This window comes from Apostichopus japonicus, chromosome 19, assembly GCF_037975245.1.
Source record: "Apostichopus japonicus isolate 1M-3 chromosome 19, ASM3797524v1, whole genome shotgun sequence".
Taxonomy (NCBI): Eukaryota; Metazoa; Echinodermata; class Holothuroidea; order Aspidochirotida; family Stichopodidae; genus Apostichopus; species Apostichopus japonicus.
In genome coordinates, this window is record NC_092579.1 from 14730416 (window position 1) to 14856964 (window position 126549).

A 126549-nucleotide genomic window follows, 5' to 3' on the forward strand; every position below is an offset into this window, starting at 1 on the left:
TTTCGTTAGTGACTGTCTTGTGATTGTGGGATGTTAGTACTGGTCAAGGCCTGTTTCAACTAGACCTAACTCTATGGAATTACACAGACTCACGGTAGTTTTTCGCCCAGATTTGAACAAGAAACGTGGATTAGGATATTCACTGCTAAATTTTTTTATTGACAGGATACTTTTTCTGTGTTTGTATACTTTTGGATATTAAAACGAGTAAGTACTATGTAAGTATATTGTACGGACAGACCTATTGACGCTACGCTATGTAAAAGATGCCTCCATTTGAGTGGAAATTTTGCTAATAAAATAAGCAATTCAACTAAAATTTCTGCTTATAATTGTCTTAAAACTTGTTGTTAACCTTCATGTGTTCTTGTTTTAAGCTAACAGCTTTTCAAACGCTCGAAATTGGAAGTCAAAAACAGTACAATTGTTCGCTATCTGTGTACAAACAGTGCCTATATCAGCGTTTGATTTTCGCGGTATACAAACTTTGACGTCACACGGTGACCAGAGGCTCCTTTGGGTCAATCTCTGTTTTCAGACATTCCAGAGGTTCATGTCACGTGACTACCCAAAATGTCCATTTTCGTGGTCGTTTTTGATGGGTTATAGTAGGTTTCGGAAGATTATTTTTTACACATGTTGATTATGGGTATGTAAACTCCTAAATTAATGGAAAATCTCAACAAAAAAAATTGCCTCCATATTTGGTCTTTAAAAGTAAAAGTTAGGGCGTTTGCAGGGAAACCGCGTAACAAGACTTTATTAAGTGTCAGTGTGTAACTCAGTGTATGTCTTCGAACTATCAAGCGTTTGATGCTGACGTCACGAGCAATCTGATTGGCTGAAAACTCCGTAATTGAGAACCTGTTTGGGAAAAAAAAAATCGCTCCCCGGGGTCCATTTACTGAAGTGTCATATTGACATTGTAATATGCTGAATGGCGTCATAAACATATTTTCCAGTGACGTGCAGAGGGTTGCAAAGTTGTTGGGGACAACTTTCTAACCCCATCCCGACTGATTTAGCTAGTGGCATGGACCTTCTTGGAAGGGCGTTCCGTGTCCGAAAAAAATATGTAGTTCATCCCAGACTGCCATGTTATAACCCTCTATTATAACCCTCTATTACAACCACCGAGTGTTATAACCCTCTATTATAACCCTATTATCCTCTCTATTATATCTCTTAACCCTCTCTATTATAACCCTCTCTATTGAGCCATTTACCCCGACTGACGATGGTAATGCAAGGCTATACACCCCACCCATCCCGCCTGTTGCGCACAATTCCCAGGACCTAAAGGCGAAACTATGCTGCGAAGAATGGGGTGTGTTAAAGCGTTAAAAAATATGGTTGTCAGGACTACAAGTCTAAAATTTCCTGACATCGCTGTAACTTCCAAACGACAGCTCCCAAAGCGTCGACACCACACGTATGGAACACTCAAGTGATTCATTTGATTTCCGTACTCCTCAAATTCCATTAAAATATAATGGCGTGCGCAGAGGGTGTGGTGGGGTGGGGGAGTGTTTATTCGGTTGCTTTTTTACAATCAGTCGGGAAAGAATTAGACCACTCTCTGTCCGGGAATTTTCTCCAGGACGCCCTCAATACATCTCCCTACCTAAATCATTCGGTGATTTAACCCCCCCCCCCCTTGAACCCTGTTACTGTGGAATATCATTTATGGGTGTGTGTTTGTGTGTGTGTTGCTATCAAACTGGATGTCGAAATGTATTGATCCTCCCGGAAGATTATATCACGAGGCGACAGGAGTATTATCAGCTGCATGATAATGACGTAAGCAGTGGGTGAGGGGAGGGGGGGGGGGGGTGAGGGGCAGTTTTTCACGCCTTACGCATCTTACTCTACTTACCGTGGTCCCCGGGGTGAAAGCGGTATTTAGCATATTCATAGCCGAGCTAGGCAGGCAATGTTCAAATCCAGAGGTTATTACTGCTAATTGTATTACAATAAAGGTTTTTGTTTCAAAGTTCCACACTAAGAAATTGCCGTTTTGGACAGACGTTCAATACAAATCATTCACACCATATGACACTTTCAGAAGCTCTATTTCTAATTTTATTTGTTGATTAAATCGACAAATAGGCGACGTATGCTCTTTCTGTGCCGTACAATTTTCGAATAAGTTGCGTGAAATACCCATTCTACCGCTAAATTTGAGAATTATTTTGTATTTCTTTACCGCCAAACTTTTTCGCAGGTCAAGAGCAACGAAAATGGCCAAATCCTGGAATGGTAACTCAAATTCGGTACATAATTTGTTCAAAACTATGTGCCTATGATACAGCGCTATACATGAAACAGAAACCATGACACTTAAATGAACTTTGACAGTTCATGTTTGGATGTAATATAGGTGTAACATTCCCAATATTGTGACTTTAATAATGCTTCTGACATAGCACGTGTAGGTTTATACGTACGTGTCAAACACCAAGTCGTGTGAGCGAAAGATCAGTTGTCTAAAACTTGGTATAGCGTCCATAACAAAACGCCACATTTCATTGCATTGATAGGTCAAAAAAACGCTGCATGCGGTCTCATTATTTGATAGACCTACCCCTCCAAACATTTATACAGGAGACGCTGTTTAAAAATGTTGTAAAATCGTCAGAAAAAAATCTATCGCGTGTACACTGTCGTAAAAATTAACGCGTCATGATGCTATCGATTTTGTAAACAAGACGCTAGAACCACATTGACATTTGACCTGTGCCATGACATTACGCTCATCTCTTGCTGAGCCAGGAGATGACTGGGTGTGACGTGAAATACGTGAAGAAGCTACACTGAACGTGTGCCTATAACACTACATAGAGTTTCATAACAACCTCAGAATTATACCATTTTCCACAGGGTATTGTGATTTATGATGTTCAATAGAATTCGATATTTCTCTGTGTATTAACAACAGTTTTACACTGAGCCACTGGGAATCGAGCGCATGTCTAATTGAGTGAATCATGTGCTGTCTTGTACTGAAGGCTGTATAAAGTATACTGTCTGTGGCTTCATAATGAACGCAAATTAGAAACATTATCTTCCCCCGCCTAATGAAGACGGTTTCGCACGATCCAAAATATATGCATAAATGAAAGGTGAGAAACTGGTGTAGGTTCATTTTTTCCAGTGTGAAATTATATTCCTTCTATCTGTTCTTCTTTTATTTTTTTGTCTACTCCTTTTTTTTCAGTGTAGGCTACTCTTAATGTTGTTGTTGTCGGAATACGATGTCTGAGTTGCGCCAACTGTTAGACACTACCGTATTACAGGAAAATCAGTATTTATTAACATGCTTAGAAATCTAGCAAGGAGGATAAACAAGGGTAATGAATAAAGAATAAGATTACATAAATTGTGCACGTGCATGTTAGATCATGTCAAAGTGTTCAGTATATGTTACATATCACACCATTCAATACCAACCGACCCTAGAACCATGTACTGACATGGACAGTTAATCAAGGGTTGTCGGTATAAACTGGTGAACATTCTGTCACTTATGCTGTTGTAAACAGCAGCGTCCTCGAAGGGCGGGGAATGTTACCCCCACATCCATCGTCAGTGTGGAAAAATGTCAATCTGGTTTTTTTTCCCGACAAAATTTAAAGTTTTTATTAGCGCAAACTTGCGTTTAGACCTAATTATAAATCTAATATAATATACTGTGAACATGCCTCAGAATGGACCGTATATGGTCGTCTAAACTTTGATTGAGGACCCCACAGCCCCTACAATTAAGGGAGCCGCATTTAACAACCACACCCCACATTCGATTTTATGTATCCACTTACATCAGAATACAAGAGTGTCTGAATACAATTATAGACCTTATGGTACTGGAATTGCTGTAATTCTTATTAATATTTTAATATCTTGTGAAGACTGAGTAAGTTTTGGGTCATTGCCTTTATTTCATCGAACTATAAGTTAGATATGTCCACAAGTCATAACTCGAGTAGCCATGCTTTTAAGAATTCATTAAGTGTCGATGTAGTAGTATATGATAAAGCTCAGTGAGCGCTTCGTTCGATTCCAACAAAATCTTCTGCTTCTGCTGTACGAACCGCGTAATTCTCCGCGGATGCTAGGAGGAAAAGGAATGCTATTCTGAAGCTAGCCGGCTGAGAACAAATGTGCCGGGGAACCGACAAGATGTAATTAAGCTTCTTTCATTTACTTAACGGAAAAAATGTTTGTCGATCCTTTCTAGTATTGAATAGTACCAGAACAAATATTGCGAAAAGATCTTGTTTACAAACATTTGCTTGAAGAAAGACCATGTGGCTTATCTCTAGTCTTACTTCGAGTCCGCCATGAACTTATTACCATAACAACGACCACGCTGACAGCCTAGTGATACCAGCCAATCCCAAGTGTCATATTACAGACGCGCATCCCGCCCCTTGGAGACGTTTATCCAATCATAACGGACGTTACAAAATACTCGGCTGTTGATGTGCGTTTATTCGTTGCCAGGAGCTGAGACTGTCAAAAACTCCATTCATTGTTTTGATGTATCCTTGCGTACGTCGTATTTTGAAGATCATCATTTGAAGCTAAACAGCTGACTTCACAAGTAGGTTAGCAATTTTCACTCCAGTCTGTGAAGTCCGTATAGCCCAGTGGTCGAACGTAAATTTGTCTTTTTGCCCAAGAGGATACACATTTTGAAAGTAATCATGAATTCTTACGCATATTTGTGATTTTCATTTGCTTCTGGAAAGTAGAGGATCGACTTTTAATATCTTTCTCCAAACGTGTTTCGATTTGTGGTTTGACTAGCCTCAAGCACTGACTTTCTCTGTATTACTGTTGTGTTAGAGGTCAAGAGTAGGAATTCAAAATACTTGGAATTACCGTGGTATATTAGCATATTGGCACGTTTTCTTGTTCTGGTGAGCAAACGACTTTCTTAAAATATATTTTGTGTTTAAACGTACCCTAGACTAGGCCGTAGTTAGGCATCAAAGTTAGCCAATTAGGCTAGGCCATAACTCTATCCCTAACTAACTAACTAAAGGTACAACAATTTATGACCCAATTTGACAAGTTAGTGCATGATTTTCAAATTACTGTGAAGCATTTCTGATGCTTTGATTCAGATCATTGTCAACACTTTCCCTGAGCCCTGTATAGCCATAACATGACTTGATGGTACAAGTTGTTCATTATGACCCATGGTGAATGACCTAACTAATATAGGCCTAGGCTACGATTCTGTGTCAGCAAGTTCATTATAAATTTGGAATTCCATATAGGCCTATAGCAAAACGTAATGCAAAGTTGCAATGCGGTACAAAGGTAAAGCAGTATTGTACGCAAGCCATCATAAGTTATTTTCAGTTACATGTGAGAAATTAAGTTTGTCAAGTGATGTTAATACACAGTGCAAAACACCCTATTGTTCCCCACTAATTTTGTAAATGTTTCTTATTTTTATCACATCAGGTTACTACACCTTTTGAGGAGCTCAAATGACGTGTAAGGTGATCACATTGCCGATATTAACCAGTGAAGGCATTGCATCAAAATTAAAAGATAACTGGTTGGCTCTGAACCAGCAGTGTATGATGGCACCCTCTATCAAACAAGAACCAATTTGTGATGAGGATTTAGACGACAGTTTGACAAGTCTTAATTGGCTTCATAACTTGAAGATCATGAAAATCGGACAGCCAACTCCACCCAGCAGTCCAACACCTCTTTCACTGGCAAATCAACATCCAGAAAATTTACCAACTTACATCCAAAAGCAGCAACTGAAATTGATGAGCGGTTCAGACATAACAGACTCTCAAGATATCAAACCACTGATAAGTAGAACAAACAGTGTACCAGATCAAATAGACTACAGACAGAATGGCAGTGTAAAACCACCATACTCCTATGCTACTTTAATATGGATGGCAATGAAGGAGTCTAAAAAGAGTAAAATCACCTTATCAGCAATATACAAATGGATTACAGATAACTTTAAATACTACCAGACAGCCGATCCAAGCTGGCAGGTGAGTTTTCTTGGTTCATAAATTACTGTTGTTGTATGCAACTTTCTTATAGTTTCATGAATTACTGTATAGTGGTGATGCCTTGTGCAGCAATGCGGGATGCACTACTGCATGTCATATACAGGCCTAGAGTGTCTGTGTACACAGATTACAGGTTGACATTGTATAGCCCTTAAATTATGCTCAATCGGATGAATACCAACCTTGGTGCAATGACTAATTTGTTGTAGTTTTTGTCCCTAAATGGTAACAAACAATTTTGGATTCGCTGGATGGTGGTTGAAGGTTTGGGCTAAACATAATTGGAAGATTCTTTACTAGATCTGATGTTTTAAAGTTTGTCATATTTCAGACATTATTTTATTTCAGACATAATTTTAGTCACTCTTAACATGGATTCATGGAACAAATGTTTTATTAGTCATATGATTAGAACTACACAGTAGGCTACTATCAACAGCTGCTTTCAAGATTGCATTTTTTGAATGATAATGTTATTCAGTATGGTCACAACCAGTGTACAATTTACAGTGCCTAAGTTTATTGTACCATTGAAGTAAAGTGAACAGCATTAATGAGTAATAAGTGAACAATTAGTATTCCTGTATCTATTTGACTGGTCACCAAAATAAAGACTGTAACAGATAAAACCAGATAAGATTTAATCATCTTTGATCTACAGCAGCAATGCCATAGAGTAATACTATGTACTGTCCTTCCATGGAAGAAACAGCTTGGTTCAGCACTTAGTTAAATTATATACAAACAGTGAATTTGTGTCGATTTCAAAAGAAACTGAAGAGAGTGTCTGTGCCCAATGAGATGGAATTAAAAGTTCACTGGATAACATGGTTGTACTTTGTGAGCTTAATATTAAAGGACTCCTTTCTTAAAAAAAAAAGGTTTTGCTCTTGAAGGTTAAAAACCACAAGCACTCTTATCTAAATCAGCTTAAAAAACTATCCAACAAGATCCTTGTTACTGGTTAAACAGTTCCTATTATCATTTAGGGGGATGATGTCAGTAGAATTAATGCAGTTGATTGCCTTACTAACAATGGTTTTCAATTACACTTGTTCAAATCCTCTCATCACCATTGTGGTCACATATATTTATGAGGTTTTACAAGAATCCTTCAATGTTTAGTTTGAAAGGAAGAACCACTTAGTTTTTACAATACAGTTGAGCTGTACTGCGCATCTCTGGCAGTAAATATTGATTGCACCCCTTTTACTGTTGACATGATCATTTGGGTTAAAGGATCAGTTCTGAAGGGTCAAACCAAACTTGACCCATGTACATTGCAGGAGGTGGCTTAGTGCTTCATTGATTGGTCTACAGTGCTTCTTCACGATGTTTAAATCCTTTGGAATGTTTTTTGTTTTTCATTTCTGGGGCATTGTCATTTATCTGTGGAAAATTCCCTGGAACATTTCAGTGCTAGGGAGGATCAATGAAATCGTTTTGTAACTTTTTGATATATCAGTCTACATTTGGGAGAAAGAATATGTGCTAATGAAAGAAATAAAAGAAAACACCCTCTTAAGTTATGAAAAAGAATTGATCAATCTATCACCAAATTTAATTTTACTGTAGAGGCATAGGAGACAGGCTTGGTAAGGTCGGAAATGGAACAGAACTTAAGTATTTTAGGTGTATATTGTGAAACTTTGAGCATACATGCATGTGAACTTTCAAGTGCAAAACCACAATAATTGGTCATTTGTAAGAAGTGGCATTGAATTGCCTCTTTGAAGCAGCCTTTTGAATTGAACTAGCAATTTTTTTGACAAAAGTTAAATCAAATGGTTGTGCTGGCACATGGAAACTAATTATAATAATTTAATTTTCATTGATGTACTTTCAGTGCCATGTAGACTAGTACAGTAGCCCTACAGTAGTAGTAACCTTGCATCTAGGCACATCCTTTGCTGTTTTTAATGTACTGTCCATGTGTTAAGGAGCTAAAATGTCATTTTCTCAGTTTTATTAAACTTTGGTTTACCATTTTTAGTAAGGAGGATCCAAGTTTCTTAGTTTCACTTGTTGTAGGACTGATTACTTTTACAGCCAATTTAAGAAATCCATTATTCTCTAATATACACTGTAATTTGCACTGTAAGTTTAATAAGTCGTTTCTGCTTCCGTTCATTTCATATTCTGCAGAACAAAGTTTGTCCTAGATGAATTTTATTGATTTGCTCAAGCTTGTCTGAGCCTTGAAATCAATGCTCATATTACAGTTCACAAAATATGCCAGTGAATCTATTCCTGATGACGATAAATAACAATTCGCAATACAAAACATCCTGGTGATCAATATTGTGAGATATTTGTAAATTTGTGAGAACAAAACAGTTAATTTAAATTAAGGAAATTGTGGTCTACCAAGATACTGCTCAACAAACATCATTGCTGATTCTTCAGGATGTGACCAGAACATATTAGATATGAATATGGTAGTATATAGATCTATATGCACACTACATGCATTACTGATATTCTACACAATCAAGGGTGAATACCATTTCATGGTACAGTAGTCTGTATTATGTTTTTGATTAAAAGAACATGCTCAATAAGTAATACAGTGTAGGGCTTCCCCCTGACATTGTGTGTGAAGTGCAGGGCTTAAAAGCACATTAAAAGTCAGCCATTGACAAATTATTCTTCTCTTGTAAAAATGTTGCAAGGCAATTTTTTTGTGCATGTTTCCAAACTTCCTATTACACAGTAAATGTACAGTACATTACATCCTACATTGAAAACATTTACTGTACTGCGCACAGTGTACACATATGGCCGTGCACATGTCATACTATTGAAGGCTACTCATGACTTTGTTCATGCTGAGATATACTACATGTATGCCACACTAATGGGGAAGTAGCTGAAATTCAAGTCCCTGGTTTAAGGTTGAAACTGGACTCTTCTACATACAGTTTACCTGGAGGGTATTCAACATGTGGTATGCAGTCAAAACTATTTTAACCTTAAACCTGTGGTAGGCCAATGAGTGTACATGTATGGCATATGATGGATATGTATGCTAGAAAAAATAGGGAAGCACAGTAGGTGATCAAATTAGCCTCAAGTCTTTATATAGGTAGTCTCTGACTACTGTACAAGTTTGCTTCTTAGGGCAGAGCAAAAGGGTCAGCTTGGGTCATACGGTACAATAAGTCAAGGTGTCCTCCCTGCTATACATATTGTAACTCTACAGATCAACTTGTGATATTTTGGTAACCTCAAGAGTTACACTATGAACAAACAGTCTGTAATAAATTTTAAAGAAAACAACCAGGGGAGCAATGAAGGTATAAGCTAGGTCAAAGCCCAACAGCACTGGCCAGATGGAAGTTTAATAGGATGTTTCAAAAATCTCATTTAGCAATAATTGGTTCAGTCCCACAGGGACAAGGAAGTTTTTCAGTGATGCACAAAGGACTAGTCATTTGCCAAATTGAGTTTCTCTATTCTCCTCAAATTGTAAACACTAGTGTTCCTCTTAATTGGTCTTTTAAGTTAAAAAGATACACTTGTGAAATTTGTTCTATGACGTGATATTTTATTCTTCATTGGTAGAGTACAGTACAGTTACTACAGTAGCTTGTAATAATATAATTAAAATACTACCTACTGTATGTAACTATGCTTCGTTTTGTTTACAAGGTGTGCTTTGTTTGTGCTGTGTTTTGTTTACAAGGCAGAAATGACTAAAAACGTGAAACAAGTTACAGCATCCCTACAGTAGATAGATTTTGACCAATTTGAATGTATCTGTTTGCATGATAGCCCATCAATAATTGTGCAATGGTGTTGAAGTTTGCAAGTTCCCATGGTGACATAAAACTTAATAGCAAGGCTAGCTTCAGTGTATTTCTGTAAATATTCATTATTCATACTGTAGCTCCTTGAATCCGTGTATATATTTGGTTTGGACACTCAACATCATCAAGATCACAGTCAAACAGTGATTCAATTCAAAGTAAACACAGCTTTCAGTAGTACAGTACAAATATTTCTACCACAAATTAGCTAACATTTTACTTCCATGAATCCAAACCTTTATAGCTAGTTGTCCACCTTAGGACTATTCATTTCAACTCTTATTTACAAACTGTTTGACTAATCTGACCTTGTGGATACCCAGCAACTGGTGGACTTTATCCCCCTTCCTTGAGCCAACTCATCAACCCTTGGCAACCAGTGTAAACAAACTGTAAACATTCTGCTTTGTTTGTAGTCCGATTAAGTGGAGATTTGCTTTCTAAGTTTAGGTGTACCGAGTTTCAAAGTCACTGGATATGTATGTAGTGGAACCTATTTTTTTTGTACATGTACCAACGAGCATTGATGCTATAGATATAACAGTCCTGTGAAACAACTTTGACGTTTTCTCTAACGATGTATGCACATATAGCTTTATACAGATATTTAATCTTCAATAGGAAAAGTTTCTTCTCCCCATCTCTACAGGAGCATAAACTTGCAATCGGGGAGGGATGCCAGGTACCCCTTGGCAGCTTCAATGAGGGTTTAAAGATGTCCCAGTGATAAATCAACCACCATGAATGACTATTTAGCACTTTCACGACTGACCATTTTTGCATGATTCTTTTACCTTGACAGAACTCTATCAGGCACAACCTATCGTTGAACAAGTGTTTCCAAAAGGTTGCACGTAAGAAGGATGAGCCTGGCAAGGGTGGATTTTGGAGGATAGATCCCGTCCATGCCGAGCTTCTCGAAAACGGCATCCTGAAGAAACGCAGGGCCAACTCACTACCAGAGATGCTCAGCCCGACCTTGAAGCGCATAAAGATTGAGCCGGAGGACCCCGTGGAGTTTGACGATGAAGTGTTTGAGATCAAACCAGTCACAGTCAAATCTAAGAAACATAAATCAAGATCGAAGAAATCAAAATCCAAGCACTCGAAGCGTTCCAAACGTGCCAGCCGATCTGTACTGCGGGACGATTCGTCCACCAGTGAGGACGATAACCTCCCCAGCAGCGTCCTCAACGGTAACTTTCAGTGGGACTCGATTTTCGATTCTGAAATTGATGTGGACGGCGTCAGGGTGAAGGCGGAAGCCATTTTAGACCCGAATGGAGGTGTTCAAATCATGCCTGTGCTCGACAGCCCTCCGCATTCTGAAGGGAACGAGGAGTTCTCCTCTATGTTCCTCCAAGATGTACCGTTAGATCTGAGCGTCAAAGGTACGCACATACCAAAACCCCTGTGGTTTGAGGGGCAGAACAAACCAAATGCACAAGAAGAGATTGACGTTAGAATGGAAGAGTCGATGGAAGAACTATTTGGCGTAGCAGACCTGCCCCCGTCGCCTGCTAGTTCCCTGAACGACCACTCCTCACATCCATGGGCTGAATCCAGGGACCAACTGGAAGACCTTTACTTTGAAGAGTTTTTGAACTTTGGCGATTCGGGAAATTTCCAAGTGACTGCTATTCCTTGGGAACAAACCATTGAAACAGTGATCATAGAATAGTACTAAGTACTACTTAAAACGAATATATTGCCAACAGTTTTTTTCAAGAGACAATTGTGTGAAAGTATTCACATTTGAGATGCGATATGCCTTCAAAACTTGTAAATAGTGAAATCAGATTTGTTTTATAGAAAAGGCAAAAGATTTTCCTTGTTGTCTTGAGCTGCCCTTTCAGAACATTGCTGTTGTATAACAACTATCAGAGAAAATAACAGTTTTCTCCCCACCCTGTAGAATGTTAAGAGCTTGATGATGTACAATGATGTGGCCAGTTAAGTACAATTCTTTTTTTCCTCAGAGAGGTGTTATTAGGCTCATTCATGGAGTCACAAGTTCAAAGTTTTAAGAGATGAAAATATATACATATATTTGCTGTGAGCTGGCTCTCGTTTGCAATTTTTAAAGAAATTCATTCTCATTATTAACCAGCAAATGTATCATGTGTGAAAAATTTGCATATATATAAATATATATATATACCTCAGTACTTTGTGTTTATAAAGTGAGTAAAATCTCAAAATCATGTGCTTCTAATATCTAATTACCATCTTTCCTAGTCAGATATTTTGACTTCAATCAGTTGATCCTATTTCTCTGAAAATATCTCACAAGAGGACAGTAAATAATTTTTTCCTTTGGAAATCTGCATCTTGGATGTTGCAGCTCTCATGAATGTTTTTGCAGACCAACTATGACTAATGGTCAGGTTAGAGAAACAGTATTGATTTCCAAGTACTATATTATCATGTACCTGCATTACCAGTAGACAAAGAAATTTAAATACAACACTTTCTCATCAAAAAATTGTATAATTTTACAAGTGGTTTTCTTTCGTGAAGTTTTTCGTCGTGAAGTGAATTTTTACATTTTTTTTTTTCATTTCTCTTTGTGACTATTTCTGTCTAAACCATTCACCACCGCACTACGTGATTGAGTTCCTGTTACAAATTAATTACATTACTGTTCTGCAAATGTCAACCCAAAATTGACACATACTGAGATGACGGAAAATCATGTTGACAGTTGTATGGTTACTAACTTCTTGCTGGCAAACAAAGTCGTCAATCGGTAACAACCTTATTGATCTTATAAAACTAAAAAATTTGAAATGATTAAAAAATTAAAAATAACAAAAATGATGCAATTTTTCATCAGGTTTACCGACAGATCATAAATCTGCTTCATAAAAAAAAATTGTTAAGAAACATCCTACAAGTCCGTACCTGTGCAACACAAAAACTGTGTACGTGTCGTGACTTTCTAAAAGCGAGATGACTGATAGGTTTATTACTAACCTGGTAGGAGTTAATGATTAAACTAGCTCCTACGATCTTCAATTTTGACTGGGAATCACTTCTAGGTGAGCAACACAGACAATGTACAAACTTAATGAGGTACTAGATAAAGTTACAGTTTGAATGATGCATTGTGGATAGCATTTCACCCCTGAGTTATTTGTGCCGCCAGAGTCTCGATATTGAAACAAACGCGGAGAGTATTCTCTCTGGCTGTTTTTATTCTGAGACCGTTCTTTGAATCGACACTTTCTATGCAATAATAACATCTTTGTAGTATAATGAATAAAAAGCAGCTTGAGAAATAAATGATGCTTTGACTGTGTTTTAATTGATTTGTCTGATTCAAGAATCATATTCTCTTTTTGTGGATGGAGGAGGGTGGTGGGAAGGAAGGTTGGGGGGCTGGGGTTGGTTTGGATGTTAAAATTTAATTAAGTTTGACAAGAATATAGGATACACACATCCCTGCCTTGGCCTACATAACCGATTGCCCTTAGAGGGAGGGAAGAATACCATGAAACAGACAATGTAATTGAGATTAATATCACAAAATACAACAGACTGTATGAACTGGTTCACAACTTTTAAAAGAGTTAAGACCACTTTCTATTACCAGTTAAACTTGTCAAGTTATGAAAGTGTGTGTACAGACTTCAAGGCCTGGTGGGGGGGGGGGGGGAATCATGAGTGAGGGTTATCGCTTACACTACCTGTAGTAGTTCTTTTAAAATAAGACCAAATGTGTAAGCAATAGTAAGATGCATCTTAATGTAAAATAATGGGAAACACAACAGGAAGCTTACATGTTGGTTATTAGTCTGGTGTGGTGGCTAGTATAGTGAAAAAAAGTTTGTGAATAAGGGATGAAAATGCTTCATGGATCCACCTAGTATGATAAGAGAAGTGTAATAGGCAGCACAAATCTGGAAAAGGAAGACTGCATTTCCCCACTGTTGTAGTTGGATGAGATTTTATTGACCTCCTACCCCCCCCCCCCCACCACCATCTCCACTAACTTAGCTTTTGAAAACTTGAGTCACATAAAACCATGACAATGAGACTACTGCAGTGTAACATTAGCCGCTAATGTGCCCTAAAACTCCAGTGAAATTATTTAGGTCAGTTTAATTTCTACTCACAGAAGATATATTTTATCCTTCTACATTCTATGTGATGTCCACTGAGAATACCAATTCTGGTTGAAGTATTAACTCTATTATAAACCTGGAAATTTAAGGAATTTACCAGCATTTCCTTCATGGCATTTTGGTCCCAAAAGAAATTAAAGAAAAACTCCCGCTACATAACCAGATATTTTATAGTGCATCTGAACCTATCCCAAAGGTATTGTTCATAGGGTTCAACAACAAAAAATATCAAGGGGAAAAAAATTGAGAATTGGTAAATTTCACCCAATCTGTGGTACATGTAATATATAAGCACCTTTAAACAGCATGATTTAAATGTTCTTTGTAGATCAAGCTTTCATAAGACATTCATGAACTCCAACCAGGTGAATCTAGAGAGTTGTTACATACAACATTTACCACTGGGGAAAACAAAATGTTTAAAATATTTCCAAAATTCTGAGCTGTCCATGATCAAACTATTTGGATATTAGACCTGTATTGGTGAATAAGGTATTAGTAAAATATGGGCTCATAATTGTGAGTTTTGATGATCTACGAATTGAATGTGTAATACTTTGCAAGTTTGATTGTATAAATGATCTAGTAAAATACAGTTATGAGAGCTGATGTAATTTAATACGGCGGTCGTAAACAAATTGTTTGCATGTCGAACAAACCGTAAAAAAAAGAATTGGACAAGAAGCCCAATTTGGCAGTCAATTTGTTTCAATCTTCAACAAACACCTCGTTACTACAGATAACACTGCATCATATGTATATTTAGAACACCTTGTCACCATAGGAGTATGAGGCGGGGGGGGGGAGGGAGCTGGGGGAGGGGCTGCAGCCCCCCAACCAAATATATTCTAATTTGCAATATGTTTCAATGGTTAAACTGATATTATTATTATTGTACCGACTTCTCCAATAATTCGATCCAATACGGCAAACGATTGTATGATATTGGCATGCAATGTTATTACCGATTCATGTATATGATACTCACATCAACATGTTGAACGCGCGCGAAAAATTCTGGTTATATTTTTCGGACAAGTCCTTACAGCCTTCCCAAATCAAATTGTTCTCCTACGCCTATGCTTGTCACCACATCTACATGGTAGTATTTCTTAACCTGATTAAATGCAATGGGGGTTCATTAATGACCATTAATATAAATATACAATACAAAATGTCAATGATATACAGGTGTAACTGCAATCTTGTGCATTTCCTTGATAAACTTTTATGATGCACCTCTTTCATTTCGCCCACCCAAAAAGAGCTGGTTTTCATATTCGGGGAAAAAAGGTGGGGGGGGGGAGAGGAGAGGGATCAAGCCATGATACAAACCAATGTTTATTGGTTGTAGCTGTCATGCTGTGAAAATTTTCCAGTGGATGTGACTTCCCTGCCCTTTCCTCTCCCCTGTGTTGTAGACCAGTGCCATTGTACTACTGTAGTACCCTAATTCTTCACCCCCACCCCCACCCATCCACAATGTTAGGCCCTCCTCAATACAGATGGATGATCTTGTTATGAGATTATTGAGTACATTAATTTGCTACTTTATATTTTCCCAGCACTGCAGCCCAAAATCACTATGACTTTTTTTTTTTTTTCATGTGTTACGTTGTAATATGTATACAAAAATGATTTTGACTGCATGTACAGAGGTCACTTTTTCATTTTCAATTTTTTTTTATAATTATTTTCCATCTGCTAGTCAAATAAACAGAAGTAAATTTGGCAGATCTTTTGCCAGCTCACTGCCCAACAGTAACATCTCTGTCATTTTGCAGTACCAAACTTCTTCATCCATTCATTCTGCTTGGTTTGAATTTTTTTATTTTGCTGTAGTCACTTACGTATACAACTGTGCATTCTAATCTGTAAAGGTAAACTTCACTGTCTTAAATCCTCCATACTAAAGAAAAAAAAGAAAAATATTGATTTCCATCGCTTTCTGAGTCCTTTTGAAGAGTCAAACAATGAGCCTCTACTTTATCACAATACAACGGCCTTCTTGCAATATTTGTTGCTTGTGAAAACGTCAATGCCTCAGAGAAAGAGAAATTGATGGATATGAGTTGGGGTGGTGGTGTAGACATTCACGTAAGAAACACACTGATGCAGAGAGAGCTAATCAGCTGATTCCGTTATAGAAGCAAACGCTTGGTTCTGGGATCAATGATATGGTCTTTCAGCTCCTGTTTATACATCATTTCATGTAGGCCGGGGTGAGAGAGATACAAGCGTGGGCTTAAGAAGCAAATATAAAAGCTTCATCTTGTAGGGTTGATCTTATTGATTTTTCTTGGCAAGCAAACCTACATGAAGGTAAAAAAAAAATTAGAGCTTTTCTCTTGCTATTAAAGATAACAAATATCTTGCAGTCAGCTAATTAGGATAGATATGGCTTTACCTATGGACTTGCAAAGAAAACTTAATATCCTGTTCGACTTGGTGACAATTCACTAAAAACCGATATATGTACAAAATTTAACAGTTTTGTAGTTTTGTTTGGTTTTCTAATCACTATCCCAAGTGGTTTACAAATGGATAGATAAACACCCATTCCCATTACACACATCAATCAGTCACTGAAGAAGCTAGATGATCCAAGCCTTACTAAGAATCACTAAACACTGCCAATGTTTGCTGTCATTATTGCAGACTGGTGCGCAGCTGCGCTGATATGGACTGGTATATATATACAAACAACATGATTATGCTGTAATGTATGGTTTGGCATACAAGACACATTGTAAGTTTACCAAATTCAAATATGACTGATTGAATTACATTTTCAAGGAAACACAGGGGGGGGGGGGAGGTAGGCATGCATATTCAGTTATTTATATTAATTTGCCAGCTAGTTGGGACAACATTTTAAATTAGGTTCTGTCAAATTATGCTTCAATAAGTGCTTGTATAGGGATAGTATGAGCAGTATATGGATATCATGTTTGTATTACATAAACAGGAGATTACCAGAGCTGTTATATTGTTTATGGCTGAATATCTTTAACAATCAGAAATAGCTATCAGCAAACATTACAAGTACTCAAAATTCTCCTGATTTGTTGGACAATGAAATATTGAGGCTAAAATTCTATTTTAAGTCATCCAGTTAAACCCCTACCGGCTCTACTAGTCTTCACGACCCGATCCATACTTATGTGCATGACGAGATGATGAACATGCAGGAGCTAGGGTACACAGATAAAGGCTATATATAGTAGGCTATTCCTTTCATTAAGACAACACTTACCACTCGGCCCAGTGAAAACTTTTTGTTTGTCTGTAAATTTAGAATTAGAGGTAAGTGATCAGTTTGCTAACACTCTTCCTCCTCCCTAACAATGACCTAATTTGAGCTAACTTGTCTTCAATTGAGGAACAATAGATTATTTGCTTTTTTTTGTAAAGAAAAAAAATGGAGGTCCCTGGGAGCAAATATTAGTCCACTTATTTGAAGGAAAATAGATGCACAAACAGTGTGACATACAATACGTATCGGACAGACAACAAGAACACAGTAATATGCAAAGATATATAGCTGCCCATAAGAGTATTGATCCATGGATAGGTCTAAATGCAAGATGTATGTGTCTATAAGGGTCTTGAGTTCCATTATAGAGTTACATTGTTGGCAATGGTGTAGGAACAGAAAGGGTTGAGAATGGGGAGATTGGTCAGAGGGTTCAATTGTATGTCTTCAGGTGAAAAGTGCATAACACAGATAGTAAATATATGCAGGGGCACAACCATGTATACATCTGTGGGGCTTTAGCCCCCCCCCCCCTCCCCACAGAATTTTCTCTTTTTCAAATAATGAGGTAACTCTACGTAGTCCACAGGCAGACAGATATATATAGTGGTGGCCCAGCCAAGGCAATCTGGGGGGGGGGAGGAGAACTAGGGGACAAGGCATATTGTTTGGGGGAGGAAAAATATAACACTGATATGGGGGAAGGGTTTCCTCTCCCCTCTGGGAATTTTTCTACAAGTAAAGTTAATTAGATGCAAATTGTTATTTTTCATTGGAAGTTGTTTCTAATATCAACATTTAGCCTACTTCTATATATTTGTGATATGTAGCAGATCTGATTGGGGGCAACTGGGGGGGGGGACAATTGCTCCCTCATGCCCCCCACCCCTGTGAATGCTGGTTTGAAGCATACTTGGCAAGTGAGTCGATACATGGTTGAGTTAAGATTGGGTAGGGGGAGGGGGGGGGTGAGGGGGCAAGTGTCAGACCTGGTTATGTGGTGGTAAAATATCTGCCTTTTGGAGCACCAAGCCCAGCAGGGAACCATTGCAATGAAAATTACATCTAGTTGTAAGTAAACACATCAAGAACCTGAAGACTTCCAATATAACTTCCACAACATCATAAAATTAACATTTCTTCATAATTAAGTCAGTGATACTTTGGTCTACATCAAACTAAAGTGTCTGTCATAACCACATTTACAGTTTTCACAATTACAAAATAAAATTATAACAGATTTTTAAGGGGCTTAAAACACCGCTAAAAATTCATGTCTAAACTTAAGCCACAGTACTATGGCACAATTTTTTTCTTTGCCTCCTTTATGTTATATTGTTTAAGTTTATTTATTTAATTTCACAGACAATGTGTGGCACTGTGACATGAAAAGCAACCTCAAGTTATAACTTGCCATGACCCATGTAACAGCCCTACTACAGAAATTTAGTTTAACCTTGTAGTTCAGCATTTGACCTGTTACAGTGGCGGCGGAACCGGGGGGGCTTGGGGGGGCTCAGCCCCCCCAATGAAAAAGTTGAGGGGGCAAATGCATGATAAACCCCCCCAATATTTACCAAGGCTCCGAAACGTGCATCTGCCCATTTTTTAATGCATACTTGTCGATCTGTCAGATGCACACGTATACTATATAGGTGTAATAATTAAATATGATAATTGGTTGTCTGTATCATGCCTCATCGAATATTAGTGTTTTAAATAAGAGGGTAATAAGCTAAATGCTACACTCATCAAAATTTGCGTTTACACTACGAGTACACGCAAGGCGTGGAACATGGCTCTATGTTTAAACGCAATCATTAAATGAACAAAACACAATATTAGCATTTCACCTGGACTGTATAGGGTACATGCATTCATGACATGATGACAGTGCTAGGTCATAGAAATTTGTTGGCAACTGCACATGGTTTTGGAATTACCCATTTGTTGACATTAAGAAATGCTTTCTGTTTTTTCTTATGACATTTATTTAATTTAGGGGCGTCGGAGCCGGTACGGGCAGGTCCGGCGAACGCCGGACCAATATTCACGACGCAAAAAAAAAAAGTAGGACTAAAAAATGGGGGAAAAAAATCTCGGAGGTATGTTTCAATAATTTTCAATAATGATGACGGCAAGTAGGCAAAATGTGACTACTCTGGCATGGCAGGGCCTTCTTTTCAAGCTCGGGAAGTATCATTTCCTGCAATCTGGGAGGCATATTTTCAAAATTTTCTCCATTACACTACGCGCCAACCATGGTGGCGCGTAACGTAGTTTGACATACCAAACGTCCCCCCGATAATTATGATAGTTGGCCACACTCTGAACCGCCGTACCAATCAAAAATAGCTTCCGACGCCCTTGTAATTATTGCATTTAATTGCAAGTAGTAATTTACTACACTCAAAAACATCTTTACGAGTACACGTCGAGTAATAGCTACTCTCTTAAAACACCATCGAATATACAAATTACAATGTTTTTACAGATTTTTGCGTGCAATCTGAGAAATTGCAGGCTTGAGACCCATGTTTTAGGGCTAGGTATTCGCAGCATAAAACACTCGGGAAGTGCGGTTTCCGGCCATCTGGGGTGTTTGAAAAACCCAAAATTTTCTTGTACGCTCTGCGCCAACCAATGGTGGCGCTTCGCTTAGATAGTCTCCACATATTAGCCCCCCCAATAATTTTCCCGTTCCGCCGCGCCTGACCTGTTACCCTACATATACAGATATGTTGTCTGATGAGTTGTCTGATGATCGCCCAACGCATGAAACTCTGGGAAACAACTACTAGTGTTCCATTATAGTCTCAATCTATATATATATATATATATATATATAAAACTACTGTATTTGTTTCTTCTCATTAGTTCTATCATAGTGGGATGTACATAGCTACTCACCACACAGAAACTGTCAAGTCATATGCACTGTCTGCATCTTGCAGTTTGAGCATACCCATTGATTTTCCCACTTCCATTGTATTTGGTACATAAAGATCCTTTCGATCTATATTTGCAGAATGCCTTGAAGTTTCGCTCATTGGTCAAGTCATTGTATTGCAACAATCCTATGTACAACACGGCTGGTATGTTGCAACAAGTTGCAACAGGAAAGCAGCGTATGTCATGCATGTCAATGAACACTCCCTCTCCCCCCACCACTGCTGCCCCAGGTGCACCCACTTTTCTCATCTCTTCCCCTTGTACCAGCACCCATGTGGGCCTCATTAAGAATTACTTCAAGCCTCATGCATGAATTTGTTTTAAAGTTGTTTTGGTTAATATCTATACTGATACAGTAATAAATTTAATTGTCCCTATATATCCAACTATGGATGATATGACAAAGGATGAATTCCTGTTGTCCTCTCCAAATATATCATGGACCAACTTGGTTCTTTTTTCCAACAATATAAGAGAATAAACTGCCACCCCTCCCCCTCCCTCCCAAACAATCACATATCAGCCTTCTCTTAAGTCATTTTGTTTTACCATTATTCATCCTAGAGAATCGGAAAGTCTCGATTTTCCAGCTATAGCTCATCGCAGCTCACTTTACAAGTAATTTTTGCTAATTCCACAATCCATGATTGGCTCTCTCACCTCGAATGACTTATAGAGACAGCCTGTCATCAAAAGTGAAGCCTCCCAAATTATCCATCCACTTTCAATGCTCATACCAAAGAATATGATAATGCCGAAATCACTCTCTAAAATCCATTTACAGCCCTAGAAACTCACATCAGCTTTCTGGTGGTCTATGGGGAAATTTTCTGTCCTGAACTGTTGAAAGTTTTCCTAATGAGTCAATGGCAACTTAAAGTGATGGGATTCCATTTTATACTTTCTAAATATTCATTTCAAGTTCTAAGAACATATTATTAGGTGTTTCAGTGTTAAAAAAAATTAAATTTTCTTCAAACTTGATAGCACACTAGAAGCAAAGTTTGGAAATGTTCCTGCTAATAGCTGGTTCAGAAGGACAACAGATTGATATTTCAATTGTTGTTATAATTCCTCAGGTTGACAGCTCTAAATATCGCTTGTACTTGTTGTCCAACCCCCAACCCCCCTCCCCCACCCCCTCCCCCCGGAACAAAAAGAAGTAAAGTAACCACTTTAGAAGCTACTGTGCAACAGTTTAGTAAATACTTCATTTAAATATGCTACAAAGTCAAATAATGGCAACATCATTTTCAATCTTTAACAAGCATTTTACAGCCATCCTCAAAGCACTTTTCCTGTCCGAGATGTTCTTTTGTGCTACTCAGAGGGATATGCCGGTGGCAGACAATGACATTCTTTTGTGCTACTTAGAGGGATATGCCGGTTGGAGACAATGACATTCTTTGTGCTTCTCTGAGGGATATGCAGGTGGCAGACATTGTGTGACACACCTACATCCAAAAGAAAAATATTCTGCAATTGTTGAAAACCAGTTCAGTTGAAATCCCAATCTCATTTTCTTGTCCTTATGATGTGGTTGATGAAATGTAACCCATTTTGATTGGCTTAACCTTTGATTCTACCCTGGAGTGGATCACAGAAATGTTTTGTTTTTAAATCTTATAATGGCAAACATTCTTCAAACGCTTCGGTTTCCTATAATACTCTCTTGTTGGTTTATCCTTGAAACCTGACACATCTGAAATGTTATACAAGCTGTTAAGGTGGTCTGTATTTAGAGCTTCATCAAAATATCACTGTTTTGAAGTAATATTATTTTCCTATGTGAAAGAGTGAGTTAAATAACATTAAGAAAAGTGTTTTAAAAAAACTTAAGCCGTGAAGACAACATTAAACAACTCTGCTGTTTGTTGCCAGATAAATTATTACGAAATACCACCAAATTTGGAAATTCATATCTTCACAACACAAAATACTTCAGCATGTGATTTTGCCTAAGTACAGATACAGACAATTTCCACAATCCTGAATAAAGCAATCAACTTCAGTTATGGGAAGCTCCCTTTCACACTCCTCAATATCTGGCAAAACATTTCCTGGATTCAAACCTCTCCGAAAGTAATTCTGAAAACTCCAAACAAATTTTTAGTATGGTGAAATGCGAAACTATACTGGTAACCCATGGCGACATCACTCCGGAGTGTCTACATGTCTTACCTTGTTCTGATGGAATGTGTAAGATTTTATCGTCGAGTGTTTGTAGGAATACGTAGCACAGTTTCAGTTCTTTAGTCAGAGTGTCTGAAGAACTGACTTTCATCTCTTAGTTTATAAAATATGAACAACCAGACTGTTGCTATGCTGATATACGTCAGTCATCTTGTCATCACTTGTGATTTATTTTAAGTGGCTATCTAAATTATTCCATTGCTTCTTAAGCAGCTCTTCAAATTTGTAAAAACATGAAAGTATTTGGATACAGCCAGATGATTGTAATTACATAATGAGCAAGGCATACACATTGGCTAGCATTTTCTACTAAAGTTATAGATTTTTTTTACTCAAAACATCTAGAACATATTATCTTTTCTATTTTTGGCTTGGTTGCATCTTCTTACTGAAAGTAGGCTGTCCCTTTAATGATCATTTTTCCCACTCCACCATGTTGCTCCATTTTCTACCATTAAAATGACAAATATAAGATTCCCAACGGATTCCCAAAATACTTCCCCAATCATCATTTATGAATCGCAACGCTAATGGTAAAAATGATGACAATTCTTCATTCATATTATTTGTCATTATTTCCTTTTCGATGAAAGGCTTAATATAGTTATCGAAACCAAAGCAAAAAAGGAAGGACTTAACAAAATGATGAACTTTTTCAAGCAAGTACGTTGGCGAATAGAAGATCGGAAAATTGCTGTGTGGAAGGGGAGGGAATTCAGGAGAGGGAGGGGTGTGGAAGGGAGAGGATGTGGAAGGGGGATGCAGGAAGGGGGGGGGGACATTGTAGGGGGCAATTTTGTAACTTAGAAAAAGTAACAAAGACAAGTTCTGTGAAAGATATTTGTATATCTAAAGTGAGGGAGTTCCTCCAAGTATCACCGTCTCAAGACTTCACAATAAACAAAAAATATAGTTTCTGCAAACTTTAATCTTTTTAAGGTTCAAGGAATCCATTTCCATCAATATTGCATTTGAAATGTGAATTCTCATGTTCTGTTGACCTATTTCCAAAGAAAGTTTATGTCAGGCTAACACCTCCTCCTCCTAATTCCCTTCAAAAATATCTTTCAAAAATGTTCAGATTACTAAGGATTTGTCAGAAGCTTCAGAATTATGAATGGGTTGGTGGGGGGGGGGAAGGGGGTTCATTTGTTTCCCCTCATGCCCCAGCTACATTGACAAACCAAGGAGATTACTTGGTTGAAAACAGATGGATTGATCAACAAATTTAGTAAGCGTAAACCTGGCAAATTACACTCCGCAACAGGATAGAACAGACTCTTCTTGCCCTCATAGACCAAAGAATAAGATTCTTGACAAAAGTTTGTTTACCGACTCCAAACAGATATTGCTAAAGACATTTTGTGGAGTGTTAGCTCAGTGCTTAACGCCGGTGGCTTCCAATCATAAGGTACCCAGTTCGAGTCACTCCAAGATTAATGTATGTCATCCAGTTACAGAGTTGTTGACAATTGACAATAATTATGGACATTAAATATGAATGTAAGAGACTGACTTCGGTCAGCGTCTGTAAAAATAACTGCTGATTATATTATTTTTTAAATCTCACTTTTCTTGAACATTTCCTTGAGTCCCCCCCTGGAGGCCTTTTGTTTATTTATTTACATCGTTAATTAATCATCTAAAAAAAACTCAGAGGACAACAAATTGCACTTTGATTCAACAGATGACCAGAGGGAGTAAGCTAAAAATAGAGTACTAGGAAAATAATCTCCAAGAAGACCTTACTGTCTGAGATGAGAGTAAAACCTGCAAATGTAAACCACAGACAGCAATGCTAACTTGTATGAAGGGTGGGGTAGAGTTTGCAATAAAGTACATAAGCAATAATGCATTAATTAACATGAAGATAATAACAGCTTTTTATTATCCTGTATTCTCCTTTAAAGCTCATACTTTGTTTTTATTTCCAACAGCTGCCTAGAACCCTAACCTCCAGAGGACAAAAGACATAAACAGTACCCTTCTAACTCCTACCCATGCATTACCCCTCCTTGAAATATTTCCTCCCCCTCCCCCATGCACACACCCCTCCCCTCCTCCAAAATGGCAGACTTTTTAATCTTCATAGTACTTTGTGTAGATTTCCTATTTCAATACTAGTTTTCCAAAAAGGTTGAAACCTGTTAAATTAACCTTGAAATAAATCCTGATTTTAATGTGAGTGTGAATAAATACCAGACTCTTTGTTGCAAAGAAGGTGACGCTTTTCTTACAATTTGCTTGCGATTCATTTCTGAATTTAGAAGTGACATTTGAAATTGAAACAATAATATCAAGCATAATGCTCCCTGAAAATTAAACAAACCTTTTTCAGTGTCTAATGTCTATTTGGGCTAATTTTGTTCATGTTGGATAGAAAAACCAGACCAATATTTTTGTGTTGTTGCTGTAGAACTAGCAGTGTAAACTGTGCATTACAATGAACCAATAGTAACATGTATGCAGAACACCACTGTATAAAGAAAAGATGCACACAGTCTATTATAATTGTAGATGAACGATATATATAAATATATATATATATATATATATAAATATAGGGCTATGATCAGTGTAATGAGTACATTAGAAGATTAATATGTAGAACAACATATTTCTAACCTCAACCCATTTAAGGTGTATGAAATAAATTTTCAAACAATATGGTTATTATCTGTAAATTTGGTGAGATTAAATGCTGGTAAACCATGAAATTTCAAAAGAAGCAATTGACAAGAAATCTTTCCATAAAAAATTCAGACATGTGATCTCATGAGGGACAGTAAAGACCTTTGGCTTCAAATGATCAAAAGCTATTAGTTTGCAGTATCATAGCTACTGTTGCTATGTAAACATTTGCTCTCAAATGTGTCTTATGATAGCAATATGTGAAATGGCTCACTAAGGTTAGTTTGAAAACAACCTGTATCAAACTACTCCAAGGTAAAACATATATATACATATATACATATATATATATGCATGAAAAGGGAGAGATTATGCGAGGTTTGTGACAGACAAGGCTGAGAATAATAGGTAAGTACACAATTCTCATCTTGATTTTTAGCCAAATTTTGTTCATGATGTTTGATGTTGCATATCTGTATTAATTTTACTATGAAACTGATGTAAAAAGAAATCAACTGACAATCTATGAAAAATTTCTGATTTCCAAATTTTGTATTAAATCTTTGTACATGTTTTTTTCTTTTGACATAAATGAAGGGATTCAACAACTAATTTGGCTTCAATAATTCCAGAGGACACTATTTTGTCAAGTTGCTTCACTGAAAAATGATTCACATTTGCGAGGTCCTCACTCTCTTCACAACTGCTCAAATGATTCAAAACATAAACACGATGTCGGTAGATTTTGGCTTCCATCCGAGGGAGTCAATAGAAAAAGTCACAGAAGAAAAACTGTGATTTGTAATGCAAAAAGATTCAGTAGCTATAAAACTAGTCTTCGAACATTGAAAATTCTTCAGCCAATACCCAAATACAATTGAATATTCACATATTGGGGAGTTCTAGATATTGATATGGCTGAAAACGTTCTTGAAACAATGAGTTGAGACTTTGCATGTTTCATCTTTTCAACAGGAAATATCATTCAAGGTATGACAGTGGAAGGAGATGTTAAACAACTGACCATACATGAATAAACACCTCGATTCGTGATGGATGAAGTTAATTTGAATAAACAGCATATATCTCTAAGTATGTCTCCTTCCACACACTGCCACTGAGAATGAACACCACTCCCAGTAGAGACTGAGTCTTTACATTAATATCAACATAGTGTACTAAACTACCTGCTTTCTTGCCTCCAGCGACATTCAAGGAGCAAATTATCCTTTTATCACCTTACTGAGCTAACAACTCATCTTCATCCTCCCTGGTACAATCAGATCCATATGCATGATTATACTCTGAAATTCAGTCTTCTTCTTCGATTACTTAAAGTTTCTCTTCACAGCAATCCTGACATCTCGTCCATAAATTTCAGATATGCGTCCTCTTTGTTCGGCCCTTGTGCTGTCGGAGCTGGAGCCTTCTTGGTCGGTATCATCTCCTTGATTGGTTCGTTTACCTTTCCTCCTCTGGACTTTCCTTTTCCGTCCCTCTTGATCCTCAGAGAGGTTGGCATGAATCGGGTCACGTCCGCCTGTAGGTTTCTCAGCTGTGGTTTGGCCTCGATGGTGGCCGACGACCTCTGTTCTTCTGGTTCGTCGTCTTTAGACGGTATCCTGATGCTGGGTGGTGCACTCAGGACGTTAGGATTCATTGGACCAGTTGGTCCGGCCATACGAGGCGGAGCACCGGGCCGTGGCAGGGGTATCATATGTGGGGGGATTCTAGGCACAGGGCCTCCCCTTGCCATAGGTGGTGCACCAGGAGGAGGGCCAGGGGGAGCAGTCGGGGGTCTTCCGGGTGGAGGTCCTGGGGGAATCATTCTGGGTGGCGGTGGAACCCCTCCTAATGGTGGCGGGGGTCTGAAGTTGGGAGGGAGTGGTATTCCTGCTGGGAAACCTGGAGGTACACCAGCAGGTGGCCCAGGGGGTCTAACCAGCCCTGGAGGTAGACCAGAAGGAGGTCCTGGTATCCTCATTACTTCCTCCCCTCTCTCACCACCCTTATCTCTCCTACCTCCATCTGTTGGCATTTCATCGTCTTCATCTTCATCACTGGAACTAGCATCCTCCTTCTCCTCCTCTTCCTCTGCCCCATGTTTCTCCTTACTAAAGCTACTGGTGTCCAACTGTCCGGCCATCTTCAGCATACGAGCCTGTAAGGCAGACATCCCTGGTGGTATCCTCTCTTCATCATCTTCCTCCTCGCCTTCTTTTGTGTCGTCGGCAAAGCGGACACTTCTCTTCTTTCCTGACGGTGGGAAGAAAAAAAGTTGCAAAACTGTGTCAGTAAAGGAGTCGATCTGATTTGTACTTTACAAGCGTGACACCATCAAACTACAGCCATCGAAACTACTGTGACTCGTGTACCTTAAAGTTTTTCAAAGTCAGACAACTTACTTTCTGATCCTGACTTAACTATTTAGCCAATACAACCTGGAGATGTTATATTTTCTAGTCAATTCTCAAATCGACTCTCCTCCCCGAATCCCACCTCTGCCTTGAACTATCCTCCCCCCTCATCCCACTCCTCCATTCACTATACTCTGGTATTTTCTTTCTCTTTCTACATTTTTCTTACCCTGAGGCTGCTCATCCTCATTCTCATCTTCATCACTAGATGTATTTGGACTTTTGTTAACATCTTCCTTCACCGCATCTTCATCGTCGCTGCTGTCATCTTCATCATCGGTCTCCATCTCCTCACCATCTTCCTCCCCTTCCTTTCTCTTCATCAAATCTTCCAATTCTCTCTCATCTGCAAGAAAGAAGCAGGAACACTGTCTTAGTTTGGAGTGTTTTTTTTTTTTTGGGGGGGGGGGGCATATTAAACAATTAAACTTACGCAACATCCTTTTCTACATTGCATGTTGGATTGAATATCTACAATCTGTTAGCACCATACTGAACCATCAATAGAAGGATGAGGTACCTGAAAATATACTCTGTTACTTGCAATCACCGAATTGAATCAGGAATTATGCAAATCAGGCACCAAACACAACCATCAAAGGAAGGATGAGGTACCTAATAATATACTCTGGTACTTTCATTCACCAAATTGAATCAGGAATTGTGGGACCAGGCACCAAACACAACCATCTAAGGAAGAATGAGGTACCTAAACGCATATCCTGTAACACAAAAATTCAACTTAAAACCCCTTTCACATGCTACAGCAAAACAATAACATTTGCGGGACATACAAACTGACCAAGTTGCATTTAAACTTGAATAAAATGCTCTAATTTGGAGCAAACGTTTACCGACTTGAAGAACTCTTCAGTCAGATTCAGGAGTACATGAAAACTACAAATAAATGCTACATTGCTTGGCCAAAAAGGCTACATGCAAAACACAGTTTGACTGATGGGCTATGACTGCTTGAAAAGTCAAAACCACTGAAAATAATGTGAAAATGCAAGGTCCTGCAGTGAGTGATAAGAAATCTACATCTCATTCTGACCTAATCCCTTTCTTTAAAAAGTAAACAGTTTTCTTTCCCATTAATCTCTAATTCAGACGAAGGAAGTCCACATACACATGCACTTTGCAAACTGAGTGAAATATTATTTTTGTTCCATTTTGTTCCTACGGTATAAAATCTTGACATTGTTTATATATTTTCGAGACTGTTGGTGAATGTTTCACATTTTCTAAATTACCTTCATCATCAGAGTCATCATCTTCAAAATTTTCTCTAATAATTTCTTCTTTCCTCTTCCCTTCCTTCTTTGACCTCTTGAGGGGTTCCTCTACATGTGGAGGGTATCCTGGTGGGGGTCCAGGGGGTCTTCTCCCATCTGGCAAGGAGTACGGCCATCCAAGAATAGGCATAACAGGTTGAGGGCGATAGGTGACTGTTGGAGGGATGGGGGGAGGTATAGGAGGGGGTGGCATCATGCCTGGTAAGGGTATGCTGCAAAATTGTGAGAGAAAATTTGTATTTTCTTGAAGTTTCTTATTCACATCTTAAGACCATTTTTGTCCAGTTAGGGCAGTTTTTGCTGTATAAAAACTGTACATTCATGTCATGCTTCATAGCACTTATACTAGCAGTATAAGCAGTATAGATTACCCTGTTTTATTTAGATAAAATTTAGGAACTGTTCATACTGGCATAATGAGTGCTTTGAAGCAGGATATGGGAGGACAGTATACAGTGGTATTAGCATTCATAAATTTCCCAACTAGCTGGCATTATCATCACAGATATTATTTTTCATATGACTGGAGTATATTTATTAATTTTATCATCACAGATATTATTGTTGATATGACTGGAGTATATTTATTAATTTTATCATCACAGTTATTATTTTTCATATGAGAGGAGTATATTTATTAATTTTATCATCACAATTATTATTTTACATATGAGAGGAGTATAGTTATAAATTGCAAAGGTAAAAAACTGCTTTTTGAATCACATTAAGTTGCATTCTATTGTTTTTTTCTCTTTTTGATGAAAACTATTTTGTTGGTAAAACTGAACAAGAGACATGCAGCACACTTAAGGTACATAAAGGTAAAAAGGTTTTCGATCCCTTCTTGTTCTTCAATTCGAAGTATGAGCCGATGTAGGACAGTTCGACAAAATAGTATTTTTTAAATGCAGTATCCATAGCGATTTCCAAGATTTTCCACATAAAATTCATTCGTTATGAATTCTAATTTTGTTCTATTTGAAAATATATTGCTTTCCACGTCAACAACACAGAAACGAGAGGATGTAAAACATTGGCAATGTCCTTGACAATCCCATAATGTATTGTAAAAAAGATGTTTGAAAGATTAAACTCTCAATGCCCTTCTACTGCATTCTCTAATGGAATGAGCGTTATACAAAAGCAGTGTCACCACTTGGTTGTTTAGGTAATGAGCCTCTGTTTGCCAAAAACACAAATGACATTCAACTCCTCAACTGTGACAGCAAACTTGATTCATACTGTAATACAGTAATAGCTTGTAAACTGTAACTTGTTTGTATATAACGCCATCACTGCCAGAATTGTCTTCACTTGGCATTTTTTACTATATTTTCAAACAGCAAACTCAATACATGAGAATATTTTTGCCATATATTTTAATATATATCTTTACACCTTTGCAAAATCTATTTCCAAATATATCTTGATACGAGATTCCTTCCAGAATTAATTTTCTAATAATCACAGATACTAAATAGATGATCGGGAATCATACAACTTCACTTACTCGTATATTGGTGGCGGGTGCTTGAGGATAGAGGGCGGCGGTAGTGCTCCGGGGAGAGGAATATCTTGCAACAAAGGAATGATTGATGGTGCTAGAAAATAGAAAGAGAATTAATAATGTTAACATCCTATCCATTCATAGCGATGCAACAACCAATATAATATAAAGCTTGAATAGAAAAGACAATAACGGGATGAGAAAACTCTAAGGATCACAAATATTATATGGCTAAAATAGAATGAACTTAATCCATATCATTGCATTATAAATCAATATTCTGTTTATATATCAATCTTTTTTTTTCTTTCTAGTTTAGCTCCTTAAATAAATGTTTTAACATGCATACAAAAGTATGAAACGTATATAAGTTAATTGAAAGCAAGAAAACCATGAAAAAGTGTTAAAGAAAGGACAAAGACAGAAAACTGCCCCTGTATTTAATAGTAACTGCTGATGAGTAAACATATTAAAATATGAAATTTGAAAAGCTCACCATTTAATGTCTCTGGAAGGGGAATCATTTCAACGTTCACCTGTCTGGCATCTCTGATTGCCTCTGAGAAAAGAAAGTGAGAGTAAAAACAGAAATGGCTCGTTATTTATTAATGATAATCAACAAATTAATAGGAAAATAATCAGTAGAATGATGACCAAAAAGTTTCGTTTGCCAGTTAAAGCAAGGTACTGTTTGTTCTGTGCTGACTGTTGAATGATTGAGTTTTATTGACTTTTCATAATCAGAACTTCTTTTTTATATTATATATAATAATATATTTGCTTTTTATATAGCGCTTTATACCAGCGATAGGTCTCAAAGCGCTTTAGAGACGTTATATTACCCCTGGTCAAGGATAACCTGTCCCAGAGACAATCCCTCCAGTCGGCAGCAGTTATATACTGCGCCCAATGACAAGTTACCTCACAGGTACCCATTTAACCCCTGGGTGGAGAGAGGCAAGTCAGATAAAGCATCTTGCCCAAGGACACAACGTAATGAACTAGGCAGGAATCGAACCAGCAATCCTTGGATCACGAGTCCGACGCCTTAACCAATTGGCCACCACGCTCTTTATGAACATCTATTCTAGAACCACTGATAAAATGCTCATGAATATATGTCGTTTCGTAATTATGAGACATACTAAGCATCTACATGTTAGATAGGGAAACCGTCTCAACACAAGGAACATTAACAAATTTGTTCAGGATTCCAACAAATTGATTATTAGAATAAATTATGAGAACAATTTATGGCCAATAATTTGACCTATGAGCAGTTTTTAAGGGTTCTACTTTTCTTATCTTCTACAATGGTAACAGAGCCACATGATTTTAAAGGAAAATAATGATTTGAGATGACGACTCTGATGATGAAGGTAAAAGAAAATGTGAAACTTACACCAACAGTGTCTCAAACAATTATTATTACCATTATTACCATATGACCTTTGACATCACACCGATAAACTCTCATTACCTAAGTTAATGACGCTGCCCTCTATTGAATTGGAAACAGTCTAATTAAATTTGAAATAATCTGAATATTTTCTCACCAAACTTTTTGACTTTTTCTGATCTCTTCTTCTCATACTCCCTCTCCATCTTTCTGTATTCATCGTATCTCTCAGGTTCTTCTTTTTGCTACCAAAAAACAACAAAAATGAAAAATTTACGATAAGAAGTAATTAAAATAATACTCAAGTAACAATGTTCTAAATACAGATCTCAAACAGGTGTGAAAGTAAGACCTATATGCATGTAAAAACTTGAGCAGTGTTGCTGTAAAATTTGTAATTCCAATCTTGGTTCGGCCATCAGTTTTGACAACTATGGATAAGCCGGTTTGAAGTTACCAACACAATTGGTTAAAAGGTGAACTGGTAACTTTTACAAAACTTTTAAATTTGTAGACATTTTCAAATTATGCGTTATGTATATTAATATGTTTTTTTTTAGGGCCTGTATATCACTGGACATGTCAATTGATTTATCCCTGTCGGACTCAAAAATTAATTATCAGTTTACACTATAAATGGTATCATTCATATCACGCAAAATGGATAAGTTTTAAAAGCAGAATTATTCATACAGTAGATAATATTTCCACTGTGGAAAGTTGGCTCTCTAGAGCAACTTTTTTTTTACGAAAAGTGTTCTCACATGGCCAAAGCAAAATGCCCAGAAACGATATACAGGTCCCACAAGCCAACAATATTGTCCACATTAAACAATAAATGAAAAATGTAAGCAAAAAATTGGTGACCTGGAAGAAGATGGACATATAAAAACGTTTTTTGCTTATTTAATAAATAACATGAAATTGAAATGAGGACTGCAAGACTGGACTTCTGTATCTGTTCGTGATGTGACCTGAAGACATTTTTGAAATCACTTCCCTAAAACTATAAAAAAAAAAAATCATTTCACCAGGCACTTTGGCAGAAGCAAAAAATTTGGCGCAGTACTATTCAGAATGACAATAAATTGATAGAATAATGCAGTCAAGCAGTTCGAATGAAACGTCTTCGACATAACTGCGGCGTGTTCTGCAACCAGTCAGTCTCCTAATAATTTGTAGAGATTCAAATGACTCACAAAGAAACGCAAGACTCTCTCAAAAGTTTCCTTGATCTTCTTTCTCTTTTCCCTGATGACTTTCTCGTTCACATCAGTTTTACTTTCTGGATTGAGTTCTAGAGAGCAAAGACAAAATACAGATCAAGTTTACAGCAAAATCAATGTTTTGCAAGTATATCTCTTATTCTTGAATGGATGACTCTGACAAGTTTTAATCTCAAAATAATATGAAAAAATATTCAGTCTGTGTTTTCTCTTCGACAGTCTCAGAACAACAATAACCTCAATTCCTTGAACTCTTAATATAATGTTCCGTAGGCAACTGGCCCGTTCTGATGCCCACTGCAGGACTGATATTTAAGTGCGAGCGGTAGTATGGGAGAACTTACTATCTTTTTGGACTTAATGCCTGATGGAGAGCAAGAGTTTAAGTTACAAACACTGAGTGAAATCTTCATTAATACAAAGTTACCTTGTTGAACAACATACTTTCCAGTTTTATCAACCTTACAAGAAGGATCAGGTTACACCAGGGACACAAAGCAAGATTTCTTACAAAGTCAAACATGCCAATGTTGTTATTAATAAAACATTATATTTCCATACCAGTTACTGTATATTATGGAGCCCTAGCAAAGTTGACCAATATTCAGTCCTTTTGCCAAGAAACAGCTCAACAAGATTGTATGAACTGTAGCTCCAGAGAATATACAATTATTCTTTCTGAACTATTCGACCGAATCGAAACAACTTTATTAATGCTCTAATTAAATTAACATTTCCCTCAACTGTTCTCTAACTTCCCTACATACTTCCCTAAAATACAAAATATGACTGCACACCAACTCACCTTGTTCGTCAAGTAGTTCTAGATCTTGTATGAGTTGTATGGGATCTTTGGTTCTAAGCACGGCAGCTCGAACTGCCATACGCTGCTTTTTATTCTGTCAATTTTAAATGTAACACAGTGAGAAATGAATTCCTAATCAATTACAGTAATCACAGGGAGAGACCAGGGTGACAGAGAGCTGAAAAATGGCATATATATCGATTTCAAATTCCTCAAAAACTTATAACACCGATAGTCGTGCTTTAAGAATCCAACACCACCCACAAATATCACATCAAGTGCAAGAATATTGGTATGAATATCAAAATAATCTGCCAATGCAAGCCTGCACCCCTTGATGTAATCACCAAGTATGTCAATATCAAAGCTTGAGGTCAGAAAAGTCAAATGTAACAAGCTCGAGAAGTGATTTGATATGTTTGAGAAATTACTTTCACAGAGGAAATTGATTATTGTGCTAATTAATGCCAACAACTACAGTATCATAAAATGTGGAGGGATTGTCTCTTTGTTTGACAGGTTATCGTGATCAGGGTAATATTGTAATACGCGTTATTGGTGGATATGTCTGCGCTTTATAAATCCTGAATATTTTTTTTTATTATCACATAAAACATTTCCAAACTGAGATGAGAGTTACTGTATCTCTCCTACTGACTACTTCATGTGTACGTATTTACTGCTCTTTTCCAATTCAAACTAGGAATGTTTGAACTCCAAAGGACACCAATTTTTAGTGTAATTCAGATCAGAAATAACACCTTCACCAGTGCACAATATTCACTGCTAAAATTCAACAAGCGTCATTTTTTATATATGATTTGTATACTATTCTGTTGCATTTCTTTCAAGTAACTTGCATCTAAAATACCTTTTTCAATTCTCTTTTTCTGGCTTGTTTTCCTGAAAAAAAAAGAAGACAGCATTGAGAGTGTTAGGACAAGATGTGGCAGTTCTTACCATGACAGGAATACAGTAGACTAATACAGTAACTTAAATGTTAACTGAGCTTTAAATCTCCCACCCCCTCCCCTACCCCATCCCAAGTTGATGTTAACGGGTCAGAACCTACACTGTACAGTAAGTTGAAAGCAAGGGGTAGTATCTGGAATAGTTTGGTGGTTCAATGTTTCAAGGATTTGGTCAAATGCCCAGGTTTTGAACACCTCATCCAAAAACAAGTACTTTGCCGAAAAATAGCTACTTACTAGTGCAACATGGTGCTTTTCATATGAATGACACAGTATGAAACTATGCAATGATCTGAGCTGCCTTCATCTGTGAGCCATGAATGAACAGACTATGTCTGTGGTTGTAAACAACCACAGTTTATTGGTGGCACTACCCTAGTGGCGACGCAACTCGCTCAAGCTCTTGAAATTTCTACGTTTTCGACACTCGTTCTACACTAGAAGTTCATGGAACATTACTGAACATGGAATCAAAGGTTCTAACGTTTGGATTAGTATTTCTTTTGGTGACGACGTGTTTCGGTTTGGGAGAAAACGATGTGTTTATATCAGCGTCTAGGCTGTACTATTCTCCAGCTCAGCTACATGCCCTACGTAATGTGAAGCGTGTAGGCCTACACACTGGATCTCCTAGCCTAACCAACTATGCGGACATTCCGAAAGAAATCAAGAAAAGGAAACGAAGAAAACCGGGAGGTGTTAAAAGACGGATACGTAGACAGAAATGTAAGCCTTTTTTACCAACTATTATTATGGGTAACGTTCAATCCCTGAGCAATAAGATCGACGAGCTATGTGCCAATGTGAACTACCTAAATGAATTTCGGAATGCTAGTCTCATGTCATTCACGGAGACCTGGCTTACTGAACATCATAATGACGCTCATGTATCAGTCAATGGATTCAAGTTAATGCGAGGTGATCGGACTACTGATTCGGGGAAGGAGAAAGGGGGAGGTGTATGCTTATATGTCAACGAGAATTGGTGCCATCCCAACCATGCAACCATCAAGCATCATTCATGTTCTACAAACGTTGAGATTCTGACAGTCAGTTTGAGGCCGTACTATTTACCCAGGGAGTTCTCCCATGTCATTGTTTGTACTGTTTATGTTCCTCATCGGAGTGCTGCGAAACTGGCTGCTTTGGAACTGTGTGACGTGATACATGAATTGGAAACGGCATCTCCCGACGCATTATTCATCGTCAATGGGGATTTCAATCATTGTAGCCTCCGGAAAAGTAATGTGCACTACTATCAACATGTGACTTGCACAACACGGGCTACTGCTACCCTGGATTTGCTCTATTCAAACGTAAAGGATGCCTACAACTCCATTCAATTGCCAGCCCTTGGTAATGCCGATCATAACCTCATCAACTTACTACCCAAGTACAGACCTATTGTTCAGAGGCAGAAACCGTCGACCGTGACTGTTCAACAATGGAATGAAGACAGCTTAGAACATCTTAGAGCTGAACTGGATGCTACTGATTGGAATGCCTTTATAGACGCTGCCGGGGACTTGGATGAATTGACGGAAACAGTAAGCGATTACATAAATTTTTGTGTTGAACTTACAATTCCAACAAAGCATATTAAAGTTTATCCTAACAACAAACCTTGGATTACGAAACGGGTAAAGGACGTCATCAATAGGAAGAAAGGGCTCTTCGGTAAAGGAGATCATGAGGGATTGAAGAAAATCCGGTCTAAACTGAAAAGGATTATTCGCGAGGAGAGGGCAGCGTACAAGGACAAAGTTGAAGGGCATTTTACTGGTGGCAACATGAAGCGCGTCTGGGAAGGCGTGCGCTTGATGAGTGGTTACAACAATAAACCAAAATCTTGCCTATTACCCAGAGTGGATGAAGACTATGCGAACGAACTGAATTGCTTTTATAATCGTTTCGATCGACAGGATTTTTCAGCTGAACACGACGATTTTCAACAGCAGTTCGCAAATTCTGACTGTGACATCACGGTTACTGAAGGTGAGGTTCGTCGTCATTTGTCAAGACTCCACTCATCGAAAGCTGCCGGACCAGACAAGCTCTCCCCGCGGGTCTTAAAACAATGTGCAATACAACTTTCGAACATTTTAACGTATATTTTCAATCAATCTTTCACAACCCGTGTTATACCTAACTTATGGAAGCAATCATGTATCATACCAGTACCTAAAACCAGTGCAATATCATGTTTGAATGACTTACGTCCTGTTGCCCTCACTGCTGTGCCCATGACAGTTTGTGAACGTATATTTTTAGAACGCTTTAGACCATTCGTAACTCCATTTTTAGATCCTTTCCAGTTTGCATACCAATCAGATCGAAGTTGTGAAGATGCCATTCTTTTGATCCTCCATAAACTATATTCTCATTTAGAACATTCTTGCCGAGGACATTTTGCCCGTGTGACATTTTTCGACTTTTCGTCTGCTTTCAACACTATCCAACCACATATTTTAGTCAGTAAACTTAAGAATATGGACGTTCCCGGTGGTTTTATTCACTGGATTTTAAACTATTTAACTAACAGAACTCAGTTGGTGAAACTCAGCCATTCGTGTCTATCCGATGTTATTCTTTCAAATACAGGGGCACCCCAGGGAACAGTTCTAGCACCGTTCCTATTCACACTTTATACGTACGATGCCAGGTCATTAGAACAAGGGTGCTCACTCATCAAGTTTGCTGACGATACTGCCATGATTGGCTTAGTCAATGGTGATGAAGCGTATTTACGTCAAATTCAGTCTTTTGTGAACTACTGTGACCTTAACTTCCTCCAATTAAATGTTGCTAAGACCAAAGAAATGATTATTGATTTTCGTCACAATACTAATCCTCCACCCCCTGTTGTTGTCAAAGGAAGTGTAATTGATCGTGTTACGTCATATAAGTATCTTGGGGTAGTGCTGAATGATCACTTGGCATGGGGAGATCATATTGATATATTGGTTAAAAAGTTGAATTCTAGATTGTACTGCCTCCGTAAGATGTCGAATTTTAATGTTCGTCATGACATCCTTGAAATGTTTTATAATTGTACCATTAGCGGGGTTTGGCGTTATTGCTTGGTTTGCTGGGGTGGGAATGTAAACAAACATGAAATAGATCGTATTAATAGCATCATTAAGAAAGCAGAGAGAGTAGTCGGGGAACCCTTGCCTTCCATTGACTCGGTCTACCACAGCCTTCTCGAGTCCAAACTGGACGCGGTATGGAAGGACCATACCCACCCCCTCTATGAGCTACTTCATAATAGTCAGATGTCCAGAGGCAGTGGCAGGTTGAGACTTCCGTGTCTCAAAACCAATAGATACAGAGATTCTTTCATACCCCGTGCAATTAAGCTTTTTAATGAGGTTTTATTACGTTGACTTTCATATATTGACTTTTTCTTATTATTCTTACTGTCTTATTGTACAATATACACATCTATTTTTGTAACTTTTTCACTGTTTTATGAGCGAGTGCCTGAATTTCCCTTTGGGATCAATAAAGTTTTACTTATCTTATCTTATCTTATCATACTAGGCCTAGCTAAGTAAGGTTCAAGCTGTCTCGACGATATGCTACTTGCAGAACTGTTCATAAAATTCGGGAACGCTCTCATTCCACAGACGGCAAATGAAATCCGAGGACTGTCCCTGTAAATCTGGTCACCTTTTTACTGTTAGTTGTTACTTGATACATCTTGTTACTCCTGGGCAGGTCCAAGCTATTGTATCCCTAGAAGCCAAATTTCAAACTTTACTGAAGCACCCTAAATGTGGTGTCATGTTAAAGCTGAATTATTGAAGTTTCAGATTTTCATAATTTTTTTGAATTGTTTTGCATATTCGAACAATTACAGCCGGCTAATTTGCATAAATTCAAATTGCAGTGTGACGTACGGGACATTTGGAATCCTATTTCCCTGCCAGCAATATGAACTAATTTAATATAAGTTATGTGGGACATGATACACCCTTCCTTCCAATAATTTTGACATATTATGTTTGTGGGTTCATCAATTAAATATGCTAATTAGCTAGTGTCCAAATACTGATGTCCCGTACGTCACAATTTTCAGCACTTTTTTTCAAGTTTTGATATGGAGGAACAATTTTTTTGGGGTGATATTCTATAAAGTTCTAATTAAGAACATTGTGCAACAGAATCCATCCCCAAAAAATTGAAATAATATTCACTTCAAATCTAATTATCAAATTTAAAAATGTGACGTACAGGACAAAATGTGACGTACGGGACGTAGTGTGGTGGAAACCCTGTATTTACACATAATAAGCATGCATGGACCTCTACTGGAAACCTTCCAATGCTTACAAATTTATTTTGTTGAAAGCTGGTAGTTGCAACTTATAATCCCTGCATGCCTGAAGAGCACATCATGGCTTCAAATAAACTACTGTTTAATGTCAATTGTGTGTGTGTGTGGCAGGGTTCGGTTTCTTCCGGAAGAAACCTATTTCTTCCAGGGACGTGGAAGAAACTGGAAGAAACCTGTTTCTTCCAGGTTTCTTCCAGTTTCTTCCGGAAGAAACTGGAAGAAACCGGAAGAAACTGGAAGAAACTGTGAAAATTGGCATATATGCAGCACAGCCCACATACATGATAAAGAGACAAATAGCTTACCACCATCTGACTGAAATGCATGCCATTGAAACCATCAAAATATGATATTTTTGTTTTGAATATAATTTTGGGTTTTTTTCTAGACCAAAAGATGTTTGCTTATAAATCACAATATTGAAGGACTACTTATCATCTCGCGATCCCCCCATCAACCAGAATTGCATAACTGGCCATACTTTATGAATGATTAACCTGGATTGGCCCATGCACTGAGGATTTAATACAATGAACACCAAGCAAATAGCCGAACAATACAGATCTATTAGATTTTGGCAACTCCCTAAATTGCAACTTGTAGTTAATAAGAGGACTTGTCATCCCAACAGCAAAAGAACAAACATCCACAATTAAACACAGCTGACCATGAGCCAGCCCTCATTTCACACTACAACTTCAAGTCTAATCTGTAACCCTCATGAGTTCAGTCTCCACAAAATATGGTCAAGTAGTGGTCAATGTAATCGTAGTAATGAGGGTGCATTGTAGTAGGCCTACACTAGTTTCCAGGGAACACTCCCTCCACTCAGAAACTAGTTTTTAACTAAGAAATGGGCTATAATCAGGACCATTCTGGTCTGCAAAATATTGCTTGCCCATAGTTGTTCCCTTAATTGTCCGATGCTACAGTAGCCTAGTACTATATTGTGTACAGTATATGCTGGAGGCAGGTCATGTGCTCCAAACCTAGATATAAAGTAACTAGATGACACTATAGTGCTTCTTGTCCATTTATTACATAGTTAGACATCATTGCAGGTTGTTATGAAACTTTATCAACAGTTTTTCCCCAAAAAATGAGTTTCTTCCATTTTGTCCGGAAGAAACTGGAAGAAACCTATTTCTTCCGAGTGGAAAAAACCGCGGTTTATTCCGCGGTTTTTTCCACCCCCGGAAGAAACCTGCGAACCCTGGTGTGTGGGATACAGAATCATCTACAATGCTATTCAACATTGACATTGAATGATGACGACTTCAAGAATATTGAGTTTGCATTTCAACATTTCGTAGGCCTATTGTGAAGTGTAACTATCATGACTGTGCAACAATGTTCTTGTGTCCTGAACTTAGATAGTAGACATTGAGATTTTTAGTTACAAGTGTTGAGTTTCGCTCGCCCAATTTTTGCAGAGGACCATCACTCATGAGTTTTTTCAATAACCAGTATTAGGTCTATAGAGCTTTCTTTGTTGTACTAGTTTCATAGATCGACATTACGTGGACGTTACCAGTTACTGTGGACATTTCGGTATGTTTTGAATGGGATGGATCATATTTCAACTTCAGGGTCAATAGTGGGGAGTCTCAGTATGGTACAGTGTTGTACAGTATATACCAAAACAGTTTTGCACCAAAACTTTGCATCTTGGATCATTTGTGGTTTAACAAAGCTAAAATTGATGTTATGAGTATTTGATGTATGTGTAGAGTAGATTAATACTTTACGCATTCCATGTTTTATGTAGTGGAATGATCTCACAAGTACAGTCACTGCTCTTTTCGATCCCAGAAAGAAGGAAATATGGCATGAAACTACCAATGATATTGCTCTGGCATATCCAAATTAATGTTTTTATGTAGAAATCAGCTTGTTATGGTATATTCAGGAATAAAAATATGAGTTTTCATAGTCAATTTGTATATGGACAAATTGTCCCGTACGTCACATGTCCAGTACGTCACAGGACAATTTTCATTTGTGTAATCACTGAACTGGAATGGCTTCATATTTTTTTCTAATATGTTACAGCTTAGCCCTTGGAAGGTTAGGCTATTCACTAGTTATAACAGCTTGATCACTGCCCTCCTAATTTCAGAGGGATTTCAGCTTTGCTCTTAAGTAAAAAAAAACACAAAATTCTCTGGTCCCTTACGTCACACTGTACATTAATTAAGATGGGACCTAATGAAAGCAAGTGTAGGAAATCTTCATGAGTTTGTAATAAAGTAGCAGCAATAACAAATATAAAAACCTGAAAAAGTTTCTGGAAAATAGATTTTTTATAACTTTAAGACACATTTAAGTCTCTGAAATGTCCCGTACGTCACAGTGCAAATAGCTTGGACATGCCCTCCTATGAGTATGTGTAATCCTATTCCTGTCTCCAATGTTGGGCAATATGCAATTTCTATTATGCAGGCCACTTTTCTGACATTTTACACTAAATACGACTACTACTAGGGGTCACTCAGGTTTTAGTTCGGGTAATCAGGGACATAACGGTAGAACTTTGTCTAACGCACATTAGGCCTAGACTATGGCCTAACGTAGCCTATGCTACTCAAAGCTCAAGTTAGGCTGCTGCAGGTCTTCGGCCTAACTGTATGCCATAATGATTACATAAGAACTTACTTGCTTGATCTGTAGGATTCATGTACTTCCCACTCTTCGTGGTATTCATCGAACGCCTGCCCATTTTGCTGTGTTGTAGGTTCGAAACCTGCTAAAATTAATAAATAAATCACCAAATATTCAGGGTGAGACACAAGCAAATGAAATGCAATAGAGACAATTATACATCTAGTGTATTAGTTCTGCGAAATGTTTCATGCGTAGGACCAAAGAGAGGGCAGTATACACTTTTAGGTCTCAAGTTGATTTTCGGAGAAGAAAATATGAACATGTACCCTAAATGTATTTTTAGAATACATTTTAGGGCGTGTAACATTTGTAGTGTGAAAATGTTCAGACAAGATTCGCGCTACACATTCGGGTGGAGCAGATGGGGCGGGGTGTGAGCTGAGGACGCACACATCGAAATTTGTAGTCACTACGAAACCGATCAACGTTGTCGCTTACTGCACGTTTCAACTTTCCGGTAATTTTACCGAAAATTGTGACATTGAGCTTGGTGAGTGACCGCAAGCATATGAATAATGGAAGAAATACGGTCCACATTGGCATTTCTTTCCAGACATCGCCTGATACCGATCTGATCCAATTCAACTCTCGTGCAATCGCACCTCATCCCAGTGCCCTCTCATTTTGCCGGGCTGTAAACACCGACATCTAAAGGTTATTTGCAACATATTTGCTATGCGTGCATTTTATTTTGCATTTTTGCTAGGAGTGTTAGCTCAGTGGTTAACGCCGGTGCCTTTCAATCATAAGGTCCCCGGTTCGAGTCACTCCCAGATTAATGTACGTCGTCCAGTTACAGAGTTGTTGACAATTGACAATTCATAAACATGGACGTTAAATATGAATGTAAGAGACTGACTTTGGTCAGCTTGCGGCTTTGATAAGCCAATGAGGCTTCTTCGCGAGTTCCTGCTTGCAGGAGGATCTAAAATACATGTGGAAACGCAAAAGAAGAAAAGTGCCTTAATCATAATTCTTGAAGTTACGGGACGCCCGAAAGGTGGAATTGAACCACTCTGTCGCTAGACAGCTACAGGTTTGAAGCCTGCACACCACACCAGTGAAGCTCATCCGGGCAATTATTAGGTTTGACAGAATAGTATATATATGACTAAAATTTGGGGACGATGATATAAACTTGGATAAAACATTTCTTCCCAAATATGCACTTTGATTTAAATCGAATTTATTTTAATACGTTTCTTCTAGACGCATGTTATCACATTGCCTTTGATATATTTTTAAGCCCATGTCAGTGGAATTTATGCGTATTTGCAAGAATTTAACTTAAAACTATAATTATTCATTGACGTAACCATTAAAATGAATATTCAAATATACAAATACCAACGAATTTTATAAAATAATAAATTAATTGTCATTTAGCCTTTGAAGAAGATCCTGCTAGGATCGAAACGTCAGGCCAACTTCCAACTAAGGGCGACATATAGATGTCTCCCTATGTGAATTTAACTCTTTCACATCACCTAGGTCGACATCAGCATCAAATAACACTAAGGGCAACATTGGCGAATTACTGTTATTTCGTCACATTGAACCAAAGTTAGGACTCCAGTATGGGTACTATCAAAAATAACGATAGAATTTAGGTAATGCGGCTTTACAGGGCCCAGGACAGGCCCCGAAGGGACAGTGACAAGTTTACATTCATCTGCCTAAGCATATAACATTGGCATTAAAGATTCAGTCTGTAAAACAAACCAGCATCCATCTATAGATATTCGCCAGAAGTGCACTTTCTCTATTCTGCTGTCGGGCCAAGTAAAAAGAAAAGTCGACCAGGTGTACTGGGGTGCACCAACAGTGTACCGAGGTTCACATCCAGTGTACTGAAGCATATTGGGGGCAACTAGCCTACAGGGTGCTAAGGTACACCCAGTGTAGGCTACTGTGTATACTTTTTAAGAAACAAAATTCGCCCAGGAAAGAACCTGGGCACGAAAACCAAACTACCGAACGACTGATCCGCTCTCAACACCAGTCCCCTTGCATCGGGACTGTGACTGTGTGATCATCGTCGGGTGTGCATCACCATTCCCCTCGAAAGGGAACAGATACGTACACATGATCTTAGCCAAAAGGCCGAGAAGCGATCACCCAGTGTAGCCTACTGTGTAGGCCTATTGGTGGCGTTCATATAAAGACCCTATAGTAGGTCCCTCTTACGTCAAATCCTTCATTTCAACCACATATCATATGGCGTTAACAGATGTATAAAATAAACGTATCACCGTGTCCAATTATAGTGTGAGGCGTATTCTAGTTTGTGTTAACACATTGTTTACTTGTTGTTATTATGACGTCACACAGGGCTCGCGTTTTGGTGGTTTGCTCTGTGTTGTGGCGGGCTGTGAATCACGCGTCATTAGAAGCGTATACAGATGTTTTGTTTTGAATGATTCGTGTTGTGGGGCTGGAAGACAGCCAAATTGGTTTGAGTGCTTATTTGCATTTGCTCATCTGCATATCGGGTTGGCACTCGCAAATCAAGAGTTGGGTGAGAGGTCAGCTACAAGTTTGGACCAATCAGGTCAAAAGGCAGAGCGTGTCCTGTGCTTGTTGTCGTAATTTGTTATTATAGAATCGGGGGGTTTGGGTTTGTCTCCCAAAGACGTATCGGGCCGGGAGTTGAAGTTTGTCTCTCGAAGCCTACAGACGTATAACGAAGGGCTCCGTAATTTATATTTATAATCAGCATTTATCCTCGTGTATTTTAACCACACAAAGTTTTAGTTGTATTCATCATTAAGATTATATACCAAGAGTTAATAAAAAGAAACAACTTATAATCAAATATCCGCTTTTGAAGACTTTTTATGAAGACTTTCATGTTTACGCTCGGTTTAACGATACTAGTGTAAGGCCCGGCTTACCGTTACCAACTTATACCTGGAACTATCAAAAATAAGCCTTACAATAGCATATTGCACATATGAATCAAAGAAAGGTTGGAATATTGGTCAACTGATGTCAGTGAATTTGGTGGCAGTGGAGTCTGGCAATGAAAGGTAGCCATCTAATTATCGTGATATTTCAATAACTATCCAAGCATATCCTAATACCATGGCAACAAAGCAGAGAAGCAGTAACACAACAAACTGGTAATTAGAGAACTCGCCATATTGTCATTAAAATTAGTTGAGCCTTCTTACCAATTATTCCTTATTAAATATTTCCTTCAAATCTAAATTACAGTTCGTGATAAATCAAAATAAAACAAAAACTGTTAGCAGACTGCTTATCCACTAGAGAGCCTGTGTAAGAGAATGTGTAAAAGTAAGTGGGTCTGACGTTTTGATCCTAGCAGGATCTTCTTCAGAGGCTGAACGACAGTACATAATGGCAGTTGTCTCGAAAGGTTTGATTACCCCTTGGAGAATTAACTTTTCCAAACCACAGAATACTTTGTTGTTGTTACATTGTGTATGCCTGTGCAGTAAGCTGATGTATCGTCAAATATATTACTACGATTTTTATTTTCGGTGAAAATAATCTTATTTCTGAAGTACTTTCTTGCGATGTGTTTTTTTTCGTACAAATGTCTGATAGTTGTCTGTTTTTCAGAGAGAAAGCTGTTGCTACCACATAGGCAAGCTCATCGGTGTATCTGGCAATATTCATGCAAACCTTTTCCTGAAAAGGAAAATTTCATACTTTACTTTGCGATTATGCTACAAAAATGTCCTGCCTTTGAAGTTGACAAAAGTGATAAGATAAAATCATCATTAAACGAACGGCGGTAAAAAAAATATATGTGACCATAGGAATCAATTGCCAAAAAGCAACATTTCTTACTTCCTAAAAACCTGTCAAATTTCCAAAAAGTTTAGTATCATGACTGTGAATTTGCGACAACTGTATTCATTGGATAACTCGTTCTAGATAGCCGAGTATTCAATCAAACCATGACATCATCAGTCATCTAACGTCAGATCACTACCGGTTACTTTTAAGAGGTTCATGTGGAGTGAACCAATAAGAGAAAGGAAACAGAATCAATACAACAAGAAGACCAAAAAGAGAATTGTCATATTTTTTGTTCTGTTTAATGTTTATAGCAAAATAAAAGAAGGTTCACAACTGCTACCATTGCATATGGAAACAAGCAATTGAATTATGCATTGCATATTCAACATTTAAATTAGTTACAAATGTAGAAGTACTTGCTTAATGTCGCCTGTGTAAAACATTGTTCCTACATCGGTCAAGACATTCATACCTGATAATGTGATGATTCTTTTGACTGAACATGCAAAACATACAATCTTTACACCTGTCTTTCGTCCAAAGATGGATAAAATTCTTGTAGTGTATAGTTCACTGTTAATCGAGGCATTGGCAATTTGCCTCTCCAAAATAACTGTTATCGGCTAACTAAAAGTTTAACAAATTGATATTAGTAACAACTTCATTCCCAAGGTTTATATGCAATTGAGGCAAGGACCTAATGTGTAAAAATCTTTGTTCAAACTGTTGCAGGCCTACGCTCACCTCCAACTAAATGTGACCTCCGAACAATACTGAATTTAAATTGGGTGCATGTGGCCAGCGGTGGAATACAGTTGAATTCAAAAGGGAACTAGCTACAAGCATTGCAATTATTACCATAGAAGGAGTTCAAAATGTCTGATGCCATCACAAATTTACTTCCACTTACAACAGTTCCTTCTTATAAAATTGTACTTCTTCTGACAATTCTTGATTCCACGCCAAGTCCTTGTCAAAAATGTTCTTTCATTTCCATTCAGATTAAATTTTTAATTGGATTATATTAAATGCCAACTATTTTCAAATGTTTGGTACCACTTCATAAATTTGATTGCTGGCATCCAGTATGCGAATCGAGCCAATTTCCTTAAACAATCATCCGTGTGATTATGACATAAAACAGCTATCAGAGAATTGCACCGAGAGTGTTCAATCTCGTCATCAGATCTCTACTTTTGTTAGTTTCACATGAGCGAATGATGTTGCATAACCATTGTCTGTTTGCTGAATAGGTCAAGGGTCAGACCACTGAGGAATGCTGGGATACTGTCCTGCTGTTGGAGGTGGGCCTCGATCAAATCTGTCAGGCTGCCTGAATATTCATTCTCCAGAAGTTGCATCTCGCCCTCAGATGTCGACTAGATCAAACAAGAGAGAGTAAAGGTATCATCTTCATCGACTCGAGGGAAATTGATTACGGCAGTAATGAACAAAATGATGGGAAATGAAATGAAATGTCAATGAAATTCGAACTAGCTGACAGGGTTACCACTAATACTCTCTATCTTACAATGAGGTCATGAATAGTTATTTGCTATCTTAATATGTGGAAAAATAGTTATTTGCTATCTTAATATGTGGAAATATAGTTATCTGCTATCTTAATATGTGGAAATATAGTTATCTGCTCTCTTAATATGTGGAAATATAGTTATCTGCTATCTTAATATGTGGAAATATAGTTATCTGCTCTCTTAATATGTGGAAATATAGTTATCTGCTATCTTAATATGTGGAAATATAGTTATTTGCTATCTTAATATGTGGAAAAATAGTTATTTGCTATCTTAATATGTGGAAATATAGTTATCTGCTATCTTAATATGTGGAAATATAGTTATCTGCTATCTTAATATGTGGAAATATAGTTAACTGTTCTCTTAATATGTGGAAATATAGTTATCTGCTATCTTAACATGTGGAAATATAGTTATCTGCTATCTTAACATGTGGAAATATAGTTATCTGCTATCTTAATATGTGGAAATATAGTTATCTGCTATCTTAAAATGTGGAAATATAGTTATCTGCTCTCTTAATATGTGGAAATATAGTTATCTGCTATCTTAAAATGTGGAAATATAGTTATCTGCTATCTTAATATGTGGAAATATAGTTATTTGCTATCTTAATATGTGGAAATATAGTTATCTGCTCTCTTAACATGTGGAAATATAGTTATTTGCTATCTTAACATGTGGAAATATAGTTATCTGCTATCTTAACATGTGGAAATATAGTTATCTGCTATCTTAATATGTGGAAATATAGTTATTTGCTATCTTAATATGTGGAAATATAGTTATCTGCTATCTTAACATGTGGAAATATAGTTATCTGCTATCTTAAAATGTAGAAATATAGTTATCTGCTATCTTAATATGTGGAAATATAGTTATTTGCTATCTTAATATGTGGAAATATAGTTATCTGCTATCTTAATATGTGGAAATATAGTTATCTGTTCTCTTAATATGTGGAAAAATACTTATCTGCTATCTTAAAATGTAGAAATATAGTTATCTGTTCTCTTAATATGTGGAAATATAGTTATCTGCTATCTTAACATGTGGAAATACAGTTATCTGCTATCTTAATATGTGGAAATATAGTTATTTGCTATCTTAATATGTGGAAATACAGTTATCTGCTCTCTTAATATGTGGAAATATAGTTATCTGCTATCTTAACATGTGGAAATATAGTTATCTGCTATCTTAACATGCGGAAATATAGTTATTTGCTATCTTAACATGTGGAAATATAGTTATTTACTATCTTAATATGTGGAAATATAGTTATCTGCTATCTTAATATGTGGAAATATAGTTATCTGCTATCTTTAATGTAAAGACTAGGACATCTGATCTTTGCACAGCCTGACTGGAAAGGATCTTATCATGTGTCATCTCGAACAGCAACAAAACTGACTTCAGCATATACGCAAAGAGCAGAGTCTTTGACTACTACTCTCCGTGCAAGGAGCTGATATTATTTGTATGCCATGCTATGTAAAGTAGAGCAGTATACCTGATTTCTGCCAAGAAGACTGTCTGAAAAAAATTGTTTTTTTTTATATGCCATGATAACCAAAACACCAAGCAAAGCAAAAGTCTAATTCCTGCACTGGGTTTATGCAAATGAGGTTGCAGCAAATCAAATTGTTTGTCTGCATATATGGAGGTGATGATGTCATCTATATCTGAACAACAATTAACAAAACAGAACAGAAAAGTATAAATCTGACTACATGCAGCTATATGCCACCTGACACCATACAGAGCAGCAAACCTCATTCCTGCTCTTCTTAAACAGGGTATCAGGTATCATTATGCCATCTTAAACACCCCGAAGAGAGGAGCAAATCTAATTCCTGCTCTACTTAAACAGGGTACCAGGTATCATTATGCCATCTGACACAATACAGAGCAGCAAACCTCATTCCTGCTCTACTTAAACAGGGTATCAGGTATCATTATGCCATCTTAAACACCCCGAAGAGAGCAGCAAATCTAATTCCTGCTCTACTTAAACAGGGTACCAGGTATCATTATGCCATCTGACACCATACAGAGCAGCAAACCTCATTCCTGCTCTACTTAAACAGGGTATCAGGTATCATTATGCCATCTTAAACACCCCAAAGAGAGCAGCAAATCTAATTCCTGCTCTACTTAAACAGGGTACCAGGTATCATTATGCCATCTGACACCATACAGAGCAGCAAACCTCATTCCTGCTCTACTTAAACAGGGTATCAGGTATCATTATGCCATCTTAAACACCCCAAAGAGAGCAGCAAATCTAATTCCTGCTCTACTTAAACAGGGTACCAGGTATCATTATGCCATCTGACACCATACAGAGCAGCAAACCTCATTCCTGCTCTACTTAAACAGGGTATCAGGTATCATTATGCCATCTTAAACACCCCAAAGAGAGCAGCAAATCTAATTCCTGCTCTACTTAAACAGGGTACCAGGTATCATTATGCCATCTTACACCATACAGAGCAGCAAACCTCATTCCTGCTCTACTGAAACATGTTATCAGGTATCATTATGCCATCTTAAACACCCTGAAGAGAGCAGCAAATCTAATTCCTGGTAAAGGTATGAGGTATATCTATGCTCACTTACCCTGAAGAGCAGCTTATCTGACTCACGTTCTGCATACATGGAGATAAGGTTGTATTTATTATCTGAGGGAGTACTGATGCGGTATCCTGTCAACCTGTAACACGCTTCTCGGAAATCATGAATCTTGCTCTTGAAGACTTCCTTCAGTCTCTGACCTCTCAACTCGCTGGCTTCCAACTCTTTCTTCAGCTCTGATAAGGTTTGACAGTAAAATGTAATTATTACCCCCAACATATTCCTAAAAAGGATTTATATTTATAAAAAAAAAGAAAACAAAGAAGATATACAGGGTGAAAAACTGGTTGGTTTGTAAACACTACAGATTTGGAGAGAATGACTCAAAGTCAGGAGGTCAGCTTGCACCATAACCTCTTGTACAAGAGAATGTCCGCACAGACGGTACATGTTTAGTTTGTTCCAAGAAAGTAAGAGCAGTGACTGAAACAACGAGAGGATTCCTGCTGCACCATCTGGAAGATAATAACTATCCTTCAAAATAATAACTATTACTTCAAAATCATATGTAAGGAATGATCAAATTGTCACATGAGTGCAGAATGTAGTTTAGGTTTTAGAGATACAATACCATCAAAATCATGATGGAGGGGAGGTGGGTGGGGGGGGGAGAGCTGGGATCAATTTCATGTACTACATATGAGCTACATCCCTCTAACCTGATGCTGGTGTAAGAAATGGTTTAGGGACAACTGTACTGACCCCACGTTTTCCAATTCAATACCCAGTGGAGGTGTTTATGGCAGTATACACATGGTTGGGTCCACAGTGTAATGTCTCCCACAGCGCCAACATTCATCATCGCAGACTATGTTTTCAGGTCACTTTATCACGGTCAAAATGGATGTATGATACTTACCGGAGAAGTATCACTTATCAAAGAAATATTAGCAATTTTTCTTACATCCCTGCAACCATTTCATTGCAGTTGCACTTGGTGGAAAGAAGACAGGATAGCCTACTCTGAACATAAGAATTTGGGGGGGGGGGAGATCTATGTAGATGACAGTAACTGCTCAATACAACCCTTTTCCCCTTGTTGGACAAGACAGAACACTTCATAACATTCTTGTGGAACAGAAGTCATTAGTCGTTTCAAAGACGTTGATTAGTGATGCGGTTATGTAGTTTCATCAACGAAATTTAACCAGCCGCTTCAAGAGTGTTTCTGAAATATTCAAATATTCTATTATATCAACTAATGACTTCTTTGACAAACCATCAACTTCTTTGACTAACCATTGACTTCTTTGACTAACCAACAAATTCTTTAACTAACCACCCACTCCTCTGACTAACCATAGACTTCTTTGACTAACCATACACTTCTTTGAATAACCATCAAAATCTTTGACTGATCATTGACTAACCACCAAATTCTTTGACTAACCACCCACTCCTCTGACTAACCATAGACTTCTTTGAATAACCATCAACTTCTTTGACTAAACATAGACTTCTTTGACTAACCATAGACTTCTTTTGACTAATCACCAAGTTCTTTGACTAACCACCCACTCCTCTGACTTACCATTGATTTCTTTGACTAACCATTCAATTATTTGACTAAACATTGAATTCTTTGACTGACCATCAACTTATTTGACTAAACATAGACTTCTTTGACTAACCATCAACTTCTTTGACTAACCACCCACTCCTTCGACTAACCATAGACTTTTTTGAATAACCATCAAATTCATTGACTAACCACCCACTCCTCTGACTAACCATTGCCTTCTTTGACTAACCATTGACTTCTTTGACTAACCATAGACTTCTTTGAATAACCATCAACTTCTTTGACTAAACATAGACTTCTTTGACTAATCATTGGCTTCTTTGACTAACCACCAAATTATTTGACTAACCACCCACTCTTCTGACTAACCATGGACTTCTTTGACTAACCATCAAATTCTTTGACTAACCATAGACTTCTTTTGACTAACCACCAAATTCTTTGACTAACCACCCACTCCTCTGACTAACCATCAACTTCTTTGACTAACCACCCACTCCTTTGACTAACCTTTGACTTCTTTGACTAACCATAGACTTCTTTGAATAACCATCAAATTCTTTGACTAACCACCCACTCCTCTGACTAACCATTGACTTTTTTGACTAACCATAGACTTCTTTGAATAACCATCAACTTCTTTGACTAACCATAGACTTCTTTGACTAATCATTGGCTTCTTTGACTAACCACCAAATTCTTTGACTAACCACCCACTCCTCTGACTAACCATTGGATGCTTTGACTAACCATTCAATTATATGACTAACCATTGATTTCTTTGACTAACCATCAACTTCTTTGACTAAACATAGACTTCTCTGACTAACCATCGACTTCTTTGACTAACCACCCACTCCTTCGACTAACCATTAACTTCTTTGACTCACCATCGAATTCTTTACTGTTCCTCTTCTCAAGTTGTAGTTTAATATCCTGAGTATTGGCCTCGTGTCCCATCTCCTCAAGGATTCGGACCCGCTCCTTCAACACTTCCACTTGCTCAATCAACTTCCTCTCATCCTCTGTTCTCTTCTTCCTCAATTCAGCAGCCGGGTTTGAGGAGAAAGTCAAAACTTTGGTTCTGGTTGGATCAAAGTCTCCCTAAATTATGGATCAAAACAAAAGGTAACTATTTTGTGCTTTCACCTTTGTTAAGTGCAATAAGATGACGTACGAATTTGAGAACTAAAATTTGAACGCATGGCCAGCAGTTTTGTGGTATCAACTTGATGCTCTGTCCTTGTTGAACCAAAGAGGAAGACCAGGAAAATAGAGCCATGATGAAGGATTAAAAATGACAGCAATAAGGATGTCAGAAGTTTTCATCCTGGAGGTGATATGAACCAGTTACCTTCATATTTTGCAGGTCTTTATACATTTTTATCATCTCTTTATGCTCATGATTTTCTTCCTCCAGTTGCCTGATCTTCTCCTTCAAGTCCTCAGAGTCACTCCCTCTGCCAAGTTTGGTGTTCATCGCCTCTAATCTGGCATTTTTCTCCTCTAGGTCCTAACAGAGAGATACAAGGTGAAGAGATAAGATTCAATCACAGAGTGAAGAGAGAGGAATAGGGACTGATGTCATGTTGTCATTGTGTCAAAGGTCACAAACAGTTCACACTATTTAATCTTAAAGATCATCAGTGGCGCTCTCGTATTTTCAGCCAGCTTAGATTGCTTAAAGTACTTTCTTGGAGTTGTAATTTTCATATTAATCTTAATAGGATTTATTACCTTAACAGGGAACAATGCGGTAATAACAGATGGGCAGATGACGCCAGTGGGCCAACAAGGTCAAGAGGCCAGCAAGGTCAAGGAGCTTTTGAAATCACTTTTAGAAAACATATGCCTATATTGTTTCCCCCTTGTGCTTGCAAAACTTAATGAGGTACTTAGGAGGGGAGAAGGGGGGGGGAGGAGGTGGATACAGGTGTGATGCTTCAGGGACCCAGAGAGTGCTAATCCAGCCCTGACATAAATTAATATCTCAGTGAGTGAAATAATCCGCAGCTGAATGGTAGATTGTGTGGTGAAGTTTGTATGAAGTGACTATAATTTCGCTTCCTAACATGTTTTTCGAGGCAATGCGGTTGACCATCATAAGTGCTGTTGGTGTTCCATGACACGAATATGCAGAATCATAGAGAGCTTGCTAGCTAAAGCACTCAGATCAAACAAAGGGGTAGCTTTCAACCTGCAGTACCAACCACTTGCCTCCACCCTACTACTATAATTATGGATTATATTCTTACCTCCTTTTCCACCTGAAGTCGTGATATATCTGTTAACTTCTTCTCCGCTCTCCCTAATTTGGCTTCAAGCCCAATCACTTTTTCTCTCAGTAAGTAATTATTTTCGTTGGTAGCTCTGAAATGGACAAACAATTATAAGAACAGATGTAAGTTTACAAATATGATCATCAGTTGCTGGGATACATTATGTGTGTCGAGCAAGTACATACTTTTATCGTGTACAATTCCGATGAAGGACAAAAAAAAATGACCTTACAATTTAGACAAATTCAAGCAATTTTCCAGACAATCATCTTCAATCACCAGAATATCCCTTTAAGTAAAACGAGCTGAGGTTTTTATTGTTTGTTAAAGTAAATGTTAATTGCATCTTTTGAGGTGACAAAAAGTATACTTCGTAGCGTTTGTGAATAAAATTACATCAGATATAGCCAATTTATACAACGTATAGAATGTACTCTGAAAAATGAAATGCGATAGAGTAATTTTGAGTGGCCTTGATGATGTAACAGATCATAGAGGATCAGATTATCCCAGGATTAACTGGCTCTTAAATTCTTCAAAATGGAGACAAATAGCTTATAACAAGGTATACTAGTCAGGGTTGATTCATGGTTCAACTTTTGATCTAACCAGTAAGATGAAAATCTGGCCATCTCACCTCAGATATTCATTTTCTTTGGCCAGCCTCTTATTTTCTTCCTCTAGTATTGGCATTCTCTTCACGTCATCGCCGACAGCCTTCGCCAGGGAAACAGAATCTTTGTGGTCCTCTATCTTCTGCAACAACTCCTGAATGAAGAAAAACCTGGTCATTAAATGCTGCTTGTATTTGTATAAATGTACCTATTCTTCTGCAAAAACTTGAGAAATATTGATGGCAAGTTTTATTGTTGGCAGGCGCCAATAAGGTAGCCTATTAGGTTCAGGCCTCATGAGATGGGGTGGGGGGGGGGGCATGGAGAGGGTGCTACAGACCCAAGGCCTGGGTTCAATTAGGGGTCCTCGGAAATGTGGGATAAGAATAGTTAATTAATATAAGTTCATATTATACTGCAGTCACTTGACGAAATTTGACCCTGGGGCCTGATCTTGCTCTCAACATCTCTGGAAGATGTTGCACGCTGCTTGATAGCCAGATGTTACACATCAGCTTCATTCGATAAACCTTAAAGGCAGCAGGAAAGGAGGGCCATGCATAAGCTCATAGCTTGCATTTGTTTGATATTTGTCTAGCCCATGTATTTGTTTTAACTTATCATTTGGTCTGTGAAAATAAGAGGCAGTTTGTTTAAGAATTATTGCAAAAATACAGGCAAAATTTTAAGGTTTCACAGAAGCTGCATACTCAAGGCCCGACATACAAGATCAGGTATAAACCTAGTCAAATGCTGGAGTGTTTTTTCTTCTTTATTTTCAATATGAGGTCATCCACATGAATAAAATTACAGAGGGTGAAGAAAAAGGAAAATTCACATGATGCCCATTTCAAGTGCAAACATGATGTGATATCCACAAGGCATTTGCACTTAATATTTCAAAACAAATCTAGAGAATAACAATAAGCATCTCTTTGTTCCCTCCCTGCTTTTGTTTGCTACAAACCAGAAAGTTGAAAGAGAGGGATTTTTAAGAAAAATTAAATGCCATTCAAAGATTACAGATTCATTCTTGCTAATAATATCTCATAATCTCTCAATTCTTGCTAATAATAACTCATTCTGACTGATTTCTGTTTTCTAACTTAGAGGTGGTTACTTGAACACTAGTTAGTGAACAATGACATCCATTACAGTATGTAAGGACAGTTGTGTCTTCATATCCTGTACTAGGTGATTAACACATTAATCTAGAGCGAGTTATAATTTAAAACTTCAAAATGGGGACTTTAAGAGATATTGAAGCTGCAGGGAAAACGGGCGTCGTTGCATGGAGTCATATGATGTCATTGCATAGCATGACTAGTTACCATGGGCTTAATCACAAATCACTACAACCCTTGAAAAACTATTTTACCTCCATTGATATTTATTTAAGAAATATGACCTGTTTTACCTTATTGGTCTGTCTTAATTGGAATAATTCCACTCTGTATTCTTCTATTGTTCTCCTGTTGGATCCAGCATTGGCTGCTCTCCTGTAAGAGACCAAGAAAATGATACCTTGTCAAAAGAGATAAACCAGCAGTACGGCTGAATCAATATGCAAACAAGAGAGAATAGCTCTGCAGACACTAGCAGTGCCTACTGTGTAAACTGTGGAGTACTATGCAAACTGTGGAGAACTAAAAAAAACTGTGGAGTAATGTGTAAACTGTGGAGTACTGAGTAAACTGCGGAGTACTGTGTAAGCTGTAGAGTACTATGTAAACTATGTACTATGTAAACTATGGAGTACTATGGAGCATTATGTAAACTGTGGAGTACTGTGTAAGCTGTAGAGTACTATGTAAACTATGTACTATGTAAACTATGGAGTACTGTGGAGCATTATGTAAACTGTGGAGTACTGTGTAAACTGTGGAGTACTGTATAAGCTGTAGAGTACTATGTAAACTATGTACTATGTAAACTATGGAGTACTGTGGAGCATTATGTAAACTGTGGAATACTGTGTAAGCTGTAGAGTACTATGTAAACTATGTACTATGTAAACTATGGAGTACTGTGGAGCATTATGTAAACTGTGGAGTACTGTGTAAACTGTAGAGTACTATGTAAACTATGTACTATGTAAACTATGGAGTACTGTGGAGCATTATGTAAACTGTGGAGTACCGTGCAAACTGTAGAGTACTGTGTAAACTGTGGAGAACCGTGTAAACTGTGGAGTACTATGTAAACTGTGGAGTACTGTTTAAACTGTGGAGTACTGTGTAAACTGTGGAGTACTGTATAAACTGTAGAATGCTGTGTAAACTGTGGAGTACTGTGTAAACTGTGGATTACTGTATAAACTGTGGAGTACTGTGTAAACTGTGTAGTACTATGTAAACTGTGGAGTGCTGTGTAAACTGTGGAGTACTGTTTAAACTGTGGAGTACTGTGTAAACTGTGGAGTACTGTGTAAACTGTGTAGTACTATGTAAACTGTGGAGTACTGTGTAAACTGTGGAGTACTATGTAGACTGTGGAGTACTGTGTAAACTGTGGAGTACTGTTTAAACTGTGGAGTACTGTGTAAACTGTGGAGTACTGTGTAAACTGTGTAGTACTATGTAAACTGTGGAGTACTGTGTAAACTGTGGAGAACAATGTAAACTGTGGAGTACTGTGTAAACTGTGGAGTACTGTTTAAACTGTGGAGTACTGTGTCAACTGTGGAGTACTGTGTCAACTGTGGAGTACTATGTAAACTGTGGAGTGCTGTGTAAACTGTGGAGTACTGTATAAACTGTAGAATGCTGTGTAAACTGTGGAGTACAGTGTAAACTGTGGATTACTGTATAAACTGTGGAGTACTGTGTAAACTGTGGAGTACTATGTAAACTGTGGAGTACTGTGTAAACTGTGGAGTACTGTTTAAACTGTGGAGTACTGGGTAAACTGTGTAGTACTATGTAAACTGTGGAGTACTGTGTAAACTATGGAGTACTGTGTAAACTGTGGAGTACTTTGTAAAGGGTAGAGTACTATGTAAACTGTGGAGTACTGTGTAAACTGTGGAGTACTGTATAAACTGTGGAGTACTATGTGAACTGTGGAGTACTGTGTAAACTGTGGAGTACTGTGTAAACTGTGGAGTACTATGTAAACTGTGGAGTACTGTGCAAACAGTGGAGTACTGTGTAAACTGTGTAGCACAAAAGATTACACACAATTAAGCCTGGCTGCAGTTTGCTGCAGCCCCATCAGCATTCGACCCTTGACACATCACTTGGAACAATTTAAGTTAAAACTAGAGGATTTCATAACAAGGGTTTAGCTCAAATTTCCTGCTGATAGGCCACATGATATATCTTTATAATTAATATAACACAAATACCTCCATGGATATTACTTCTTTGTAAGCCAGGAAGACATGGAAAAGGATTCTCACAAAAGACTATAATTAATATATTTGTATTGAATATAGGTATCTGTCGTTATGCTGCCAATGCTAAGATTATTGTCAAATAATCCTTGATTCAACCAATCAATAGTTTATTTTCTCCACAGCAGGAACTGATATAAAAATATGAATAGAATAGATCCCATTGAAAAAAACTATTTTTAAAATTTTCTGTATCCCTGCTTGAAAATTGAGTTTATTATAATAAAAAATACATGAGATGTTTGACCTCATCTGTTGCTTAAGCTGCATCTTCAACTCCTCCAAAGCTGTTTCCATGGTCTCCACCTTTGAGTCCTTCCTGTAATAGTTAGAAACAAAAATATATAGCAAAAAACTAAGAAAAACAGTAGAGTACAGCAAACAAGATTGTAATTTGTGGCTACACAGCTGGACACATGCCATGTTTGTCATTGGCATGATTCAGTTGTGTGTCAAACAGTTCCACATAACAATAATGCTTACTTGACTTGGTGGTAAGTGACTTCAGCCTGCTCTAGTCATATTGAACACTAAGTGACTAAAGATAAATTGACCTGTCACTTAATGATGACTTGTAAATAAATCTGTTACCGAGGAATAACTGGAGAAATTTATATCACAAACTGATGACCAAAATATACACGTGTCCCGCAGCCTACACTAAGAGACCACATATAAATGTCCTAGTCAGATAGCGATTACAGGCAAAGAGATCTGTCAAAAAGGTGGCTAATGCAATATATTTACCTGTAATTGAGTATTCATCAGCACACAGAGACCTGCCATCAAGATACTGCAGTAAAAATGACCTTCTACATACTAACTGCTAGTAGAATAATTGCCTCTCATTAAGTGTATGCAGCTGTTTTAAAAAAAGACCCGTTGGGCAGCAATTACGGCTACAGGGAAATGAGAAAATTCAAACTTACTGCGTTAGCTCATTCTTTAATTTAGAGATGTGTGACCGTGAAGACATCTGCAGCTGTGAATTACAGAATGAAAAAGACAAAGTATTGAAATCATAGTTAAACTGTACAAAAAGTAGGTAAAATCAGAGATGAATTCATTCGGAACATTGTTTCTTGACTGAAAGATGTCAAATAATACTACATGCATATTTATCAACTAATATCTAACTAATTTTCTAAATTAAATCTCCTAGTTGTGATGTTTGTCATCTAATAGCATGTATACGACAATTAACATTCAGGTACTTTATCATACAAAGTCATTTGCTACTTTTTAATGGCAATTCAGACGTCTTTAGAGATTGCTTGACATTACAATACAGACTGTGACAAGGTGTGTTCCGTTCATCTCGAAGACTTTATAGTTCAAATCAAAAAGCAGGTCAATTCTTTTGTTTTAGTATTTCTTGCAAGTCACATGACTCACAACATACACTTTTCTACTTCAAATTATATATACATGTATTATAAGATATAACAAAAAGCAATAAAATAAATTAATAAAATAAGTGTACATCTTGCAAAGCATTTTCCAGTTTGAGTTTCTTCTGTTTTAATTCCTTCATCTCATTATCATGCTTTTCCCTCAGGGTATCTTTTGACGATTTCAAATTTGACAGCTCCTCTGATAACTTCCCGTCTCTGTTAACGAGGACGGTTAGCTTGTTTCTCAGATCTTCGACTTGCTCCTCCAACAACTGTAAAGGAGAGGACATAGAAACAGCATAGGTGAAAATTCTGCTCACAACAAAATCGTTGGCTATTAGAGCTTAGAAATAAAGGAGACAAAAAAAAAAACCCACCATCATCACTGGTCTATGTGATCAAGATTAGTGCGATAAATAACTTCAACAAACAGAGAAGAAGAAAAATCTCTTTCCATTTGGGAGATATCACAGGTTTAATATTCCATCACCCAGATCCTGATGTTCAAGTAAGAATCATAAAGCTGTTTATCTTTTAATAGAATCTTCCACAATCCAGTAGTACCATAATAAATAAAAAAATAAGGAAAGATAAGGTGTCTCAAAGCACAGTCTGCTGGTCAACCAAAATCGCACAAGAAATGACATACTCTAATTTGCAAAAGATTGCAAAAATGGAAAATAGGAAATCTTACACTAAATTTGAAAGATCTATGGAAACTTTCCTGTTATGGAATAAGTGGTTTGCATCCCTCCTGTCGAATGGAGGAGGTTGGTCATAACCATATAGAGATGCCGGTTTTAGGTTTAGATGGATTCCATTTATGCGTGAGGATTACACGTTTTTGTTAAATTCAAAATAATGCAAAGTAACAGTTCAACACATAAAGAAGCTAAGGGATGAATTAATTTAGATTCAAAGATGATCAAAGGCCATCTACAGTAAAGAAATGTTTCTTTATTAATTCTCACTAAAACGAACTCACTGTCTTCTCTTGCAACTCCTTGCTGTGGTCCTTCTCCGTGTCAATTCTCGCACGTTTTGCTGAACCCTTCAGAACGTTCAACTCACTTTCTAGTTTAGCTATGCGACTCTGATTCAAAAATCTCTCCCCAGCTTGCTCTCGAGCCAGTTGCTCTTGTCTGCTTTTCTCTGTTCAGGATAAATGAAGAGCAAAATTATCATTCTTGCAAGAAGACATCTAATGCACAGAAAATCATAGCATAGATCACCACAAAATTACTTTTTACTGTGTTACAATTTTTTTTACTGTCACAAAGTATTAAATATGGAAATAACTGGACGGTACTAGTTCAAGACAGTTATCGGCAATTAAATGACATCTCTTTAGCAGATATGTTCTTTCAATTTCAAAGACAGAAATAGATTATTGACTAAATGCACTGGTATATTTACAGTGCACCAAATTCCACCACTCAAAGTCATTGTCTCATTTCATTAAGTGTTCAAAAAACAGCTTCATAAGAGAGTCTGAGGTGGAAACTGTAAAGTGTTGTGTATTTAATCAATTGTATAATTAGTCATTAGATTTAAATATTACTCCATGTTATCTCCTACTCTGCTGGTACTTTTTTAAGAGGGTGTGACCTATCATGACTCATTATTGTACTGTATTGAATTGTTCATGAAGAACAAAGAATAAACAGAGGTGTTTCAGCCAGAGAAGAATAAACATCACAATATTCTACTTAATAGTGATAATCGTTGTGTTACTTTTCCGTCCTCGGTTACTTGTGCTACAAACACAACTTAGGTTTCATCAAAATGCATGGAACACCAGTTTTAACACATCAGGCGTTCTTAAATCCAGCCTCTAAAAAACTTCAATCTGGTCAGCTAAGAAATTGACTCACAATGTTGTACTGTACTAATCCATAGAATGGGGACCCTTCAGCATGCACATTGCTCAAGCTACAGGAGGTGAAGAATAATTGGCACTTTCCTCCAACTAATTTTTCTCTCTGGCCCTGGGAAATTATAATGTTTCTCTTGGGCCCTGGTAAATAACAAATTGAGAACCCTTGTAGGAGGAAGCGGAAATAGTTCGTTGTTTAAAAGCAAGAGACAAAAATTCCAGGAAACTCCCCCCAAAAGAGAAGGAAATTACATCATGATCATGACCATAGAAACAGTTACCAAACATACAGTAAGTTCACAATGGATTGCATCTAGTATTAAACTGCAACCAGCTACATAAAACAATGTTTACAAGGGTATGCAGTGCTCAAAGCATAACTTAATCACCTTTTTGATTTGTCAAGTCATCCAAACCTACTGTAGGTCTAAACCTCTAAATGCTTAAAAGATGTAGCAATGTTATTAACTGAAGCACAACTGAAAGTTTCTTACCAAATTTATTTGACAGGAAAGTGTTGAATTCACCCATCATGTTTAGAACAACAGTATTTTCTTCCGGCAGATCCATGTTTGCTGTTCTGTAGAATGTTCAAAGTTTCATAGGAAATAATTGGTACCAGTTATAATTAATTGATACCAGTGACATGTCAATGTTCATACAGACCTTGTACAGAGATATCTAATAGCCACATAATTCTTGTTATTCAGCATCAATTGAAAAGGCATTGTATGTATTGCAATTTCAAACTTTCTTCAAATCAATACAGTACCTCTGTTGTTTAAGAACAGACACAATTCCACTTTGCAATTTTTGTATCAAAACATATAGGCCTAGGCTAAAATATAAAAATAATATCTGTTTCTCCTCAGAAATCAACCTCATGAATTTCACATTCATTCCACTTATTATAGTATACTGTGTTGCAATATGTATGGTGAACCCCTCAACAGTACTTCTACCGACAGGTGTTTGGCCTTGCTAAACTTAAATTTCTAAATTACTGTAGGTCAAACAGATAGGCATGTCCATTAGATCTAGCATAACTTAGTAAAGTTGAGTTTAGTTCTATCATCTATGCCCATATTATTTCGTGTAAAACTAAAAGTAAGTGGGCCTGACGTTTTGATCCTAGCAGAATCTTCTTCAGAGGCGAAATATATTATTTTGTTAAAGACAAAGTGTATTGTGATTGTGAAGGCCCACAGTACCTACCCAGCTATAGGCCTGCTGTAGGTAGAGGCCATAGTATTAGTAGTACAACTAGTAGTACTAGTAGAACTAGCCGGGTACCGTTATTCTCCGCACACGTTACTTTCCGCTGAAACAAAACGGTGTTTTCCGCACACAAATTTGTCAGCGGAAAACAACGTTTTTTTCAGCGGAAAGTACCGTTTTTTTTGGGAGGAGCAAAATGGCTTACTGAAATGATTAGGCACATGGAAGGATTTAGGAGGATGGAGAAAATAGAATTTGACTTTAGCAGGATAAAATGTAGCTCCAAGACTAGATTATTATTAGGATAGCTTGGGTTGTAGCTTAGGCTGTAAGCACTAGATTAGGCTGTAAGCACAAGTTTAATTTTAGTTAAACAGCGCCACCTTATTTTGTTGTAGTTTTCGATATGGCGTGAAGGTGAAAAAAGGTGAGCTGCCATGACGATTTGGTCTCGCTAAGTTTCATCCTTTAGGGGGCGGGCGGGGGGGGGAGGATGGGGTGTCTTTTGTGATATTTTAACATTAACAAGAACAGAGTACAGAGTGAGAATATATAGGGCTATATAATATTATGCCTCATACTTCTTTAAGTAATCCCTAATTACAAACACCCTAAGCCTCCTGTAAATTATAAGCAGCATAACTGTTCTGACATAAACTCTGTCATAACCATCCTTATCGACGTTCTTTGATACTTTCTCATGTTATTTTCATCATCCTGAATTTGGTATCCTTAAAGTGAGAAAGAATATAGTGTACAGGTAAGTGGAAACACACAAGAATTTTTTCAGCGGAAAGTAATGTGCGGAAATTACCGTGTGCGGAGAACAACTGAAACCGAACTAGCCTAGGCCTAGTAGAAGTCTAGCCTAGGTGAAGTACTACTGAAATGTAGACCTAGACCTTTGACACCCGACAATTAAATGTTTGGCATGAATGTATAAATGTAGCCTTAAATAAGTTGTTGTGTACCCTAAGGCTATAGTGGGCTTGGCCTCGGCCTATCTGTTACTCAGTACTATTGTCGCTGGTGTAGCCTATGTTAACTGAGCCTAGGCCTGTAACTGTTAGTGTTACGTTATGTTACTGATCGTTTCCTTAGTCCTAAAGTTAGATTTAGCACGGTGAACATAGGCTACCCATCTAAGCTATGCACCGATATTTTATTCATTTGCTCCTAAGCATGTGGTAAACGGATCAACCGGAATTACTTTACTGACAGGTAAGTTCTGCGGCAAGACGTGATAATACAGGGATGGCCAGGCGTTAGATCTAGCACACGGCAGTCAGGTTAGAACTTTTTTACTGTTACTACAGTGTTAGGACATTATCAAATAGCCCGTGAAAATTATACTCAGGGTTTACCATGCCGTTTAGCATTTATGTTCCATATCAATATGATTATTTGTTTATATTGATAGCGCATGTATAATCAACGTTAGCGTAAACTATAACTAACGGGGCTCCACCACAGAAATTTATACATTTTTTAAGTTTCGACAACTGTTTTACCAGCTGCTAAATGCCCATGAAATGTAATTCATTTCAACAAGTATATATCTTTCCACAAAATGCGAGCTAATCTAGTGCATCAAGTGTTTTTATGTGTAAAAATGAGGGATACTTTGAATTTAAGATCAGGATGTCGTCGAAACCGCGCTACTATAATGTAGGCACCCTTTGTGCGAGTATTGTTTTAGTGTACCAAGATGGCGCGAGCGACCTTCAAATAGCTGCAATGCGTATTGTTGTCAGCAGTTGCGATATGGTTTCTTATGTATTGATTTCTGTGGGCTCCACAGCGGTTTTGCTTTTCAAAACCCCTCACAGAAGTGTGTTTGTATCTATGACTGAGCTGCCAACTAGAACAATGACTTATAAATTAATGCGAATACGAATTTCGAGATTAAAGGGACGCTTTCAACGCTCCAAATGTAACGGATCGTGCTTGCCAATGTGTAGTAATAAATAAATGCATATTTACGCACGGTTATGTAACAATTTGAAGGGAGATTCGATCAACATGCTGCAGCGTGTATATCCGCTGAGCTGTTTCATGCAGATGCATGCACTGGCGAAGTATGCCTACTTGTTGCTGTGGCTAAGATTTCCACCTGATGAGGGTACATCCTAAATAGGCCTACATAGAAAGCTCTTCGGAGTCCGTAGTCAGAAGACCTAAACAGAAAAATTCAAGCGCGGTAAAGAAACATATGCAGAGTCCAAGCTCAAACCAGTAGTTTTTGGTGATCATCGAACCTCACAATAATGATAAGCTTATACAAATCTCCATGTCTCATTGGAATTGGGTGATTGTAGTGCGCAACAAGGGGCACGGGTCCTCGATGAAGCTGACAACAACCACTACCGACCTTCTTATATTGAGCCAGGGACGTAGCCAGGGGGGAGCAGGGGGAGCGACCGCTCCCCCCCTTTCAGTGTCGATTTTTTTTTTAACTGTTGTTTTTTAGCATGGTATTTTGTCAGTGCTCTTTTGATCTTGAATACTCGTCAGCTCCGTTCACTCGATTGTAATCGTAGTAACATTCACGCCGACTGATTCAACAACTTACTTAGTTTGGCAGATGCAATTAGCTAAATTAAGCTTATAGCCAATTACAAGCCTACAGTTGGCCACTGCGTAATAAAATACATATTGCCTACCTAACCGCACTCTATGGAATGTCACGAACTGTATGCACAACAACGTCGACAACGTTCATTCTATGAGTCGTCCTAAGTTGTTGCACGAACAGCATGTTATGAAGCTAAGCTAGCAATCGTACGTGATACGCACTTCCTATAATAATTATTACACTGCTAATACACTGCGATAACGATATTTGTTTTTAGGCCACTGCATATCTGGCTATATTACAAAATATGAAAGTTTATATTGTCCATCAGTTAAGTTTGTCAAATGTATTATAGTCCAGACATTGGACAATAAACAAGAATCATCCTACTGGAAAAATTGTAAAAGAGCACTACGTTTGTCTTTCTGATATATTATGTAAAAGAACATGTAAAAGAATTCAAACAAGAAACAAAATCTGCTGATAATGATATCATATGATCAGGGCGTAGCCAGTATGTAGCACTGTAGGCCCGGGCCTACATTTTTTTGGCCAAGTTATCTCTTTTTTTTTAAAAAAACACCCATAATTCAAATCGATAAGCTTGCTGGACGAGTTTAAGAGTCTATAGACAGGAAAAACTATTGAAATGAACGTAGCAAGAATATGGCTAAATTAGGTGACCTATTCAGGCTGTCATCTAGGCTGTCATTTCTATCGCGTGCCGTTTCATTCAACACTCTACCCGCCGAAAAAGACTAGGATCCGATCTTTTTCAGTTTTTTAACATGTAGTTAAGAACCCGTTTACGCAGATAATATTTCAGTTGAGAAAACAGTTGAGAAATTCAGATGGCAATCGTCGGATAGCTCTCGCCTGCTCTTATTAGGCTATTAAACATTTACTAGCTACAGTTGTATCAAAGACAACTACTGGCTATAGTTGTATCAAAGACATTTCTGGCCTATCTTTGTTTCTACAAGTATCAGAACTTGAAAAGTAAGACTACTCTGTACATGTACCTTGTTAATTTTAATACATTATGTAGTATTGAATTACGTACTATTTTAACTCGTTTGTTTTTTGGGTTTAAAAGTGATATTGAATGAGGTGTCTCAAGTTAGCAAGAGGCCAAGGAACCAGAATGAACACTCGGGAAGGGCCGTTTCCGGCCATCTGGGGGCTTTGTAAAACCAAAACTTTTCTTGTACGCTGCGCGCCAACCGATGGTGGCGCTCCGCTCAGATAGTCGTGCCTACAACTTTGAAAATCCATATCATTCGCAAAAAGTGCTCCCCCCTTTCAAATTCCTGGCTACGTCGCTGTATTGAGCAGGAATTCGTCCTGGGAAGGTTTAAAAAAATACGGCTAAATATACTTTGGCATTCACAGTGATGTATTAATATTGCTCACACAACGTTTAATGCAAAGAAACTTCTCTTTATCGTTTATTAATTGATGCAATGATAGCGTCTAACGCACACAACATATTTGGAGGCCAGCGGCTTGCACAATAAAAGATGAATTATATAGAAGGAGATATTTGATTGGTCTGTGTTTTGACTGAGCTGAATGTTGTCCAATCATATTTATATATACATGTATAAAGAGTAGACAATGTCTTCTTTGATATATTGCTTGAGCCATGTTATGACGTCATAGGGTTCTCGAGAAAAGCTGTTTGAATACGGGATGAAAGTGAACTTCGCTAAGACTCGACGGCAACTTTTTTCTAAACGTTCGTTTGACGATTTGTGAGTTAGACGGAGGAGAACATAATTTTCTGCTAACCTTTATTCATAGAGTCAAATGAACACAAAAAACCTTTCTAAAACGGATTGACCAAGAACTAGTTTACCCACAACCGTCAAAAGAACGAAAAGAATCGCTATAAAATCTGCCAAATATTAAGTTTTTTTTTTCCTACACGAAAACTTTGTTTATGTAACCAATGCTGATCAATGGTTTCAATATGCATGTGTGGCGAAAGATATGAATGGTTCATTTTTTTTATATTTTGTGAATGCATCTGACCACAGCAGAGTGAATGGTGTTATCATGAAATTGAACTGTAATGAGTGTTTTTCTTGATAGTTTTTAACCCAATTTAGAGCATAAAACATTTTTGTGGGGGAAAGTTACATTTTGATAATATTCTAAATCCAAAGGATATTGCTAGTAAAAAAAAAAGAGAAAAAAAAGGAAAGATAAATCAACGAGAATATTATAACGGAACGATAAAGATTTTAAACTCATGTCATGACAATGATGACACCCATACCATACTGAGTGTGATCCTCTTCTAGGAATGAGGGAGGATTTGGCCTTTCAAAATTGGATACATTTCAATCCACCATGTGAACAAAATATTGAGAAGCAGCTTAGTTGTAGCAACAGAATGATACATTTATCTATTATTTATTTTTTTGGTTTTCCTTTCTTTTTCTAAGATAAACGTTGTATTTTACGTCTTCTGTAAAGAAGGGGTTGTCCCTGTGGTCGTTGAATCGGAATTCCATGTGGAGGGCGAGGAAGGCAGTGGCGGAGCTAGGGGTATTGGTCAGGAAGGGCGAGAATGGTCTGTATGGGCGCTTTCGACTTTATCTAAGCGGAGCGCCACCACAGGTTGGCGCGGAGCGTACATAAATTTTTTGAGTAAAGATACTCCCTAGATCGCCGGAAATGACCTTTTCCGGGCCTTGCTAATCTGCAGATTAACGAAGAATAAATAGGTGTTATCGCCAACAAAATGTGACAAATGTCAATAGGTAGATGAGAGCGCAACAAAAAAGTAAATAATCGCGAATAACTACAAAGTGGTGAATAGCTGAAAAGGGCGCCAGCTGTCCATTTGAGTTCTTCAGGGGGGGGGGGGCATCCGCCCCCTGACTGTATGGACGCTCCGCCACTGGAGGAGGGGGTCTGGGGTGCCTCGCCAAGGAAAAAAACTACCATAAGTTGTTTGTTAAATATACGCACTGAAGTAAAATGCATAGTAAGCATACAGGAAACTGAAACAAATCTAACCTACAAAACAAAAGAAAACTTATTATGATGCTCATCTAATGTTGCCAACCCCTCTCTCCCACTCATTATCTCAACAAAAGCACAGACAGAAAAGGGAATACATTATTTACTTCGTTTTAAAGAATAAAAATAGTGATTACAAAACCACTTTAAGGCGCTATAAACTTATCATGTCTATTTGATAAAATGTTGACACGTTATAAAATGTTGATAAAATGTCGACAAGTTATACACGCAGATGTTCAAAAAATAATAAGTCATGAAGTCATCGTGAAGTCTTTCTTCAAGGAGGAATACATACATCTCTAGTCCTACATACATAAACGGCGATTTGAATAACTAATATATATATATATAGGCCTATATATATATATATATATATATATATATATATATATATATATATATATATATAACCCTAAAGTGTACAGTACCAGGACACCGTCAAAAAACCCACCTTGGATGGACTTTCCATTTAAAGCCACATATAAGTCTTAATGCAAATGCGTCGTTAAGGATAAATTCACCGCAGACTGGAGGGATTGATAGCAGTGCATGGAACTTGGATCGCATCTTTTATGCAACTCATTGACAGATATATCAGAAAAGCGATAGTAACTGTGTCTCCTTTACGTACTTCAAACAATTTTTAGTATGATAGAGGGACACTTGCATATGTCCCCCTATTCACAGTTAAGAGTACAGTACATATGTTCACATAATGTGTGCATTTATACAACTCTCCGATCGGTATACGGTTTAAGTGTGTGTGTGGCATTCATTCATTGCATGTCATAGGAAAGAATCTTATATAAAAAAGTTATAAAAAAGTTGACTGCATTATCGGCAATTTTAAGCAATTAATTTGCTCGAAATATAACCAGCTAATGTAGAACTTTCAATTGTCAGTATACACATTTTAGTAGATTATAACAACACTATTTTCCAATGTTACGGTGTGACAAAAACCCAACTTATGGTAAAGATTTCTTGATTAGAGTTCGACCTATTAAATGATAATCAGCTTTACCGAGTACCTATTAGTTTCTGTGACAATCGGGCCGATGCCTATTACCTTTAGTGGATAAGCAGTTTTATTTTAATATTTCATTGAAAAAGATAACACAATCCCGAACGTTTGCTTCAAATTTTGCCATATGTAAGGGAAACCTTCCGATGGAACGTTGTTTAAACGATCATACACAGTAAGTCAATGGCGCTTCTCCATTGACATTACTACACGTGGGAAAACCACACACTAAAGTCCCATTGACGTTTTCGCTGGAAATCAGACATGCTTTAGTCGGTAAGTTTAATTACTGCAAAGGTGATATTTTAGCAGGTATAGTACATTAGGTCAGGGGAAAGAAGTTGCTTCGGGTTTTTCGCAATAATATGCGTAAGAATATTTGCCTAATCAGTGATTAGTAATCACAAATGGTAATGCAGTAGAACTACCGAGGACTGTCGCCAAACATTTCTAGGGAATTTTAGGAGTATTTGGCGCCTTGATTGCATAATTTTATGGCATTTGTAGAAAATTGGGCGTATTTTCAAACTAAACAGTTATTAAGCTCAACAGTTCTCTAGCCAGACTGGCCTAATGTGCGTAGAACTCACAATGAACAAAGCGTAACGTCACTCTCACTTTCCAGTTTTCACCTAAGGTGAAATGGCCAAAGTGGTTTAAAAGTATATTGATTTGGTTTTACATTTACTCGAAACAATTAATCTTTCATATCAATCTTTAATATTAAACCAGATAACAGGAGGTTTCGTTAGATGCAAGAAGCGAAGTGAAAAAAAGAATAATAACGTCGTCTCTCTAAGCTTATCGCGAGTATACTGTATGATGTTAACTGCTAAAACTGGATAGTATATCGAACAGCATTAGTACAAACTCGCGTGAGGGACTTGCGATACCGCTTCACGGTAGATTAGCGCACCTTCCCCGGCTATGAATAGCGCTGAATCGAACTTCTCCCGTTGTAGTTGTGGAGAATCAAAAGCGCGTAAAATACAATCCTTGATGTGGAACTTAATAATCGGTTCCAAATCATCGGTAGCGCAATGGATTTTGCCGATGCCGGTTACTGATTGTCTGATAATCGGCCCGATGCCGATTATCTAACCTATTATCGGTCGAACACTATTCTTGATCAGAAAATGCTGTCAATGTATAATTAGCAAAAGTTAGTCTTTTACGAAGTTCTAGTCTTAGCAGTCTGTTTGTAGTGTTCATGGCACACTTCTACCTCTCTTATCTGTGTAGCTTTAACCTCAAACATAGCTTGCTCAGATTTTTCCACCGAGGAAACCTAATTAGCTTGGTCTTTTACAAAGCCAGTATACTTCAGGCATACTGTGGTCACCACATGACATTAAATTAGGGTACAAGTTGCATTATAAGAGGCTTTATTTTGTTAGTGGGGGGGGGGGTGTGGGCGGCTGTATTTATGGGTGTGAAGGTTTTTTTGCCACGGATTTTATTCAGTAAACTCTTGGCTCTATTGTTGAACCACTAGTGTGCATAGGGAGTAAAATGTTGGGGTTGTGTGAGTGGAGGTGGGGGGCAGACTTGTGACTATCTTGACGGATATGGCTTTAATCCATTTGGCTAGATGGAAGATCCATGTCTAGCATATTCAATGACATTGGTCAGCAATTCATCAATCATACATCCTTTCCCTCCCCCATCACAGCCTATGTTCCCTAAGCCTTTTTCAATGTTACCAGAAACACAATACATATGATCACATTTTGCACAAATTGTGATTGGTAATCAGCCAGCTGCACAGGGAACTGAGGTCTACTTTATACTTTTACTAATTCTAGGCTAGTCAATAAAGCATTTGGTAAACGAATTAATATCTAGCAATTGCAAGAAAGTATTACGGTATTACCTAGGCTTCCAAAGTCAATCTCGACGGCTCTCATTTTGATAGTGCAACATGGATACCGCGCCGATTCGCGAATAAAAGTTAGGTTTACCGTTCTTGCTTGCATACAGTGTGAAAACTTGCGGCCATACGGACAACACGTTTACCTGTACACACGTCCATATGAGCTCTACATTACACTAAGCGACATTGCGCGGTGATGACGTCACAAGGTTTGTATACCAAAAGAAACTGCGTCAATATGAACATGGATATCAGTATATGTATCACCGAAAGGGATAGGGATCGAAATTGTGACTTTCAAGGTCACAGTTCCATTGGTCAGTTTTACCAGCATTAAAAGAGCATCGATAGTAAAACATATACCGATAGGACGATAAAATAAACGAGATATATCTTGATGGGTCCCTAATAGCTAAATTTTGCACAGGTCACATATACTACTACAAAATTTGCCAAGCTATAAATATCCATTCAGATGTATAATCGTCCAATCAAAATAAAGGGGTGTAGAGGGCAGCATCCACGATCAATGGGTACTAATTACCTGTACACCGAAGCCCTCATAACAGAATGAACATACCCTTAAACATTAGGGGAACACGAAAATGTTCTCCTAACGTTACTGTCCCTCTAAGGTAGCAATTTTCAATATGCAATGGGCACCTAATGTGCACTTTATATAAATATATATATATATATATATATATATATATATAGATAGATATATATATATAGATATATATGTATATATATATATAGGTGTATATATATAGGTGTATATATATATATATATATATATATATATATATATATGCAGAGACGTTTACTCTATACACCACGAAACCGAGTTATCTTAAGAATAAATCCTTTCTGTAAAATCAGTTATATGACATAGGCCTATTACAATCTTTCTCTTCCTCTTCGGCATAACTTAAATCCTTGAAATGTTGGACTAAATGGAAGATAGCGAGTCCATGTCCATTTCCGTATGTATGACATCCCGAAGGGAAGGTCATAGCAACTCAAGCCCGTGGTACCATCAGCCTTTTTATCTTCATCGGGCATCATTTTCCACTTATCCATTCCTCGTTCCTCTCTAGTTCCTATCAAAATAAGGAAGAAAGGAAGTTGTCAGAAAATGCGCTATGATGAAGTACCCAACAGGTGTGGATCAAGTGGGCGGGTGTGTGGGGGTGTTTACACATCTTTTGATCCTTAGTAAAATATATAGAAAGTAGTTATTAATATTAGCAGAGGTTAGAGTCGTAGACCTTTGGGATGATACCCGCAGATCACCAACATTGGCAGTCGGCTTCAACAAGTCCATACTTTCTCCTTTATATGCAATCTTCCTGGGTCCTCTTTTACAGGATGTTACCATTCATTTTCGACGTCACTTTACAATACAATCCTTGATCATTTCATAGATTTCAAGCATTGGTAACACAACCATCATCCTTACCACATACGGGAGAGAAATAGCTTTTTTTTTTACCCCGATCTCCCCACTCTTCCACTTTGAAATAAATTGTTTTGTTGTGAACTATGTAAGATTGTCGGTTTGCATTAGCAAATTAGTTATTTGGACGTGTACCGGCGGCACTTAATCTTTTGTTTACCTCGAATAACGTTGTCCAAGAAGCAGGCCGTTAGTCCACCAATAAACATACTTGTTCCCATGGTGATGGTCAGTAACTGGTTAAGTATAACTGAACCTTTTTTTTGTCAGAAGAAATGAGTGGAGAAGGAAAGAAAACAAATGATACTGATAACAAATAATGTTATTTTACAGAAATATATTGTTATCCTGGTCTTAGAACGAAGGTTTTCACAAGGGGCCTGCAGGCCAAAATCCGCGAAAGATTTTCAACTGGCCAAAGCAAAGCAATTGGACAAAAATCTTGCAGCATTAGTTAATTAATTAATTAATTAAGCACTAAGATTTCTTTAGTAGTCAAAATAGCTCATTTTCAACCAAGCATGTGTCCTGAAAAAGAGGCGAGATATTGAGATGAGGGTTTGAACAACCACTGCAGAATATTTTACTATAAAACCTAAGTACTGTACATTGCATGCCATCGAAATACGCCTTTAGAGTGAGAATAAAAGGATTGAAGTTTTTATTCAGAGCGAGAAATAATTAAGAATAGAATTAGGAATACAATATAAAACATAAGAAGAAAAGATTTAGGTATTTATATGTATTAATGTTCATACTTATTTACCTGTATTTATGATATCCGGTGCTGAATTGACGTACTTTGGAATGGTTAGTCCCGCAAACAATGAGAAACCAAAGACCACTAAATTTCGGGAAGAATTCATGTTCACAAATTGTAAGTTTGAGAGACCGACGGACGCGACCACACCTACAAAAGTAAGGGTTCATAATTGGATTAAGGTATATAGATGAACGATTTTTTAACAACTGATAAAATGTGAGGCACATCGAAACGCGCACTTAAAGGTTACCTCCAGGCACAGAATTAATTATGATTATGTTTTAGACCATTAGTACTGACGGCTGTCATTTCCAGGTTGTATTTTTAAGTTTTTGAGAAATGATCCTTTAAGCAGTTGAGGTTCGCCGATAAAAGTGACTGGACTTCACAGTCTACTACACAGCCAGTTACGTCATGCATGCATGCAACACATAAGTCAGTGGGAAAGCGTGCAACAGTTTTATGGCCTAAAATGACATGTTTACATTGTATTACAAAGTATTTGAAGAAACTTGATATTTAATGTCATCCAATTATGCTCTGTTGTTAATATTAAGTTAAATAACATGTTTTGATTGAGTTACTAGAATTTTCAAAACAATGTTTTAAAAATGTTGTCATCAATTTAGCCTTAAAGAGTGTTCCAGAGATTTAATATAGCCTGCTTTAAAGGTGGCTATCTTGAACACTGGTATAACTAAAGAAACGGTACTCAAATTGTTCTTTTTCTCACTTGGACAACGATACATCAAGACTAACATTCCATATCTTACTTTAGATATCAAAATTACTTTGATTTTATAATCTAAAGAGCGACCCTAACTTGCTTTCATATAATTCTCAAACCGTTTCGCAAATTTCAGGTTTGTTTTACAATGAGTGAGTCCCGATTTTTTTTTGGTTTTGTTTTGGAAAGTGCAGTCTGGCGTGGGAAAGTACATCAAATGAAAAGGTATGAAACATTTGCACAACAGGGAATGCTCAATCAATGTTAAAGCAATGAGTTCCGCGTGACAGCGAATTTGATGAATATTAACAGTATTTCGACTTACTGAATGTTGATAGAATGACGCCCCCTACAATTGGTTGAGGCAAGGTGGTGAAGACGGCGTTGATTTTACCGAACACACCTACCACTAGAAGTATCGCACCAGCCCCTTGTACAACGATTCTGCTCGAAATCTGTAAGCAACATATATCAAAAGTGGGGGTCATAACTTCTGCAAACTCCCTGTAAATTTCAGTATAACTATACGGTCGTTCGGGGGTGTTAAACTTCTATAGTTACCAATAGGACTTCCACTCATGGGGTGGAATGGGGTGGGGTGGGGTGAGATGGTCTGAGGTGGGGTGGGGTGAGATGGTCTGAGGTGGGGTGGCAAGTGTAACAAGCTGGTGGTTCTTTAGAGGTAGGAGGAGAGATCATGGATTGGTACTGATGTGGTGCGGGAGAAGGATTAGGGGTAGATGGGTTGTTCTTCGATGTCACATTTCGATAAACTGTCTAATAGTACCAAATCATGAAGCATTTGCCACTCTAACATATAGCAAATACACATGGTGATATAGAGTGGTGCTCTCAAATGCTTGTTAAACACAAAATAAAGCTTAAAAAAGACTAATGATAAAAAACCCATCACTGCATGTCGACTGTTGATGCAACCTATTAGCATCAATTTTATGTATGAAACAGTCCGTTCCTCTAGAATATTTTCTTGGTCAAAAACTGAAAAGAACTAGAGTGCATTCGGTGATGACGTCATTACCCTCGTGAGACCAATGATTGCAATACTCTCTCCGTATGTTGTACTTCCATTACCAGAACCAATCAGCCCCGCCAATATACAACCGAGACCTTCTATACCGATTCCGCGATTTACAGCATGTACCGGAGGTGGTGGTACTCGACAGATCCTTGCGCACGCGTAGTAATCACCGATGGACTCGACAATAGAAGTCATTGCTCCTGCCATCATCCCTAGGAATCCGGCGGCGGTTACCGTCAAGGGACCCCATTGACCTAACAGAAAAATCAAGAGTAATCGTAATTGACTGGAAGGTATAGATGGAGGAAAGGGGGAAAGGCTTGGCTGGGCGAGGGGTGGGAGGGGTGGGGTGCGTACTCTTGCTGACGGGCGGGCGAGAAATTGAGGACTTAGATACCGAAGAATATTTTATATAGCGATTGCAGGCTGCAGTTTTTTTAGGATTACAACAGATCTGTGTTAATCTATACGAGCCAGGTAATATTCAAGCATAAATGAATAATTGCCATTCTAAGTTAGATATCTCCATGGTTACATTCACTTGTATGCTTCCAATTAGCGCGGTATTAATAGTTAAATCCAATGTAAAGACAAACTTGCTGAGACAAGCATGTAATGATATCTAAACAATAAATATCTATGGCGCGCAAAGGGGGAAATGGTTCGGTCGGAAGATTTTTGCATTCAGCCTGGAAAGAATTGGACCAATACTACGGGTGTGCCCTACCCGCTCGCCCAACTTTTATAACCTGAACACAAGTTAGATATTATCAAAGCATTGCGTTTATAGGGCTTACTTTATGGACTTGAATAGATATGCATCAGAATGCACCATTTGACGTCTACAATTTTTAATTTTGATATATATGTAAATGTATCCCGCCACCTGTTATACCAAGGACTAATCACATATTAGCCCAAACGAAAATCAATCAATCAATCAATCCATCCATCCATCCATCCATCCATCCATCCATCCATCCATCCATCCATCCATCCATCCATCCATCCATCCATCCATCCATCCATCCATCCATCCATCCATCCATCCATCCATCCATCCATCCATCCATCCATCCATCCATCCATCCATCCATCCATCCATCCATCCATCCATCCATCCATCCATCCATCCATCCATCCATCCATCCATCCATCCATCCATCCATCCATCCATCCATCCATCCATCCATCCATCCATCCATCCATCCATCCATCCATCCATCCATCCATCCATCCATCCATCCATCCATCCATCCATCCATCCATCCATCCATCCATCCATCCATCCATCCATCCATCCATCCATCCATCCATCCATCCATCCATCCATCCATCCATCCATCCATCCATCCATCCATCCATCCATCCATCCATCCATCCATCCATCCATCCATCCATCCATCCATCCATCCATCCATCCATCCATCCATCCATCCATCCATCCATCCATCCATCCATCCATCCATCCATCCATCCATCCATCCATCCATCCATCCATCCATCCATCCATCCATCCATCCATCCATCCATCCATCCATCCATCCATCCATCCATCCATCCATCCATCCATCCATCCATCCATCCATCCATCCATCCATCCATCCATCCATCCATCCATCCATCCATCCATCCATCCATCCATCCATCCATCCATCCATCCATCCATCCATCCATCCATCCATCCATCCATCCATCCATCCATCCATCCATCCATCCATCCATCCATCCATCCATCCATCCATCCATCCATCCATCCATCCATCCATCCATCCATCCATCCATCCATCCATCCATCCATCCATCCATCCATCCATCCATCCATCCATCCATCCATCCATCCATCCATCCACCCACCCATCCGTCCGTCCGTCCGTCCGTCCACCCGTCCGTCCGTCCGTCCGTCCGTCCACCCGTCCGTCCGTCCACCCGTCCGTCCGTCCGTCCGTCCGTCCGTCCGTCCGTCCGTCCGCCCATCCATCCATCCATCCATCTTTATAAGCAGAGGAACAACAAAATATATAAAAGAGACAATAATTACCGGGGTAAGGTACACGAAACCAAGGAGCATTCGGTATTGTATCCGGATAAATATCAGTTCTTGCTTGGTAGCCATAACCCGACTCATCACCAGGCAGGACATTGGTAGCTGTCAGAATGCCACATAAACCCCATGATGTTAACATGGCCAGCAAAACCTGAAATGATGAACATTTTACAAAATCAACTGTATGGTCAATTAAAGATTACACTCAACCATGCTAGAAAGTAAGAAACTTCAAATCGTCAACAAGGTTTTTGCTGCACAATAATTAAACCCTTCGAAGTGTTCGTCTGTTAGCATTATTTGGAGGATTGAGGGGTAACATGGGTGCTTGATATCAAGCTGAGTCGTGTAATCTAGAGTCAAGGCGCCTTAGATTCTGATTTGTCTGACTCGTTCTGTAGCTGAATTCTACTACACCCTTGGAGGCAACCGAACGCTAAAATGTAGTGTTAAGAGACTTGAACAGGTGGTTGCTTCCATGTTATCTCTTGATGGTAATAATCTTTGTCACAATTGACCAAAGCACGTGAAATCCATAGGGGAAGATTATTGTATATTGACAGGTGTTTTCCATTTCCTCAATATTTTTTTGTGACTATAACTATAGGAACCCCCTGCTATGTTATCGCCAGTGACAACATAACAATACGTTTGTCTGATGGCACATGTATATGACATATATTCATATATGTATATATATATGTATATATATAATGATATGAGAATTAGTTGAGACTAGTGGAACACTAGTAGTTGTTACTCAGAGTTTCACGCGTTCAGCGATCTTCAGACAACCTGTTAATAGGTATTCCATGGTATTCAGCAATGAACCACTTTTTACACGGATAATTTCTGTCTGTAACATACGCATGCTTCTGCTGTTTGTTTCCATACGCTGTATCCACACTGACATGTATATGTAATATAGTTCTTTTTCCTCTTCTTCTTCTAATTCTGTCTGATATTACCCGTATTTTACTCGGAAAAACTTGTGATTTATTGAAGGATTTGTCTAGTTGATTGCCACCCCAGCGTCAGTTATACTACAACAAGCTAACGATACTGTGGTCACCTAACCCCAAGGAACTATACTCTCAATGGTGGATTATGTTAACGTATTGGCTTAACTATATGCAAATGGTAGGGCGGGATAAGTCACCATGAACACGACCTCCATCGTCAGTCGGGCAGGGGAATGGGGTCAAAATGTTCACTCGTGCGGGGGGGGGGGGGAGGATGGGGATGGGGCATCAACACGAATTCAGTCGGGGAAGAATGAGACCATCCTTCGGGCTCAGGCCACCCTTCAAGAAAGGTTCATGTCCCTACCAAAATCAGTCCGAAGGATTTAGAACTCCCCCCCCCCCCCCCTCACCACCGTCCCAACTTTGAAAATCCACGTCACTGTCTTAAACTAGCGTTTGGAGTTAACTTCGACCCCAGATTCTCTACATGACTAGTTTCTACGACCCAGGGCCATATCTCCTCTTCTATAAGATTTTGGATCCGAATCCTATTTCCAATTAAGCTAAATCAGGGTTTCCTAACTTTATCCCCCCCCCCCCACGAACCCCCTGTGGATGTCAGAGTTGTGTACGAACCCCTAACTTTTCGAGACACGATGGCAACATATGCGTATGGAACGCGAAAAGACTTTGTCGATAGGTACGACTTTTGTACATTACTTAATTATATGATATATCAGATGTTAGTTCAACAAAAATTACTCTAATTTTGACTTTCAGAAACGTCTCACGAACCCCCTGGGATGGACTCACGCACTCCCTGCATGGGGGTTCATACACTCCAGTTAGGGAACCCCTGAGCTAAACCATGTTCCTCTCTGTATGATTCTTTTAATTAGCCGCCTGTGAAACCTATAGATAAACCTGGTAAACGTTATACTCACGGGGAAAAACCGGAAGAGAGAAAACCGTCTTCCTCCGGGGAGAGGGATGGCAAATCTTTCGAGGATTTGAGAGTATAATATGATCTGGAAGACCGTTCTGGAAATAACCATGGACATAATACAGGTATGATCAATTGAGTTGTAATAATGAATACAACTATTGCTAACGCATACAGCTATGGTTAAATGCACTACGAAAAATACATATGTTACTAATTTAACTGTACTATCTACATGACTACATATATAATGAATTACATCAATATTGCAGCTATAAACTGAGCTGCTATAATCAATGCACCTTTAATCAGTACTATTTACTACATACAATAGAGCTATCATCAACACATCCGTTAAAAAAAATACAGGTATGGTTCCAATATATCTAACGAAAACAGCTATGATCAATACATTTGTAATCAATGCAATTATTACCACTACTACATCTAAAATCAATACAGCTATCATCAATTCATACAATGTTGTTAGTACAACGATGATCAATCTATGTGTAATCCTTGCAAACATTACCAAATCTAGCAACAGGAACAATTAGTGCGCATATGGCAAGCCAACGGGGACAAAACGGCTGTCTATTATACGCGTGGTCGAAACAGCCAATCATTACAGCGTGTTCCTGTCCGACTTGTAATACGTTTGACAAAGTGCTATCGAAAATGCCACAACGCGTCGTCGAAATTCAGTAGAGTGATAAAGCGATGGTATTACTAACCAAAAGTAGTAGCTACAAGAACGTTGGCGCATAGTTTTGGCGGGAATTACAAGTTTTCAATTTGTTTTTATAGCTTAATTATTCACCCAGCAGCTGGGTATGATACACGCAAAATTGTACACTTGCATTGCAAGTCTTTCGACAACGCGTTCTCGTGGATTCTGGTACTCGTAGTCGAATTCTACGCGTTAATTGTGAACGACACGTTAAAAAAAAACGTTTTGTAGAATGAAAACGCTAGGTGCCTTGATTGGTCGTTTCCAGTGTGCGTAGTATAGGCAGTCGTAATGGCCACATTGAATTTCCATATACGTCGCAAGTTACAGAAGAGGTCACACTTTGTTGAAACACGTTTCGTAAAGTGAAAATTAATATACTGTTTACTAACAATCCCGCTATTGGCCAGTGAGTGGCACACATTGACCCGGCAACTGGGAACAGAGATATTCCAATCAAGCTGATTGTAGCAGCAACGGTGATTGGTCCGATGAACCTCGTTAGCATGCCACACACTCCAGAAAAGCCAATGAAGAGTTGCGTCATAGAAGCAAGTGCAATCGCACCTTGTAACTGAAGTAAAGACAAGACAAAAGGATAGTGGTCTGAGTGGCCTGGGTTATCTGGAGATTGTTTTCCACTATAGCCTAACAGTTGATCTCGTGCATAGGCTATAGGGAAACATTTATCTAACTTTTCATTTGATCTCAGGGCAATTGCTGTGAAATGATACTTTACTTGACGCAACCGCCGCCCTGTCACATGGTCACAGTCGCAATGTAAGGGTACTGGGGTTGTGAGGGGATCAAATCGTTTGATTGTCTTGTCCACGTTTAGAGACTTTCTTTAAACACAAAATGTATCTATTTCTCTCAGTGAATTGTGATTATGGAATAGATACATAATATTCAGTATCACATGAGTACAACCGTGATGATAGTGGATTTGTAATGGGAATGGATCCAATTGAACCAAAGCATTGATGACGTCATATTGGATATCGTGCTTGGGTTCATTCCTCAGTGTCCTTTGCTTCCCCAAAAAAACAACAACAAAAACACCGCATGGTTCTGTATCTCGTCATAACAGCTAGATACCTTCCACATTTGTTTTAACATATCATCAATGGGAATTTCCGTTTAGAACTGACCAGAGTCTTATTAAAGGTTTACTCAGTCCAGCAGATCTCCGCCTGCCCCCTCACACACCTATACAACCCTCCTCCGTTCTCTTTCTCCCCACGAGTATACACCTGCACCCATTGGAGATTGATTACCTCGCCAATACGACTCTGCCATTCATTGGTTATGATTTCGTAATCTTCTGTCGTCGAATTTGCTGGGGAAAAAAAATAACAGATCCATGCGTTTAGTATTAACCATCATATAGATCTAATCTATATGGTAGTGCGACAGGTGAAGAGCCTAGCCATGAAACTTTGACTTCTCGGTCATGGTTGATAAAGATAAATCATACTAAGCCGATACAAACGGATATAACTGTACATAGTGGCTAAAGTGGAGATATCATTAGTGAGGTATAATCCAAAGAAAAACAACTGTGTCGAAGGTATAGGGGGAGGGGAGAGGGGGGAGGGTAGCAGAGGGGTGTCGTTTATTGGCGATTACTTTATGGTGCACTACAAGAAGAGCGGCTAAGGAAAAATAGGAAGATGATAGGCTGCTATTCATGTTTCGAAATATGTATCAGTTTGAAAATACTTCTACAATATTGGAAAGACAAGTATATATAAGTCCCCTTGGTATCAGTACGAGCATACAAGGATCAAATAGAGCAAAGAGAGAACGAGTACCTTACTTACTCTAGAAAAAACAAAACAGAAGGGGATAGAGAAGACGAAAGGAAAACTGGTACTAATTGAATCTGGGTGAGTAAGAGCACAGACAACTATATATGGTAGAATAGGGGCTCAGGCTCGAGTACGGACTAACCACGTACATGTAAGTTCATTGTTTAGATTATATGTGACAGTCTTTGTCCAAATGCCGTACTATCCATCGCACAGATTTGTCACTATACTAGTACTACAAAATACTACTTCCAAATAGAAAATATAAGATGTGCTAGGAGACATGAAAACTGTATGTAAATGGACCAAGTCAAACACAGCAACCAGCAAAAATAAATAAATAAAGGTTTAGAAATAATCTGCCGTAAGAAATTCAGCAAAATTTAGAACCTTCCATACTGTTGATTTTATTACGTTAATATTGACGTCACCAACCTGTTAGTGCTGGAGGACAGTCGCCGTGGAATCCCATTATAACGGTCGCTGGTATAAGGTAAGACATGGTACTGCCCTGCATCACGGGAAGTCTGAGGGCAAATTATTATGATTAATATCTGCATGTAGTTAACTGTTAGCCTATACTATAGGATGGATTTAGCACAAAGGAGAAAGCTTATAATATCGATGCGTGGTTACTAACCATTACAAACTAGCTAGTTACTTAGAATAGAAAAAGCCAAAATAGTGAGGTCTCTGGTGCTTAGTAACGGTTTCATTTCTGAAGGTCATCTATGTAAATTAGGAGTTTTATATATTCATGTAGTAAATCCTTGTAAAATAGAAACAGTAAATCTGACGGTGCAATCAAATTTTGACAGCACATCCTTCAGGAAATCACGTAAATTTCGCTATGTTAAATATATTATAACAGCTAAAGCCTGATGATGATCACAGAAATTCCAGTTTGGTCTCACTCATTTTCACATGTAAACAGTTCAGTATTTGCGGGAAGTAGGTCGTCCGTCCTCGAATAACATTATATATGATTATTACTTACTATGTAATAAAAGTTTCTAAAAATAATGGAAACACAAGGTTTACAGTGTTATTAAGTTTGTAATTATATGTTACAGCACTGGTATATGTATATATATATATATATATATATATATAGAGTAGGTTGGCGTCTATCTTGGCGCAGAGTGCTCTATGTCCATTGGACAGAGCGGAATATATGTTGATACTAGATGAGACTAGTGGAACACTAGTAGTTGTAACTCGGAGTTTCACGCTTTATAGCGATCTTCAGACAACTCTTCAGTTGTCTGAAGATCGCTATAAAGCGTGAAACTCCGAGTTACAACTACTAGTGTTCCACTAGTCTCATCTAGTATCAACATATATATATATATATATATATATATATATATATATATATATATATATATATATATATATATATAAATAAACTTAAACCATCAAACCATTACATGAGCTAAATAAATTCTTGATATGAGATGACCCACTGACACTTATAACGAATATACAAAAACAGGCACATAAGTTTGCTATATCAAGGAAATAAAACTTATAACAAATACATGTGGGGTTTGTTTGCCTTAATACTCGAACGGTTGTGTCTACTTAAAGGGAGTATACAGTAATTCGTACTAAAATGATAAAATCTTTCAAAAATGTGCAAAACATTTTTTATTTCGCCTATCACAATTCCTTTACATTGTCTGTGTATTTATTTTCACAACATTCGAGGCTGCTGAGAATCTGGCTGTGTACGCTATGTTGCCATGGTGATCTAGACTGAGTAAGATCATCTTTCTATGAATTCGTGTTCCAGTGTGTGATGCTCCTTTCGCTCCACTAAATCAGTCCCTTTAAGTTAGCATTGTTGACATGTCAAAATATATCACTAACACTAGCACAATATGTGTTGAAATAGGTCACGTGATATCGGTGCAGTGTGTTTATATAGATATTACATATTTATACTAATATTACATTGGCATGTCACACACGAAGAAAATGTAATCCCGTATACGGTACCGTTCAATTCAATGGTAAATATAGTCTAACAGGGGCCTATGGCGCGCCCTTTGTGTCGTGTTATCATTACGTGTACTGCATATCTGGGGATTCGAAGCCTATACTTTGCCAAATATAATCCCATACGGTACCGTTTAATGCAATGGTAAATATATAGTATCATAATTATGGGTCTACGGAGCACCCTTTGTGTCGTCTTATCATTACGTGTAATGTATATCTAGGGGTTCTAGCCTATACTTTGCCAAATATAACCCCATAGGGCACCGTTCAATTCAATGGTAAATATAGTCCCATATAGGGGCCTATGGCGCGCCCTTTGTGTCGTCTTATTATAACGTAGTAATGTAATCTGGTGATGTCAAGCCTATACTTTCGCGTTGTTGTCAACTCACGATTCGATCATGTAACCAAATACGATGAAAACTAATCACGCATCCTATATAGCTGCATGCATAGCTATAGATTAAGTGATAGTGTTCTCTGGAGTAGTTATGTATAGCGTAAAGCTTTTCGCCATGTATGTTATTAATTCGTCGCAGAGCGGAAATGCATTTGCTACGTAAAGTCATTATGAAGCGTTATATTCACTTTGCCGTGTAAAGACATTAGTCATCGAAAAGTATTTGTTACTGTAACACTATCAATTACTTTACACGTATAACGGCGTTCCAAAGGACGCACAATATGCTCTCCTACAAAGAGATGCAACCAGCGATCTTTCTCAAGGGCCTATTTATTTCTAACAGGTAATTCTTTCTCTTTTTTCCTTTCTTCCAGAGTTCCTCCAAATTGCTTGATAGAGACAGAGACTATATCTTAAATCACAACAGGGTCCCGTTCAGCCCTCTGGATTTTTTTTTTTTTTTGCTGTGATCCGCGTGAAAATATTTTCAAATCGTTATCGATACAACCCGCATACAGAGCTTTATAATATCTATCGCACCAATGTTTGAACAGACCAACTCTGAACTGAAACAATGAATTTTACTAAATAATAAAAAGGAAACATCAACTATGTAGGCCCTATACTTTGGAGGGCTCTTACATTGACCTATGACCTATTTGGATATTAGGATATTTTCAACAAAACCAATGGACTATATACTATATGTAGAACTTTCTGATTATATTTCCTATACGATGTACGATAATAATCACCTTCCTTTCCTTCATGGAAGAGCTTCCTTAAAGGTATGCCCTATTGGCCCCAAATATGCTAGATATTCTAATATGGTCCATTGGTCAAAATTCTTAAACTGTTTTTATTACAACCTACGAGGATATTTTCCTCACTGGGACATTCAGTCATCTTGTGTGTTCCTTACCTATGCTGAGAACAATTTGGAGAGTAAAGACCTCCAGGAAATTACTTTTTGAAAAAACTTCTAGCAATTATAGCGTGCTGTAATTTGGGGTCTAAACTGACTATCTTTAAAGGGATATCCCGGTAAATTAATAAACAATCATCGTAATTATCTCAGTATATACGTCTAAATCACATCTTAATAACATTTTTTATGGCAAAGTTATAATTTAATTTTTTCAAATTTGATGGTATTCTATTAATGCTTCTGGCAACAGCGGAGTAAATGATGTCATCACCGCAAATTCAACTAAACAAATCATTCTTGTTTTACTTTATAATAATTAACTCACTTATTCACGGATGGGAATGACATTTTTACGAAAAATTTGCATTGTTATCAACTTCGTATTACAGAGAACTTTCACAGCTACGCAAACATTCCATATGTAAAAAAGATTATAAGATGAAATTAATGATTTTGGATAACATTCACAGTTATGACGTCACAAATCACGTACTATGAGCTGCTCCAGGGATGAATCGAGGGTTTAAACCAGCGAATGTAGGTTCCATTCAAAATTAACCTTATCTTGAGCTTAAAACAAAATATTGAGATGGCTTTAAACTAACACTGTGGAAATGTTTTTCCTTTCCATGTAAGAGTCACTTTATCTGCCACCGGAGAATCCATTAACTCTTGAAACCCATGGATTGCGTATCAAAACTTTCAAAGTCAAGTCCACCCTCACCCAGAATCCCCCTCCCACCCCACCACACCCCAACCCCCGTCATCCACCTTAGTAACCCTGATTGTGAAGGAAATTAGATGGATTATACTACCTGCTTCCAAAGGTTGCTTGTAGAAAGGTTATTAAACCAGATAGGAAGAAATTCGTCCCCACGATTTTGGAAAGCGCCACCTTATCACTGGCAACACAGATGTAACTGGATAGAATTAATGGAACGGAAAGAATCCCGCTAAACACTGCTAGAAATATCTGTGAGAGATAGAAGGGTTAACCAGCTTATATGAGGAACAATGAAATTACGACGTCTTCATTGAAATGTGTAATATAGTCACCAATATGGTGATAAGGTCATTTGCAAGGTCAATCGCTTATAGTAAGTACAGGATTAGTATAAAGACCACAACTATGTGCATGTAATCTCTTTGTCCTCAACGAACAATAAATATAAAGACGTTAGTGTCTTAACTTATTTCGAATGATGTCTCAGCAGTGAGATGTACAAGAGAAGGAGAAACACATACACACACACACTCCCCAGATAGAAGCCCTGTATAACAACTCCTTGTTCTAGGTTCAAAAGAGAGGATTAAAAGCTCTCTCCCCCTGATAGAGAGAAGTCCTGTATAACAACTCCCTGGTCAAGGTACAGATGAGAGGATTAAAATTATATTGTTCATGGCAATACACATTCTATGGGATATATCTTTACAATTAAGCCTGTGATAACGAAGAATGGGTGATGCTTATTTGTTAAAATAGCGGTTTGCAAAGTTTTATGCGCTCACGTCCCTGGATCTGCCACGAGGATTGAGCAATGACCAAGTTCCGCCCGCGATGCTCAGAAATCTTGAAAGCTATAGCTAACATTATGGACTCGATACTAAAAATATGTAATCGATCTCCGTCGAGAATAAAACAAAGCGACCCTACCCCCTCACACTCCCCCTCCTCCCCTTCCTCCTCGCCCCTCCCCCTCCCTCGAGACACACGGAATATTTCTTGTGACCCAATTTTGGGTTTTGCACCATACTTCGACATGATGAGATGAAGGCACCTTTCTTTCCCAACACTCAGAGCAAGACATCGCCCCCCCCCCCCCTTTGACATACATATCGCAACAATGATTATAACTGGCATGGAAAGTCCGCATTTTCTCATCTTTTTTTTCATACTGTAATTTAAAAACCAAAAGTTATCACCTGGAGTTGGGTAGTGTTACGATTGGTGTTAGAGCCCATATGTAACCTCCTCTATCGAGATTTAAGTTAGGTATACTGTCAATCATAGTAGCTTCAAGGGTTCACGGTAAACATTTTTTTCAGAAGAAGCAAAATCAAACTATCACATTCATTTGAAAACATTTTTCTGAAAACAGATTTTGGTCCTAAAACCGTGAAGTGTTCACTCCGATGAAACACTTAACGTTTATTGCAACTCAATAAAATAGTATGTCGAATGACTTGACCGAAGTAACTGCAGTTGGTTTAGTAGGCCATTTCAAGTGGTCATCACAAAGTTATAGTTTTCATACACACTCTAGATTTATTCTTGGCTTCGCCGGCCACGACTTCAGCAGTTTATCATTAAACAATATATCAGAGATAAATGATGGACCATAACCTCTATATAACAAAAAATCCACTTGTGTTTTTGAGTGGAGGTTAAACAATCATATAATAAAATAAAATAAATATAATAAAATATAAAAAACAAATAAAACCGTACCTTTTATGCTTAGAATAAGTCAGTTAATGTATGTACATATTTCGATTCGTCTTCAACTTGCAGTTGAAACATTTAACGCATTTTTTTTTATGTTACTTTCAATCTAAGGTCTTAAATGACATCTTATCAAAGCATTTATGATAAAGTTGAGGTTTGGTTAAGCCAACCGGCTTCGTACAAGGGTTGAATGGAAGATGTCATGATAATTTTCTTTGTTTCATGTTTCTTCTTCCATTTTTTTTATCAGAATGAGTATTTTATCCATGGACTTTATTAAGTGCACATGATTTATACGAGTACAAAATGAGTTTCCCTTGGTATGAGTAGGAGTACAAGAAGTGTTCCTTTGGTGTGAGTATGGATGTAAACACATCTTCTTTGAGTACAAGTAAAAATACAGGGTCTATGTGCAAGTACTTAATCTTGCATTAGTTCTGGTATCTTTATTAGATTCCAAAGTGGAGGACGAGGACGAGTACGAGTATAAACAGAAAAACGAGTAATAATACTAAGTCATATACTACAAGTAGGATTATATGTTTCAAGTATTTGGATTTGGTTATCAATTTCAGCTTACTTATAGTCCGGCCACAGTACTTACGATAAAGCTATCACTGATTAGTTCGGAGTCACATAAAAAAAAAAGGAGAAAAGAACCAATTCTGAGCAGACTTAGACATGTTTCCCACAACTTCATTTAATTGTGAGTTCGTACGTCGACAAACCTTATCGTGCGCAAGGGTCGGGCGCCTACATCGTCAGTCGGAGGTAAAACATTCAGTCGGAAGATTTTTGTTTATTCCGAGACGATTAAGAATAAGACCACTCCTTCCGTCCTTCGTGATCAGGGCACCCTTCAATAATGGTACCTGCCAATACCTAACTGAGTATGTGGAAACTAGAAGTCCCCCTAGCTCCCCCTCCCAGGCCCCTCTCGCACATTTGAAATCCTGTAAACGTCACTTATGGACATTTATCGACGGAACTGATAGTTTCTAAGGCTCCAAAGTGTAAGATAAAAAGCGGATATGAAAAAAATAATAATAATCAGGCCAAGGATGAATATATCGTCAGAGAAGTATTATCTAACTTTCGTTATGATTTACATATCAAGCTTTCGTTGATTCAGAACGAGTTTGTTATTGATATTTCTTTTTTTATTCATTGAAAATAATGTACAACGTCATTTTTAGAATGAATCCCCTCCCCACCCTCCCCCACAGCCTCCTTCCCCGATTCCCAACTGTACCGTTCTGTTAGTTTACAGATAGGCCTATACGGTATTGTTTAATTCCTCCAATGGACAATCGCTTCGTATTTTGTTTGTGTTATAAGTGAACTTAGGAATTTGAATAGATTATTCCCCATGTATACATAGGACATGCCAAGCCCGGGTATCGTTAACCTTTGTTGTGTTTAACTATATCATCTTACCATATTTTATTCACTCTTACAAGTGTACTCCTGTGGCTCAATTTTATTACCTTTTATTAGAATTTATTACTCTGTCGATATTTACTTCAAAGGAACACAAAAATGTCGATCCACAACACACACACTCGCAGAAAGGTACTGACAAAGACATACATTTGTTGTGAAAGGTCAAAATCTTACTTTAAGAAACTAAATATTGCAAATAATAAAGGTAAAGGATGATAAAAAATATTTATCTTTATCCAATTTGACTTGGAGGTACAAGTAGGAATAATATAGGTAGAAGTTTGATTATAGATATGAACACAATATCTAAAAATCAGGGGCGACGCAGGAGACGGGTTCGATTGTAGGGGTGGGAGGTGGGGTAGGGAACAAACTTAAGAGTAGCAGGTGGACATGTGACTTTGATTTGAGGGAGAAAACCACAAGGTTACCTCAAACATTTCCGACAACATTGATCTTCTGTACATTCCGTATAATTACCACAAATATCAGAATGTTTGTCATCAAATGGATACTTAATTGTTTCTTATCTAAAAAAGGGCATTTCTTTATTTACTTTAATTGGTTTAATTAATCAATATAAAAGACCGGCATTGTCCTAAATCGACTCCTTCGCAAAAGCAATGCCAACCGGAAATGTCAACTTGCTTTGAGAATTGCATTTACATATTCATATATATTCATATATATTCATATATATATATATATATATATATATATATATACATATACATATATATATATATATATATATATATATATATATATATATAGATATATATAGATATAGATATATAGATATATATATATTTGTACAGCACTGTGGAAGCACCATACTTATGTACTTGTACTATAAATTTATCACATTCTTCATCGCCCATATAATCGAACTTGTCTATCAGTCAATGGTGCTTGTATCTGACAGGTTGTCTAAACGTCATCCGCACATTATGTTACAAAAGGCACAGCGTTCCTCCACTGATCTAAATATGATTCCCATGTATACACTTACTTTCTCAGTTACACAATCGGTCTGACGCGAGGGGTGAGGAGGGGGTAGGGAGGGGAGTCGATACGGACCAGAGGTACGAGGCCAGTCAAGGCGCTCGAGGAACTATGGGATAAAGAATAGCATACTCTTATTCAGATCTGCAGCAATATAACATGAATATAGGACGACTTTAAAAGAGATAGAGAGAGGGGAGAGGGGGGGGGGGAGGGGAGGGTGTCTCGTGGCCATCCTTCCACTGGTGTATCCCAGATCTTTATCAATTAAACGTGAAAGGAAACACAAACCCATTGTTGGTCTGTGTGATAGAGACAAAATCATGAACAACTTTCCTAAACAGATAAGAAATAGTCTTATTTCATTGGGAAGATATATGGCAAATTTAACGTTTTTTCACACACATGGGAAGAGGACTTGATCAAGTCTAAATATGACATCATCAAGTTACACGTGATTAATGTTACTTTGGTTTTTGTTCTGTGTTGAATTTATATATAATTTCAGAGGTAATATGGAAATGAAACAAGCAAACGTTAAATTTTTGGCCCATAATTTCTGAACTGGATAAAACGATATCATAAATCTGTCACTATAATAAAAAAGAGCAAAGAAAACCATTGTAAAAAAAATTGAACTCTAGATTAGATTCTCAAATATTACTAACATATTACATACAACTAACAACCTATATCGAAGTGCAGCTTTGACTACCCAAAACGCTTGAATGAAAACCGAGTGACCGGTAAATTTCAATATAATATTGGTTTAGCCATATAGCTTCCTTACCCTTTCATAAACCTCTAGATAAGACTTATAGGATTATTCACTTTGTTTAAAATATTACAGTCCAGTACGGTAATATATATATATATATATATATATATATATATATATATATATATATATATATATATATATATATAATATATATATATATATATATATATATATATATATATATATATATATATATATATATATATATATATATATATATATATATATATATAATATATATATATATATATATATATATTTATATATATATATATTTAATGTGTCCATTAGATATTTAACTTGCCTGGAAAGAGAGTATAAACACTGTCGGCCATGGTGGTCTCTCTTCCAGTCGGAAGACAAGCGGAGGGTCTCTTTTGCGCTCGTTGACTTCTGGTGTGAACTCCTCCATTTCCTCTACATCTGTTGGAAAAGGTGGTCGGACATTTCCGTTAGTGTCATCTGATTGATCTTTGCTCATTGTGGTTCAATTTTGTGATGTCTAAAACTCAGCTAAACGTTCTTTCTATTCTCGAGTAACACAACCTTCTTCTTCGTCCGTTACTGCTTTCTTCAACCGACCGAAGTATTACTGGACAATGACGTACCTTATACAGACCCCGTTTACAAGAGTAGGCTGTTCAAATACCGTGTTGACTATAGTTTTCAAGTTCAATTTCACTTTTGTAAGGGCGCCACACCATATGTAGTTTGGGTTGAATTCTAAACGCTTGAATTTGTAGTAAACCGTTAAAGTCCAAACGATCATGATATACTTTCAAGCCAAGCTCAAGCTTCGCTTCTAATAATAGACTTTACATATGGTAAACTCAGCACAACAATGAAACTTTGTCCGGGCGAAAAAAAAATCCGAAAATCGATGAAAAATCATTTAGTATTACTCGTAAAATGAATGTTCCTTATATTTTGATGAATTGCGGTCCTCGCTTATGGTTTATACTCGGTGCATGGTTGATAAACTTGGTGGCGACAAACTGAAACGCAACATGGTCTGCATCACTGTAAATTCGACTTAAACCGTGCACAAATGGCGTCTCTTCGCTGTGCTTAAAGGCATAAAGACTCGCCCCAAACCGCGCTCTGAAAAAGTTAACTTTCCGTTGCTTACAAGTGAAGTTTTCTGCTTGTCACTACAAAATGCAGACAGTAATAAAACGTGATACCTTGTTATCTTTAGCTGGACCTGAGATGTCCATCGCTGTATCGTTTGTACACTGTGCTGTGGGTATTGACCGCAGCTGAATGTACACTAGTGTCTAATTACCGACGGTAGTAAGCTGTGCGTGTATTTTCTGGGATCGATAGTGGTGTTTAACACTTCTGTTACACCTCATTCGAAACTAGGTCAAATTACCGGCTTTAGACGTTTCTTTTTGCGCGAGTCTTTACACCCTTTTACGTAAGACTGTGGTACTGGGACCGAAAACAGCATTATGATGAAATGCTCAAATTAAGTTAGGACAAGTCAGACTACAAGTTTTTCAAGCATATTCAACATTCAAGAAAGTGTTACTGGACTTTTCGCAAGGCTTGAAACCATTCGGATTATTCCCATTAATGGAATAACTTATGTCTGCCAAGGAGACGCTTCAGTAGTGAGGGAAATGATGAGAGGACGGTGGCAATAGAAAGCCCAATGTTAACAATATGTCAGGAGTGACTATTATTTGATTATTTAGCATATTTTCGTATTATCTTTCCATATGATTGCAGAGGAGACCATCATTATTATTATCATTATACTCTCGGTGTGGTCAATAGTGACCATTATTTGACAATCTAGCATATTTGTAACCAATGACTACTGGTTACTTTTTAGCACGTCGATGCCAAGGGGAGCCCGTTAATGTTTAGTCCCCAGACATGGAGGTAATTGCACACCATTAGACAACGTACAAATGTCATGCAATGCCATGTCGTAGCCAACCTTAGTATGAAAAAAACCCTATTATGTAATTAGACCGCCTGACGTTACAAAATGTGCAACATGGTGAAGACATAAATACCGTGCTCGTGTCTACATGTTTTAAAATGAATTCGTTGTGTTTGTCAAAGTTTCCTTCTTTGCTACTACCCTATGGAACGCGAAAAGGGCAAAAAGTCGGTAACCACGTCCGGCGAATAGGGCAAAAATTAGTTGTCCTGATTTGTAGTAACAACCAAGTAAATATCGCGAACAACGTAGTTTGTAGCAATGACCATGTAAATATCGTTAACGTCTTCATCTGTAGCAACAACCAGGATTTCAAGATTGTGTATGGTTTCGACAATTTATCCTTTACCGACTTGTTCATACTTGCTAACAGTAGTTGTACCAGAGGTCAGTGGCGTAGGAAGGTACTTTTGAGTGGGGGGGGGCTGAAGACTGATGGCCGGCCTGGGGGAGGGGTCTAAGGGGAGGGGGTGTCCCCCTCCCCTTTGGATTTTTTTTGCATTTCCAGGTGGCCTCAGATGCAATTTGGTGCAATATAGCACACTTCAACTCCCACTCCATTTTGTAAAGAATTTTGCATTTTCACCTGGCCTTAAATGCAATTTGGTGCTCCAAATGAGATTTTTTTTCTCATTTGGAAATGAAAAAGGGGTTTTTTGACTTGCGGAGTGGGGGGCGGAATGATACTTCCGCCCCCCACATTTTTCACTGGGGGGGCTGGCGCCCCCCAGCCCCCCCGGTTCCTACGCCCTTGCCAGAGGTCATTGTCTTAAACTCCAAAAGTCACATAGTAGGATTAATATTCGGCATAACTTTTTTTCTAATAGGGTTGTGTATGAGTGGAATGGTTTGCCTGAGAAAGTTGTACTTGCAAGTAGTGTCAATGGGTTTAAGAATGCTTTTGGACAAGCACTTTAAGCATCAAGGGCGTAGGAACCGGGGGGGGGGGGGCTGGGGGGGCGCTAGCCCCCAGTGAAAAATATGGGGGGGGCGGAAGTATCATTCCGCCCCCCCGCTCCGCGAGTCAGAAAACCCCTTTTTCATTTCCAAATGAGAAAAAAAATCTCATTTGGCCGGAGCACCAAATTGCATCTATAAGGCCAGGTGAAAATGCAAAATTATTTACAAAATGGATTGGGTGTTGAAGTGTGCTATATTGCACCAAATTGCATCTGAGGCCACCTGGAAATGCAAAAAAATTCCAAAGGGGAGGGGGACACCCCCTCCCCTTAGACCCCTCCCCAGGCCGGCCATCAGTCTTCAGCCCCCCCCCCCACTCAAAAGTACCTTCCTACGCCACTGTTAAGCATTGTAATCGGGTCTGAGTGTTTGTGTCTTCAGTTTTCTCTCTCTATAGGGGTCCTTGATGGGGACTTAAGTGTCCCTCCTGATCCTTTTTTCTACTAAACTAAACTACTAAACTAAACATCGTTAACAACGTGATTTGAAGCAATGACACCCTTCACAAAGGTTTTGGAGGCGGAGCCTAAAATTTCTAGTAGCGGCAAATTTTTCTTTACGTTCATTGCGGAATACTGATGCATTTATACAAGTGTTTTGCACCGACTTTTGGTATGGTTGAGATTGATTTAGAACAGTAGCCCGATAAAAATGTTAGCCTGAGCTAGAGGAGTTAAATCACTAACACACCATGGGATGGTTGTTACAAAAGACCTACATTTGGCGTTTTGGGAATCAAATGTTCGAACCATGAAAATTTGCAAACACATGTAATTTGGGAGGAGCCCTCTCCCCCCCCCCCCCCCCCCCGTTTGCACATTGAACTAAAAGTGTACAACCTATTGCTTATTCATCTATTCGTCATTAAAGCCAGAGAGTGTTTGTATCTGGGCCTCTAAAGGTGCCAAATTTAACAAGCAAACAGACTCTCCTTCGGGGACCATGGCCCTTCTGGTCTTCTCAACACCACTGGCTGGGCTTGATGGCTGATATCCAAGTGACACTTAGAAAAGACATAAAGCTAACCAAAAAACAAAAGTTGGGCCGATATTGATCATAATTTAAATCTTCTATTTTTTTCTTGCATTCTCATGAATACAAATGTTCTTTGAATAAATGGCTGACTCTAACATTTTCCCATCACCCTGTCAACTTTTTCAGGCATTTTCATGAAGGTTCTATAGCCAGTTTGATTACATTACTTGTAAGTTACGAACGTTGCAGACTTGTCTTAAACGTAAATTATAAATCTGATACAGGTAAAGTGTAAAGGGAAAAAGTCTTAACTTAATCAATCAAAAATCTTTTACATTTGAATCTGTCAGTCTGAGTTTATGAAAATTGTAGTGTAAGTATATTAAAAGTAAATTAAACTTAATTCTAAAATCTTAGTCACCTCTTTGACTTCGTTCATTAAAAATTTAACTTACACACACCTTTTGACATCATTCATCAAGCATGATCAACTTTGATGATGAAACAATGTTTTATCTTTAATTTTATGTGTGAGCTTTTGTGCGTGCGGGTGTGTGTGTTCCAGTATAACCAAACGACTAGAAGGGTCTAGTGAGAGAATGAATTATCTAAGAACTCCACAATACATAAAGAGGGGAAACATTGAACACATGATCATGTGGGGCTGGGGGAGGGTGGAGGGGGATCATGTAGGGGAGGATGATGGGGGAATGCCCATTCAAATTAAGCATGCAGCATCTACACAGCAGAATTTGAACAAAATCGAAGCTGACGCCTGACAGTAAATACAAGACTCTAGGAAACATTGCCCTTCTCGTGGCAATTCAATGTGCAGCCTACTGATATTTTGAATAACTTCAAGTAACATTTACTCTTATTTAACAAAACTGTGTATGCTGATGACCTGAACAACCCTGGATATTAGACGTTACCCCCAAGTTAGGCAAACTTGATGGATACCAATGGTTTGTACAATTCTTTATAGAAATACCCTAATCTTGGCAAAATTGAAGTTTCCTTACCTAGTTAACATTAACTAGGTTAACATTAATCTTGGCAAAACCTCTTACCCCTGGACACCACATAGTTAACAGTAACTTAAGATGTGGTTTTAACCACACACCAGGTTCAAGGTTCACATTTCAACTGAAAACATATGAGGTATTAAATTATTAATAACAATTAGTTCAGTCATCCATAAATCGCATTTTGCAAATTCTGTTTAGAAAAATCGTCTCAAGAAATAAATAAAATTAATATGTTTAACAACTGCCCAAGGTCAGATTGTTGGTATTGTCCCTTGTGGAATGTGCGGCAGGGAGAGATCACCTTCCAAAGATTCTTGCATTCTCCTTTCATTCTCCTTTCATCGGCATACAACCAACGCAATGCGTCCTCTCCTTCAGTTTTGGAGATCTATTTTTTCACACTCATGTGATCTCACTTCTTTCCCTCCAGCTGAACCGATTTACCTTCCAGATGAGCCAATTTACCCTCCAGATGAGACGATGTACCCTCCTCCAGCTGAGCCCATTTACCAGCTGAGCCTATTCACCCTCCAGCTGAACCCATTTATCACACTTTCACGATTTCCTCTTTACAACTCCACAGCTATTAAACACGGTTCATCAGTAGTAAGGACTACCTCAGGTCAATCCATACAGTTTGAGCAAGGCATCTGGTTTAGGGTCGCGACCTCTGAACTTGTTGAAGACTTCAGTCGGATGAGTTCCACCGCCGAGAGATAGAATAGTATCTCTGAACCTTTAGGCAAATAGAGGAGAGGACAGTTGCAAAGCATCTCAAGATAAGAAAAAGTTTTTCAATATCACAAATGGTAGGGCCCGATGAAACTTCCGACTCTTGGCTCTTGTAAACCATAACCCTTTGTTACATAATGTTACGTTATCAAGTAATTAGATGGCTGATTGGCTATCCTCGCTAGACAAGAACGAAAAAAGTTTCACGGCATTGCAGAAACAGTGGATGTGCTCAAAATTCATTTTTCAGTATTTTACAATTATATATTGTAAAAAATATATTACTTATTTATTACATATATTATTATATATTTATTATATATTATTTATTTGATTAGAAAGTTTCAAAAAAATTCAAAGTGTGCATTATTATGTTGAATGAAACTGACCAGTCAAAGAAATGACCTACAGTGTAAGGGATATTTAATATCAACTAGTCAACTCCTTTAATAACGTAGACCTTACCTTCTTCCAACTTTGGATAGATTTTCATCGTTACTAAGACCAGCTTCCTCAAAGGCACTGAATGCATCTGCTGCTAACACCTGATTGTCAGAAACAAAAAGTTATTCTTACTGAAAATTTGTGCACGGTGAATCTTTGCTTATTTTATATTGTTATTATTTATTATTATTATTTTTGGCTTATTATATTTAAGTAAGGGAGCATAGCCAAATCTAGTCGGTGCCTGGTGCCGCGCAAAACTTCTGCCCATTGTGCTGCTACTGAATATTCTTCACGGCCCAGTGACCACAGTACTGAACTTGGCAAGTTAATGCGGCAGCCGTTGGTTTGGTCTACGGACAAGTAACAATAGGCTTTCATAGCAACATGAAAGAGTGACAGAAATTGATGAATAGGAGCTTACTTGCTCAGTCTGTCGCAACCTATCAATGGTCTATTGTTCGCATTCATTGTGCCTTGGTTTATTGTCGTCCAATTGTTTCGATATTCCCCTTCCATAATACTGACATCCCATGATTGTGTGTAGCCTAACACCACACTGAAGTCAATGGAAATATCTAGCATAACTTTAGTGATAAGATTTCTGCAGCGACGGTATTTTTACAACAGGCACTTTTACGGAAATTTCTGCTGTATCACTTGCGAAATACTGAAAACATCTAGCGAAGAAGAAATCCATTTCAAGGGGTTGATATATAGATGTAGAACTTACAAGTGAAGGCTTTAGATTGTTGCCGGGCGATCGTTGCACTTATCGCGGAAACAATAGTGTCGGTCCTGTTATTGTAGTATCAAACCCCTTTCATTGCGATTGCCCGCTTGTCTTTGGCTAACGATTGGCGCGCCAATTTATTTGATTTCCTATTAAAAAGGGTTCCGGTCACATTTGAGCATACTGATTGGTGCGGTCAATTTTATTTTTAAATCGATCAAAATGCAAGACAACACTAATCCTTAACACGTTGTAAACTTGTGAGGCTTGTATCTATCATTACTGGGATACATTTCTAAATGAATAGTCAATAATCGAGTACCGTGCTTTAAACACTCTGCTGAAATAGAAAGATCCTATCTACATTAATACTACATTGGATTTCGTCGTCAGACAAGTTGCTTCAAAATATTCTTCCGAACTCGTAGTATCCTAAACTGAGACAGGTTTTACCGGCATGGCTGAAATTGGAGTCCGTTGGCTAGAACCAGAAAGGTACGTCGGCAAGCGTACATTTGTAAAATTGTCGGACTTAATATGCGATCGTTCAAAGGATCTTCCGTCTGGAACTGTTGTTAAAGCTAAATGGAGGTCAACTGGCCGAGTTTAAAAGGCAACGCTTTTGAACAATCTCATGGCGAAAATTAAACGCAAGCAGAGCTCCAACCAACGTCAACCCGCAGTTTTAAGAACACCCAACGAAAGTGAGCCTGATTCGGATGACGATATGACCCTAGCATACCAGAGTGTTACTACTGAGAAAGTTCAACATGAAAAGCATGAGTGTCCTCATGTGAAAAAGCTCCAAAACAAAATCGTTATGCTGGAAGAAACTGTGACGTCAATGGCAACAGAACTGAAAGAACTTAAAAATACTCTATCGGAAGTTAATACAAATAATACCCAACAGATCCTAACCGTACTTGAAGCTATTACCCAAAGTCATGACACTGCACGCGAAACTCAAAATTTGATGAAAGTCAGGGTCGCAGCTGAAGAGAAAGCCCAGGAACAGCAGAGAAATCTCCTCAATAACAACGGGAAGAGGATCCAACCGGCATTTGGTTTGGTAGAAAATGGACTTGTAACTTGTCACAAGAACGGCCGTAAGCTAATATCTGTCGAACAAGAAATTTACCGTCGAATGTTTGACGATTCGAAGACAGGTACGAGTTTCCTGAGGAAACTAATGAAATGTACATTTTCAGAGGAGGAGCTGGCCGAAAGTAACTTCAGTGGAGGATCGGTGATATCAGCGATAGGGACGACCGTCAAAAAATGTCTGGACCGAGATCGCATAATGGCCATCCTAGGTCAGGTCGAACTAGAATTCCCCAACTCAACCAAAGCGGCGAATTTTACGAGAATGAGAGACGCCATTAACCAAGAATGCAGGAGAGTTGTGCAGCATGTTCGACAGGATGCCGTTTAGAAGTGACTTTTGTGGTTTTTTTTAATTATTTCTATACAACTCTGCTAACTCTCTGGGACTTGCAAGGAACTTGATGGAACATTCACCTTTCTGAAAATAATTGGGACGTTAATCAGTAATTTTTTATAGTAAGGCTTATTCTTGTCTTACTCCACTACCTTTTTGTCTTTCTAAAGATATGTTGTGTTTTATAATGTTATTGGAAGTTTCTCAGAAAGTTCTACATGTATCGTTACTCTCAACATTACCTTGATTTTTTCTTTCTTATTTTATTAGTCATAGCTTTTTACCTGTCGTACTGTGTTTGTACGTGGTCATGTTAGTTACATTTCTAAGTTACGCACATCGTATACCAACTGTACGATAACTTTTTCTAAGTGGCCTAGCTTTTACTTCTGCGTATATTTGTAACAAATAGGATGCATCTCAAAGCTGTTTGATAAAAAAGTCATTGAAAATTTCGAATTCTTCACACACATAGCCCAAGTAAAGCGGGAATATTATTGTCCAATCAAATAACACGACCAGCAACACTGCCGCGCCGATAAATATCCATTGAAAATTAGTACTGAGTCTCACATGTATAAATGTATACAGTGCTTAAGTACTGTATAAATTGTAAATTTTGTCTTCAGCTAGCTGACACGCAACTATCGCAAAAACCGGTCCCAGAGCACAGTCTCCCATTTTTGAACGAATTTTGTTGAAGACAATGTTAATAAAACAAATGGAATTTACAGTATAAAGTTGGTAGTAATGTATCATAAGGTCGATATTGCAAATGTAGGCATATATTTTCTATTCCTTCTTCTTTCCTTTTTGTTTTCTTTGTGAGTGCGACTGGGGTGGAAGTTCGTTCGGGTTCAGTATAATTAACATGTGAACATGAAAATAAGAAGATCGAAATGAAACAAAACAAACAATTTTCTCATTTATTAGTCCGTGCTTAAACACTGGAAAGGTAACGGTTTGAGCAAAGATAAACTATACAAAAGATCGGCACACTTTTGCTACGATAAAGAGTATTGTCTGCAGGAAAAAAAGAACGTAGCAACCCTGATACCAGGATTGTCCAAGTTGCTTCGGAGAGTCACTCATGCATATCGTTAAGCTCCTCCCATTCTGCATAGGACTTTTGCAGGGCTAGTGAGCTCAAAGCGTAAAGGGGTCATTGTGCAGTTGTGGCGCAGCCTGGCGCCGACTAGATTTGGCAACGTTCCCTTATAGTCCATAAATAAATTGGTTAAACTTAATTATGAATATTTATTAACTATAAAGATAGAAAGTCTTAAGGCAATTCGACTGCGTTTTTTATGTTACGTACCTCCGCCCACTTATAGGAGTAGTATCCTGCTGCATAGCCCCCACCAAAGATATGCATGAAAGAACAAGGAAACCTATCTTCCTGAAGGAATCAAAGAGAAAAGAATTGTTCAAACCAGTCAAAAGCTAAAAATCAGTCATTGAACTTTATTAAGGTCGTTCTCGTAAGGGCCAACCTCAGTCTAGAATCTCCTCTTAGATTGGTTAATTGGCCAAATTGGTTTGATTCAACAAGACCAATGTATAGCGATAGGTCTGCAAAAGAAGGAAGCTCTTTGTCCCTAGGACCACCTCACAATGGTGAAGTTTTGCGCCCTCCTTCAAGACAGTTTGTCTTCCCTGTTGTTTGATGAAACTAGAAATCCGATCCATCTTCTACCTTTTACGAGACAAATCTGTGACCTAGCCTTTATTATCTTAAAACAAACTTGAGAAGTCAAACTAAGGTGCCACATGAACTCAACAAGCTGTTTAAGCTCACCTTCAGGAGGCAGGGTTAGGAATTAATTAATATTTATTATAAATTCATACTGCAAACCTCCTTTAGAAAAGGCAGAGATCTCACTGAATTCCACCTCATCAATAACTTCACATGTGTCGAGTCAACCCTAAACTGAATATTCATCTGCAATTCTTTTAACTTACTTTAAGAGGAGGCAGGGCTGCAATGAATATTCATCTGCAATTCTTTTAACTTACTTTAAGAGGAGGCAGGGCTGTCAGTGAATATTCATCTGCAATTCTTTTAACTTACTTTAAGAGGAGGCAGGGCTGCAATGAATATTCATCTGTAATTCTTTTAACTTACTTTAAGAGGAGGCAGGGCTGTCAATGAATATTCATCTGCAATTCTGTTCTTTACTTCCAACCAGTGATCTGAACTACAATGAAACAGGAACAGCAATAAATTAGATAGCTACGTAGGTAACTGGGACAGTTAAGAATAAGTATTGGAAAGAATAAAATAGCTGAAATTAGTTGATATGTCTTGTGTAAAGAGTAAACTACACATTTTCAGAAAGGTTTATGAAGGTTGGGGGAGGGGGGGGGGGGTTGGGGAAGAATTGGAAGATGCAGGATACAGTAAGAGAGAGTTTTTTAGTATTAATGCACAAAATATTGCATGTGAACATATTAAGTATCAAAGTCACTGTCAATAATTGTGGACATCGTCAAATAAAGTTACAAAATGCAGCTTCTTATGTGTTGAGCTCCTATTCTAATCAAGATTTATAATATTTGCAAATATTTGGTATCCTTCAATATAACTAACAGATGTAGGTGGTTACAACCATTTATGAACTACTCCTTATATGTGAGGTTATGTGTTATGTTTTGATGTCCCACAAGTTTTCATGCCATGTTTCAGTTTTATTTGCCAACAGCTCAGTGTTTACTACTACACCTGGTTTCTTCATCCCAGTATTGAGTATGGTAGACGAAGGTTACAGACCAGGTATCACCTCCATACCATTAATAGACCGGCAGCCCAGTGCACTTTGATCAAACGAACGAGGTACCAATATCTGAGTATTGGAACATTTGTAGAAAAACCCAGTATATCCAACAGTGGATGTCTGCCGTGGTCGCTCTGCTGCATGTGGCCCCTGGGGCCGGTTAAAGGGGGCCCAAAAATGCATCTGATCAAACGAACGAGGTACCACTTGAAACCAATGTCAACTTAATGCATGAATGCCACAAAGTACTGAATGGCCTATGCCAGACAAATTTTCTGCTGCTAAGGGCCCGCCAGACGCCCCCAAATATGGCCCAAATGCCCATTAGCGTAGCATTGACCCAGATTAAATATGCAAGGTACCACTCAAAACCGGTTTGGAATGTTCGGGTTGATCTTACAGACTATGGAAATCATCATGCCAGACAAATTTTCTGCTACAAAGGGCCCGCCAGACGCCCCAAAAGGGCCCATAATAATGCATTTGATCAAACGAACGAGGTACCACTTGAAACCAATGTCAACTTAATGCATGAATGCCACAAAGTACTGAATGGCCCATGCCAGACAAATTTTCTGCTGCTAAGGGCCCGCCAGACGCCCCCTAATATGGCCCAAATGCCCGTTAGCGTAGCATTGACCCAGATTAAATATGCAAGGTACCACTCAAAATCGGTTTGGAATGTTCGGGTTGATCTTACAGACTATGGAAATCATCATGCCAGACAAATTTTCTGCTACAAAGGGCCCGCCAGACGCCCCAAAAGGGCCCATAAAAATGCATTTGATCAAACGAACGAGGTACCACTTGAAACCAATGTCAACTTAATGCATGAATGCCACAAAGTACTGAATGGCCTACAGTATGCCAGACAAATTTTCTACTGCTAAGGGCCCACCAGACACCCCCAAATATGGCCCAAAATGCCCATTATCGTAGCATTGACCCAGATTAAATATGCAAGGTACCACTCAAAACCGGTTTGGAACCACACAAAAACAATATTAAATGCAAAGGTACTTTCCACAGAGTAAAGAACTGCCAATGCAAGACAAATTTTCTTCTGCATAGGTCCCACCAGATAGAAAGAATAGGTGGCCCAATGTGGCCCTATATATGGGTCTAAAGAATTGGATATATGTGCCTTGTAACATGACATTTCAAGCTCATGATTATAGTGTTTCCAGCATAAGTTACTGTACACAAGACCAGTGTTTTATCTTATTTTGCTATTCGCTGCTCTAAGCAAAATAAAGATAACACTTTCACCTAAGCCTCTAAATATTTTGGGATTTGCTGGCCTGGGCAAAAATTACAGTTCCCCACATTATAATTCGAACACTCTGAGGAAGAGTCTTGCCTGGCTTGGATCCACAGAACTACGGTTGGAAGAGCAAGAATGGGTGCTACAGCCCTGACTGTTTGAGGGACCGGCTCTCCCAGATCATCTATTTCAAGAGGGGGAACTGAGCGAAGATTTTCAAAGTAGCCGACCAGACGTGGCTTCCGAGTTTGATGCCGATGATTCAAGTACTGAACCATCTTGGAGTGATGACTCCGACAATGAAACATAGATTTGAGCTTCCATTGTCTTTTTAGAATCAAGTTCATGGGAATACTTAATTTTCATAAACTTACTAATGATTCTTTTGAGATCTGTCTGAATGGCAAATGCAGTGTCTTTTTACAATGCACACACTTCTAGTGTTTAATCACTGTCAAGAGACATGAATTCTCAGTTCTTATACTTCGAACCTAACATGTGTCATGTTCAGAGTAATCACATCTTTTGTTACTATCTTTGCCAATTATGATTTTAGTACATTTTGAACTAGCAAGATGACTTTCTTGAAAGGTAAAAGATTCCTTCATAGATGAAAACAAAAACCCTCATCTAGCATTCATATTTCTGAAAAATGGATGCCACATCTATTTGTTGGACTTGTTACAAGCTATTCGAATTGACTTAGTGTAATGATGGAAGTTCTAAAAGACCAAGATGGAGTAATATAGGCCAATTACTCATTTTATATTTTGTATCAAGGAATGGAGTCATACGTGGTGATATCAGTATTTGTTTGTTCAATCTTAGCATTTTAAGTCCTTTAAGAGACTGTACCTAGTATAAAGGTACATATACATTTCTATGCTTCAATTATGTATCTTTTAAAAACCATATTGGACAGTTTCAACCCAAACCTTTATCGTTAAGTACACGTTATGAAGCATTTTCACCATTGTTTGATAATTGTTTCTTTGTCTGAGCTTAAAGAAACAAAACAATCTCTTTTGTTCGACTACATGTATGTCTTAAGATGACACTTAAGCGTTCTTTCTCAAGATTTTAAACTTTGTAGAGTTAAACACTGCTCACGATACAAAGTACTGACTGGATAAAAGGAAAAAGAATGGATAAAAGGAAAAAGAATGGATTTGAGAATGCATTATAACTGTCAGGATCTCCCTCAAAGGCTGAGTTCGCGTCATTTTTGTTTTGCTCAATGAAATGTTCAGTAATTGATACACCTACTAGTATACTAATCTCATTATTCCATCGGCCTATGTAGCGGGAAGGAATTTGAATAATTCAGGATGTTCTTGATTGTTATAGATTGGTTTCTTGTGGTATCTTAACTATTTAAACTGCATAATTTTTTTTTACATGTGGTGGGCACTTTGCAGAAGAAAATTTGTATTGTATTGGCATTTCTTTACTCTGTGGAATGCTACAAATGTCATGTCACAAGGCACATATAGTCTGCATCGATATACAATTCATTAGGCCCATATAGGGCCGCATTGGGCCACCTATACTTTCTATCTGGTGGGACCTATGCAGAAGAAAATTTGTCTTGCATTGGCAGTTCTTTACTCTGTGGAAAGTACCTTTGCATTTAATATTGGTTTTGTGTGGTACCAACTATGATTGATCATGGCCCATTTGGGGGCCCTTTTTTAGTGTGTCTGTTAGCCCGTTTGTAGCAGAAAATTTGTCTGGCATGATGATTTCCATAGTCTGTAAGATCAACCCGAACATTCCAAACCGATTTTGAGTGGTACCTTGCATATTTAATCTGGGTCAATGCTACGCTAACGGGCATTTGGGCCATATTTGGAGGCGTCTGGCGGGCCCTTAGCAGCAGAAAATTTGTCTGGCATAGGCCATTCAGTAATTTGTGGCATTCATGCATTAAGTTGACATTGGTTTCAAGTGGTACCTCATTCGTTTGATCAAATGCATTTTTATGGGCCCTTTTGGGGCGTCTGGCGGGCCCTTTGCAGCAGAAAATTTGTCTGGCATGGGCCATTCAGTACTATGTGGCATTCATGCATTAAGTTGACATTGGTTTCAAGTGGTACCTCGTTCGTTTGATCAGATGCATTTTTGGGCCCCCTTTAACCGGCCCCAGGGGCCACATGCAGCAGAGCGACCACGGCAGACATCCACTTTTGGATATACTGGGTTTTTCCACAAATGTTTCAATACTCAGATATTGGTACCTCGTTCGTTTGATCAAAGTGCACTGGGCTGCCGGTCTATAACCCACTGAGTATGTTAGCTACAATTTCATTAATAACAGCAATTAATTCAACACAAACCTTGACTTTATAGATTAGAAACTGCAGGTTGGATCTTCAAATGTCTTGCACCCCCCCTCCCCACCCCCCCTCCTGCCATCTTCTCTCATCTTTTCAATCCACATTTACAGGTTTTCCTTCCTAATCCAATTTTAACCTCCATTACTAATTACTAATTACCTCCATTACTAATTACCTCCCCATTGCTACACCCCTCAGAATTTATCTCCACAATCATTAATCCTTTCATCAATCTTTCCTTTAATCTTACCTCTCCTATGTTGTATCTATCTTTACTCTCTTCACTCCTCACTTGTCCAATTTAACTGTCTGTCCATCTGTGTCTCTTAATGTGGTTTTTAAATTTGTTTTTATTTCAGTCAGCCACTGAAGCAGATCCTGCTAGGATCAAAACGTCAGGCCCTCTATCTTTTCCATACGGTACCCTAACATTGCCAATATCAAACTATTTCGTGAGGTTGTGTAAAAGTAAGTTGGCCTGACGTTTCGATCCTAGCAGAATTGTTTTTTTAGCCTTTGAAAAAGATCCTACTAGGATCGAAACGTCAGGCCAACTTACTTTTACACATTCTCTTACACAGGCTCTCTAGTGAATAAGCAGCTTGCTAACAATTTTATTTTATTTTTATTTTTATTTCTTGAGGTATCTGGTGCCCATTCTTAAAAGACAATTGTGATACTGTAACGTACAAGACAAAACTTTAATGAAGACCACCTGCCAACATTTCTACTCAAATTTTACTCAGGCTGAGTGTACATAATCAGTCCTGTGATATAACATCTTTAGATACAGCGACAGTTGAGTGTGAATGCGAGAATGCTATATACCAGAAAACAAGAGTAAAAGCTGGGGAGGGGGGGGATGGGGTATAAGAGGGCAAGATAATATTAATGTTTGAACCTACCTTGTATGCAGCTCCATATCCAAGGCTGAAAACTGTAACTGTCTCATCATAAAGCTACCAGCTCTAAACTTCCTGGCTGCAAAAAGGAATAAAATGTCAAATGAGAAACAAATGGTAGAAAGAACACATTTGCCATGATCACAATTTTTAATTTAGTAACATAAAATGAGAAATATTAATTCCTTTGATTAATACTACCATTACAAACATTACAAACAATTCTAAACAGCTTGTATATAAACTGTATCAGAGTAATTGCTTGCAATACAATCTCATGACAGGAAATTTTTCAATAAAAACCTGAAATAAAATGATGTAACATACGTACTAGAACTAGATTTGATCCAGTGACGATCTCAGAGACACAAGTCCTATATGATTCTTCCCGACTCAGCCACCAAGACTTAAAGTGGAGTTTTTCTATTCATCTCAGATATATTGCTAAAATCATAAAGCATAACACAGTCTTGCTACAAACCTTGTTTAACTTTCTCAAAGAGGTCTGATGGCAGAGTGTCCCCGTTGTGATGGTGTTGACTGACTTTCTTCATCGTATTATCATCGTAGAGCCAATTCTCCATAAATTGAGAGGGGAGTTCCACAGCGTCCCACTCAACATTAGTGATGCCTGCTGCAGACGCATAGGGGACCGTGGTCAACATATGCTGTAGGCCGTGCCCAAACTGCAAACAAGAGGTGGTGGTATGTTCAAATGAGAGTTCCAAAAAATATATGTAATGATGGACAAGAATTAGAGTTTCACATAGAAGGTCAAAGTGCCGACTATTTTTTTTTGGTAATAATTTATTTGGATGCTGTAAAACATCACTTCAATGGAGACACAATCCCAACCATCACCATTGGTCTATGTGATAGAGATAACAACTGTGGTGACCAATTTCCCAGACAGAGCTATTTGTATTCTGTTAGGAATATATTATAGGTTTACTGTTCATTCATACACACACACACATGATGCAGAAAGACTTCGGCTCAATGTTTCGTGCTTTGCTGTTGTATTGTTATTTATTTATAATTTGTTATTTATTTACAAAAATATTTGTTCTCTGTAATGAGAATGGATTTTGCAAAAATGCTGAATTTTACAATAATGACATTCTTAACATGATCTCCTAGTGATAGAATTTGTGTCAGTGTCAACACTTTGAAAACTATAAAAAAATAAGCAAAGATTAGCAATACGAACATTACGTCACAGCTTTACAACATAATGTTACCCACAGGCAAAGCTTTTAAACTCCCAAAATGGAGCAAGATTATTTTTAGCTGTTGGTGCTTCCATTACAGAGATCTCTAACACCACAGGCTATAAACATGTTAGTTGAATTTACATTTACTGTAAAAACTAACATTGTATGATATTAAAGATTGACAGGTATTACTTATGTAGTTAGCTACCTCATGAAACAGAGTCTCCACCTCCCTCAACGTCATCAGAGATGGCTTGTCTTTCTGCGGCGGTGTTTGATTACAAACTAAATGAGCAACAGGCTTGGTCTTGAGAAAGTCGCTCCTTCCTGCAAAAACCAAAAGAATAAATTTGTGAAATAGGATTGTATATGAAACATGGCAATGTCAGCCGGTGTCCAATGATATTCCAATGCCTACAACATGTATGTCAAGCGTTTATCCCTTCTTTGATACAAACATTACAAAAAAAAAATATTTCTCTTTACGACTCATGTGCAACCACAAATCTTCCTGAATGAGTTCAGCTGATACCACTTTGAGGAAGGGGTGGCCAAACATTTTATGATGCAAGTCATTCATTTATGTCAAGTGCCAGGACAACACAATGACTACTTGACCCCCAGTTTGTGTAACCGTAGCGATAAGACCGCCACGCGTGCAATGTAAATGCTGCATTTGAATTTATTCAAGGAAAATACAAGTGGTAATTTGATTTTATTCAGTGGGTATTTCATGCACTGGCTTTTTTATTTATAGCAAGTGGCTAAAAAATTGTAAAATTCTAGGCCTGATATTCTTACAGAAGATGGGAGAATTGAATGTAGACCTCACCAAGACACTGGTCCATCCATGCTCCACCTCTTTTTTCAGCTGGTCTGGTGTAAGGGTCTAAGAAGAACGAAGCTATATGTCGACCTGAAGGATAAATTGATTTAGATTTAAATCAGGCCTTTGACGAAGATCCTAGTAATTTGTAAATTATAGGCCAACCCCTCTGTTTCTTACTTTATTTAAATTCACGTTTAAAGGGCATGAGTCTTGCTCCCGAATATAAGTCAAATAAAGTGTTACTTGTGTTCAAGGAATGGTTTCATTGTGATACAGCTCTTGCAGGCAATCTAGTAGTGCTGGCAAAGAACGAATATAGCATGGCCATATAATATAATATCCATGGTTACTCTCCAATGGGTGCATCCACTGGCATCCTTTCATGACAAATCAGTCGTTTTTGGCAAAAACAACAACATTATTAGGTTATTAATCTCAATATAAAACAATTTGATATCTAGTCCGAGGCCTACAAAGAAAAGGTTTATTTTACATAAAGCTTGAGATTGCAAAGCAAATATGAATATTTATGGGAGGAGTGAAGAGGAAATGTGAAATGTGATGCTGTACCCTGAGACTACAAAGGCAAAAGGTCCTAATCTTTTGAGTAATAGTTTCATAAAGCTTGGAACCATGAAACTAAGGACAAATGCCATGGTGGTACTCTCTAAATCTACCCCAGTACCAGGTCAAACACTCTTAATCTACACCAGTACCCTGTTTGGAGATGACACCTATGATGTACCAGTGATACACTGTGACTCACCATTTCCATTCAAGACATCAAAGAAGCGAACATCATCACACCACACTTGAACATCTTTCTCTGAAGGCTAAAAGATTAACACTGAATGAAATCAATACATCACATTGCCAGAATAGAAAGCTATTGTATTCTTAATGTAGAATGGAATTAACACTGAATGTTTGACCACTACACATTCACAGCACTGCATGAAATCCATACATCACGTTTCCATGAACAACTGTTGTATATAATACTGAACTTGGATGATAATATCTGTTCACGTATCTGAATACTTCATCAGAGCAATTAAAAAGCATTTTCGTACCACTCAATTATCAAGCATGCTATTATTGATGCAGTATGGAGTTAATACTGTCTGACTTCTTCATTCATAGTGCAAAGTAAATTCAAGACATGTGTTGGCATGGACTGCTGTTGTATTCTTGATGTAGTATGGAGTTAATACTGAACTTGGATGATAACATCTGTTCACATATCTGAATATTTCATCAAAGCAATTAAAAAGTATTTTCAAACCACTCAATTATAAAGCATGCTGAAGAAAGACTCTAGCATCCACAGGAAATGTTGGCACAAACTAACCTTGATTTGAATACCGAACAAGAAAGAAGTCAAATTAAAGAGACCGTCTAGAACCACAGGTAGAGGAAAGTAAGGTCTAAGGTCTTCATCGTTAAAGCTGTGAAAGAAACAGAACAGCGAGGATCATCATATTCAGCTCTTGAGATGCTGACACAAAGCTCAAAGCACTTGCACTCACAGTATGAACAACATCACAAGGGATGTGGTCAGGGGAGGGGGGTGGGCAAAAGCCTTGGAGCCTGTGGTCAGATAGGGGGCCTGTGGTCAATAAGGTGGCCTGGAGCTATATGGGATAAATAGTAAAGCATTTCCATTTTTAAACTATACTTAGGCTAAAGTGAAAACTACACAAAGTGGGCCTGTGACATAATTCTCCATGAACTGTTGGGCTGTTCCACTCTCCACACCTCTAATTATGAATATCCTGTTCCTATTAGACAAAAATTCAGAACTGTTCATACTGTCAGTACGAGTCCCTTCCATGACGTGAAAGTACAGAATACTGTGGTACCGTAGCGTACAAACATTGTCCCGACTGGCTGACAAGTTTTTTTGCATTGCAGCGAGAATGCCTTCATAAGAAGTTGAACTAGTCTTGTTATAAATCCATATAAAACAAAAAGTTTTTTTTATAGTGTTGACAAACTCCCATATTTTGTTATTTTCAATTTCTCTCTGTCAACAAAATATAAATGAAAGTAAAAATAACCAAAGGTTTCCAGGTTATCCCAATTGGTTTCAACTAGTAGTTGTAGGTAAAAAGTACAAAAAGAAATAACAAAGAAATAACCTGGAAACAGTTCAAACTGCCATTTTCTTTGCTTCTTAAAATAATATTTCCTTTTTTTGGTCAGTGTATTTCTTATATTTCTCTTTAAGAACAAAGACAAAAATATGGGATTCCTTCCCGATAGATATTTTTACACAAAGTGCAACTAAAATGTATCTTGAGAAAGTCATCTTATTAACAGAATGAATACTACATTTAACAGGACTAGTGCATGATACACTCACTTCAAAATTAAATCTAAAATATATTTTACCTGAATAAATGTTCTCTCTGACGCTCAGACCAAAATGCCAGATCCCACTGCTGTAGAGTTCCCTCGTGTCCATTTGCACTGGCAAAGTCTTCAAGTTGCTTATGTTCCCTTTGAAAGAATCATTAAGGATCAACAGCTTATCAGTCATATAGGCAACAGACTAAATTTGAACAATTTAACATCCAAGCTATTATCAATTAATCACAAAAGAAACACAGCACTGAACTTACTGAAGCTTACAGGTAGTCTGTATAGGACCCAAATTATAGCATGCTATAACTGCTAGAAAATTTAAAAAAAATACTTTCCTGGAGGTCTTTACTCTCCAAATTGTTCTCAGACATTCTAAATGAACACACAAGATGTTTGAATGTCCCAGTTAGTTAAATTTCCTCCAGGGTGATAAAAAAAATAGTTTAAGAATTTTGACCATATTTGAAAATCTGGCATATTTTGAGCCAATACAGCATACCTTTCAAAAGTATAAGTTAAAGGTTAACAGTCTTGTACAAGGCCAAGGCCTTCTCACACTACTTTACAACACTAATTTAACCCATGATCATTGGTTACTTGTCAATCACACCACCACCCCAAACAGTACACAATTCAACCAATCGATCCTTAGACACTACAGTGCACAACATCTCCATGTCCCCTGGAAGAATTCCCATAGGGGACAGCCACAAACCGGTGCATGCTACTATACTGTAAGGTTATCTCGCAGAGCTCTTTTTTATAGAAGTAGTAAGTATTCACTAAATCCAGCTGACGTACTCCACGACTCACCGTTCGGCTGCATTCTTACTCTTGTCCTTCAGACTGTAAATCAGCTTCCACACGTTCTCTGGCTTCTCGGCCATTTTGGATTTTAAAGAAACCTCAGCGTAATTAGAATAACCTAAAATTTTGGACTGCTCACTCCTATAAGGAAGGAATAAGGAAAAATAAACACATAAATCATAGATGGGGCAAAGTAGTAGGGACAGGGAGGGGGGGGGGAAACCTGTGTGCAAAATTTCTGCAACCCATGAGGTTTTCAAAACCCTTTTAATGAGACCTGATCAATCTTATATCAGAGGTATGTTTTTATCCAACCATAAATCACTGGAAGGGAAATACAGGAGTATGTATACTTTAGATGTGCTTGCATTAAGAGACTACCTGTGATAGGATGACATATGAAGGTGCATGGAGAACATTTATTTCAAATAAACTGTAATTTCCATTTTTCTCATGGGAGTAAGAACATTCTAAAGTGATGAGACCAACAAAATGAAAGTTTTTTTTTTTGAAAGTTACCTCAGCATTCTGATGTCTTCTATTACGCCTGAGTTGTCCAATGAACCGTTAGACGCTCTAGTAATATACGCCCTGTACACGGCTTCCCTCAGGGTACGATTCCTGCTGTGTTTCATGAATGGGTCAATACATGGCCCGTCTAGTGTCACTCGCCACGGTCCTTTCTCCGCATCAAACCTACCGACGAGGAAATAAATTATGCTAATTACTGGAGCCTTCCTGGCGAGAAACAGGAAACTTTCACCCTTTGAAAAAGGGAAATGATCGATACATGGAAAACTTGATGGAAACTTTTAGAGAAAAAAAGAGAGAGAGCAAAGACGCTATTTATAAGAAAGAATTGGAACCAGAGAATTGTGCTCTACCAGTAGCAGCCAACAATGTCTTTGCTTTTCTTATCACTACTCGAAGCTAAGGCACTCGGAACATACCAAATAGCAGGTGAGAAGAGTGACATAGTATCGAGACATCTGTTCCAGGGATGTGCCCAGGATTTCCTGAGTGCCAGGTACACTGATCGCCGTCCTGGGGGAGGGGTCTAAGAGAGAGGGGGTGCCCCCCTCCCCTTTGAGAAATTTTTCGATTTTTGAAGGTGCTCAAATGCCAAATGCTGGCACTTGTGTTGTGTAGCTTTTAAAGCACATACACAAGTACTAGTTTTGCTAACAATTTACATTTTTTATTTTATTTTTCGATTCATGTTGAATATATGTTGTTAGGCATGTCAGGATTTTAGATGAAAATAGTGCTGGGCGGGATTCACGATTTTTAAGACAGTGCTGGGCGGTAATTATTAGTGCTGGGCGGGGCCGCCCAGCGTGGGCACATCCCTGTGTTCATTAACCTCACAGAGACAAACTGCATACCCTATCAACAAATCCATTCCCTGTTATACATCAACATACATGCAGGTCCTCAGCTTAGCAAACTAATCAAACTTACATCTGATCCTTTGCAGCACTGGCTGCCAGCAGTTGCTTCAGGGAATCTGGCAAGCCCATTAAACTCACACAGAGACAAACTGCATACCCTATCAACAAATCCATTCCCCGTTATACATCAACATACATGCAGGTCCTCAGCTTAGCAAACTAATCAAACTTACATCTGATCCTTTGCAGCGCTGGCTGCCATGAGTTGCTTCAGGGAATCTGGCAGGCCTTCCACATCCACAGGATCAGTTAGATCGAGGTGGAAGGCCTTTGTTGCATCAAGCACATTGTTACTGCAGAAGAAGAAGAAGAAATTATTCATTATGAGGAAACTGCCTCTTAAGTTAAAATCTACACAAGTAAACCCATCTGAAAGAAGGAAAGAAGTGGTGGGATATACTTCTCCTCCACAGAAACAGTTAAAGGTCCAGAGAACCTCTTTAAAGTTACAGCACCATTGGTGTGATGGAAAACACCACAAATAATTTTTTTTGATTATGACTCTATGACTGTTAAACTTTTTGATTATAAGTGATTGGGGATGCAATTAATCCACAATACATTTGCATATGAAACAGAAGTCCCTAATTCCCAATTAAATCATGGGGATTAGTAGCTACTCAGTACACTGACCAACAGAAAAGCAAAGGGGAGAAGGAGCGACAGACAACGAACAAGCAGACTGATTATGACATAGACTTCTCCAGTCAATTTGCTGACAACACTGGCAATTTTTAAAAATTACAACAAAAATTTATATGTATGTCTCTAATTCTGTCGGTACTGTGCAACTAAAAATCTTTTCAAATACGAGCCTCGTTATGGAGTCTTCTTTAAGAGTAACCTACGTTGACATGTAAACTTCTGCAACTCATATTTTGTTATGATGTCACTTATGATGTTGTAAGATGCCCTCATAAGACTTCATCGAACAAAAACTACCAAAAAAATGTCTTCCTCATCACATCAAAACATGATTCCAACTCAGAGATACCTTACTTCTCCAGCAAAGTTTTGAAGCGATTCAGTTGTCAAACACCAGACAATGTATTCAAATGACATTTACAATTTGACTCACTTGAAATCTGTTGTTAGCTTGGCTAGTTGGAGTATTATTTGGTTAAATCTCTCTTGTTGAGCACCATCTAGGTCTACACCAGAATGCCTGGCTGCTAGTAATGAAGAGGTTAGAATCCTGTTCTGTGGTCCATCTAGAGGATCCTCGGATGTCTTTAGTTTCTTAGAAAAAAAGAAGAAAAAAGAAGAGAGCTAAAGTTAGTAAGATACAACTCTTCCAATCTGGAATAAACTTTGTGGTAACCAGTCATTTGAATTGCAGCGCAGAAAACACGCATAGGTCAGTGTCAGGGAAGGTCAGTGCAGCAGAGGTCAGTGTCAAAGGTTACCAGGTCATTCTAGACACGGTAGAGCACGTATGCAAATGGTGTGTGAAGACAGGTAAGTGAGGAGCTAAGTCAATCCAACTCCTCCAATATCGAATAAGAATTTATTGTAACTGGTCAGTTGCATTGTTGCAGAAAAAATAAAAATGGATCATTGAATGGTCAGTTGCAAGCTAAGCATTCAAAATAGTCATTTGTTGGTAATAAACATACAATGTCACATAAACCTTGGCATATTGTTATGTTTATATATAACATTGGTGCATTGCTCCTACCTTGTACTTATTCACTCAGAGCTATCAGCTTCCAGTAGATTACCTATGTACAAATTGAACAATCAATAAGTGTTCTCACCCATCCACCATCCAAATAAACCCAAACAAGATGGACATTTAATTCCAGTAATACATGAAGCAGTTACCATGTCAACATACTTAAATTGTTAGGACACGATGACTCGATGATCAAAAACAAATTGCAGAAATTTCTGCTAAACGTTTGCCAGTATTTACCCCCCCTGTTTGCGAAGCATGCAAGGATGACTGAAGTAAATACAGTAAGCAAAAACAGATGATAAATTAATCTTGATTAACAGTTTCCAAACTATGGGGCATAAACCAAAAGTCTGTCAAGAATAATCTTTTGGTGTGTCGTGTCATTTTTCCAGATGTCAGAAAGTTTATCAACAGTTGTCAAAGTTTGCCGACAAAGATGGGTTCTAAAGTAAAATATTAAATTAATTTTCTTTCTAAAAAAGAAGTCCGTAACCCGAGCTACTTTTCACGCATATGGAGCATCTATCGTGAGGGGCATCGAGGAAGATCCTGGGTCGTGAGGCGGGTCATGGACAGCTGCTTTAATAGATGGCATACCTTCATTGCATTATACACAGGACGACTTTGGGCAATCTTAGTGGCCACCTTCACCACCAATGGTTGTATCTCCTGGTAAGCATTGCGCAGTTCCTCGTGGTTCTTAACGCCGTTCAGATGGTTGACCACACTCCATGAATATTCAAGAGGAAAACCTATCCTTTCCAAAGGGTCTGATACCACAGACCATGACAACTGCAAGTCTGGATCTGCAGAGAAATATTTGAAAGAAAATTAATGCCACTGTATAAGATCCTACTAGGAACGAACATGATGCCCTTTAACTTTTGTGCAGTACAAAATGTATCATATTAAAAGTAAAGATGTTAATTTTAATCTTCAATGGGCACATGTCATGATCCTTGCTGTATGGCAAGATTTTTTTTTTTGTGAAACTGATATGTCAACAAGTAAACAAGCATTCACTTCAACAGCATAATCTCTTGGAAAGATAAAAGTTAGTAGATTTTTAAGGTATGGAATGTTTTTGGCACTGATCACATAAGTGACAGCATTGTATACCGGCATAACACCTACTAATAGAAAGGTTTTCCTTGTTTTCTTAATGGAGGGGAGTGGAAGGGGGAGGAGCTTACTATATATTTATGCCCATGATGATCACTTTCCATGACATGATGGAGAATCTCTGAAGAATAAACTGTAACTTCATGAAGCCTGATTGTGCAGTAACACCAGTATGAGTGAGAATATAAAAATAGACAAAACAGTCTTGTGTGTTCCCATTGAGTTTTGTGTTACATCTCAGGGACAGAACATATTGTCACAATGTACAAGACTATATAGTTCAGTCACTCTAACTGATGACCCACCCCATAGGTGTTTAAAGCCTGGTCATTTCTCAAATTAAAAAGTGTTACAGAAATACAACCTGGAATGAAAGCTGTGGTATTTAAATGATCTACAAAATAATCAAACTTTAATTTTGTGCTGAAAGTCATCCTTTAATACTGGTCACTGAAAGCAGTTAGTTGTATCTGAAAATTGTTCTTCTTCTATAACCCCCATGCAACGGCTTTAACTAAATAATTACGATTACCTGAGAGTTTTGTTTCAAGTTTCTCGAATTCATTCTCGACATCAGACAAAATTGATTTCAAACCGGGGACTACATGCTCTGCTCGGATTTCTTCAAACCTAGGAAGGCCGGAATTGTCCAGAAGTGGGTTTTTGTTACGGTTACTATGCTCGGCAGCTGAGCAGTACTGTCTTGACGAATATATGCTGCAGAGATACAAAAGAAACAGAAGACAGCTGAAAGGAAGCTAAGTATCAATTAACTCATGAATGCTTGCTCATGTCTTCTTGTATCAATCATATATACCAGAAAGATATTCTGTTCTAAGCAGATCCGTGACATGGGAAATAAATTCAGATAAAATGATACATGTGTCTGCAAACTATTGATGTATCCAAGAGTGCATGAATGTTTAAAACTAATCTTAGTCATGAAAAGAATGATGGTCAAAGAGGTCTGAGGAAATTAGTCATCGAAATGGTCTGCAACATTCCTGAAGAGAAAACAGTTAAAGGCATTACTCTGTACACTGAAAAGTAGAGGTTACTTAGGAATAAAAGAGGGAAGGATAGGGGATAAATCTAGTAGCAGTTTTTTTGTTTTCAAAGTGAATGTGATGTATGACATACCAAACTTATTTTAGACACCAAGATTTGAACTGTTCTTTTTACTCTTCAACTAATCTGTTTATAGTATTAGGCAAAATAAATTGTATTAAAGAGGATATAGGGTAGCAATAAAAGAAGGAGGGAGACATGCATAGAGACAAATCTCTAGATGCTCCCTTTAAAATGAAGAAAGTGGAGGCTGCTTTATACCAAAACTTGAAAACATCTTGAAATATAAATATTGTTGCAAAGTATAACACCAAGCGTTCTACAGTGAGCACCATTAGTCATATAACAATTTCTCAAAGAGGAAGGGGATACCCCTTCCCCAGGTCACATCACCCACCTCTGGATGGTCACACAATGATCAGTCTGAAAATTAGGGGCAACCAAGCGAAAAACTTTTCAACACCAGATTTCTACAGAAGTCCAAGGAGGGATTTCAAATGGCGCAGTTGTTTATCTTTCATTTCTAAACTCACATTTAAGAAATTTCACTTCTGTTAGATTTCTCCCTTCATAGAGTGTGTCACACTTTGGAAAATGCTATAAACATAGAGAAGCTATATTACATATGTCTGGGTTGACACAAAAATTTGAAAATATTTTACAAAAGGACTATATTTTAATTTATGTTGATAAAACAAAAAAAATTATAAATTCATGGCACCAACCTACAGTACATGTACTGTACTTGTTAAGTTACTGTTGTTGGAATGTTAATTATGTTGTTGAACACCTTGTATGTGCTTGACTATGCACTAAGATTTATGTAGACCATAAGATGTCTTATCTGAAAGTTGTTCTGTTCTATTAACTATATTTAGTGGCTTAGTATCATGCAAATGAGGGAAGCACATCATACTCTGTCTATTTGTTTTCTTTCTCTCTGGTTATTAGTTTTCTTCAAACTAACATAAGATGCACAATGCCTGTTGTGCTTGTAATTTGGTCACCATTTGAAAATGAGCAATTGGATAGGTACCTGTATGGCCAAGAAGAGCAAGTATCCATTGAAGCAACAACTAGAACTGGTATCAGAAACAAAAGACAACAGCCACATTGCCTACAAAGAGAAGAGATAACTCACCGAAAATAAAATGTAAATGAATTTATGTTGTTATGTCTGCTTGGAAGAATAGCAACTACAAATGAATAGCTTCACCTCTCTGACGTTTTCTGTTAGCTAAACGTAATATTTAGTGGTTTCATTTGGAAATAGTGACATTTTAAAAAGGCTCCAAGATGATACTAGTGTCTGCAATAGTGTTCCATCTAACAATGGGCTCCTATGGGAAGTTTAATATTTGAGTATATCACCAAATGATGTGTTCTGTGCTACATATTAAGTGTACATAAGAATGGTTTCAATATGCATTGTATTTGGTTGAACTGGGCAAAATGAAAAAAAAAGTCATGAAATTTATCAATGAACTAGAAAGATTCAACTCCCAGTTATCATTGTTTGAGTTGTCCATGTTTTTTTGAGCTCAATAGTATTAGAAACTCTCATAACATTGGAAAATGACAAAAATAGTATTTTTATACAGATTCCTGCTACATGGCCATGTAGATATGGACAACCTCAACCTCAGGAATAAACGCATGATTTGGGTGGTTTTCTTGAAACACACTTTATAATCTGGAAAATCCAGTACCTGTAAAAGTGTATTGGTTACTATATTGGGTTGGAAATTTTTAACATTAATTTGAAAACAGAGATGTTTCCAATGACCTACAATCATCAAACCAAACCTAAGTCCAAGCTGAGATACAAATTTCAAAACATGAAACAACATCTAAGATTTTAATATTTTGAACTGACTTTTTTTTTAAAATACAGGACACCATGTTATGGTTAAGCATTTAGCCTACATTCTCTTGATCTCTGCAAATGTGCAAAAAGTTTGGCAGAAAGTACATTTTTAAGATTGTGTGATTATTTACTACACAATAATACCACTTAGTGAAGAGTTAGGGATTTATAAGTTAGTGTTTACAATGGAATGCAAATTGAGGCTTTCAATAAACGTTGTGGCTATTCGCACGAACGTAATCGTGCGAATAACATTGACTATTAGCACACATGTAACTTGACCAATCAGCGCTCGTGGTTGATGTAACCAATGAACTGTCCTGATATGTGCTGGCCGGGAGGGATGAACAGGACATCGATGGACAATAACACAGCAGTGCATGACAATGGAACAGGAATTTGATAACTATGTGGATTTCCAGGGTTATGTTCAAAGGATATCTGCGGATACTTTTTCTATTTTTGTAATAAAGAATTCCAAAACCGTTGAAGCAGCAAACAAGCGACTAGATGAATTAAATTCATCATATTCCTTATGCATTTTAAGAAAGTTTGCAACAAATCTCTTCTGAAATATTCCAAAAAAAATCTGTAATTATTTCTCTGAATTTTCCCAGAATTGATCACATCTCTGATTTCTCTCATATTTTACAGATTTGGCTATTGATTTTGAAAAAGATAACCATTATTTTGAGAATCAGCAAATTTTCATCGACCAAAATCTTGAGGTGGGGGGGCGAGGGGGGGGGCAAATCGACCGTGCACACCCAACACTGTGGTTGGGGCCATGGTTTACCTTCCCCGCCTACTCAGTGCTTTTCTAATCACTACATGCTAACATGCCTACTTATACCCACATACACGTTCGTGCGAATAACAATCCTTATTGGCACGCCTTCGTGTGTAAAGTCACTGTCTATAAGCACGAGCATGTTCGTGCGAATATCGATGCTTATTGGTACGTCAACGTAACAATAACGGTTGTTATTGGCACGTGCACGTGCCAATAGACACGACCTTCAATAAAACCTTATGCATATAGGCCAGCCCCCCCCCCACCCTCTTCCCTACCTAGGCATATGCTGTAGCATATTGTAATTGTAAATATTCAGCGTTTCTGCTGCCATTTGCATTGCATTGTCCGGCTATTCCTTCCATATCGGGGAAACAACTAGGCTTTACGAGGCCCTTAGTTTAACGTTAGGCCGTAGGTATATGTGCCAGTGTATGCTAAATTCATGCTCTTTAGTCTTGGCTCTGGGTGCTACTGTAAAGTACTAACTTAGACTTAGGTTGTACGGGAGGGAAGTGACAAGGACAGAATTAAATTACCATTGCTTCGACCTTGGGAAAAATCTTCTCATGCAAATCCGTTTCATGAGAAGAATGCTCCTAAATAAACTCATTTTGCTGTTTCTCCGGCCTGCACTCAGGGTCTGACCTACTGTACGTTTAGGAGATAAAGTCGGTACGGCAAACCTGCATAGTGTACTTATAACTAGTCTGGCAAAGGAAGGTTTGGAGTTTCGAGTTGGCGTTCCATAGTTTTCATGTACAGTAATAGTACAGATATGCTGCCTAGCCATCGCCGTACCACAGTATAGTACTAAGCAGCCTTCTGTAGTGCAGCGTAATATCAACAAATTCTGGTTAAGGCTTATTTGTAACCATTCATTTTAAGATGGCAACTTCCAGAATTTTGGCTCTTTCAACGCTACGAAGAAGTTTCTTGGCGCAGAAATCCACATTGAAGGTAAAAATGTTATTTTGAACTAAGTGAGGCCTAACAAAACAAGTTATGCCTAATTAGGCCCTAGGCCTAGGCCAAATTAGCCTATCCCACTTCCCAGTAGTCCTATAAGTTACTCCTAGTCCAAGTACTAGGCCTACTACCTAGGCCTAGGCTAGTAAGGTAGAATACTGTACGGTATTTTCGCGTGTTCCCTGAATTCGCCTACTGTGTTAGTGTACTGTTGTAGTGTCAGGCCTACATACAAATGTACCTGCACTGATAGACATTGTATTGCAAGTTTAGTTTGTGAAGCCTTAAACTTTAAAGGCATTGAAGGCTCGCCCCAAACCGTGTGCGGCCACTGTGTTGTGGGTATTGACCGCAGCTGTATGTACTGACTGTACACTAGTGTCTAATTACCGATGGTAGCAAGCTATGTGTGTGTATTTTCTGGGATCGATGGTGGTTTTTAACACTTCTGTTACACCTCATTCGAAACTAGGTCAGATTACCGGCATTTGACGTTTCTTTTTGCGTGAGTCTTCACACCCTTTAAACGAAAACAGCCAAAATTCCCACAGTGAATTTATCAAAAAGTCAATTTTGTAAATTTCGACCTTTTCAAGTTTCATAGATCATATCACTCACTTAGCGGAATTATTTATACATTTACAAATAACAGTAGGCCTAGGGCCTAACTTCAACGCAACCTTGCGTCATTCATTTTGACTCACAACGTTTGCAAGAATAATTCACTCCATTTACGGTGGATTTTGGTCAAACCATCGATCAATCCCATCCCATTGCTAAAGGATAAACAAAACAGCTTTGCAAAATCAGCTAGATGGTCATCACTGCTATCCTATAATTTAAAGAACATTAATAATCTTATGACCATCATAATGTTAGGCAAAGGCCTAGGTCATACTTGAAAGGGGTCTGGGTGTAGGCCTACAAAACAAAGTTTGTGTCTTTGCCCAATGTCAGTAATAAGAAACCATTCAAAGGATCAATGAACTTGTGGTACAATTATAGAATAGCCTAGATTCCCCCATTTCAGAAGGTCTTTTTTCAGTGGAGTTGATGTCAGTTGTAACTTCTCCACTGTGAGTATGACTCTGACTCTAGTCTAAAGCTTTGACTCCAGTTTAAAAACAGCATGTATAAAGTGATATAAGCATACTGTAGGCCTATCAAATAATGATTTTGCCACTGCCAAACAATAACAGCTGTGATAAAAAAGTTCAGTGTAGTTCGATTACTTCAATTTCATAACATTAGCATAATGTCCCAGAGGCAAAGTCACCAAGAACATTCGACTGCTTTAATATCATTTTGTTATTACTAGGCCTATTAAATGTTAGGGGAACTTAGGCTTAACATTGGAAGCCTACAGTACTGTATTATAACTTGCCAGAAATGAAATAGCAAATTTTCCTTCCCCAAAAAATCCCATGCTCACTCTGTCTCCCAGAAAAAGGAATAATTAAAATGAAACAGGAGCTCTGTCTGATTTTCAAATTTTTCGTTCTATGGGTGGCTGTTACAGTAGTACAAGAATTATTCATGACTGCTCTTCAGAGAGTAGCTTAGCCTAAGTAACAGATAACCACAAAATAGCCCGAATAACACAAAACATTTAGGCCAATTATTTTGCATGCTCCAATTTCTTGGAAATTTCCACATTTTGTCCCAAACGTTAATTTACAGACCAAGTTTCCTCATTTAATATACTGTTACTAATCTGGAAAGTTCTAATTTTCTTAGGAATTGCGATTACAAGTATGCGATTATGTTCCCACCTGCATTTGGAATACATAATAATAATAAACTGACTTTGCTTGGAAACAGTATGCCTTTGTGTTCTGCCACGCTTATGTTAGTTCATTTAACTACTTTAAGTACAGTACTTAACCTATATGTATGAGTGAAAAACCCCAAACTGTTTCTTTACCAATTTGGGAATATGGGCATGATCACTGGCCTTGTTAAATTATTCTCATCTTACGCTCACATTTTGTGTCAAATGACAAGTCTGAAAGGCTACAATACATGCTGCTAGCCTGCTAGGCATTCCTACTTTTTTTAAGCTATGTTTTCTTGTCTCAAATGTCTCATATTGTTTGAAGGTAAAGCTATTGATCCAACAGCAACATGACATTCCTTCAGGCTTCTAAAGCCACCCTACTGCACCAAGTAATTTATTTGACTAAACAGTCCACCGATCTTGAATTCACAAGTCCCCTTTTATGTGGCCATTTTTGCCTGCTTGTTTCTCTACCATAGTACGGTAGGTGCTGTCATAACCAGAACAAACTGTTGTGGTTTATAATGCATGCACTGTATTCAAGGTCTGAAATGAGTTTTGTATTCAAGTAGCCAACATTAACTGTATTTATCAGAGATAATAAATTATAATATACAATAAATTTTAATTTACTCTTGCTTTTGTGCAAACTTTCTTTGATATCACAGGTTCAACAACAGTCTCTGAGATGGGAAACAACATCTTCAGTGGGCAGCATAAAGCAGCAGCCACCTCAAGTTAAACTTGGCCTGTTGAAGGCTTTTGTCGTGGTTGTACCATTTCTGTACATTGGAGCAACTATTAGTAAAGAGGGCGCTGCTTTCTTAGAAGAAAATGATATCTTTGTTCCAGAAGATGATGATGATTGAATCCTTGATTTAATTCAATGTAAGTTTCATTGCAAGCAATGATATAAGTTAGACGTACTTACAGTTACAGTACTTCACAAGGAATAATCATGACATGTAGGAATGCGGGGAAGAGGGTGGGGTGGGGGGGGGCAGGTGGCATAAACATAAATAGTATCCTCATGAAGGAAAACAATTGTCAAAGAAGCAGACGTTTATCATTGATGTGCCTTTGCAATTTGCCAACAGAAATATTGTTTGTATGTTAGAATTCTGTATCTGTTTTGGTTTTCAAATTATCCAAGTGAAAATGTCTCTTTCAGCAATCCTTTAATACCAGTATTGAATTAAATGTATTTTATTCACAACTTCCCCCTCCCCCACCCTGCTCCCTTTCTTTGAATATTGGAGCATTTGATGCACTACTTATTTAGGTAGAAATCAGCCCTGTTACCTTACATATTCACAATATGGCACCGGTCAATGGTGACGTGTTCGCTCGAGCTCCAAGAATTCTAATGATTTTTCTCCTTCTACTAACATCTGTGAACTGTTTATTGTTACGATACTCAAGGGAGGAACTGCTTCTACTTAGACCTAATGTTCAAGGTAATTTCAACCGTTTGGAGCCTGATATTTTTGCTGACTTAACAAATGGAGGGTGTGTTCGAGACCTGCCGACGGCCCAGCCTAACAAGCCTAGGCCTATACGCCGCAGAAACCGTAAGCGAGGTAAGAGAGGGGGTCTTCTAGTTAAATCACGACGCCACTGGAACAGAACACCGGTACCTGGTATGATCTTGGCTAATGTCCGGAGCTTGTATAATCAAGCTGATGAACTTTTCTGCCGCATTCAAACGATGAGAGACTATATGTTTTGTAACGTCTTTTGTTTCACGGAAACATGGTTGACTCCCACCCACCCAGACACTATTGTACAACCACCTGGATTCTCTATTTATCGTAACAATAGGGATCAGGCCGTTACCGGGAAGTCCCAGGGAGGTGGTGTGTGTTTCATGATCAATAATCAATGGTGCACAGATGTTAAGACTATTTCGAGAGGTTGTACCATGGATCTGGAGCATTTGACTATCAAATGTCGGCCATTTTACCTACCTCGAGAATTCTCATCAGTGACTTTGACGTCTGTTTATATTCATCCAGGGGCCAATTCAACGGTGGCACTTACTGATCTCGCAAACGTCATTACAAAAGCCGAGAATTTAGATCCGGATACTCTTTCAATTGTTGCCGGGGATTTCAACAAAGCTAATTTGAGGACCGTACTCCCTAACTTTAAACAACATGTTACTTGTCCGACTCGCGGGAGGAGAACTCTGGACCATTGTTACTCCAAGGTTAAATCAGCTTACAAATCTGTCGAACGCCCCAGTCTTGGTAAATCGGATCATTCGGTAGTCCTGCTCATACCGGCCTACAAACAAGAACTCAAGCAAGCTAAACCGATCAAGAAGGAGGTAATCCTTTGGCCCCAGTCTTCGGTCGATCAGTTGGTTGATTGTTTCGATAGGACTGACTGGGATGTTTTCAAGAGTAACGATAATCTGGATGAATTCACTGTAGCCGTGACGGAGTATTTACGCTTTTGTCAAGAACAGTGTTTACCTACAAAAACGGTGACGTCATATCCGAACAGTAAACCATGGTTTGATAAGTCCATTCGGTCAAGGCTCGTCGCCAAGGACGCTGCTTATCGTTCTCGGAATACCGATCCGGAATCCTACCGGCAGGCCAGATCAAATTTGAAGAAAGCTATCCGGGACTCGAAGAGGGCGTACCGGGACAAGGTTGAGGAGAAGTTCGAATCGGGCGACGCTAGAGCTCTATGGTGGAACTTGAGCCTGATCACACAATACAAAGGTCCCGCGAAAACCGCTGACACCGATGATGTCACATTGCCCGACCAGCTGAATGAGTTCTACGCCAGATTTGACCGCCAGAATACCAGTGTCCCGGTACCCGCGCCATGCGACGATGTACTGCCACCATTTGAGATCGCTGAACACGATGTGAGACAAGCGTTCAAGGGTCTAAAGGAAAGGAAAGCTGCCGGCCCTGATGGTATCTCCCCAAGACTGTTGAGGCGCTGTAGTGATCCACTCGCGACTGTTTTCACTGACATCTTTAACTGGTCGTTGAGTTTGCAAAAAGTTCCTAACAGTTTGAAGGAAGCCACCATTATCCCGGTTCCTAAGAACAATTCTGCTTCCAGTCTGAAAGACTATAGACCTGTGGCACTGACTTCTGTTATTATGAAATCTTTTGAGAAACATGTATTGAAATATTTATGCTCTAAATTGCCATCTGACCTTGACCCTTGCCAATTCGCCTATAGATCAAATAGAAGTGTGGACGATGCAATATCTATTAACATTCATGAAATTTTACAGCATCTTGAGAACAAGAATTCGTATGCTAGAGTTTTATTTGTAGATTATAGCTCGGCTTTTAATACTATTATCCCCTTTAAACTGCATTCTAAGCTCATCAATGACCGCAAGCTCCCGGTTTCTATTTGTAACTGGATTTTAGATTTTCTTGTGAATCGTCCTCAGGTTGTTAGAATTGGTAATAATGTTTCTTCCGTGTTAACATTGAGTACTGGTACACCACAGGGTTGCCCTCTCTCACCGAAACTTTATTCACTTTTTACGTATGATTGTAAGGTATATAGCCCGAACTGTCTCGTGACCAAGTTTGCTGATGATACAACCCTCACTGGCCTCATATCGGACAATGATGAGTCGACTTACCGTGAACAGGTTGAAACCCTCATACATTGGTGTAATGAGAACAACCTACTCCTTAATGTTTCCAAGACTAAAGAGATGATTTTTGACTTTCGGAGGAAGAAGCCAGATATGCAACCACTACGTATCGGAGGAGACATCGTCGAGCAGGTGTCAAGTTTTAGATTTCTTGGTACTCATATTGCAGATAATATCACATGGTCAGTAAACTGTACAGAAATCTTGAAGAAAGCTAGGCAACGTCTATATTTTTTTGCGGAAGTTGAGATCATATGGATTCAATCAATGTATACTTATTAATTTCTATCGTGCAATAGTCAAGAGTATCCTGACGTCATCGATTATTGTCTGGTTTGGCCGGGCCACGCAAGATGATATCAGCAGATTATCTGCAGTGGTCAGGTCAGCTGAAAAGATAATTGGCGTTGATCTCCCTTCCCTGCAGTCGCTCTACATAGACAGGTCTCTTCGTAGAACGCAGCTCATTTTGAGCGATTCTGATCACCCTGCCAATGCATATTTCAATTTCTTGCCATCGCACCGCAGACTCCGTACCTTTACAGGGAACAGGCGTTTTACCGCCAGTTTCTTTCCATCTGCCGTCAAACTTTATAATAACCTGTAATTTTTATTTGCACATATTATTCTATTATTCTACTTTTCTATTTCTATTCTGAGGAGCTTGAGGAATGTTTTAATTTTCGATGTGTAATTTTATTGCTCATTGATTGAATAAAGAATCTATTTATCTATCTATCTATCTAAACAATGTGAGTGTTTGCTGGCTCGTACCCAGCTATGCTAGAATGGATAAACTGCTAACTGTTTATTAATAAAGCAAACCTTTTTGGGGTGCCTCACAGCTTCGCACTGTCTTGTTCAGCGTGTGTCGTCATACCGTGCTGTAGAAATATTGTGTGAACTTGACTAATACTTGGAACATCTCTTGTCTCTCTCGACAGCTGTAGATGTGTCATCTCTTTAATAGACAGAAACTAGTGACTTAAAATATACCATGGAAACCAGATCATGGACACTGTTCAAGACTTTGAAGGAAGAAGGAAACGATCCGTCACCCATCCCTCGTCACTGTTGGACCAGATTCTCTCTTTAAACCGTTTGACACATCCTAATAAACTATCAAGATAAACATGATTGAATCTTTGCATATGGTCTGATGTGTAAATAGCTTAATTTGTGATTGTAATTAAATAGTAATGCCATTTATATCCTAGATTGATTTGCAATTGAGGTCAGCTTTGGTCTGCTGTCGAGTCTTGAATACTTTAATATCACTTAACATTTCCCACTAGGGTACTAGTGAAACATTGGTATTTGAATTGCCGTTCAAAATAAAGAATTCTGTAAACAACATCATTGGTAGGTATATGTTAAACATGATAGATTTAAAAGATCTAATTATGGATAGATTGGAGAAAGCCATGACAACTTCTTAAATAATAGATAAGGCAATATAACATGGGTTGCCATCATTTTGGCAGCTATAATGCAGTTGTGTCACAGCTGTTTGTCATAAATGTGTAATGTTTCTCACTATC

At 38.1% G+C, this 126549-nt stretch overlaps 5 protein-coding genes, 1 long non-coding RNA gene and 1 other non-coding gene across 12 annotated transcripts; 2 read left to right on the forward strand and 5 right to left on the reverse strand.

Annotated features, from left to right (window-relative positions):
- The first annotated feature begins 4465 nt into the window (after window positions 1-4465).
- On the forward strand, window positions 4466-13150 carry LOC139960051 (forkhead box protein J1-B-like). 3 transcript variants are annotated; one of them, XM_071958076.1, is made up of 3 exons: window positions 4466-4603; window positions 5476-6035; window positions 10668-13150. In XM_071958076.1, exons 2-3 carry the CDS (start codon window positions 5502-5504, stop codon window positions 11544-11546), a joined length of 1413 nt encoding a protein of 470 aa, XP_071814177.1. In that variant the 5' UTR covers window positions 4466-4603; window positions 5476-5501; the 3' UTR covers window positions 11547-13150. The 3 variants fall into 3 exon arrangements, with proteins under 3 accessions (XP_071814177.1, XP_071814176.1, XP_071814175.1); XM_071958075.1 differs by having other exon boundaries at window positions 4516-4700; XM_071958074.1 differs by having other exon boundaries at window positions 4517-4922.
- Window positions 13151-23960: 10810 nt separating this feature from the next.
- Window positions 23961-41828, reverse strand: LOC139960042 (uncharacterized). The gene is made up of 10 exons (XM_071958065.1): window positions 41639-41828; window positions 34545-34576; window positions 33674-33767; window positions 32842-32939; window positions 31800-31887; window positions 30740-30802; window positions 30247-30337; window positions 28695-28948; window positions 27611-27787; window positions 23961-27280 (listed from the first exon to the last, which is right to left on the reverse strand). Exons 1-10 carry the CDS (start codon window positions 41700-41702, stop codon window positions 26370-26372), a joined length of 1872 nt encoding a protein of 623 aa, XP_071814166.1. The 5' UTR covers window positions 41703-41828; the 3' UTR covers window positions 23961-26369.
- An 809-nt stretch (window positions 41829-42637) lies between these two features.
- Trnastop-uca (transfer RNA opal suppressor (anticodon UCA)) lies at window positions 42638-42724 on the reverse strand. The gene has a single exon. It is a non-coding gene; the product is annotated as a tRNA-Sec (tRNA).
- A 2974-nt stretch (window positions 42725-45698) lies between these two features.
- On the reverse strand, window positions 45699-63252 carry LOC139959904 (uncharacterized). 3 transcript variants are annotated; one of them, XM_071957829.1, is made up of 13 exons: window positions 63107-63252; window positions 61164-61249; window positions 59779-59945; window positions 58883-59065; window positions 58329-58381; window positions 57647-57718; window positions 55423-55504; window positions 54029-54159; window positions 53368-53482; window positions 52467-52625; window positions 52003-52216; window positions 49576-49766; window positions 45699-46794 (listed from the first exon to the last, which is right to left on the reverse strand). In XM_071957829.1, the coding sequence occupies exons 2-13, from the start codon at window positions 61237-61239 to the stop codon at window positions 46621-46623; spliced, it is 1617 nt and encodes a 538-aa protein (XP_071813930.1). In that variant the 5' UTR covers window positions 61240-61249; window positions 63107-63252; the 3' UTR covers window positions 45699-46620. The 3 variants fall into 3 exon arrangements, with proteins under 3 accessions (XP_071813930.1, XP_071813931.1, XP_071813929.1); XM_071957830.1 differs by having other exon boundaries at window positions 63098-63226; XM_071957828.1 differs by having other exon boundaries at window positions 62984-63218.
- On the forward strand, window positions 46801-48917 carry LOC139959905 (uncharacterized). The gene is made up of 2 exons (XR_011790253.1): window positions 46801-48759; window positions 48835-48917. It is a non-coding gene; the product is annotated as an uncharacterized lncRNA (long non-coding RNA).
- A 7932-nt stretch (window positions 63253-71184) lies between the features above and the next one.
- On the reverse strand, window positions 71185-90865 carry LOC139959903 (solute carrier family 23 member 1-like). The gene is made up of 12 exons (XM_071957827.1): window positions 90191-90865; window positions 85027-85184; window positions 81312-81403; window positions 80343-80404; window positions 79458-79639; window positions 78337-78433; window positions 76422-76578; window positions 74381-74634; window positions 73667-73796; window positions 72618-72761; window positions 72012-72107; window positions 71185-71495 (listed from the first exon to the last, which is right to left on the reverse strand). The coding sequence occupies exons 1-12, from the start codon at window positions 90365-90367 to the stop codon at window positions 71293-71295; spliced, it is 1752 nt and encodes a 583-aa protein (XP_071813928.1). The 5' UTR covers window positions 90368-90865; the 3' UTR covers window positions 71185-71292.
- A 2985-nt stretch (window positions 90866-93850) lies between these two features.
- On the reverse strand, window positions 93851-119359 carry LOC139960550 (uncharacterized). Of its 2 annotated transcripts, XM_071958996.1 has the most exons (19): window positions 119162-119359; window positions 116999-117079; window positions 115427-115611; window positions 114370-114578; window positions 113173-113333; window positions 112268-112387; window positions 111163-111339; window positions 110650-110784; window positions 109864-109971; window positions 108821-108917; window positions 108236-108302; window positions 107473-107556; window positions 106849-106967; window positions 105908-106112; window positions 105430-105505; window positions 100276-100348; window positions 99469-99549; window positions 96001-96080; window positions 93851-95539 (listed from the first exon to the last, which is right to left on the reverse strand). In XM_071958996.1, the coding sequence occupies exons 1-19, from the start codon at window positions 119233-119235 to the stop codon at window positions 95422-95424; spliced, it is 2250 nt and encodes a 749-aa protein (XP_071815097.1). In that variant the 5' UTR covers window positions 119236-119359; the 3' UTR covers window positions 93851-95421. The 2 variants fall into 2 exon arrangements, with proteins under 2 accessions (XP_071815097.1, XP_071815098.1); XM_071958997.1 differs by lacking the exon at window positions 116999-117079 and having other exon boundaries at window positions 119162-119356.
- Between the last annotated feature and the right edge of the window lie 7190 nt (window positions 119360-126549).

Bases quoted from the DNA above. Each gene is read 5' to 3' on its own strand.
- LOC139960051 (XM_071958076.1), top strand. From the start codon at position 5,502: ATGACGTGTAAGGTGATCACATTGCCGATATTAACCAGTGAAGGCATT. The intron at 6,036-10,667 runs GTGAGTTTTCTT...TTACCTTGACAG, and splicing joins CAGCCGATCCAAGCTGGCAG to AACTCTATCAGGCACAACCT.
- LOC139960042 (XM_071958065.1), bottom strand. From the start codon at position 41,702: ATGGGCAGGCGTTCGATGAATACCACGAAGAGTGGGAAGTACATGAAT. The intron at 32,940-33,673 runs GTGAGTTGGTGT...TTTGCTCTCTAG, and splicing joins AGAACTACTTGACGAACAAG to AACTCAATCCAGAAAGTAAA. The intron at 31,888-32,841 runs GTGAGTCATTTG...GTTTTTTGGTAG, and splicing joins AGAGAGTCTTGCGTTTCTTT to CAAAAAGAAGAACCTGAGAG.
- LOC139959904 (XM_071957828.1), bottom strand. From the start codon at position 63,018: ATGTTCACCGTGCTAAATCTAACTTTAGGACTAAG. The intron at 53,483-54,028 runs GTGAGATGGCCA...TGTCCATTTCAG, and splicing joins AAAGAAAATGAATATCTGAG to AGCTACCAACGAAAATAATT. The intron at 49,767-52,002 runs GTGAGTCAAAGA...AAACCTTATCAG, and splicing joins GAACAGTAAAGAATTCGATG to AGCTGAAGAAAGAGTTGGAA.
- LOC139959903 (XM_071957827.1), bottom strand. From the start codon at position 90,367: ATGAGCAAAGATCAATCAGATGACACTAACGGAAATGTCCGACCACCT. The intron at 78,434-79,457 runs GTTAGTAAACAG...GGTTATTTCCAG, and splicing joins CACTGGCCAATAGCGGGATT to AACGGTCTTCCAGATCATAT. The intron at 76,579-78,336 runs GTGAGTATAACG...TCATCATTTCAG, and splicing joins CTCTCTTCCGGTTTTTCCCC to GTTTTGCTGGCCATGTTAAC.
- LOC139960550 (XM_071958996.1), bottom strand. From the start codon at position 119,235: ATGAGTTTATTTAGGAGCATTCTTCTCATGAAACGGATTTGCATGAGA. The intron at 114,579-115,426 runs GTAATCGTAATT...ATTTCTCTGCAG, and splicing joins ACTTGAAACAAAACTCTCAG to ATCCAGACTTGCAGTTGTCA. The intron at 99,550-100,275 runs GTAAGTTAAAAG...TGATTCCTTCAG, and splicing joins CAGCCCTGCCTCCTCTTAAA to GAAGATAGGTTTCCTTGTTC.